General features: G+C 45.6%; 7 protein-coding genes and 2 pseudogenes across 20 annotated transcripts; 2 read left to right on the top strand and 7 right to left on the bottom strand.

The window, feature by feature from the left end:
* The first annotated feature begins 3,213 nt into the window (after positions 1-3,213).
* On the top strand, positions 3,214-8,479 carry LOC136475811 (cation-transporting ATPase HMA5-like). Its single transcript, XM_066473434.1, has 9 exons — positions 3,214-3,574; positions 4,299-4,913; positions 5,052-5,481; positions 5,709-6,034; positions 6,447-6,505; positions 6,590-6,932; positions 7,047-7,247; positions 7,359-7,616; positions 7,718-8,479. The coding sequence occupies exons 1-9, from the start codon at positions 3,290-3,292 to the stop codon at positions 8,192-8,194; spliced, it is 2,994 nt and encodes a 997-aa protein (XP_066329531.1). The 5' UTR covers positions 3,214-3,289; the 3' UTR covers positions 8,195-8,479.
* Positions 8,480-31,692: 23,213 nt separating this feature from the next.
* Positions 31,693-34,880, bottom strand: LOC136475810 (uncharacterized). 3 transcript variants are annotated; one of them, XM_066473430.1, is made up of 7 exons: positions 33,886-34,880; positions 33,619-33,717; positions 33,329-33,399; positions 33,187-33,231; positions 32,782-32,887; positions 32,209-32,341; positions 31,693-32,095 (listed from the first exon to the last, which is right to left on the bottom strand). In XM_066473430.1, the coding sequence occupies exons 2-7, from the start codon at positions 33,693-33,695 to the stop codon at positions 31,961-31,963; spliced, it is 567 nt and encodes a 188-aa protein (XP_066329527.1). In that variant the 5' UTR covers positions 33,696-33,717; positions 33,886-34,880; the 3' UTR covers positions 31,693-31,960. The 3 variants fall into 3 exon arrangements, with proteins under 3 accessions (XP_066329527.1, XP_066329530.1, XP_066329529.1); XM_066473433.1 differs by having other exon boundaries at positions 33,329-33,510; positions 33,619-33,675; positions 33,886-34,184; XM_066473432.1 differs by lacking the exon at positions 33,187-33,231 and having other exon boundaries at positions 33,886-34,184.
* Positions 34,881-35,512: 632 nt separating this feature from the next.
* Positions 35,513-41,153, bottom strand: LOC136468613 (uncharacterized). Its single transcript, XM_066467116.1, has 5 exons — positions 41,127-41,153; positions 38,926-39,084; positions 38,733-38,842; positions 37,907-37,973; positions 35,513-36,663 (listed from the first exon to the last, which is right to left on the bottom strand). Exons 1-5 carry the CDS (start codon positions 41,151-41,153, stop codon positions 36,616-36,618), a joined length of 411 nt encoding a protein of 136 aa, XP_066323213.1. The 3' UTR covers positions 35,513-36,615.
* A 35-nt stretch (positions 41,154-41,188) lies between these two features.
* LOC136471188 (tubulin-folding cofactor E-like) lies at positions 41,189-46,166 on the bottom strand. The gene is made up of 15 exons (XM_066468929.1): positions 45,815-46,166; positions 45,465-45,635; positions 45,241-45,287; positions 44,903-45,049; positions 44,742-44,816; positions 44,445-44,554; positions 44,211-44,338; positions 43,985-44,046; positions 43,786-43,893; positions 43,662-43,696; positions 43,311-43,379; positions 42,153-42,244; positions 41,985-42,061; positions 41,652-41,729; positions 41,189-41,533 (listed from the first exon to the last, which is right to left on the bottom strand). Exons 1-15 carry the CDS (start codon positions 46,122-46,124, stop codon positions 41,435-41,437), a joined length of 1,608 nt encoding a protein of 535 aa, XP_066325026.1. The 5' UTR covers positions 46,125-46,166; the 3' UTR covers positions 41,189-41,434.
* Positions 46,167-52,245: 6,079 nt separating this feature from the next.
* LOC136468612 (RING-H2 finger protein ATL39-like) lies at positions 52,246-52,982 on the bottom strand (annotated as a pseudogene).
* A 10,985-nt stretch (positions 52,983-63,967) lies between these two features.
* LOC136471187 (chlorophyll a-b binding protein 1B-21, chloroplastic) lies at positions 63,968-65,009 on the bottom strand. Its single transcript, XM_066468928.1, has 2 exons — positions 64,748-65,009; positions 63,968-64,673 (listed from the first exon to the last, which is right to left on the bottom strand). Exons 1-2 carry the CDS (start codon positions 64,936-64,938, stop codon positions 64,130-64,132), a joined length of 735 nt encoding a protein of 244 aa, XP_066325025.1. The 5' UTR covers positions 64,939-65,009; the 3' UTR covers positions 63,968-64,129.
* Positions 65,010-67,635: 2,626 nt separating this feature from the next.
* On the bottom strand, positions 67,636-80,864 carry LOC136475809 (uncharacterized). Of its 11 annotated transcripts, XM_066473427.1 has the most exons (10): positions 80,424-80,864; positions 80,023-80,171; positions 79,691-79,899; positions 79,444-79,538; positions 78,666-78,828; positions 77,860-77,931; positions 77,670-77,723; positions 77,277-77,536; positions 68,102-68,173; positions 67,636-67,981 (listed from the first exon to the last, which is right to left on the bottom strand). In XM_066473427.1, the coding sequence occupies exons 7-10, from the start codon at positions 77,684-77,686 to the stop codon at positions 67,746-67,748; spliced, it is 585 nt and encodes a 194-aa protein (XP_066329524.1). In that variant the 5' UTR covers positions 77,687-77,723; positions 77,860-77,931; positions 78,666-78,828; positions 79,444-79,538; positions 79,691-79,899; positions 80,023-80,171; positions 80,424-80,864; the 3' UTR covers positions 67,636-67,745. The 11 variants fall into 11 exon arrangements, with proteins under 11 accessions (XP_066329524.1, XP_066329525.1, XP_066329526.1 ...); XM_066473428.1 differs by having other exon boundaries at positions 77,670-77,931; positions 78,666-78,820; XM_066473429.1 differs by lacking the exon at positions 68,102-68,173 and having other exon boundaries at positions 77,670-77,931.
* A 1,320-nt stretch (positions 80,865-82,184) lies between these two features.
* LOC136475808 (glyceraldehyde-3-phosphate dehydrogenase GAPCP1, chloroplastic-like) lies at positions 82,185-87,149 on the bottom strand (annotated as a pseudogene).
* A 35,213-nt stretch (positions 87,150-122,362) lies between these two features.
* On the top strand, positions 122,363-130,386 carry LOC136471186 (uncharacterized). Of its 2 annotated transcripts, none has more exons than XM_066468926.1 (14): positions 122,363-122,496; positions 123,730-123,939; positions 124,439-124,489; positions 124,739-124,869; positions 124,960-125,076; positions 125,156-125,278; positions 126,020-126,075; positions 126,183-126,352; positions 127,367-127,420; positions 128,039-128,148; positions 128,670-128,783; positions 128,867-128,992; positions 129,248-129,312; positions 129,980-130,386. In XM_066468926.1, the coding sequence occupies exons 2-13, from the start codon at positions 123,763-123,765 to the stop codon at positions 129,273-129,275; spliced, it is 1,257 nt and encodes a 418-aa protein (XP_066325023.1). In that variant the 5' UTR covers positions 122,363-122,496; positions 123,730-123,762; the 3' UTR covers positions 129,276-129,312; positions 129,980-130,386. The 2 variants fall into 2 exon arrangements, with proteins under 2 accessions (XP_066325023.1, XP_066325024.1); XM_066468927.1 differs by lacking the exon at positions 122,363-122,496 and adding an exon at positions 122,572-123,271.
* Positions 130,387-142,268: the final 11,882 nt, after the last annotated feature.

Raw genomic sequence — 142,268 nt, 5'->3', positions numbered from 1 at the left:
GTTGTAGTAGCTTTGTTGTGTTGTTGTAGTCGCTTTTGTTCTGATGTTGCAGTAGACTTGTTCTGATGTTTCACCTCGCATCACTCTTTGTTTGATGTTGCAAAATAATTTTCTGATGGGAGCGCGGTAAGGATGTGACACACCTAGCGTGGGGGAACGGGTGATGCGGGGGGGGGGGGGGGGGGGGGCGAGCGGGTTCCGTTCTATTCCTGTGGGGGGTTGGGCGATGAAGAGAAGTGAGCGGGCGGTGAAGAGAAGTGAGCGGCTGGGGCAGGGGGTCGGGCGGTGAAGAGAAGTGAGCGGCTGGGGTGGGCGGGTTTGTTTTTTTTAACAAGGGCGGGCGGATTTAGGTGTCTTGGTGCGAAGGGCCTGGTGTTCAGATGCGTCTCGCGCGCATGACGTCCGGGCGCTAGCAGCACCGATGAAATTTCGACCGATCAGAGTTCCGCGTGTGGGGAGTGCAAAGGCAGTTGGCCCACGTCGAGGAGTAGCCCAGCCCAACTAGTCCTTCGCGCGGTTCTGCTAATCTGTTCGCTGCAGCAACGTTCCAACGTCTGCGGTGCGGGCGGGCCTTGCGAGAGCTGCTTCTTCGTCTAGTGCTAGCCCATCATGAGCCCAGCATACGAATACACGCACACCACATACCGCATCAAAGGTCGATCCTGCGTCATCACGTGTTCCCATCGCCCAACATTTCACGCAATTTCTTAAATTAAAAAAGGACATGCATCTCAATTTTTTTGAACGTATATAAATAAAATATATAATGGATAAACATCTCAATCGCACGCGATGCCCTCGTGGTCTCAAGTAGAGCCGGGACGGGCCGTGCCATTCGAGGGCGGATCAAGGCACGATTTTTTGACATGACACGAAGCATGGCACGGTACAAAATATTTTGGGTCATGCCAGCACGACACGCACACGAGGGTACAATAGCTGTGTCCACGATCTCGGCACGGCGGGCTACGTGGTCCAGCCCGTATTTTGGGCCGTGCTTGGGTCAGCACGGCACGAAAATGGCACGTAGACAATTTTACGACTATATAATGCAATTTTCTAGTATTTACTATACTATCTCTCATCTAATTCTCGAATAGATTATAAAAATAATTAAAACTTTCATAAAAATAGTACACACGAATATATATATTTCATATCACGAGCGGAAAAAAAGAAAACTAGTAGATATATTTTGAGGGTCGTGCTTGGCCGGCACGACTTGAAGATGTGCCGACGTACCACGGGCCATGCTTGAGCCGAAGAAAAAATTTACTGTGCCATATCGGCACTGCCCGATGTGCCTCCCGTACCTAGAGAACGCGACCCAAAGCAGCACGAAGCGAGAGGGCCGTGGTGTGCTGTGCCGGCCTGGCCTGGCTAAGTCCCACCTCTAGTCTCAAGGAAACAGCCTCACACAGATCCGGGGACCGTCGTTGTACGTGATCTGCTGACCACTGCCCAAAACCAAAAGGCCACCATGGACACGGCATGGCCGGCCCAGCAGGGCCGTCCCTGTGGGAGTGCGGCCGGTGCGACCGAACAGGGCCTCTGTTTTACAAGGGGCCTCAATTTTTCAGTGATGCAGCCGAGTTCCACAATTCGTTGGCCTAAATCTTTGTTTTCTCTCTCTAATTCCCTGGTGCATTGAGCCATTGACAAGGCCGGATTCCCTTCGCCATTATTTATCTTCGTTGCGCATCTCCCAATAAATCATCAATAGCAGAACTAGTGAATTGGCCTATTTTGTTGTTAGATGTGTATGTTTATCGGCATTTGAGTATTGTTTAAATCTTTCATTTTTTCATACCTGTGCATCAATTGGTTTCCAAAATCTAGGTCATGTCTTCTATAAATCAGTCTAAACAGATATAATTATGGTTACTAAAGTGACATGTTGAAAAAAAATTATTATGAGTCTATCATCGAAAATTACATTAAGAAACACGAAAAGAATAACATTGTTCAAGTAAAGCTTATGCAATTAAGATTAAATAGGTATGATTATTAATGTATCATGTTGCTATGTAGTATGTACTATATTATAACATATATATTATTTTATTATTCTATTTGCTAATTTAATAGGCCTCGCTTCAGAAGTTCGTACAGGGCCTCGGTTTATGTCGGGACGGCCCTGGGCCCAGAGGACTTGCATCCCGCGCGTGAGGCGAGGCGAGGCGTGAACATGCTCGGCCGCCCCCGGCGCGCGTGAGATGGAAACAACGTATCCGTCCGCACCTGCCAGGCTGCCACATCGTTTTCAGATCTCAGTGCGCTTGCACGGTTGCACCAAGAATGTTTTGTTTCTTCTCGGAGACTCGGACTGACCGTGCCGCCGCGTCGGCCGGCTCCCCGTGAGTCCCAAATCTCTTTTCCCTTGTACTCCACGCCGTTGGGAGATTATATTGACCAAGTCGACATCTCGCTCTCAATTGTCCATACAACCAGCGTGAACGAACGAATAGATGAATGTAAATATGCCATCCTTAAAAATAAATTCAAGAAGATACAAGTCTCTAAAAAATATTAAGACTCTGTTACAAATTGTAAGTTGTCCTGATTTTTCTAGATATTTTTTATACATCTAAATATAAACTAAATCTAGATAAATAGTAAAAATTGTTTGAGTATTTAGCAAAGTCATAATAACCTATAATTTAAAACAAAGGGAGTATTTTTGTAAACGAAAAAGTGTTTGTGGCACATACCATCTCAATATGGCCATTTTTTGTCTTATGAAACAATCTACTCTATCAACTTATCGAGAAGTTAAACACTATCGATTTTGATCAAATATATATAAGAAAAATATTAATATTTATAGTACATAATTAGTATTATTAAATAAGTCGTTAATACATTTTTATAATAAATATTTTGGAAGATACAAATGTTACTGATACTTTCTATAAATCTAGCTAAATTTAAAAATGTTTGATCACCACGAGTACGGTAGCGGTACATGTTTCAAAAATCTTGATAAGTCCATGCATTTGAATCGGCGTGACAAACAAGGGAAAGAAAAAGGACGTTCTTCCAAGTGTAAACGGCTGAATGCCGTCCACGACGACGCCTACCTACGGCTACCTACCAATTCTTCAGCATCAAGTCAATCCCGCAGCATTTGCAGAAACCCCCTTGGAATTCACGCTCAAATTGGAATAACCCCCTAGGTAAGTCGTCTCCTCCCACATCATTGCGCGTCCCACCTCCCCTGCCCCACGATTTCCGCGCTCCCCTCCCGTCTTCCGAACATTTCCCCCCCGCCTCCCCGTCGCCGACGCCCATGGCCCACCTCCAGCTCACGGCGCTCGCCGGCGGCGCCGACGACGAGATGGAGGAGGTCGCGCTGCTGGGCTCCTACGACGAGGAGGCCGGGGTGGGGACGGAGGGGGAGGACCAGGCGGAGGCCGGCATGCGCCGGGTGCAGGTGCGCGTCACCGGCATGACGTGCTCCGCGTGCACGGGCGCCGTCGAGGCCGCGCTCTCTGCCCACCGCGGCGTGCGCCGCGCCGCCGTGTCGCTGCTCCAGAACCGTGCCCACGTCGTCTTCGACCCCGCGCTCGCCAAGGTCCGTCGGCTGGCCCCGTGATCCATCCCCTCTCCTTCCTCCGTTCATCCCGCGCGCCCTCTCGATGGATGGTTTTTTTCTTCCTAGCTCTGTGCGCTACAAATTCTGTGCAGTTCTGCCGCTGTGTTGCGTTGCGCTGGGGAATTGAGGAGCTTGGGGCGGGAAATTGAACTGCGGCCTGTTGGTTAGGGTGGTTAGTATAGGAGATGTACATGTCTGCTTAGCTCCTCTTCATTTAGAGGAACTTCAGAAGTACTCCGTACGTAACTCGGTAACCGTTTGAATTTCTTCTGTCTTTTCTTCTGGTTGAAGCTGGTTCATTGAATTCTGTGGACCTGCAGATTGGTGTCGATTTTTATTTTTATTAGTTGATGTCGTTGGAGAAATGTTTCTTGTGTTTGGAAGCTTTATCAGTGGGATCGATGCCCATGCAAATCGCAGCCCCTCTTAACAGGGATGCTGAGAGATTTTTGAAATTTCGATTGACAATTCCCTAGGAGAGTTTAATGTGATTAACTAATATTATAGCAGGCAGCAAGCAATCTCCAGCTAAAATAGATGTTTGTCATTTTAAATAGAGCCACTATTTGACACGTTGCTAGTCTGCAACCATTACCTAGCAACTCATTTCCTTTTACTTTGTCTCTGCAAGGGCCCCAACAGGAAGTTTTCTACTCAAGATTTATTTGTCCCTTTTTTAATGTTTAAAGCTTGTTGTATGCAGGACGATGACATTGTAGAAGCAATAGAAGATGCTGGGTTCGAAGCAGAAATTCTTCCCGACTCTACTGTTTCTCAGCCAAAATCGCAGAAGACTTTGTCAGGCCAATTTAGGATAGGGGGAATGACTTGCGCTGCATGTGTGAACTCGGTTGAGGGGATCTTAAAAAAATTGCCAGGTGTAAAAAGAGCAGTTGTTGCATTAGCAACCTCATTGGGCGAAGTTGAATATGATCCTTCTGCCATTAGCAAAGATGAAATTGTTCAGGCCATTGAGGATGCTGGTTTTGATGCTGCGCTGTTGCGAAGTAGCGAGCAAGACAAGGTCTTATTAAGTGTCACGGGGTTGCATTTTGAGGTAGATGTAGATGTATTGCATGATATCCTGAAAAAAATGGAAGGGTTGCGACAGTTTGGTGTAAATTTTGCAAACTCAGAAGTTGACATTGTATTTGACCCTGAAGTAGTTGGTTTGAGACAGATTGTAGATACCATTGAGATGGAAAGCAACAATAGACTGAAAGCACATGTACAGAATCCATATATACAATCCGCTTCAAATGATGCACAGGAGGCCTCTAAGACGCTTCATCTTCTTCGCTTTAGTTTATTCCTAAGTGTAAGTTTAGTTTCCCCTGCTATCCTAAAGATTTAATTATGTAGCTTTGATGATTATTTCGAATTTTCGATGCTATACATACTGTTTGACAGTGTGTGTTACTTGCGTACTGACTCTCCGCTCATTTCCTTGCACCAGATTCCTGTATTTTTCATCCGCATGGTATGCCCTCGCATACCTCTGATTAGTTCATTCCTACTCATGCACTTTGGGCCATTTCGTATAGGAGATCTGTTGAAGTGGATTCTGGTGACCATGGTACAGTTTGTTGTTGGCAAACGATTCTATGTTGCAGCTTATAGGGCCCTAAGACATGGCTCTACAAATATGGATGTCTTAGTTGTTATTGGCACTACTGCTTCATATGTCTACTCTGTTTGTGCACTTCTTTATGGGGCATTCACTGGATTTCATCCTCCAATATATTTTGAGACGAGTGCAATGATAATTACATTTGTGCTATTTGGGAAGTATCTTGAGGTGCTTGCAAAAGGAAAGACATCAGATGCTATCAAGAAGCTTGTAGAGCTTGCTCCTGCTACAGCTCTTCTACTTCTGAAGGACAAAGGTATCTGATCCGAACTATGCAACCACCTGCAGTAATAACAATTAGCAGTTCTAGAAAGCTTATAGAAGTAATCTTCATATGGTAAACCTTAATCTTCTTCTTGGTGGTGCATTCCATCTTAACTGGTTGCTTAGAGTAGCCTTCTGCACATAGTCTTTAGGGCATTTTCTCTTTCTTTTTTTCTGTTAGTTGTACACATAAACTCAGAATATTTTCCTCAAATACAGAGGGAAAATATTCAGGAGAGAAGGAAATTGACGCGTCGTTGGTACAACCTGGTGATGCCTTAAAAGTGCTTCCTGGTTCAAAGGTTCCTGCAGATGGTATCGTCATTTGGGGTACAAGTCATGTCAATGAGAGTATGGTAACTGGTGAATCTGTACCAATCTCCAAGGAAGTATCCAGTCTAGTAATTGGAGGCACAATGAACTTGCATGGTACTCTTCATATACAAGCGACTAAAGTAGGATCTGGGACAGTTTTGAGCCAGATAATTTCTCTTGTTGAAACTGCCCAGATGTCTAAGGCCCCTATTCAGAAATTTGCTGATTATGTAAGTACACTTATCAATTCCTTAGCTTATAAAAATAGTCTCTTAACTCCATATTGTAATCTTAAATCTGCAAAGCATTGTTTTGGGCAACTTAAATCTGCTATGTTGCTATTATTGGTTAAACATTGACTCTGCCTTTTCTATTTAAAGTGTCTTGTAGAGAAAATTAAATCATTTATGGCAGACTTTACATTTGTTTGATGGTTACCTGGCATGACCCGGTTGATTTTTTTTTTCATCTTCTTCTAAATTCTTATAGAGCACCTTTCTTACATTCATATTTTTTTTGTTAAAAAATCTTGGATATACCAGAGCACACATGACATAAATCCTTGATATGCAGTGGCCTTTTGCTTTATTATGAACACCTATAATTGCATGCCCCTTTTGTGCTGACATTACCTCATTTCAGGTAGCTAGCATTTTCGTTCCTATTGTCATCACCCTGTCCTTCTTGACATTTCTTGCATGGTAAGTTTCAACATCTCTGGGGTCAGTATTGTGGGTATAAATTTATTTTTTAAGTTTCTGACTCGTGCATTATTGACTTTCTAGGTTTCTATGTGGATGGTTGGGAGCATATCCAAACTCATGGTCTGCTGAAAGTAGCAATTGCTTTGTTTTCTCCCTCATGTTCTCCATATCTGTTGTGGTGATTGCTTGTCCATGTGCTCTTGGTCTGGCAACCCCAACTGCTGTTATGGTAGCAACTGGAGTTGGGGCTAGTCACGGAGTACTTGTAAAGGGCGGAGATGCCCTGGAGAGAGCTCAGAATGTGAAATATGTTATTTTCGACAAGACCGGAACACTGACCCAAGGAAAGGCTACTGTAACAACAGCAAAGAGTTTTTCAGGAATGGATCTGGGGGACTTTCTCACATTGGTAGCATCTGCAGAGGTGAGGTGAACAAAAAGGAAAAAAAAAACTGTACTCTTGCATTACTTTCCTATGATGCTTCCAGCAAAGTGCCAAGCTGTAACTGCTAAACTTATTTTGGTTTTTGTAATTTAGGCAAGCAGCGAGCATCCACTTGCAAAAGCTATCTTGGATTATGCATTTCATTTCCATTTCTTCGGCAAACTTCCCCCAGCAAAAGACAACATTAATAGAAGAAAAGAAGAGATACTTTCTCAGCGGCTTCTGGAAGTCGCAGACTTTTCTGCCCTGCCTGGCAAAGGGATTCAATGTTGGATCAATGGGAAGAAAATTTTGGTGAGTTGGAGAATATAGCTTTGCTTTTACTTTGCCCCTTCAAATAATTGGAGGATGGACTTGATTTATAACAAGTAAATATGACATGTTGATGCTTAAATACTTATGCAGGTAGGGAATCGAGCCTTGATAACTGAAAATGGGGTAAACATTCCTGAAGAAGCTGAATGTTTCTTGGTAGACATGGAGCTGAATGCAAAAACTGGTATTCTTGTAGCATACGATGGTGACTTCATTGGCTTGATTATGATAACCGATCCTTTGAAAAGGGAGGCTGCTGTGGTTATACAAGGTCTAAAAAAGATGGGTGTTCATCCAGTTATGGTCACTGGGGACAACTGGAGGACTGCACGAGCAGTTGCAAAGGAGGTCAGTTTTAGTTGCCAACAGTAGTTTAAGCAACTTACACCAGAACATTTATTAACGTGCTGGTATGAAATGTGAAATCCTGAAATTATGGGTTTCTGCAGGTTGGCATTGACGACGTGAGAGCCGAGGTTATGCCAGCCGGAAAAGCCGATGTAGTCCGCTCTCTGCAAAAGGATGGCAGTGTTGTCGCAATGGTCGGAGATGGCATCAACGACTCGCCTGCCCTGGCTGCCGCTGATGTCGGTATGGCCATCGGTGCAGGCACTGACATTGCTATTGAGGCGGCTGACTATGTGCTCGTTCGGAACAACCTGGAGGATGTGATCACAGCTATTGACCTCTCAAGGAAGACATTCAGCCGGATCCGGTGGAACTACTTCTTTGCCATGGCGTACAACGTGATCGCCATCCCCGTGGCTGCTGGCGCGCTGTTTCCCTTCACCGGGCTCCAGATGCCACCTTGGCTGGCTGGCGCGTGCATGGCATTCTCGTCCGTCAGCGTGGTGTGTTCGTCGCTGCTGCTGAGGAGGTATAGGAAACCGAGGCTCACCACCGTGCTTCAGATAACAGTGGAATAGTTTTTTTTTTTTTGGCATTTTGTTGTATCACTTCATCGTAGAGAAATAGAAATTGTCCCCGACAACGTGAATGTTGGTGTGGTGCAGTTTTGAGGATCAAATACTTGTACATATCTAACAGTTTGCAATTGCAACCGAGTTGTACATGTTAACTGCGGGAGGATTTCAGGTGCTTAAGGGCCAATTTAGTGTGTTTGGTAGGGCTTTGAGCCGTGAAAAAAAAGTTGTGAGCTGTGCTACGAGCTTTTGTGCCGTGGAAAAACTATAAAGCTGTCTGAGTGAAACAAGTATAAAATATAATTTTCTCTATATTCCTTAAAACGGTTGTGAACAACTCTTTATTCTCACCCATTTCAAAAAGCAGGAATGAGTAACTCAAAAGCCAAAATTAGAGTTCAAGTGCTTCTAAAACTATACAACACGAAAGCATGCCTACTTCGACCTCTTCTCCTCGCGCACCTGTAGTTGGAGGGACTTCAGCAACGTGCACCGCACAGGGTCCTTCCTTATGGGTGTCGCGAAGGCTCGGACGGGGGGAGGTTGATGTTGCTTCTTCCGCAGCACCAGGGGCCTGCATCGTATCTGCCCCCGTCACATGATGACTTGGGTCAGATCCCTTGGGCCCCTTTGTAGCTTAAGCGGTCTTCGTCGCCGTATACATGTAATCGCCACGGGCCGCACCTGTATGTCAATGAAACGACTTGTATCACTGTCTTTATGTTTGAGTCGTGTTTGGGTCGTCGAGTTCCCTGTGGGGGATGAGTTGCACAGCGCTGGTCTCCCAGGCCAAGAGCGCCGCGCTCGTGCTGCTAGCAGGTGAGTCCGTAAGAGCCAAGTTTTTGGTCGACCGATCATTGGTGGGGGTGACTCACGGTTTCTCGACCAAGCCACCCGCTTGGTTCCCGAGCTCGGTCGGCCCGAGTTTGGGGGCTCACTGCCTCCCTTCGCTGGGTCACCGGGAGCGGCTCCAGATCACCAATCCTAGTGACAACAGACACGGGGACAACAATGTTCTCCAATAGAATATTGTAGTGACAACATCTAGTGGAAAGTGCAATGTCACTAAAATATCACGATGAAGGCCTGCATGCATCGCACGGGGCCACAGAAGCCAGCAACATTGTGAAACCACTACAATATCATGATGAAGGCCTCACCAAATGCCATCAAGTGGAAAGAAGACAACCACAAGGATCTATGGAATTGGTGGAAATTTCTCTCAAATTTGCATGTGTGATTATATAACTAACAACATTACATAGACATTCAACTCATGGGCCAGGAAGGAGAAAGCACAACTTGTCATCCAACTGATTGACAAAGTCAGGAAGATGATAATGGGGGAGTTTGACATCAGGAAGGGGTTAGCCAACAAGTTGCATGATAAGATCGTACCCCAAAGGAGGAAGGACCTCAATGCCAGGAGAAAAAATTCCTAAGTATGCCATTCACAAAGGCCACAGTAACACTGCAGAGATCCAGGGGAACACAAAGGAGAATTCTAGAGGAATTTGGATGGTTTGGAGGAATACTGAAGGAATTTGTGAGAGAAAAACACTGTTCCAGATGAAAAAAGAAGCGGATCAAGCCAGGTTTAAGGGCACGCGAACGGGGCCTATAGATGTACATTCTTGAAATTCGAGATCTGTATTTTTTAAATGGACTCAAAAGGAGACACTTCCTATACGTACTAAAGTTGTTGTGCTCGACGAGATCTAAAACTTTATGGCTGGTTGTTTCTAGATAAAATATTTAATACAAGTTTTTTAAAGTTAACATAAAAATATAGCATTCTATTTTCAGTCACAAGTGGACGTGTGGTATAGCCGTACAAAGAGAACGTGGAATTCACCAACAACCGCCCACTTATATAAAAAAAATATATTGCCTTCAAATTTGCAGTGAATTTTATTAACATTCATGTCTTCAACTAAGTTTATTAGGAAAATATATTTGAAACTACTATTTTTATATAATTTTGATAAAGTTTAGGTTTTTTATTTTCTGAAATGTGAAAATTACAATTGATTAAGACACAAGGAGTAGTGCATAGAAGTTAGGTCAAATCAATTTGTTTTAATAGTGCTTCGATTTTATTTATTTGTACATATTCTTGTAGTATTGACGGACGAGTATAGAGCAGTACTGTAAAAGGGTCTTTTGACCGCTGCATAAACAGATTGATAAGCTGGCTATTTTAAATTTATTACGAGAGAAAAATATTGCTCTACCTGATAAGTTAAAGTTCAAGCGAAAAGGATGAGAGCCATAAATAACTTCTGACTACTGGGTTTTTTTTTTACAACAAGACTACAGGCTTCATCCATTCATACCAGCGCTGGTTGCTACTTGCTAGTGTCTCTGCAAGACCTACGGGCTAGGGGCATGCTGCAATACTTTTGGGGGCTCTAGGGCTATGGATCGAACATGCATGCGGGAGATGCATTAACCAGCCCTCCTTTAAAGCTCACGTCAACTCCCACGGCGCTCCACGCCTCGATGATCTTTTGTCCAACGGCGCTTCCGGCATCCGAAGATTCAGGGGCGCATCCGGATGCACCTCGGTCATGTCCGAGTGTCCCGCCCCCTACGCACGAAATCATATTCGCTGCCCCACCTCGGTCATGTCCGAGTGTCCCGCCCCCTACGCATGAAATCATATTCGCCGCCCCATAGAACAGTAGACTCGTTTCAATTCTGACCAAAACAATGGAGCACCTAGCACCTCGAGTCCGTCCGACTCGGGCGTCACTCGCTAGTTGATGGCATGGAAGGTTCCATGGAACCCGACCACCTCGAAGGTAAGGGTCTCCATCCTACAATTGGACGGATCCCCGAAGGTGACGGGCAGATCGATCTACTCAAGTGGCACGGCCTGCTTTCCAGGCACGATGCCGTGGAAAGGCGCTTCGGCCGGTCGGATGTGCGATCGGTTGATGCCCATGGCGTCGAGTGTTTCGGCGTACATGATGTTGAGGCCGTTACCTCCATCCATCAGTACCTTGGTGAGCCGCTTCGTGCCGATGATCGGGTCAACCACGAGCGGATATCTCCCCGGTTGCGGGACGCTCTCCGGGTGATCGGTCCGACCAAAGGTTATGGCGGACTCCGACCATCGGAGGAAGGCAGGTGCGGCTGGCTCGGCCGCATAGACCTCGCGGTGCGTAAGCTTCTGGCGGCGCTTGGAGTCATAGGCCGCCGACCCTCCGAAGATCATGAGGCAGTCGTCCAGTGTCGGAAAGCCGCCGTCATTCCCCTCGGCAACGTCTGCGGTCAGCTTGGGGTCCCCCCTGTGCTCCCCCTTGTTGCAGCCTCCGTACAAGAACCGTTTCATGAGGCCGCAGTCCTTGTAGAGATACTTGATGGGGAAGGCTTGGTTCGGGCATGGCCCTTCGAGCAGCTTCTCGAAGTGGTTCGGGGTACCCTCTGCGGGCTTTTGACCCTCCTTGCGGTCGGCGGCGGCCACGAGCGAGCCCTCATGCCGCTGCTTGTTCTTCTTCTTGCTGGGGCGGTTGGAGGCGCCTTCGTCAGCGTCCTCGTCCCGCTTCGCCTTGGCCTTGAGGTGATCGAAGATCGCCCCGACCACCTCCTCGCCCGAGGCGTGGCTGGTGGCGATATTGAGGAGCTCCTTGGTGGTTCGCGGGCCCTTACATCCTAGCTTATGGACCAAGGACTCGCAGGTGGTCCCAGATAGGAAAGCTCCTATGATGTCGGCGTCGGCGACGTTAGGCAGCTCATTGCACTACCGCGAGAAGCACCAAATGTACCCACGAAGGGTTTCATCGGCCTTGTATTGGCAGTTTTTAAGATCCCATGGGTTCCCAGGACGCTTGTATGTGCCCTGGAAGTTTCCCATGAAGATCTCTTTCAGGCCCGCCCAACTTTGGATTCTGTTGGGCGGAAGGTGTTCCAACTATGTTCATGCTGAATCGGCCAGGAACAATGGAAGGTTACGGATAACGAAATCGTCATTATCTGCTCCACCGGCTTGGCAAGCAAGCCAATAATCCTCGAGCCATAGTCCGGGGTTTGTTTCCCCGGAGTACTTAGGGATGTTGATCGGCGGTCAGTACTGTGGTGGGAAGGCAGTGTTGAGGATGTGCCGACCGAAGGCCTGAGGTCCTGAAAGGCCGAGGCTCGAGCTTCGGTCCTCGCCGCTGTCGTAGCATCCACCATGACGAGGGTGGTAGACACGGCTATCCCCCTCCCTCGCATCGCCGCGGGCACACCTGCGGGCATCAAGGGTGTCATGAGCGTCATGGTGGCGGCCGAGACGCTCATGGACCGGGGCCGTGGTGCACGTCCTACCGCCTTGCGGCGCCTGGTGAACTGATTCATCCTTGTCGGGTCGCTTTGAGGGCGTGCGTTGGCTAGCGTCGAGCTCGTGTCATTGGGACAGTGAGCTCTCGGCCTGCTATGTCGCCGTACGCTCGAGTAGCGTGTGAATCTCGTGATGGACCCGACGATCCTCAGGTGTCGTGGGGCCCGGAAGCCCCCGGAGCAAGGCCGCCGCAGCAGTGATGTTCTGGCTTGCCCGGGCAAAGTGTGGGAGTGCTTCATCGTCCTCGATGATCCTCTAGTTCACGTCGCGGGCCATGGTGCACGCTCCCACCATCTCCGTGGTGCTCAAGCTCCACGCGTTCCTGCTCGAGCTGGAGTCGTGCTTCCTTAAGCTCTTGTGCTGGGCCTTCAGTTGTTCCACCCACAGGCGTGGTGGGGCCTATGCATCCCTCTCGACCTCGTCATTAAGGTCGTTCGTTGGGGTAGCCTCTTCCTCGTGGATGCTTTCGACGTATCCCTTGGGGGTACCTGCCATGAAACACTCATGAGAGGGGTGATGGCCCCCCTGCTGGAGTCAGAGGTGGAGGCCGACTCTGTTTCTCTCACGAGGAGGTCATGAAAAGATTCCATGACATATTCGGTTATCCCCACGAACTCGTCGTTCGCAGGGGATGGAGGCGTGCGTTATGCCACAAGGTGGCCAACGGTCTCTACGACGTTGCGGAGATCGAACAGGAGCGTTGTCGGGGTGTGCCGAATGAGGTATTCTGGAGAGAGCAGCTCTCCTCCGACAAGCTGCGCCATGACATTAGCGAACAAGAAGGTGAGGTGACGCAGGTCCTCCTAGGACGGTCGGGGTCCTAGGAAGGAACCGAGCTGGCGCTCTAACCTCCCGTAGTCGAAGCCGAGGAGCTAGTCGCTCCTAGGGTCGCAGGCCTCCGATGCGTGCTGCTGCAGCTCCTCAAGCGCCTCGGTGATCACGTCGAGGCCGATGAAGTGGAGAGGTTGGGCGGCTGTGGGAGCCTGCACCAGCTCCCCTTCCGTCGTGACGATGAAGTCCAGGTCCCCGAAATGCACATGCGCGCCCGGGACCCAGCTGACGTTGTGACTAGCCATCCGAGGCCTGGTGTGGATGTCGAGACACTCAAAAGGCCCCTACCTAGCGCACCAACTGTCGATGTTTCGAGTTACCACCAATGAGTAAATTTCTAGTATTGCGCGTCTGGCTCGGATTGTGTGCTTAGAGGACACGAGGTTTATACTAGTTTGGGCAGAACGTCCCTACGTCTAGTTCATCGCTGCTGCTCATGTTACTAGCACGAAAAATTTGCAGTAGGGGTTACAAACGGGCAAGAGATGGACATGTCCCAAGTCTCTGGTGGAAAGAGTGAATAGGTGTCGAGAGCTCGGTTGCTACTCAGCCGTGTGCTTGTGTTGCACTCTGATCGGTTCGAGGTTCAATGAGTTCATGATGGTTTGATCAGGTCTCGCCTGGATCGATGCAATGCCCTTCGTGGGGCGCCCTGCTTTTTCTTTTATAGGCCAAGGGAAAGCACGAGTTACAGTGGAGGAAAAGAGAAGAACGAGAGAGAGAGAGAGCCGAAGGACCTCAGGGTCGTCGGGTCCTTCTCCTTCAAGCGGGTCCTACCAACACTGTAGATGTCAATAGGGACGGCGCCACGTCGCGGTCTTATCCGTCACTGGCGCCATGTGCAGGCGTCGTCTGTCGGTCATGGCGCTCCACTCCGTCCTGGCGGACGTCGTGGTGAACCAACGTGCCTGTCAGTGTTTGTACGAGGGTTAGGCGGAACAGCACTGGTATGCCCGATGCTATTCCTGATGTGAATCCTTAGACATGGCCCGTCATGGCCATGGGTTACATCGGGACGTGTCGGTCTCTTCCTTGGCGTCAGAGTTTTGACCCAGGCCTATGCGCTCGGACCTGGAATGGATGGCGGCGGTATGGGACCTCATTGGGCGAGACAGAGCCCGCACCTGAGGGGTCGGGCGAGGCGGAGATCGCGGCCTCGGGGTCGGACGAGGTGGAGCATGTCCCAGTGTCCCCAGAGGTTGGGTGAGGCGTAGCCTATGGCCTCGGGGTCGGGCAAGGCGGAGCCTGTGACCTCGGGGTCAGGCGAGGTAGAGCCTTCCCCTAGAGGTCGGGCGAGGTCGAGACTGCGGCCTCAGGGTCGGGCAAGGCGGAGCCCTCCCCCAGAGGTCGGGTGAGACGGTGCCCTCGGCCTCGGTGTCGGGAGAGGCGGGGCCCGCGGCTAGAGGTCGAGCGAGGCGGAGACCGTGGCCTCATGGTCGGGTGAGACAGAGCCCATGACCTCGGTGTCGGGCGAGGCGGAGCCCTCCCCTAGGGGTCGGCCAAGGCGGAGCCCGCGGCCTTGATGTCGGGCGAGGCGGAGCCCTCCCCCAGGGGTCGGGGAGGCGGAGTCCGCGGCCTTAGTGTCGGGTGAAGCAGAGCCCGTGGCCTCGGTGTCGGGCGAGGCGGAGCCCTCCCCCAGAGGTCGAGCGAGGCGGAGCTTACGCGCCTGGGGGTCGGTTGGAGCTGTATTCGCGCTCTTGACTACTCGGATGAATCAATGTTGATGGCCATTAGCTCCTCCTCTTCGGGTACCCTAGTATTGGTCCCGACAGTTACATCGTCTTTGATTCCCATGCTTGTTCTTTATCCATTTTAGAGAGCATTCCTCATAGAATTCTTCATGAAGACATCCGAATTTTGGTGTTTGATATCGGTAATTTAAGGTTAGTATCTATGACTCATTTAAAGTGTAGCTAGTTTGCTTTGTTAGATTGCTTTTGATTCTTGTGATGGCTTAGTAATTGGTCTTTAGTTTCTTCATTTTAATTAGTGTAGCATAGAATACAATTGTTCATGAGGGCCACCAATTCGTGATGAACTAATGTGACACGTGTACTTTAATTCGAGGCTATTAGCTAGCATGCATTTAATTTTAGAATAGTTTGTTAGTTTGATTCTCTACTAAATGTGATTGTTTTATTGGAGGTTATTCACTTGTTTAAAATTATAGATGCTTTTTAATTTCATTCCACTCTATATGTCTGTCTCCGTGGGCTACCGAGGCCATTAACAAGCGCAGGTGTGCCTTTCTCTGGACTGGTGGTGATCAGGCCTTGGGGGCAATTGTTGAGTTGCTTGGCCATCACTTTGCCAGCCATGCGACCTTGGCGGGCTGGGGCTAATTGATTTGAGGCGATTTGGCATTTGCACTCAGGCTCAGTTGGGAGTGGTTTCAGAATTCAGAGAGGAGGGGACGGTCGCGCCTCGTCCTCGCTTCCAGCTGTCGAGGAGAAGGCGGTTCAGCTTGCCTTCTGGTTCTGGATCGACAGTTTGATTGTGGCCAATGTGTGCGTGTGCGTACATTCGCACCTGCGCTGTTTGCTATAGTCCCCAAAAGAGTTCACGGTCGTTTTGCAGTGGACGCTATACCCTGTTCGCTCGGCTATTAACCTGTATTTTTTCAGCTAATGAATAGTATTTTTTTCTCCCAACAAATCAATTAATAATACTTTCAGCTATGACTTATCAGCCAAACGAACAGGACATATGCTGATGATGCTTGGGTCCGTGATTTGGCTGGAGCACTTACGGTGCAGGTTCTGCTTGATTACCTGCACTGCGCTTGTAATGTGGTACGACGGGTCTAACTTTTAGAAGAAGGAGAATTTAACCATACAAATAACACGTTTTTTATGAGTGTCTTAGGTGGTTTTACAATTATGAATGGGCCTTTCTAGCAGAATGTTTTAAACTTCGATATTACGTAAAAGTAAAATTTGCCGCGGGACATCCTTAAAATGTGTCTTGTATTGGCAAAAAAACCACTTAAAAAAACTGTGTTGGCCAAAAGACATCCTTCAACATTGCTAATTGGCTGTAGGATACTAACCTTAGTATTATATTTGACCTTAACGGAGAACCACGCGAAATGACGAATGTGCCCTTGGCCTTTAATCCTCTTGCCGAAGAAGGGAAGCACGGATGTTCTCGTGAATCCGTTCGCTCGTCTCGCACGGTAAAAAACAACGCGCTGGCGGCGACGCGACGCACCTCTACGGCGCCCGCACCCGGCAGCGGCGGCGGCGGCGGCGGCGGTGCGCAGGCGTCCTTCCTCGGCGGTGACGTCTCCTGGCGGCGGCTGCGTGACGGCGGCGGTGCTCGATTCCTGCGGCGGCAAGCGGAGCAGCAGGTGCGCACCACTCGATCCTCAGTGAGCGGAGCAGCAGGGAGCCATATTCTTGGGCGTCTTCGCTACTGGGCTGCGCGACCCTACTCCACCATCCGAGAAGAGCGGTCCATCAGCCCTGTTGTTGATCGTTGGGAACAGCTCGTCCAGAGCTGCCACATGGCTCGACATAGTTCCATGCGAATATGACGTCGTATGTTCCCTTAGACGCGAACGAAACTGGAGGCACGCGATGCCCATCTTGTGCATGAGAAGTGCCTCGCCCCGCTTGAAGGTTGGTATGTGCGTCAGCCGCTGAAGGGCAATCCGTATGCTCCTGATTGGCAGGGTTGCCTCCTTTTGCCTTTGCCTTTGGCAAACTTATATGGTGATGGTCATCAGATGGTGTGTATTCAGCTGCAACTGCTTACAGGGCTCTCTTCGCTGGATCGTCGAGGCCGTTGGGAGCTAAGGAGCTATGGAAGGTCAGCGCTCCTGGGAGGGTTAAGCACTTCTTTTGGTTAGCTATGCATAAACGGTGTTGGACAGTTGCTCATCGTCGGCACCATGGACTGCAAGACTCCGATTCTTGCATTATCTGTGATCAGGCGTGATTCTTGCATTATCTGTGATCAGGCGACAGAGGAGATCGACCACCTGCTGCTAAGCTGCGTCTTCAGTCGGACAGTTTCGGTTGCTCAGCTCCATCGGAATAATGGGAAACCTTGCACCGCACGAACATTTCTGCTTCTGGTCTTGGTGGTGTTTCTCCCTCCTCTTCCTCGTCGCATGAAGATTTAGGACCCGTTTGGACGCTGGAATTTTGTGCGACTTGTACAGGAATTAGATCATTTTGAAGGGAATCACCAGAAAAAGTTTTATAGAGTACGTCCCAAAGGGTGCCTTAGAAGAACGAAAAGCTCGCACTTTTGACTGAAAGGAGAATTCGATGCTGAACTGCGTTTATAAACAAATTAAAGATGAAGCAAGAACCTGAAGCCTTGCAGGCGCAGGATCCTTGTAGAATTTGCTTCGCCATTAATTACTCGCAGCTCCGCACCAGGAAAAGACAAAAGGTACTTCACAACGTTGTCATCTTCCCGTTTATGGCCAAGAGCCACACCATCCCGCTAACTGACCTCATCGACTTGCTCCGACACCGCCACACCGGCAGCTGACCACCCCGTCACCTTCCACACTACCCCGCGCAACGTGGCATTCGTCCGCACCGCGCTGGCCGGCGCCGACAGTGTGGCTATCGTGGAGCTAGCGCTCGCCGCATGCGGAGTGTGTCGAGGCCCTCGACTCACTGTCCACCTTCCCAGCCTCCGTCGAGTCCGTCTTCTGCTGCGGCCGCAGTTCGAGGAGCCGCTCGCCACCTTGCGGCCTTTGTCAAGTCCGTCTCGCTGCTGCGGCCGCGGATCGAGGATGTGCTCGCCGCCTTGCGGCCCCCGCCAGCGCCGTTGTTGCCAACGTGTTCCTATATTGGGCGCACACGTCCTAGCTAGTCGACGAGACGCTAATGGCCGACGCGGAAGCCGTTGCGAGAAGACGATGGGCAGCGCCAGGACAAGTCCCGCGTTCGCATGGTTTCAGACTCTCAGTTGAGTTCGATCGTCATGTTGGTTTCGTTTATATCAGAGATGCATTAGATGCGGTTGACCTGACCTGGCCGATTACGTAACAAATCCATGCACGCATAGGAGTACAGGACCAAGGGAGTCACGTACGACATGTATTTTGACGGAGGGCCGCGAGCGGAGCGATACGAGGATGACCTTGGATATATTTTTTAGTCTGTACCTAACAACTATGTGTTTTATGTAGTTTTAACACATAAATTTTTTTGCACCATATAATTAAGATCCAACAGCCTTCCTCCTCCTTCTACCTCCAGCCTTCTTCTACCTCCAGACAATCACAAATCACAAGATCATATATGCACAGATCACAAGAAATAATTTTTTAATGGAAGGACGGCGGGACATGAGGGGCAAGCTCGCCGTAGCCGGTGATCACTGGTGAAAAAAGAGAGAGAAAATATATGTGTTTTTTTTCTCTAAAACACATGTACGTTGTATAGCATTTCTGTATTTTTTTTAGGCGTAGAGATTACCTGCCATGTTCATATGCGCTGAATTTTAGAGACTAGCGAGGTTAGAAACACATTGGCCCAGTACTGTGTAGTTAGGCCCTATTGGCCCAATACCAAAACACAAAAAATGGTGTAGGTATCCATTGGATCGGCTCATAAGAATTTGGTGTCAGCAAGTAGTGCTGAACAGTGTGGGTTGCGCTCCGGTAAACACAACCCAACACATGCACTACCCCAGTTATCGACATCACCGCCGGTTCAAAATCCGCCTTCACTGTCGGATTTTGAATCGGCAGTGGCATGTCGACAGTGATGCTCGCTGGCTACTGCTGCCGGTGCTTCACCCGGCAGTGATAAGATTTAGAAAAACAAAAAAAAAAAGCAATCCAACAAGCATGCTGGCTGGAGCATGCTCGTTGCCGGCACCATGCTCGCTGGCTACCGCCGCCACTACATCAAGCATTTCATCCCAGAAAAAAATTCATACATCACAAATAAAGGACGGATTCAACACATCAGAAAAAACTCATCCACAAATCGATTCGTACATCACAAACGAAGGAGAAGGGTTCAACACACTGAGACAACAACATGTGTACAAGCCAAGCAGAACAGGGAGTGCCGTGCTACTGAAAAACGATGGCATTAAAAAAAGAAAGAAAGAAAACGATAGCATTAGCCTACTATAAGCAACGAACAGAGACGAGCGGTTACTACATGTTGTAAGCAGCCACCCGGACCTTGCGCCGCACGAGCGTCGAGCGGACGAGCACCATGCGGCCAAGGAGGCCGGATCCGGCGGCGGGGAGGACGGATCTGAGCTCCTCCTCGCCCTCACCGCCGGATCCGGGCACACGCGAGCGGCGGCGGTGGCCCTCTCCCCACGGCGGCGCTCCTCCCCCTTCAACTCCGGCAGCGGCGTGGACTCCAACTCCGGTAGCGGCGTGGAGGCCGGATCCGGTGGCGTGGAGGTCGGATCCGGCCTCCCCACGGCAGCGCCCCTCCCCCTACTCCGACGGCGGCGTGGAGGCCGGATCCGGTGGTGTGGAGGCCGGATCTGGCCTCCCCACGACGGCGCTCCTCCCCCTTCATCTCTACGTCAACTCGGGCGGTGGCTGTGCTCGCACCGGTCCCCGCACGACCGCGCGGTGTGGTGTGGAGGCGTGTTGTTGCCATGGTCTGTCGGTGTGGTGTGGTGTGAGGAGGCGTGGTGTTGGGAGGGGGAGTTGGAGCGGCAGATGAGTTGGGAGGCGTGCGGAGTTAACGGGGATGAATAAAATTTTTGGGTCCGGAGTATGCATCAGTGCCGGTTCCCTAATTCAACCGACAGTAAATAGATATTACTGCCGGTTTGAATTAATAACCGGCAGTGATGTGGTCCTTCAGTGTCGGTTTTAGCCCAGCCTCAATTATTTTCTCGTTTTCAAGCTCGGAAGCGTACATCACTGTCGGTTCTCACGAATCTGACAGTGATGAAGCCGGTAGTGATATCTAAATCTGTAGTAGTGATGGCTAGACTTGCACGCATCGAGATCAACATCTACTTCATTCACGAGAATATCTACTTATCTATATTGACATTTAAAAAAATATTGTTATTCCTCCATCCAAATTAATATTTTAATAGACATGTCCATTCCACATATGCATATAATAAGTAGCATAAAGTAATATATATTGTACAAAGAGATATAGAGGTCGAGATATATATATATATAGACAGAGATAGAGAAACAGAGAAGAGTTTTTTTTAGATAATGGAAAAAGATTCCAGCCTCTACTTCACCAAAAGAGAGTACACAGAGAAGAGATAGAGATACATAGAGATAAAGAACCAGTGAAGGGATAGAGATAGAGATACATAGAGATAAAGATAAAGAAGTGGAGAAAAGATAGAAATTGAGATAGAGTGCATAACATAAATTTATTTGATATAACTACAAAACTGCTCATATATTTGACGATATAACTCAGTGAGTATTCAAAAGGATACGCATATCCATGCATTTTCAGATGCATGGCGCTGATGGATGCACTCTGGACTCTTTAAATAGGCACCAAGTGCTCTTTTCTTCTCCTCACCCAACAATTCAACAAAGCAGCTCTTCAATTCAACTCAGCTATGAAGGGCGAGATCGCAGCAACAGCCATGGTCTTGCTCCTCCTGACCTTGGGTGAGTGACTTCAACCAAACTCCATGGCATGCAAGCGATAGGCATCTACTACTTGTAGATCATTCATGAGTCAGATGGCTGAAAGTACTGTTGCCTGATTTGTTGTGAGAGAAAAATACTATTTGTTGACTGAAAAAGTACGGCTTATAAGCCAAGCGAACTGGGCAATAATATTTACTAACTACTGCACATATTAATATTGTGTTTGATTGGTTGTATAGATAATCGAATTTGATTGTGCATACATCCAGTTGCTGAGGCCGACCACTGCTTCACGCCTAGCAAGACCTTTAAAGGGTGGTGCGAGTTCAGCCCAGATTGCGTCAGAGTATGCAAATGCGAGGGCAATACCGGCGGATTCTGCAAGCTCGGGATTTGCATGTGCACTAGGGAGTGTGTCAGAGGTGGTGGTGGTAAAGCCCCACAGGTGTTAGTAGCTGGAGGCCATATATGAGGAGCTAGTAGCTGAGAGTTGTGTGCGATGGAACTACTCTCTTGTGCATGCTAAACTCCAGAATTTGAGTTGATATGAATAATGATAAAATGCTTTCCGCCGGGGGTTCATACCCCACGGTTTCAGTTCAGAAAAAAAATGATAAAACGCTTTTTTTATGCCAGCTCTAGAACTTGAGGTCATGATGAGACTAATATTAAATGATTTTATTACTTTATTATATGTTGAGTGAATATCAGTTGTGTTGTTCTTATCAAATCTGTATGATAAGGTTATTTGTTGATTTTTAATTCTACCCACGGAGCAAAGTTGAGCATAAACATATGATTTTTTCTTGACTGTACCACGAGGTTTGTATTTCATTAAAAAGAAATAGAATGTTTTCGTAGTACAAACTGAGCGGTAACCCTTGGATTACCATCGCCAAACCGGAACACAGAAACAAAAGATTACTACAAACTGAACCCTAGTTTGTGTTCCGGTAGCATCCCAAAGCCTGTATTCATCAACAATTGCCTGAAGTAGAGCCTCCGCAGTTCTTTTGACTCGCTCCTAAAAGTTCTTTGATTGCGCTCTTTCCAGAGTAGCCGGCCTACCGCCATCACCAGCGAGTCAAATCCCTTCCTGCAGTCTTTGGGAATGGACTTCCTGGAGCAAAGCCACCTTTGCCCAAATGTTCCACTAATACAAAAACTTGATCACGCCGCGCTGACTCTAAAAACCCATTTCTACGCGGGTTTTGGCCTTCGGTAATGCAATGAAAGTGGACAGTGATAATAAGCTCCATCAGTGTTAGTTTTAAACTGATGGTGAAAATGACGATCATCGCTGACTCGTTATACAAATTGACGGTGACAATTGGAAAAAAATAACCTGCTGCTAGTGTTTTTAGCTTGCTCACATGTCACTGTGCCACACCCTTGCCACCTAAAGATGGCAATGGGGCCTGTTCTTCGATTTCCCGCGGGGAATTTCCTGTTAGGGGACGGGGATAGAGCCACATCTTTCCCCGTCATACGGTGGAAATTGTATCCCCGTTGGGGATGACGGGGGCGGGGATGGTTCTGGAGTCCCCGTCCCCAATCCCCGCTAAGGCCTTTCCCAACGCTGTTTTTTTTACTAGTAGCTCCAAGGGCTATGTAGGATTAGATAAAAAAAGTAAGTGTTCTACATTTGTCACAGTGGTTTACAGAAGCTACATATGCTTAGTGAGAGAGAAGGTGGTCCATGATAAAAACCTAAAAAATAAGAGGGAGAGAAAATAAATGTGAGGCATGATGAAAGCAAAAGTTTGTATGCAAACCACAAGTAGTGATAATTTACATTGTGTGAACCGTCATTCATATTCTTAATCGAGTGCCAAGCAAGTCGGTACCCAAAACGTCGTATGAGTTATGGACAGGAAAGGAACCCTCACTTAACTATTTACCTGTGTAGGGTTGTCCAGCTGAGGCAAAAGTTTTTAACCCAAACATAGGAAAGCTAGACTCCAAGACAGTCAGTTGCCATTTCATTGGCTATCAAAAAAAGTCAAAAGGTTATCGTTTCTATTGTCCTGACAGACAAACGAAGTTTGTAGAAACAAGGCATGTTGTCTTCTTGGAGGATGATATGATCAGGGGGAGCATGGTAGCGCGAGAAATTAGTTTTGAAGAGAAGCGGGTATACGTGCCCACTCCTATGGTTCAGGAGCCATTCTTCATGCTACCTGTTGTTGCTGTGCCAACAGTGCAAGACACTGTAGTAACAGCACCTGTTGTTAGTTCTCCTGTGGCAACCATGAATGAACACGAGGAACCTATCCTTCAGGATCCCCTAGAACCCGTTGTCACACATTAGGGAGAGCAACAACAGCCTCATATAGAACAAGCGTCATCTAACGAGGCTCTTAGAAGGTCTCAAAGAGTCAGGAGATCAGCTATTCCAGATGACTACGAAGTTTTTTAATGTGAAAAATTTCAAATGGAGGATGATCCCACCTCATTTGAAGAAGCCATGAGAAACGCTCACTCATCCAAGTGGCTTGAAGCCATGGAAGACAAAATGAAATCAATGAAAACCAATGATGTTTGGAACTTAAAAACAATTCCTAAAGGAGCCAATAGAGTAGGCTATAAATGGGTCTACAAAGCTTAACATGACTCCAAAGGGAATATAGAAAGGTTTAAAGCGCGACTTGTGGCGAAAGGTTTCACACAAAGAGAAGGCATAGATTACAATAAGACATTTTCTTCAGTCTCATGTAAGGATTTTTTTAGAATCATAATGGCGCTTGTAGCACATTATGATTTAGAATTACATCAGATGGATGTAAAGACGACGTTCCTAAATGGGGATCTGAAGGAAAATGTTTACATGGCACAACCGAAAGGTTTTGTTATGGAAGAAAAAGAACGTATGGAATGTCGACTGAAGAAATCCATTTACGAATTAAAACAAGCTTCAAGACAGTGGTATTTGAACTTTGATAGTACAATAAGAAAGCTTAAGTTTCAAGAAAATATAGAGGACAATTGCGTTTATGCAAAGTTCAAGAATGGGAAATACATTTTACTAGTCTTGTATGTGGATGACATCTTGCTCGCTAGCAGTGATGTTAATCTACTACTAGAAACATAGAAGTTCTTGCCCTCGAAGTTTGATATGAAGGATCTCGGTGAAGCTTCATTCATCCAAGGAATAGAGATTCACTGAGATAGAGAAAAGAGGGTTTTAGGATTATCACAAAAGGCATACTTAGAAAAAGTTCTAAAGAAATACAATATGCAAAATTATAAGTCTTCACCTGCTCCCATAGTCAAGGGCGATAGATATGAGGAATTTCAATGTCCTAGGAACCAATATGAGATTAATCAAATAAAAGCGGTTCCATATAGTTTAGTCGTCGGAAGTTTACAGTACGCTCAAATGTGTACTTGCCCTGACTTAGCACTTGTTACCGGGTTACTTTACAGATATCAGAGTAATCCAGGAATAGAACACTGGAAATTAGTGAAAAGTGCATCTAGCCCTTTTGTGGGTTTTGGATGATTGAATGACAACGTGATTAAAGGTCTAACCCATTTGCTAAGTGTGGATAGGTAATAAGTTATCTCATAGGTACTTAATGAAAGCCAAAATGATATGTTATTGTATAAACAATCTAGTTCAAGCATAAGACAACAATGCAAATAGAATTCATGCATAGGCTTATTTATTGTGGGATTTCTATGTACTATGTGAAAACAAGCTCGTAAGAATTAATTAATGAGACATGAGGAATTGCATATGGAATGGTCTCATATTTGAGGCTTGCTAATTTAAAATAAAAAAAGATAACAATATAAATGAATGGATGATTCAACACAAGATGTAACTTGACGGCTTAAGATGGTGAAGATAGCAAGGAAAGGCTTTGAGGTACTAAGCAAGGGTGAAGGGCAAGCGATGGTTTGGCGGCCGAAAAACCTAGCTAGGGTGAAGAAGAAAGTACTTACATTTAGTTGAGGTACTAATCAAGCTATGATGGTCATATTGATGTGGAGGATCAAATCTATATTGGACAAAGTGTTGGAAGTGACTTGATGCATTTGGAGTTATTCATATTTGATGAATAAAATCAAGTCACGTGCTCAAGATGGCTATGCTCAAGTGAAAAAGATCAAAGTTGACATGTTGGCACCCTCACTTGATGAAGATTGGAATACACGGCTTCGGTTGAAAGAGATCAACTCAAAAGGTTTAAATTCGTTATACATTTGAATTTAAGTTAATAGGAATGCCATACTATTAAGAGGGATGCATCATGTTGATAGATAATGTTTCATAAGTGCTCAAGCCAACCCATGTGAGTTTTGAAGTGTTTGAGAGACAAAAGAGCTAACTTATTTTTTACTGATCTGGCAATACCGGACGAATACCGAACGTGTCCGGTATTTGCCCAGCAATGGTAAAGTTGTTGTTCTCGGGTTGGTTCGTTGGGAGTTTCGACGTAAGTTGAGAGTTCCGGTGATGGTTAGGATTTCTGACGTCTCGCGCTTAAATTAACTTGGAGAGTTTACTGTCCTGGTCATACCGGACGTGTCCGGTATGGATGGCCAGAGGCCAACGACTAGTTTTCAAAAGCATTGAGGGTCGGAAGTTTCGACGTGAGTCGGGAATTTTGACGGTCGAGAGTTCTGGCATGCGTCGGGAGTTCCGACACCTCACATACTTTAACTCAGTTACCGTAGTTTCAAATATGCTGAGGGTCGGGAGTTCCAGCATTCATCGGGAGTTTCGACACCTCACAATGTTAATGTAACTCAGTAACCGTTGTCACAGTGTAAGTCATACCGGACGTGTTCGGTATGGTATGGCAACGGCTATAAAACGGCTAGTTATTCCAAGGGGGTTAGCCTCCACCTTTGGAGGTTGCTATTTCTGCTGATCCTCTAGCACATTTTTCAGCTTTGCCAACTCTCCCAAACCCTCTCTTAGTGAGTGTATGATCCAAATCGCAAAATCCATTTGTGGGTTAAGAGAGAATTTGAAAAAGAGAGCAAGCCACCACTTGAGCACTTGTGCATATTGTCTATTTAGCGATTTGCATTTGTTACTCTTGGACTCTTCGATCCTAGATGGCTAGGCGTCGTCGGAGAGCACTCGAGAGATTGTGGTGTGCCTTGAAAAGTTTGTAACAGTCGATTCTGCCACCTCGGAATCAGCTAGTTGAAGGAGGAAAAAAAGTTAGAAAAGACTCTGACTAGAGTGACCTTCGTGGTACCCTTTAGGGCTAACCTTCACTGGGTCGCCCGTAGCTCCCTCAATGAAGAGTAGGACTCGAACGAGTCCGAACTTCGGTAAAACAAATATCGTGTCTCAATTCGTATTCCATTCGATATTTGTGTTGCTCAAGCTCTTGTGTAGGTTCTTTGTGTATATTGTTATCTCCAGTAGATACCTGTAGTTTGGTTTGAAGATAGAAATCGAAAGGAGCAAGTTTGGGGCTGCTCTGCAGAAACCGTGCATGTCGGACACGTCCGGTATTTCCTGTCTGTGCAGAATATATTTGTTCTCTATTCTAACTTTGTGTTGCAGGGTTGTAGCTTCTAGATATATTCTTTATACCTTGTTTACTCTGTGGCTAACTTGTGAGGGGTGGTATTACTCTTAATTTAGAGTTTTCATTTTGGAAACTCTCTTTTCTAATTGTTTCCCTATTTAAAGATGTTAATTTTCAGAAATGCCTATTCACCCCTCTCTAGACGGCATCCTAGGTCCTTTCAATTAGTAAAGAAAGTTTTGCATTACCTGCAAGGTACGAAGGGTCTTATGCTAACGTATAGAAGATCTGATTCCCTGCACATAGAGGAGTATACAGATTCTGATTATGCGGGAGATGACAGAAAATCCACGTCAGGATACATATTCACTGTCGCAGGAGGAGCTATATCGTGAAAAAGCTCAAAGCAAACCGTCACTATATCGTCCACAATGTATGCCAAGTTTGTAGCATGTTATGAGGCCACAGGGCAGGTGAATTGGCTAAAGAAATTCATGCCGGGGTTGAAAGTGGTAGACGACATTCGCAAACCACTCAAGTTATACTGCGATAATAATCCAGCAGTATGTTATGCTCACAACAATAAGACAAATGATGCTGGCAAAAACATTGACATAAAGTATTATGTTGTGAAAGACAAAGTCCGGGATCATATAATTAGTCTTGAGCATATAAGAACATAAAAGATGCTCGTGGATCCATTTACAAAAGGCTTACCACCCAGCGTATTTAGAGAACACTTAGCCGGCATGAGTTTAAGGGAAAGCCTATGATTCCTGGACAATAAGGGCCTAGTTGAGAATCAGTTTGAAAACAGAGAGGTGCATTGTAGCTGTTTAATCTAATAGCAATTGATCATGACGATGAGGCACGCTCTATGCATTGATCTATGATGGAATGTGAATAAGATAAAGTAAGTAAGTTTAGTTTAAGTCATAAGGTGAGATCAAGTGGGAAAATGTTAGATTGATCTCTTCCAATTGACCCCTTGGATCCGTGTCCTGATTGGGGGTGCCCAACCACTTCATGGTTGGTGGGCCCCCGTCGCACAGCGCCATAAAAGGGAAGGTGGAGGCCAGGGCATAAGGCACGAGGTACACCTGAGCCACCAGACGCCCCACCTACGGTCCCTAAACCCTAGTCGATCTAGAGAGGGGGCGTTGCCAGCGACGGGAAGCTCCGCCACTGGCCACCGCCGCCTCTGCACCGCCGCCACCGCGACAACGCCTTCACCGCCGGGCTTCACCGCGCCACCGTCAAGCAACCCCATGGCCAGCTCGTCTTCTACAAAGACGGGCGATGGTTTGCACCTCCTCAACCCCTATCTCTCTCTTACTCTATCAGTTAATCCCGTACCCATACATATTTTAGAACTTGCTATTTATTTCAAATGTAAATACACATGCTAGATCTATGGCTAGTTGATCCTGTAACTTTCTATCACAGTAGTCTTAACATTTACTAATCTATATGGATCACTTTATTTGTATTAGAACCACTAAAAATATTAGCCCCATGCTGCCCTAACCCGGCCCACTGCTTTGCCTTCAGGTACGATTAGCTAGCTACGAAGGAGAAGGCCCATCTAAACGCTCAGCTACATCCCCGGAGTATATACTAGCTCGGTAGGCGCGCTGCGGCTGCGCCCGTTCTGAAAACAGCGAAAGTGAACAGGGAAGATTTCGGATGAACAGCAACTAAAAAATATTTAAAATTCGATGAACAGTATCAGAAAAGTAAATGTCAACGTCATGCACCGTGCTAAACAGTAGCCGGAGCACGGAGGCGGCAGGAATTTATTCGTGCGTGAGGGTTAACTATGTATCCTAATGATACTAGTACGGTGCTCGTGCTAACAAACATCACAGCTTCATTCTAGGATGCGCATAAAAACATTCGAACCACGGTTTTTTTTTCATAGTTCAACTTTCACATGATTATATATAACCATGTATATATAGTATATTGTCCGAGGCCACATTTCTTATATACACCATATTTTTTTCATAAATCTTTACACCATTTGATTGTTAAGCTCAGACATTAAACTATACTATAAATTCACGGGAGAAAACGCTCATGTTAACTTAAAGTAGAATGATAGTCCAATCAGAAAGCAGCCAAGAAGTGTTCCAGATGTAAAGACCTGAAAACAAAAAAATGTCATATACTGATTTTCCTTTCTGTACATCAACTAAAATTTAGACTGTTCATGCCAAAAGAAGGGCTCTTCTTCCACTCTTATCCTTGAGTAGGGCCCGAAAGAATGTGATTGGAATCTGAAAAGAAAACAACTATAGAGAAATGCTATGACCAGTAACTTTTACTTTAAAAAACGGCTAAAACCTGAACCTGAATAATGCCAATCAAGGTGGTCCCAAGTTTTCCAGAAAACCCTGAAGATTTTGGAAAGAGCAAGTGTAGATGGCTCGTTTTTTCTAAAAGGAAAAAAATATCTATCTTGGATACCTACAGAGGAATAAATAACTTTGATCTCAGTAGCCTCTTCGGAAATGTCAGAATATGTCACAGTAGGCACGATAATTCTTCATTAAAAATATGTCACACCTCTCCAAGGAAGAAATCGACAGATTGGACTGACTCATTAACAGAACTGGATGCAAACGCTCCATTAACTTCATCATAAATAAGATGGTGGTGGTGGTGGTGGCATATAATTTTCAGCTGCTGGAGTCGGGGGTGCTTCGATTTTTTGGCGCTCAGACACCATCTATCAACTCTGATGGTAAGCTCCCTCAGCCTCAACCTTAAAAGCCAAAATAAGAATGATTACTAAACCTAAAAAGAGACAAAAAGAGGAGGGGGGAAAGTAAGATAAATATTACTGTTTTATGTTGAAGAGAAACAGAGACTTATACTCAAAATATACAATAGCTCAGCTGATTCATATGATCAGAGAATGTAACAGGCTCCAATGTAGAAAGACCTTTGGCGATTAACGGGACTTGTCTATAACCTTTAAAAATTGCTATGTGTGTTTGCGTGTGTTGTGCCTCCAAGAACTTCTCCATAATGCAATGATGAGGTATCCTGCTTATTCGAGAGAGAAAAAATAGTGATGCTGCCATGCTGGTTACATTGCTTCACTGATGATTCTTACAGTTCCCAACCAATGAGTCCTGACTGACTGTTGCTATCAACTCTTCTGAGAATAACTCTTTAATAAGGTAGCAAATTTAGCCTCAAAGGTGTCTTCTGGATGAGTTCTAATTGTGATGAATCAAGTTTCATCTTTGCAAGGAACTTTGCTTAAGCTAACAAAGATGCTCACCTGTGCTTCAGCTTCTTGGCTCATTCTGTCATATCTCTGGGCCAAATGTCTGGCATCCTCTAAAGGTGCACCCATTACCATTGCCCGCGACCTATTTTTTCTCGAATACGCAAAAGATTTACGCATCTTTGTAATTAAGGTAGAAATGTTTGATACAGACAGCGCGCTTTTGATGAGCGCCCTAGGAGGTCTAAGCGCCCTGGGAGGTCTACAGGATTACAGTTGCCCGCGACCTATAGTTTGAATAGAACTATTAGTCAGTTTTTCCAAAATATATTTACCCTGGCTACAAATTTCAGTGTAAAGATTAAAAAATAAAAAAAAATGTTCGATTATGCTTCAAATATAGTACAAATTATGAGAAACAAAATTACGCTTCAATTAGTATCAGTAGATATTTACAAAATTTCTATGTTTATGTACAAGACAATTATATATGGCTTAAAAATCAAGATATTAACAACTGCAAACAACAAAGAAAATGAGCAGACTAGGAAAATCTATGTTGAAGAGTCAAACGAAATAATTTCAATCTTGCAATTTCATTATGATTTAGTGTGCAGGGTAAAGCAAATACAGCATTAGGAACACAGACCTTGCGTGCTGAGATGAAACTCTGTCTGTTCTTCAGTTCGGAGCGTGCTGAGATAAAACTCTGTCCGTTTTCAGTTTGGGACAGGAACAGGGGCTATAAAGTGGAAAATTTATTTATCTGATTCTATTTACCATGTGGTTTGATTCAAATTGTAGCATTGTTGTATTTGATTTTGGTTCAGTTTGGAGTATTTGATTTTTGTTTGAGTTGGAGATCTGTACGACATGGTAACTTGGGCAAGTTCTGTTTACTTTGTGGTTTGATTCGATTCATTGTTGTATTTGATTTTGGTTTTGTTTGGAGTATTTGATTTTAGTCCAGAAAAACGAAAAAAGAATCGGAAAGGAAAAATTATTCGGATGTGGAAAAAAAAAGAAACCGAACAAGTGTCTGCTGCACTATGGCGCTTGGTACAATGCTTACATTTGCCGGCAAGTTCAACTTGCAAAACTCTCTTAACAAACCATGAACGTTGACTCACTCATTTGGAAAGTTTGGACACCGCCTAAATTCGAGTTCATGGGTGCTTCTCCATCCATAACAAACCATGAACGTTGCTAGAAATGCTTGGGTTTTCAATTGGAGAGAGTTAGCTTGTAATCAGCTACTCTACAAAAATGATAGATGGGATCAGAATGTGGATCATGGCAGGCTCAGAACATCTCGCGATTCTGATAGACTGACTATGAGCGTTTTTAACCTCTTTGTACAACTTTTTATATAGTTTTTTTACGAATGTTGTTTTTTCTTCTTGTATCTGGCCTGTCTTGAGAGGCAGTCCTCGTGCCTTTCGTTTCAGAAAAGAAATTTCGCCACGCAGAGTGGGGCATCCATATTACAACTTCTAAAGCATTTTGCGAGGTACGGTTCCTAAGTTGGGAGTATTTCTTAAAAAAGGGCGTACCCAGTGCAGAGAGCTCCTGCTCTGTGCGGGGTCTGGGGAAGGGTGTCAGTGGCAAGCCTTACCCTCGCCTGTGCAATGCGAGGAGATCGCGACTCGAACATGGAACCTTCCGGTCACAGACGGTAAGACTCTACCGCTTGCACCAAGCCCGCCCTTCTTATGAGTATTTCTATTTTACTTTTTAATTAACTAAAATGAGAACTCCCTCCATTCCAAACATAAGATAATTTGACTTTTCCAGATACATAGTTTTTGCTATGCACTATGTCTAGGTATGTAATAACTAAAAACAATATATAAGTCAAAATTTCTTATAATTTGAAACAGAGAGAGTACATTTTAATAGGATTATTAATCACTAGGTTACCTTGCCACTGAAAACTTATGATTCAAATTTCAAACATCTGTTTCTGAATTCCTACAAGCATGTACAGTACCAGTACCTACAGAAAATTTAGCTGAACACAGCCCATGCGATACAACGGGAAGAATGGCACAGTGGTCCGTGCCCTTTGTGCTTCCTAGCTTTATTCAAAGACTTCGTAAATAAATTCATAAATACACATCTCACTATATGATTGTGAAGTCAGCATACAGAATTATAGAGGACACATGCCTCTCAAGTCGTATTTATTCGCCAGTGCCTGGGATGGCCGAGCAACATGATGCTGGAACCCATCTCAACCCGACGGCATCACAAAGAATTTGTTGTACACAATTTCAGGAGCATTCAATTCAACCTGCCACAGTAGTTACACCGCCTTGATTGGGGTCCTGGGGCTCGAAGGAATGCCGCCAAACCTGTTGACCAAGACCTTGAAACAAGGGAACGAAACAACATACAGCACGGCCAGTACAAATGGTGCAGCAACGAGCCAACCCAGCATCTGTTGTCGACAATAGCAGTAGTCTTATGTCAATGTCGCAGCAAAGCAAGAGTAAAATAGTGCTCCTATCCTATGAATAAGCAGAACTGATTGCGGAAAGGCTGTTCACTAACCGCACGGACGATGCTCAGTAGCACATCCTTTGAGGCATGACCAGTGAGGACATTCTTCAATGCATTGGCCGTCAAGGGGAAGTGCCCACTGCCAGTGATGGTTTCCCCCAAACGCAAAAAAGGGACGATCAAGCTGCAGAAAAGGGGGTTCAGCAATTAGCAGAGCCAAACATATTAAAACCAGAAAGAAAGAATGTAGAGAACTGAGAAACTCATCAGGTGGCTGGATTAGAAGCATACACCGCTGTTGTACAGTTGGTTATTCATATCAAAAGCATGTCTCAGTTGAATTGTAAAGCAAAATGAAGCAGATCATTGACGCAGGGCAGAATTTAACAAATATATTCAGTTACTCAATAGAGCCTGCAAAATCCTTACACCCATAAACGTGATAGTAATAACTGATTTTGGCTGTGTGGCAGTGCAGATACAGTTATGCAAGATTGTTTCTTGATGCAGTCACTAGCATACTACTAGAATCCAAGCTTGATCTATGCAAATGATCTCACAGAGACTCAGACCTTCGTAGGCAATCAGGTATGGCTTTGGCCACAGGAGATTGACTGTGTGTACCTTAGCTCAATGGGAGTGGCGGCCAAATTTAGAACCATAACAGTAACAGCATTGCAACGACTTCCCAACATTGCTACAGCAACAGCACCAAGAATAACAGTGGTCCCTGGAATCACAATATGCTCAAGGATAAGTGATGATGCTTTGAGGAACATATGGCTGGATCGCCAATTGATATAATGCAGGATTAGTGATTAAGCATGACTGCCAGATTGGTTTGCAGGCATGATTGAGCATGACTACTGTTGAAATTTTGAGAAACTTTTAGAGTAAATTTAATTTATGTCGTACTTATAGGTGCACCAGAGCTAAAAAGGGGTTTTATTTTTGGCCTCCCATACAGGCTACTGCCAATAACATGATGGTTGGGATGAATCAAGAACCAGAAGACATTTGACAGAATACCAACACTGAAGCACGGGAAACTTGAGAGGGTAAGAATGATCATGCCTTCGAAAAAAAAAGAAGAATAGAAAAGATGGGTCATGCTTTAGTTGCATGATAAGAAAGTGGGACAATGAAATGCATATACTAGGGAGCTCCTTACCACATATTGGAAAGATCCCAATCGTGAGACCAAGGGCAGCAGAGAAGGCCAATTGCTTGGGTTCTGCTCCCCTGCACGGCATCCCAACAGAAGATTGTCAACAACCTCATTCAAGAAGCAGATGGAGAAGACATGCATGCAAAGAATCAGGGTACTGCCAAGCTGAATGCCAAAATCTTGGCCTGAAATGCAGTGCTCCTCCGTAGGACGCATTAGCTATTATTATGACTGAAATGAAGCGATTGGGTTGAAGAAGTGCAGCAGATGGGGAAAAGAGTGGGGGTCCCTACCTTCTGATGACCTGCAGCACGGGATCAACAATCTTGGCCTGGAGCCATGCGCCAGCCCTGGTGAGAAGAGAGCCCATTCAATTAAGCCGGGGGCATTCCCTGGTGGTGGAGTTGAAGGGAGCAGGGGCAGGGGCGGAGCAGTACAGGACATGGGTGTGCACAAACAATAATTTTTGGTTTAGTAGGCATAATACACATGTACAATCGGCTCAGATCCGAATATAAATAGCCAAATAGCAGGAAGGGAGGAGAAGGGGGTGCGTATACCTGGTGGAGTGTCGCCGGCGAAGACCTGGGCACCTGGCTTAGGGCGTCAGCGGCGGTCGCCCAGTTGTCCGACGAGGGGTGAACAGGTGAAGAAAAGGAGAGCAGAGTTGAACGCAGTCCGGGGCCCTTTGGTGCTCGTGCTGGTGCTCCGACGAGGAACGGGTGGGAGATGGAAGGTTGAGAGGACCGGAATGGAGGAGGACGCCCCGGAACCTTGGATCTGGCGGGCCTCCGTCGTAGCAAGCAAAAGTTTCGGGCAAAGCAACGTCGGGTGGAGTGCAAATCACCAAATCCTGCAGCTGTTTAAACAAAAACAGATATAAATTGGATTTGGACTTTAGACACCGGCCATCCTTGCTTGACAACCAACGGGTGACACGTGTAACTTTACAATCAGTGTTTGTACGATAGCGACTTTGTATTGTTCATCAATGGTTTTGATTTTTTTTATCAGCAACACTGCAACAGTTATTGAGAAGATGCTTCAAACACGGAGAGTGGACTTACCTCGTTTTTGACAAATACATTGGTTATTAGCATTAAACATGTTCCAGCATCTTCGAGAGTTTTTTTTAAGACTCACTCTCTAAATAATTATTTAGAAAGTTATTTAAATAAAAATTTCTCTCTTTCTTTTTCACGTATAAACTCTCTAAATCATTATTTAGAAAGTTATTTGAATATAAATTTCTCTTTCTTTTTCACTTATTAAAATTTCTCTCTTTCTTTTTCACTCTCCAATAGTTTCTCTATAGAGTGACATCCCTGCTCTCTATCTTTGGCTTGCGAGGTATCAGACACGGAGGATAACAATACTTAGGGATTTAATAAAGTTGTTGGAAAGTTGCTGAGGTAGAAGATCCTTTGGTCCTTTAGACAGTTGTACCAAATTCATCATGATCCTTAGAAGTAAGCACCAATGTTGTTTAAAAGCTCAAAACACTAGATTGTAAGTTCTAGATCACAACTCTCATCCTCGGAGACCAAGAGATCTAAACCCATAAACTCTAACTCTAAGAGCTCCCTCTAAGATTGAGGGCCCTGCCCCATGACTCCATGAGTGCGTTCCAACAAGAGGTTACATGATTTTTTTTAACTAGGTAAATGCCCGTGCATTGCAACGTGAAAAATAATGCCACGATAACATATATGAACGTGTGTTATACTGTTACCAAAAAAATATTGCGAGCAGATGTACGGAATATCAATAGTACATAAGTCTTCATGAAAGACGGACAATTAAAATATAACTCAAGTTTTTATATGAAACCGAAACAATCAAGTTTATATTGTAATACTGTAAGAACCTAGTTCATTAGCTACTGTATCACTTCTTGTCCTAAATGTATTCTCTGACAAACCTAAGTGCCACACTTTCTAAACCACACCCTTTGGGTATTTGACTAGGCAAGAACCAACAATCAAGTAGTCACTTGAAGTTCTCCAAGCTATGTTGGAAGTGTCCTGTATATAAGTTGTTTGTTAGTAATATTTAAAGCTAAAGTATTGTTGACTATCTTGAAAAAAAATATGTAATGAAAGATATTACCTTTTTTATTGAGTTAGAACCTCTTTATATACAATATTATTAGTTAGTTGTTGTCTTCCTTTTTGTTGTACCTAAACAACATCACATAGCAGCATTAATAAGAGGTGGTTTTAGTTTAGGAGCGTCACTAATTAAAAAGAATGTAAACCGATAACTTGCAAAAAAGTATATGAAACTTGATTGAAATAATAATACTCTGTATTTTGTCACAAACATCAAATCAGAAAGTCTGGTCGAACATGTAAGATCAGATAATTAGAATGCATATGTTCATGCAAAGGAGTATCCAAAACTTGCTAAGAACAAAATAATGTGATTACCATGTCCTGAAACTCGGTGGCCTTGGAAAACTTACATGATGCAAAAAAAAGGTCTGTCAATTGTTTCCATAAGTTTAGGAACTGTAGAAACACTAAGATATTTCCACAATGCAAAAAAGGGTGCTAAATCTGTCCAAAAACTGCTAACTAAAAATATTTTATTGTTTGTATAGACAGTTTATACTGCTAACAAAAATGCTTAGTATGCAGTAATACACACTTTGGATTAATGTTCCTGCCTAAACAGTTTTTATTCGAACTCCAAAGTAGCAAAGCTTAACAACAGTATTCAAATGATCGAGGTGTTGTTGCTGCTTAACTATATATGCAGAGAAAGGTGTTTATGATGGCAACTTTTGAAAAATTATTTTGGCCTCCATGCAACGTTAAACAGCCTTCGCCTGTTATAGTTTTGCCTTATCAATTATTGAGATGCCCACTATCTCAAAGAAAAGGAATAAAAAGGTCTTTAGATGCCCACATCGCAGTACAAATGAATTAGATTACATACCATCTTTAGATTTCTAATATCCAGTCTTTGCAATACAATGGCTTCAAATTCTTTAAAATAGCATATTAGTGCTGCCTACACATACACCTTCTGTACCCTGTTTAATGCTAATTCAATGCATGGTGTTGACCTGCAACTATCAATAAGGCATGTGAACAGACTACATCCATCGAAAAAAAATATATATACAAGAATCAAATGGTGACTATTTAGTCCTAGAAAAAGTACATATTCAGGAAAGGGAAATGCAGCGTGGAGGGGAAAAAACGATCTTGCGCAACTTTAAGTCTCCAAACGCGCGGAGCCGCTTGAGAATGTGCTCCACACGAGGAGAGAGCCTGAAGAGCAGATTACAGCAGAGCAGTAGGATTCACAGCATAGCAATAGGGTCTATTGACCTAAAAAAGATGGACACAATATCATTATTCATAAATGTGCACTTTTCTTTGTTCACAAATAACCCAATGATTTTATATCTACAACAAAACAAGAACAGTGTATGCATTCAAGCATATATCAAAACTGCATCTGAATCGAAATAATTGAGGCTGCAATGGAGGCAAACATCCATGAAAGCTCTAGGAATCATGATCAATGTACAGGAAACATGGTCAGGTTGTGAGACAAAAGTCAACAACTAGACTCGAGGGATAAACTAATACACGAGCATGTGACATACGTGCTGCTGAACATTGGACACAGTAATCACAGGGTCATCTTGACAAAACAAATAATTGTAGGTATGTTTTTCAATTCATGGCTGCACCCTATTTTCATAAATCGAGTCGCGGTCTCCTCGCATTGCACAGGCGAGGGTAAGGCTTGCCACCATAGTTCCGCTAGGCGCTCGCCTAGGCGCGACTAGGCTCTAGTCGGAGGGTGTCCGCCTCGCCTATGGGGGTAGGCGGACCCCTAGGCGGCGGCGGCTCGGCGGCGGCGGCGGTGGTGGTGGAGGAGCGCCTGGCGGAGGTCGTCGGTGGGGGAGGAGGAGCTGCGAGCGGCGGCGGGCGCTCGCGCGGGCTTGCGCGGGCGGCGGTGGTGGTGGAGGAGCGCCTGGCGGAGGTCGTCGGTGGGGGAGGAGGAGCTGCGAGCGGCGGCGGGCGCTCGCGCGGGCTTGCGCGGGCGGCGGTGGTGGTGGAGGAGCGCCTGGCGGAGGTCGTCGGTGGGGGAGGAGCTGCGAGCGGCGGCGGGCGCTCGGGCGGGCGCAGGCGCGGGCGGCGGCGGTGTGGGAGGAGGCGTGGAGAAGGTGCGCTGGGCCGTTTTTAACGGTGGATAAGGTGGGTTGGGCCGTTTTTATGGGCCTTTCTTCTCTTTTCTCCCTGTTCCATGACCATTGGTCTTCTATTTTTTCTTTTCTTTTAAGTACTTAAGTATGTATTAATAAATTTAAGTATGTATTGGAAAACGCCTAGGAAAACGCCTAGGAACGCCTAGGCGCGATTAATCCCGCCTAGGCGCTAGGCTGAGGGTCAGCGCCTAGATTCCGCCCAGCGCCTAGCTGAACTTTGCTTGCCACTAACACCTTTTCCCAGACCCCGCACAGCCCTTTTTTACCCTATTTTCAGAAAGAACTCTCAAGGCAATATGTAATTTCATCTAGCAACATCTGCTAATTCACAGGCAAAGTATCACGAAGCCCACCATCATCCACCTATGCCAGAAGCCAAGACGTGGTAAGAGTCCAGCTAGAACTGGTACCCTGCGGCCCCTGGAAGCCAAAACCCAAAATGAATATTAGCATCGATCACACAGGAACTCCACTATTGCAAGCATCAAATCGAACCCATACTGCGTACATCCAATGAAGCTGCAGCTTCAACTGGTGGCTACAACTATTTTGTTGATTACACCAGGTATGGTGGTATTGATCTAGATAGCCTATTGCATTGCAGGAATCTACAAGTACAAATTTCTGTAAATCGGCCTTACTTATGACGAAAGATAGAATTTTTTTCTAAGTCCAACTGCACAGGTAAAAGCAACGGAGGGTACTAACAGCGGCGGGAAGACGTGAGCTAGTCAGATAACTGTTGAGTGCGTCTCTGGTCTATCTTCTCATTGCTCTAAAGTTTCAACTATCCACTAAATGACCTTTATCAAGTCTGGACTCTGGAGTCACGTTAGTGGTTGAAGTAAAGTAACTGCTCCAGCCTAATGAAGTATCTGCTCCAACCTAGACCCAGTTTCATCGGGGTAGCCTTTCAGTCTGCACGTTTGTTTCATATCTAAGGGCAGCTAGCCTAACAACACCTGATCGTTGCAGCATGGGCACCTAGTTTTTCCCGATTGGGAAAAAATCTAATCAGATTCTGTTCTTCGACTGGAAAAATCTACCCAGCAAGTCACCGGATGGAACAAACAAATAACATTGGCCGCAATAAGAATCAGACAAGGAATGAACGAATGGAAATTAAGAAGGGAAGTCCGCCAGGAGTGAGACACGTGTGGACGGAGGAAGAACGTGTACCTGTTCCAGCGAGCCCCATAGGTCGGCGGTCCGGAATTAGGACCTGCGACGGTGCCGCTGCTAGACGGAGAGGTAGAATGGCTAACCTGCTCGTATGAAGAAAAGCGGATCTGTGGCAGAACGGCTGTAAAGGGAAGCGCTCGAATGACACGGAAGTGAGTGAGAGATGAGAGTTTTCATCCTCGGGACTCACCTGCGGTAGCGGTACGGATGGAGGGAAGGGGCCGCCGCAGCCGCCGGCGTCGTAGCTTGGTTGGCGGCCGTGGCAGTGGACGAGCAGCGGCGGGCGCCAGGACCTAGGTGGGAGAATCCGAGCGACGACGGTGAAAGTCGTTTCGGTAAATTGATGAAACTAAGTGCTAACCTAGTTCATCAAGTGATCATGAGATAGGTAGCATATTTCAAGTATAGAAGCTAATGAAAATCATAACATGACAATGGTGATAGCATGGAGATGATCAAGGGCTTAAACTTGAAGAGAAGAAAGAGAAAAATAAAAAGCTCAAGGCAAAGGTATAACTTGTAGGAGCTATTTTGTTTTTGGTGATCAAGACACTTAGAAAGCGTGATCACATTTAGGTTTGATAGCCGTACTATTAAGAGGAGTGAAACTCGTATCGGAATGCGGTTATCAAAGTGCCACTAGATGCTCTAACTCATTGCATATGCATTTAGTATCTAGTGGAGTGCTAACACCCTTGATAATATTTGTGAAAATATGCTAACACATGTGCACAAGGTGTTTGCAGGGTTGAGATTCGGCGCTTTCGGGAAAATAGAATGCCTATTTTCTATTGCGCCGGATGCAAATTCTTAGTGGTTGGCACATTGGAGCAAGGGTGGAGAAGATAGAAGTGAGAACAGAGCTGATGCCAGCGTCGGTCCAGTGACCGGACGCTGGATCCAGAAGCACCGGACGCTGACTGCCTGTGTCCGGTCGCGTTGACTGTCGGTACAGTGGCTAGGGTTTACCACCAGATGCTGGGTTGTGTCCGGTCGAGGTGGACCGGACGCGTCCGGTCGCGGAAAACCAGGTTTTGACCCTTACTGTACTTGACCGGACGCTGAGGTTCCAGCGTTCGGTCAGTTTTAACCGGAGCGTCCGGTCAGCTTCATAGCCGTTGGAATCCGACGAACAGAGTTTGAAGCTGATGACACGTGGCGTCCATTTGTGGATCGGACGCTGAGTCCAGGGTTCGGTCAAGTGGACCGGAGCGTCCGGTTAGAGCGCAGAGTACCCAGTGAAGGGGTACAACGGCTCTATTTCATGGGGGCTTCTATTTAATCCCCATAGCCGGCTGTGGCTCATATCTTTGGCTATTTTTCATTGACATAGCAACCTTGTGAGCCTAACCAAAGTCCTCCCACTCATCTACATCATTGATTCATCATCATAGTGAGATTGGGAGTGATCCAAGTGCATTGCTTGAGTGATTGCATCTAGAGGCACTTAGTGTTCGTGTTTCGCTGCGGATTTCGCTTGTTACTCTTGGTGGTTGCCACAACCTAGATGGCTTGGAGCAGCGAGGATCGTTGAGCGGAGGTGGTGATTGTCTTCGGCTCCGATCGTGGTGATTGTGAGGGGTTCTTGACCTTTCCCCGGCGGAGCGCTAAAAGGTACTCTAGTGGATTGCTCGTGGCTTGTGTGATCCTCATCTTGTGTTGGTTGTGTGGCACCCTATTGAGGGTTTGGCGTGTGAACCTCCAAGTGAGTGAATCGCCACAACGAGGACTAGCTTGCCGGCAAGCAAGTGAACCTCGGTAAAAATCATTGTGTTCATCATTGATTCCGAGGTGATTGGTCTTCATTGTTATTCATCTTTGTGATTGATTGGTACTTCATCTACACGGCGGTATAACTATCCTAATCACTCTCTTTACTTTACCGCAAACTAGTTGACAAGCTCTTTAGTGTAGCTAGTTGTGAGAGCTTGCTTGCTTGGTTGGTGTGGCTCTTTAGTTGGTCTTTGAGAGCACACTAACATAGGATAGTGTCTTTGCTATTGTGTGAATAGACACTATCTAAACTAGAATTGTGGTAGGTGGCTTGCATTTTATGTAGGCTAGCGCAACACTCGCTTCGCCTCATAATTGTCTAACCACTTTGTTAAGTGTTGTTGTAGAAATTTTATTAGGCTATTCACCCCCCTCTAGCCATTAAGACCTTTCAGACAGCCGAGTTGTGTGGCCGCGGAGGGCGGATTGGATCAGGAGAGCAGGGAGCGGGCGGTGGTGGTGCGGCGACGGCCGAGGAGAGGGGGTTGGGTCGGGAGAGCAGGGAGCGGGCGGCGGCATTTTTCTCGGGCGCAATGAGCTGGGTTTTGATTTTGACGGGAGGGAGGGCCGCGGCGGGGGGTGGGAGAAATCGTCGTAGGGCTGGGGAGTCGCGGTAACTTTCATCCTGCCGGTAGAGCTGGACATTTACCGCTTTTTAGTTGTTGAGATAAACTAATTTTTTATGCAGTTTCCTACATTTGGCGGGGAAAAAAACTTGTCAAAAACAAATAACCGTCTTCACAATATTGTTACTATGCTAAATTGCTGATCCATTTTGTATCCCAAACCCGCAACAATATTCAACAAGTGCACATTTCCACAGAAAGAAATGTACAGTAAACGAAGAGCATCATCAGCTCCCTTGTCTTCAAAGACTAATAACTGCTGTAGTTTGCGTAGTTGCCGACCTCTCTGAAGACGACTGGCTAGCTCTCTTCGTCCACAACAATGGTTGCGCCCGAGCCAATTCCAAGCTCCATCAGAGAGGCCGTGTCCTCCTCCAGAAGTTGTGGTAGAGGGCATCCCTGTTCCAGTAAATGCAGTAGTCATCATACACGACTTTATGCATGAAAGGTACAGCCCCAGATCTTTTCGATAGGCATATGAGACAATAATCGTACGCGACGCAGTTACAATTCATACCTCTTCTTCGACAAACAGTCTCACTTTTAGGTCCTTCAGTTTAAAGAAGCTTTCACACAAAGATTTTAACTTCCCGACCTGTAACACATAGGAGTTTAAACGTTATTTCATCTCGATACATGGAAGAAACAAGTAAGGGTCTTTGAATTACTAGGCACCACAACTTTTACTGGTTCCCAGCAGTCAAACTAACATATCAAATGTTACTAAGAGATAGCTCGAATAAAAATCAGGAAATCATGTCCCACCATCATTGTACTGAAAACTAGGACCTCCCAAAGGAATGCAAACAACCCGATAAATAAGGATAGCTATGTAGTACCAACTACTCACAGTTGTTGTAGGAGGCAGTTTCTTTGTCAGTGGTTGCTTTTCACCCATTGATGGCCCCACACATTTCAATGTAACACCTGTATGCAGCGTACAAAAACAACCAGTTCTTTCAGCTGACCCGTCAACTATGTAAATCTAGTCAAGATTGAAGTTCAAGATCAGCAGTACTTATAAGGCCAGACGCCATCTTTTGTGGTCCCGATGTGCTTAAAGTTGGCTTCTCATCTTCAATACCATGAAAGGACTTCAGTTCAGCAAATCTGCATCAAGTTTTTTTTTTCTACCTCTATAAGTATCATTAACAATCTTACCACTATTTATGCAACTATCAAGTATATGTCAAGTGAATAAAACTAATAGATGAAAGCTAGCCACAAAACCCATAATTATTCTGTATTGCATATCCCATAGGCTATTCATGCCAGCTGCAGCTCTCGTGGTTACAGATAATCACTGCATTAGCATTATACACAGCATGATGTTGATTCCATTGAATATTGAATGAATGTGTTATGTCGTGGCTAATGATGGTCTTCAGCGCAATAACTGAATTTGATCATTTAAGAAACAGATTAGGGGTGGCAAAGACACACCAAACACTGAAGGTAAAAGAAACATATATTCTCAGTTTTCGGTTCAGCTGTAGTTTCTTGCGACATAACTGATGAAGAAAGCTAGGCCGATGCCACCTCGACATGAAGGCCCAAGGCCTATTTGTTGACATCCGTGGTCTGATAGGTGATGGCAACAGATGGCATGGAGGTGTGGCAGGGGTCAGCTAGATTAAGATCCACTGATCCATTGGAGACAGAGTTCAGGGTGTATGATTTGCCGGTGGTTCTGCTCTTCAGGAGCTTATCATGAGATTGCTTGCTCCAAGCCCTTAGTGGTCTAGTATGTCAAGTTGGTTATGGTAGGATTTTTATTTTCTTTTTGCAGTGGCGCATATGTAGTGTGAGTGGGTATGTTGGGATGGTTTTTTTCTAGCCATCCCGTTTTTGTAAGTTTTCCCTTTCTTAATGAAATGACAGACAGCTCTCCTGTGTTCGAGAAAGAAATCGGTGCAAACCAAGAAGTTTCACTGAACTACTATTGTTTTGTAAATTTCAGAAACCAAAATTTATTTGCTTTGTTTGTTTTTCGAATGTCAGGAGCCAAAATTTCCAAAAGGAAAATTAACCAAACAAAAAAAAAACTGAATGCCTACCCGGTCACCCCTAAAAAGAATTATATCACAAAATCAATGGACTGTTACTTCTCTGGATCATGTTGTGTCAGCATATACAATTTAAAAACCTAAGAATGAGATAAATGCCACAAACTTACCTAGGATGCAGTCGTTTGATCTCTTCTGGGTCATTTGATTCTATTTTTCCCATAACAAGGCGGACATATCTACAATGACATTGCTTGTATCAGAATTGCAGTGTGACTTCTAGAAAGGCAATTGAAGGGTCTTTTTTATTAAAAAAAAGCCTGAAAGAATGTACTAGCATTTCCTCAGAGAACCAGAAGAAAACTCTGCAGTTCAGATAGAGGAAAAAAACATTTTTAAATTTCCATTAATACTGATCTGATATCCTAAATAGGCTTGACTGGCCATACCACAAAGAAACCTCATACGGTCATATACTAGTTGGAATGATTTACAGATACAAAGGATCAAGATCAACTGACCGTATTTCAGATTCCCTCCGTTCACGTGGGCTTATCTAGACATGGCAAAAAGGATTAAGGATGTCATATATCTTTACAACATATTGTACATTCTAAGAAAAACATCCATGGAGTTGGCATAAACCTCACTGCCATTTAGTATTCCAACTTTCACAAGTCGAGCAACAAGCACAAAACGAGGAGCACCGCCCTTGGCAGGATCAGCTATAGGATTATCAGAAAGCCTGACATCCTACAAAAAATTAGAGATCAGTATGGTCATACCAATGTATTATAGATCAGCAACAAGATTCCAAAAAACTAGTTCACTGAAACCAGCTCACCCTTAAATTTGGGAACAGGTTAAGTGAATCCACTGAAGAAAAGTCATCTATGTCATTAGATCCTGGTGAACTTAAAAAAATCAATATTAGCAGTGTCTTCAGTTTTCACTTCCATTTGAAAAGCAGGAAGCACTAGTGCAGTACTGAAGTTAGACAGAATCATGCTCGAATCTTGGGTTCTTTATATGGCAAAGACAACAAAATCTACCCCACAGAAGGCATATACCTAACAAAAGAACTTGCAAATTTTCAAATGGCACAGCAGCTGCATCATCAAGAGGTCCATCTGTTGAAAGATTAGATGGATACTTCACATGCTTTAGCCTGTTTTTGTTCAAATGGAGTTGTTCCAAACTGGAGAAACAAGGGAGAGAGATCATAAATATTCACAGTATACCCAAATCAAATGCAGAAGTATCTATCAAATTAAGGGTGGGAACATTACTATTTCCATTTTTACCTTCTTAAGTAAGAAAATTTCACAATTTCATCCCATGAATCAATGTGATTATCTTCTAGATTTAGGAGTCGCAGTGTATTGAAACCTTGTACAAACTTTCCATCTGGGCTCTAGATAAGAAAGCGAGATACAGTTAGATGTACAAAAAATCATAATTTGTAATGTTGATGTACACCTTGCTGAAACAAGAAAAACATGCACTCGAAATATTGGAAAGGATAATTCAAAAACACCTAGATGTGTTCTCTATTATCATCGGATGCACATGGAAGCTGAGGTATAAGAAGAAACACTAACCATGATCATATTGAGCCTGTTTGACATCAGGTGGAGTTCACTGATACATGAAAGGGAAACTTTAATCTTTTCAACCTGTTATAAAGAAGTTAAAATGAGCTCACAGCGTGATTGGCAATGACTAACAACAAAAGCTTCAAAGTGACAGCAATTGGGTATACCAGTTCCCATGTTACACCACAGTTGTTGAGAACAAGAATTCTGATATTCTCGAGCATTGGAGTTTCTACAACGTCATTCTCCATGGTATTGTTTGTCAAATTAAGAACTTCCAGGGATGCCAGTGCTTGACAAAGAGAGGATATATCCTGAGAGGGAACCAAAATGTTTAGACACAGCAAACGAACAAACAGTTAAACACAGAAGGACAGGGGATATGCTGCAAACATTTGGTAGTACCACCAACACTGTTTCTCTTGTTGCTTTGATGTTATATAAAGCCACGCAATTGTAAGTAGAGCAATTGAAATAACAAGAATCGCTCTGTGGGAATTCTTACTTGCCACTGTAAGAATAGATTTCCAGTCAAGTCAAGAAGTCTGAGATCTGGAACATGCAAAACAGTTGTCAGAACAAATGGAAACCTAGGCTTTAATAAGTCCCTGAAGAAACAAATGGTAGCAGAACCATCTGCTCCAATTGCTACACGCATTATGGCTTATTTGCAATAAAAACAAGTAGTAAAATGGAAAAGATGATGATAATTCATAAGACAGTATTTACTTGGAACCAAGCTCTTTAGTTCATCCGGCGCTCCAATTGAGCTCACTCCCATGTACGAAACGGATGCACTGGTCAACTCATTGAAGTTGTTGAGCTTCTCCTGAACTTTGTCTGTGCCAACAAATTCAACAGAGACACGCTTCTGGCTTGTCGAGAAGACATACATCTCATCTGAACACAGTGCGCCAAAGCATGTAATCAAGGTAATTACGAAGGAAGTTCAACAAACTGCGATGATGTTTTCACAAATATTTCTACTCCTTTGCTGAAAGAAAGTGAGCATTGCCGGATCAAAAGAATGTGAAGGCAGCAAATTCAGGGAGCCGTCGGTCGGCGCGCACTGCACTAACCCTGCTCCTCCTTGGTGAAGTCCTGAACGCGGTAGCGTAGGCGGAGCGCGTCCGGGAGCGAGATCCCTCCGCTGATCGCGGTGGGGCGCGCGAAGGAGGCCGAGCACTCTCCCGCGGCAACAAAGTATCGGCGGCCGGCGAGCGAGCCGTCGTGCCGGCCGCCGGCGCCATCGTCCCAGTCGACGCCGACCCAGTCTCCGGCGTGGCCCTCTACGGGGCCCAGGTAGCGCACCGTGCCTACGCGGCGGGGGTCGCCGGCGGCGTGCACGCGCTGGCCCAGGCGGAAGGCGGCGGCGGCGGCGCTGGACATGACTGGACGACTGGACGACTGGGCATCTGGCCGTCGGTGATTGGTGAGAGGCGTGATGAGCGATGGAAGCCCATTGGGCTTGGCCCAACTGTGCTTGTTCGGCCCAAAATAAAAACAGCATCTCCAATAGTTGAAAAAAATCCACATTAGCTCCCTCAACTTTTACGAAAGTTTGATTTTACTCTATGAACTCTAAACCCGGGTAAACCACCTCCCTTAACTTTTAAAACCATTCGTAACCGGTTATAAGTGGTTTTCAAAGAAAATTTTATCTTTATCTTTTTTATTTATTTTGGCTGAATATTTGAAAAATCATAGTAAATCACAGAAAAATCATAAAATGGGAAATCTAATTTTGTTGGATTCCATATGAGTAAATATACACGCTGAACATATAATATGGTATGCTTTAGTATAATTTTTTTGCTATAGCTTTAGATCTATGCTTTTCTATAATTAATTCATAGCTGTAGTTTCTATGGTCCAGTTGTGATGAAATTTTTATGGTGGGCTAACTATTGTATGATTAAATTGTAGTAAAAATTTTATACTCATTGGATCATGTATAACTTAGTTATAGATTTATTTAAGTGTATGCTTGTTAAAAAGTATTTATAAATCTATAACTAAATTATACATAATCCATTGAGTATGAAATTTCTAAAAACTGAGATATGACAGCTCAGTCCTTAGGAAGTGCTCATATGGGTAGGATTTGAGTATTGTGAGCATCAATGTTGTACTATGTAATTCTCAAACAGAAATAAATTCTAAAAAATCACTTGCTAAATTAATGAGTTTTTCGAGTGACTAAAAAAAGTTGGGAGCAAATCGCAAAAAAAAAGTTGGGAGCACTCCATCCGATAAAAAAGTTAGGAGTATATTTATTGTCTTGCTCCAATCGTTTCTAAAATCTCGCTCCTAAATAATACTCCCTCCGTTCATAAATAATTGTCATCATTGGTGTGCGTGCCGCAAGTTTGATTCGATTTATAGAAAATACGTGCAACATTTGTATCTCCAAATAAATTTATTAAAAACTAGATTCAAAGATCTTTCCAATGATACTAATTATGTACCATAAATATTAATATTTTTTAATTTATATTTAGTCAAAGTTGTTTTTTGGGAAGCAAAAACGATATATATTCAGGGACAGAGGGAGTATGAAGGTAATTTTGCATCACCCCAACAACATTTATACTTTCCTTCTCTCTTGTACCTTTATATCTTGTCTTACTCCTTATTCTTCCTTACATCCTTCCACCTTTTGGATTGGCCGATGAATGCGCACGTATATATCCGCGCCATTAGAACATCTTCAAGAGTTTCCAAAACTCACTCATAATCTTTATTTTTTGGCAAGATTGAAAAAACTGCTCTCCAACAACTCCCTATCTTAACTCTGATCTTTCCATACTTGACAAAATCGACCTAGTCACGCGCAAATATACGCACGTGAATCCATCAGCCAATCTAGAGGCGGAAGGATCTAGGAAAGAATAAGTAGTAGGACATGGTTCTAAATGCAAATGAACAATGGAGAAAGAAAGTATAAACACAGTTAAGGTGATTTAAAAAAAGTCTAGGAAACCTGATGTAAAATTATCTTCTTCTATATTATGGGAGCGAGATTTTGAAAACTCTTAGAGAAGGTAAACGAATATATTCCCAGCCTTTTTATCGACTTGGAAAACTCATTAACAATTGATTTTTTTGAAACTAATGGAGATTGGCATCTCCAATAGTTTCAAAAAATCACTTGGCAAACTAATGAGTTTTTCGACTGATTAAAAAAAGTTATAAGCATATTTGTTGGCTTCCTCCAATAGTTTCTAAAATCTCACTCCTAAAAGATAGTAGATAATTTTACATCAAGAATCTCGAACTATTTCTAAATCACCCTAACCAATTTTATACTTTCTTTCTCTCTTGTACATTTGTGTTAGGAACCCTATCCTACTCCTTAATCTTTCCCACGTCCTTCCATCTTAGATTGGCGCGATGGATACGCGCGCGTATTTATCCGCACGATTGGGTCGATTTTTCCAATTGCCAAAAGATTGGGAAGTGGAATTGGGAGTTGTTGGAGATGTGTTTTTTTAATCTTACAAAAAATTATAGATTGAGAGATCGTTTTGAAAACTATTGAAGATGGTCTTAAGCAACACGATCATTCTCACCTTATTGTAGCACCCGGTTTTAAGAACAAAATTAGATACATACCATAAATGAGCCCAGGAAGTTAAATCTCACATATAGCTACAAATAAGGGTAATATCGAAAGATAATACTCAATATATAACGTACTTAGTATAAAGGATATAACCTTAGACAGCAAATAGCGGAAAGACAACTCCGATCTTTGGATGAAGACTCCAATTCTATAGGGACAACTAACTGGTTGATCACAAGCCTAATTCCTCCAAACTCTAACAATCTGGTACCCATCCAGGATTTTTTTTCAAATATTTAAAAAGTAAAGCAAGCGTAAGTATATGTCGTACTCAACAAATATAACATGGGGTTCATGAGGCTCAAATAGCTAATACTAGTTTAACTGCGATTAGCTTTTAATGAGTCATCTTTTAGTATTTGGGTGGTAACAAGTTTATTCACAAGCCCATATAAATACATGATCAGGTAAACATGAATAATGAATAGCATAAATAGTAATCATTAGTGAGTATCTTTATCATCATTATCATCAATGTTCATCATCTATTCTGTAAGGGTCCAAGGCCGCTCGTGACCGTGAGCACGGCTGACATGCCAGTTTTACACTCTGTAGAGGTTGTACACTTTCACTGTGAGTCATGATTTACCCTTTCACCCGAGGTGATCAGTCTTTTGACCCACTACCAAGGAAGGTCGACAGGGTTCACTATGAAGCCTTTCAAAGGTTTGTCTAACAAGTTAGGGCCATTAGATTTACTCGGTAAACAGATGTAGGAACCCCCTTTCCAATGGCATAATGACACGTAGCCTATACACAAGGGGATAGAGGTTGTCCTATACCTGATTCGACAAGCCATTCTTATGTTATAAAGGTAACCACTAACAAACTAGAAAATATTCTCATACTAAGCTAAAGCTAGAGCCATGTAACCCTCATAGTTCTACTATAAGTCCTGGATATTCGCTTACAGATAAGTCCTTAGGAAGAGGAATCTAGAGCACCATAAAAATAGCCCAGTACTCTAGCCCTCTGATTATATGTTGCTAAAAAGTATCTTTTAGTGTTTATTGTATATACCATTAGTCAAGCTATAAGATCATGGCTTCAGTTGAGCACTAGCATCATACTACCCAATGCAATTCCCCATAGGTGACAAGGAATCCAAGATATCAAGTAGCTAGAAAAATTTACTACGGTTGCCAAGGTAGACACATGCAGTATGAATTAAATGATTAAAGGTGTATATGACAACAAGAAAGATCTCATACTATACTTACCTTAAAACTCAGATCATTCTTCTACTGAATTGTAACCTTCAAAAGACTTGTTCTGGATCACCAACTTTTTCTATTTCACCAACGTACTTCTCACCGACTAGACATGATTATAAAGCACCACACAAGTATCCATGCAATCATACACGAAGCAAACAATAGAACTAAATTAGAACAGTACACCAAACATAAAATCAAGATGAAAAGTTTATAAAATAAATCTACGTCTCGCTACAAACATACAGACGCAAAAAACACTCTAATCGGAGCTATAACGAAGAAGTTATGAATTTAACAAGATTTTCTTTAATAAAATAATAGATTAAATCTAACCTCAAATTTCAAAAGTTGAAAATATATTTAACAGTAGTATAAACATGTAGATTACACAATTACGAATTTAACGCAACTTGAACGGATCAAATCAGAGTTAAAACGGAGAAATTATGGCCCAAAGAAAACTAGTGGCAAAATTATAAATAGATGAAAACGTATTTTGAATCTACTGGAAAGAAACTACACTTTCAAAATAGATAAACATATTCTGGAATGGTGCTATGGACTCTGGGTTGATTTACAGAAAATAGAGGGTCTCTTTAGCAAATAAGTCAGCGAAGGGGTATCTTCTAATCTAGGCCGTTGATCTTAGATCGGGCGGTGCAGATCAAATGGGGGAACGGGGGTCGTCGGAGCGGCGCTGTGCGTGGCGGTGGACATGGCCGGCGGTGAGGAGCACGTCGACAAACACGAAACCAACCCTAGAGGCCACGGCTAGATCCGGGGATGGCATGGGAAGAAAGAGGGAAGCACGACGAACTCACCAAGGTGGATTTCGGCGGCGCGGAGCGGGTAAAGGCAGCGCGCGGTGCTCGGCAGCGGACGACGAGATGTGGCTAGGGTTTTGCGGTGACTCGGCGAGGTGGCTGCGGCTCTGGACCTCAGGATAGGAAGGCACGGCTCGACCGGCTGCTATTTATGGCCCGGGAGATTGCTTGGAAAGCATGACAAAGGAAGGAGGCGTGGCAGACGTGGAGTCCATGGCGGCGGGGTGGAGTCCCGAGCGGACGGGAGGAAGGAGACGGCTAGAGGTGGGAGATGACCGACAAGCGGGTCCCACCGGTCAGCGAGTAGAGGCACGGGTCGGCTATCAGTGGCACATGGCGGGAGAGAGGAAAGCGGCGCGACGCGGGCTTAGCTAGGCTGCTGCGCGTGCGGCTAGGCCGAGGAAAAGGGAAACGAACTGGGCTTCGGCGCTGGACTGGGCCGTCTGCTGGAAAGGGGCCGCGGCGGTGAAGGGAGGAGGCCGCGAGAGGAGAAAAGCGGAGCAGGCCACTACTGGACCGGGCCTGAGCGGGAGCATGAAAAATAAAAGCAGGCCAGAAGGGGAAGGAGGGAGAGTGAGGTTTTCTTCTTTTTTATTCTTTTCTTTTCTTTTATTTCAAAATCATTTCAAAAGCATTTGAAATTATTTTGAATTTTGGACAAAACCACTCATACAAAAAAAAACACAAATGCACCAGCATGTATGCACAACCATGTTTCTAAACCTTAGGATGAAAAATATTATTTTTCCTATATTTCATGGCACAAAATACAAATTCAAATCATTTTAAGCTATTTTTAAAAACATGTAATTTTTAGGGTGTTACACTGATTAACGACTCATCTTAGAGAAACATGTATATATCAAAGTCTATTTCACTAAGGGCAATTTCAATTCACTCGGGGTGTGTTTGACAATTACATGAGAAGGGGCATGGGAATTAGTGGTTGAAGTTGATGGAGAGAGTTAAGGGTGGAATATGACTTTTAGTTTCAATTCAAATTCATATCCCCTATTTGGTATGGGGTTTTAAGTGAGAAATTATATGATATAAGTCATGATGTACGGTGAAGATGTATTTATCTTTCATTAAGAGCACAATTCCTATCCCTCTACTTGGGAATTGATTAGTGCATCTCCAACAGATTACTTATACCCATTCCCAATAGTAAAAATATGCAATATACGATATTGTGTTGCTCCAATAGATTACTCATCATATCCTCAATAGCTAAAAGTTTTAAGTAGTTACTCGAAATCTACCCTCTCTCTCTCCCTCAGTGAAGGAGAGATCCATCCCATCTCCCCTATCCACTTTAAAGTATTGGTAATCTGTTGGGATAGAAGAAGAAAAAACTACATTACTAACAATAGAAGATTACCTATATAGACTTTTAAAAGATGTGGGATAAGTAATCTATTGAAGATGCTCTTAGTGGGCGTTCGTCCTGTGAACTCTCATTCATCTTCGCATCAAGACTCCCACTCCCACCAAACAAATAGAAGATTATAAACTTCTACCTCTAAACTCACGTTCCCTCCTTTCAATTACCTCCAACCAAATTTGATGTCAGGACATGAAACCTTGAGTGTTCCTTCTTTTCTCTTTTATTTATTTTCACCAGACGAAAACCTTGAGCGTTTCCTCCTATTCTTTTTTATTTATATTGTTACCAGCAGTGGTATATGTGATACTCCGTAGGTAGAATACTACACTACGTATACATTTATATCCTACAAATTGCAGCCAAATCATCAAAATTGCTAATTCACTTGTCCTAACCAGGAGCAGAATAATAATAACAACATAAAGCTACTCCTACCATGTACCTCTTGGCATACACTCTACAGTTGCGCCTCTAGGTCCCTCTCCCCATCGTCTACCGGCTCTTCTTGTGCTGTCCACGCCATCGACGTGGACGCCCGCGACGGGTCGCCTTCTTGGTCCTTCCCGTCACAACCCTCGTCAGACGATGTGACGTCCACCTCGGCGCGGCAGACCGGGCATGTCGAACGCTCCCTTAGCCACACGTCGACGCAGCCCCGGTGGAAGACGTGCATGCATGAGGGCAGCCGCCGCGCTGCGTCCCCGTCCGCCATTGCGCCCAGGCATACGGCACACTCAACCTCCCGCTCCTCCTCCCCGTCGGCATCCTCCTTCTGGAACACGAACTCCGGCAGTGCGGCGATGGCGTCGGCATCCAGTCCCTTGGGCTGTTTCTTTTCCAGTTCCGCCGTGGCGGTAGCCTCGGCAGCGCCCCGGCTCGCGGACCGCCGCACGAGGTACCACCGGATGGCGCACAAGATGAGCAGAATGACGAGGAGGGAACCGAAGCTGATGCCGAGGACGGTGATGTAGGAGGTTGTGGTGCAGCAAGTGAGCATCATGACGCGAGGAGTAGGGCGCACCGACAGAGGCCGAGATCGTGAAGCAGGACTGGTCTGCGGGGAGGCAGCTCGCAGCACCTGGGGCCAGGACCGCCGTGCCCGGTGACGAAGGCAAAGAAGACGGCAACAACGAGGGCGGTTGCCGTGATGGCATTGCGGCGGGCACGCGTGGGGTCAATAGAAGGAGGCGGTGCATGCGGGCGCATTGGGAGCTTTTGAAGGTGTTGGTTGCATGCCATGGCTCGGTAGTGTAGGTGGTGCGAGGGAAGTGCGGGCAAGAGGCAAAAGGCTCTTGGGGTGGGGAGGGAAGATACATTGACCGCCACGGCAAACCCATGTGACAAGAATAGAATAGGTTGGTTCTGTAGAGTACCTACTACTGGTCTCTTTCTTTCTCTAATTTGTATAATTTATTTTGGTTTGGTTATTGGTTTATTCTTTCTCCGCTTTCTATTTTTTGGTTCGGCTATTGGTTTAATTTTACTTATTACAATTGTTCATCTAGGCTCTCGCATTTAGCGGCATCTAGGGGTTGTTTGGATCATGGCCTACCAGGCATGCCTGACCTAAGCCAGCAATCCTGACACCCAGATGTCTAAAATCGGATGCCTGGAAGCTATGCCTGGCCATCCCAAGCAGCAGTCAAACATGGCTTTAAAACATAAAATAATGATTTTCTATATGCTCAGGATAAATTCCTGATTTTGCCGCCCACTCATTTGTCCTACACGTGTCCCTAACAAATCCATGCAGAGAAAACTGTAAACGTCAAGAAATTTTACAATAGGTATCAAAGAAAAAAGGGTTCACAGTCAGCATCACTGAAGCAGTGGCCATAATATACACATGCTTCTTACTTCTTACACGTTCTTTATATTTCGTATAATAAAAATGATGCTCAAAATTACTGCTAGCCTTCACAAAGCAGTACAGCTGCAAGAGATAGGAAGTTAATCCAGGCAATGTAATCCAAGATTAGAATCTAGAACTACCTGAGTAAGTTACACAGCCACAAGTGCATGCAAAAGAAAATGACAAGCACGCAACACTGACTATCACCATAAATTTCACAAGGAATCCAGGAAGGCAACTAGTAAGCACATGATTTGTATGGCAAAAATGTCATGTACTCCTACAAATAGCAATGAACTATCCAAAAACACACCATTGCCATTCCAGATCCATGACCATGAGGGAGCAGTATCTGAAAAGCACAACCTCAATTGTCATAGCATCCCAACTGCGTACTAAACCATCCATTGAACAGGGCCGATGGTAATAAAACTGCTACCAGATAAATTAACAGAGGGAACCACGATTAGCAACAACACCCAACTAGTACCACTACCACCAGACACCAGTACAAACAAGAGGGGAGGCCACTGCTTACGAAAAAAGTCACCAGGTTATATCACCATTACATATACCTACCTACTACTACTTGGTTAACAGCTGAGAAATGCCTTCTTGCAAAGAAAGACTGTTGTAATAAAGGAATGTTGAGACAGACTACTGTGGTAGCAGCGAAGGAATTGTGATTCTTAGGCTTGGTGAAGAATTGCACAATTGGTTTTAGCCCAATGGTCAGTAAGACGCCGCAAACGAAGGAATTGCTGTCATGCTAGAAGAGTACATGGTACCAATTTCCTTATCATTAGAATTAAAGTTAAACCCGTCGGCTCAAAACGTCATCTCCCGCGTCTGTGATGACTTCTCCATCTGGGAGGGCAGGTTTACTTCGGCTGCTCTGGTTCCTAGTCTGCGCAAACCTCTCTTCCCCAACTTAGCTCTTGAAACCTTTTATCTCTGTAACGAACGATTGCTTGTTTTTTAATACAATCTAGGTGGGGAAACGACTTTTGATCCACTTCGAAATTTGGCTTTAGTTTCGGTATTTTTTGCGCCCGGGACTAGAGAAATATTTAGTCCTAGTTGGTAGCTCCAACCGGGACTAAAGGTCCCTGCCCAACGGCTACTGTGGCAGGCTTTTGCTGCAGGGGACCTTTAGTCCCGGTTAGAGCTACCAACTGGGACTAAAGGTTAACTTTACTCCCGGTTGGTCCCTCCAACCGGGAGTAAAAGTCTACTCCCGGCTGTAGGCTCCTTTCGGGACTAGAAATGAACCTTTAGTTCCGGTTGCTGTCTCCAACTGGGACTAAAGATCCCCTCCTACATACCCATTCTTCCTCCCCGAGCCCGAGCCACTTCGAACTCAGTGTTCTTGCTTCATCGCCGGACTCTCTTCTTCCTCATCGCCGGTAATCATAAGATTTCTTTGATTTCTCCATCGATTCTTCGGTTCTAAAGGTTACCAACTTTATACTCTCATGTTTCATCAGTAGCATATCTCATTTTGTGGACTAGATATATGTGGTTTTTATGGTGGATTTTTTTTATATTTGTAAGCCATTTAAGCTCAAAATCACTTTAAAGTTTGCATATTTTGATGAAGGAAGGTTAAAGTAGTTATTCAAAACTAGTATTCAGCTTTCATTTCTAGCATGCATAGCACACTTCATGGTTTAGAGATATAGAGAATTTTAGAGTTTTTTTAATTTTATTTGTTTATAAAATGAGAAATTTATATTATATTAAAAATGAGTATAGAGAGTAGATGGCAACGGCTTCTGGGTCCTCGGCCTCTCATCGGGTTCCAAAGCGACTGAGGCCGGACCTCTCTCTCATTGCATGCGGCAAGTGTAAGGAGAAGATTGTGATGAAGTACCGGGTGAGGAAGGAGTGTCCCAACAAGGGCCGTATCTTCTACAAGTGTCCGGATCGCAATGTGAGTTATTTTGTCGTATTTGATGATTATGGTTAATTTATACTTATTTTCATGATGATTGTGATTAAAGTTCTAATTTTTTATTTTAATTTTAGTGGAATGGCACTGGATGTTCAGGCCGGTACTAGGAGGAAGAGTATGTTGAACACGTGCAAAACTCTCTTGCACAGGCGGCTACGGCGGCTGATGAGGTAGTGATCCTGTGGAAGAAGCCCATAGATATTGAACAAACGCATGATCTGTCTGTTTTAGTTGGGATTAGTCGCGAAATCCTTATGCTGCTAAAGTGTATTTTAGCTTTAGTTTTTTTAGTGGTAGTTGGGATTGTCTACATTATAGCGAGACTTTCATAAATTAATACCTTGTGTGGTGGCATGCATGTCATATAATTAACTAATTGTGTTCTAGGTTTTAATATGGTATGTATGTCATGTAATGTAGATGAGCCGGCATTGAATGTATAATGCTAATCGCCGCTCCCAAGAGTTCATTGAGGGCGTGTATTCTTTCTTACGTGTGACCGAGGTAAACAAACGCGATGGTTTCATGTGCTGCCCATGTGCCATATGTAAGAATTTGAAGGAATATACTAGCTCAAGAAGTCTTCATTCACACTTGTTGAAGTCGGGTTTCATGCCAAACTATATTTGTTGGACGAAGCACGAAGAAACCGGGGTTGTAATGGAAGAATGTGAAGAAGAACAATGGGACAATGATGACATTATTGCTGAATATGGTGCCTTCAATGATACTGCAATGGGGGAAGCTGAAGAAGAGGTAGGGGCAGAAGATGAGCCCGCTGATGATCTTGGTCAGGCCATTCGTGACGTACAAAGAGAATGCAAAAATAAAAAGGAGAAGATCAAGTTCGAGCGCATGCTAGAGGATCATAAGAAATTGCTATACCCAACTTGTGATGCGTCTCAATGGATAGAGTTAATAAATGTTTTAGTGATCTGGCTCTTGACATTCCAGGAGGTGATGGGAAGAAGACTCTAGGAGAAACAGAGAAGACATTCATACTATGGCGCAAGCGCTACATCATTATTTCCGGGGTCTCTAGTCCACCACCGCTTCCTCAACTGCCAGACAATAGGTGAGGACAAAAGTGAACGAAACAATTTTTTTACTAATTTTCTATTGACATGCATGATTAATAATAACAATTTCTTATACCTAATTATTTTTTTTTGTACTCACACAGCAGGGCCTCCGCCAACCTAAGTTCAATTATTCAATCTCCAGATCATTATAGTGCTCCGGGCAATGATTATGCAATGCCGCCACCGCCGCCACCTCCAAGGAGGTCTCCAACGGCAGCCCCGTCTCCCTTGATGACCAAGAAGCAGCCAGCTCCTAAGAGGTCCGCCCCCACAAACGAAGCCGTTGGCCCACCAGCCAGCAAAGAAGAAAGCCTCCTCTAATCCAGTTATTCCCCAAAAACTGTCTTACGAGAAAAGTGAAAAGGAATTAAATGCTGTAGTACAAAAAGATGTGAATAGTTTCTTCGAAAAAGTAAGAAAGCAACGAGAAGCGAGGGAGAACTCGAAGAAACCGTACTTCTACCTAACTCTAGATCTTCTAAGAAAGAAGGTGGACCAGAAAAAGCGAGAGTCTCAAAAGACCCTACCAAAATCGGACTACGACCGCTCTCTCACCAAGTCATTTGAGGCGGTGTAGAAAAAGACTAGAGCAGGGAAAGGTGTTGCACAACTCGGACAACAATCGCAACAATCAGTCCCCCCTCTTGTCATTCGTAATGAATATGGTTCAAACTTAGACTTACTAGATGTCGATTTTGAGAACCTGGTTCGGTTTTACGAGGATACTGGTTTGGACCTTGCCTAAGTGCTCGCTGAAGGACCATCTGCTCCGAAAGTGGATCCTTGGAAGAAATTTGAACATGGAAAGAGTCTATACAACCCTGAGGCCTTAGGTGAACTGGGTACGCAAATGTACCTGCTAAACAAGTGGTACATGGCGGTGTGTGAACAGGGAGAGACGACCTTTGTTTCTGTACCAATATTACTTCCGTGGCGATGACTGTTATATATGTCGAGTTTTTAGAATTACACCAACTATGCCATCTGGACTCTCTTGACAAAAGTCTCATTAGCTGCTATTGTCTGTAAGTGTGATTATTTTCTACTATTAAAGTGTATATATATAAAGCTACATGTATATATATAAATTATATATCCACACACCATATTTTTATATATGCAGATATGAGATGACAGAACTCAGAAAGAGAAAGGATAATGATGTTGGTTTTGTTGATCCAAATGTCGTATTCAAACACCCTAATCCCCCGCCTGAATAGAAAGCTAAACTCGAGAAAAATCTCATGAGGTTCTTAGTGAACCAACAAAACATGGACATACTCTTCCCCTACAACTTCAAGTGAGTGTTAAATAATTAATATTGATCATATGGACATTTGTTCAATTATTTACTTAATAGCTAAGCTATCTCCCACATATATATATATATATATATATATATATATATATATATATATATATATATATATATATATATATATGTTGACTCTAGTTAATGTCGATCATATTTATGTATAAAAACATATGCAGCAATCACCGGATATTGATGGTCATCGATATGGCCAATAGTCGGTTGAGCATCTTAGACTCGTTAAGAAAAGAGCAAACAGAGTACCAAGACATGATAGATATTATCCAAGGGTAATTTGGTCTCTCTAGCAACTATATATACCCCGATCTCTTAACTGCAATAATTATTAAAGGCCAAATTAATTTTTTATTTTATTGGGCACAATGTTTGAAAAAGTTTTATTGAGGAACACCACATAAAACATTGTAAAGTGCCACTGGATGTAATCGCACACAAAGTAAGCACTAGCTACATTTATATATATAATTCAATTATCACCAGACATGCTTTCAATTCACCAGATTTTTTTCTCGTAAAAGTGGGTTCTGAGGCAAGAACAGGGGACCAACTACTGCGGATACTATGTTTGCAAGTTCATCATGGCGTACTAAGAAAGAACTCCTGAAGAGATCCTCAAAGTATGTTATATAAATATATTCATATATTCACAATTTCTTTTATTGCTCATATATATAAGTAATCACGTGACCAACACACACATATATATATATATATATTAATACTTTTCTTTTAACTTTTATTGAAGACTCTATGGTTTAAGGAAAAAGTCACACGATGTGACCAACTGAAAGCAATTCAAGAGACCATAGCAGGATTTCTTAATGACCTGGTCTTAAACCCCGCCGGCGAGTTCTACAATGACATGAACAAAACATGGAAGCCAAACCAGATGGAGTGAATTTGTTATTCCAAGGATATGATAAATATACAATGCAAGCTTTATTTGTAATATATATATATATATATATATATATATATATACATACATACGTACATATTATATGTATATGCATGTAATATATACGTTAGTTTCATACTTTAGTTTGTACAAAATATTTGAATATTATAAGCGTGTAGAATACGTATATTATTAGCAGCGTAGAATGCGTATTCGAAAACCTATTCGAAAACCAAAACGAATCATCAATTGAAAATAAAAACAAAAAAAGAAAAAAAAAAGAAAACCTTTAGTCCCGGTTGGTAATACCCACGTGGCCAGGCTAGGAGACCTCTTTAGCCCCGGTTGGTATTACCAACCGGGACTAAAGGTGGACCTTTAGTCCCGGACGAGAAACCGGGACTAAAGGAGGGGCCCTTTAGTCCTAGATTCATGCTCCCGGTTGAGAAACCAGGACTGAAGGAGTTTCCCAACTGAGAGTACAACTTGTTTCTGTACTAGTGCGTGTGATTCATCTGTCCCTGTCACACGAATTTTTTTGCCGTTGGATCTACGCCGTCTCCTGTCGCCTCGCCCGTCCATCTCCTACCTCCTCGTTTCTCTCTGACTTTTGGGTCCCACATGTTAGCTCTTTTTTTCAGGAAACACGCCTCTTTTGATATGTTTATTTTTCCTTTCCCCCATTTCATTTCGTCTCTTGCGTGTCATCGAGGCGGAGACGGAGCCGGAGGCAGAGGGGCTCTCTGATTTGCCGTCGTCGGTGAGTTATCCTTCTATTTTTTGATCAGATATTGTAGATCCCGTTTTCGTAGGCCTGATTGTGGTTTGATTTTCGCCATTTTGGTTCTATTTTCGTTTTTTTGGTGTGTGTAGGCGGAGGCGAAGGAAGGTGCTGCTCACCAGGGTGCGCGGCCCCGAGGAGCAGAAGCGGCGGCATGGTGGGATGATCTCACAGTTCTATGTTCTGTCGCAGCGCAGCGAGCACATCGTCTTCTGCGACTGTAAGATCTAGATCCCATCCCGTCCCCTGCCGCTCGATCTGGGCGTTGCGATCCTGAGCTGATTCTATTGGAAACTTTGTGCGGCCTTTTGTGGGGGTGGTGCAGATCGCGGTGAGGTGCCCAAGGGCAGTGCGCAGATCTTCTTCCGATAGGTGAAGTTCTGGAACGACGACGAGACATAGGAGGCGTCCCCAGTCTTCATACGTATCTGTTACTTACTCCCGCTCTCTTATTGAGACTGGTAGTTTTGACCAACATTGGTAGACAACTTAGTAGTAACTGTGATTCTTGCCTCGTGTTAGCTGATTGTTGTACTTGCAAGCTTGTGGTTTAATCAGAACTAGCACTTTGATTGTGTGAAATGTGTGCATTTATAAACCGATAACCAATGTTGAATTGTCGGTTGAGTAGCATTACCTTAGAAAATAGGATGGACATGTAGCATTACTTGAGTTGTGTAATTGTTAAATTTCTTTTCATGTTAAAAAATTGGGAGTCGCCCTGTGGTTTGTGTGGCTGTTTCATTTGCGCATCGTCTTTTTTGCCGTGTCATTTTGGACTAGTGAGAGGCGATTCTATCAGGCTGCAAGGTTCGCTCGTTTTGTTTGTTTCGATTCCTTGTATTTTTTGTTGTTAGGGTTCGCTCATGTGCTTTGCCTTGTTGTAGAGAAAATATGACAATGACAGTAGCTCTTGCTATTATTCTGAAATATTGGTATGTGTTTGTTGTGCTGCAGGTTTCTCTGGGTGCATTTTCCTTCCAGTGCCACCAGGTACACCACATTGCCTACGTGACATTTTTTATTATCTATTTGTGTTTTTTTATCTTGTTTTGTTTTAGCAAATTAACTATTATATGGACTATGAATTAAATTTTTATTTACACTAGAGTTCATCTATATCTACAGTGTTTAATCTAGTGTAAGTGCTAGGTATTATTGGTGTAATTGCTAGGTCAACTATACTAAGTGAAAAAAGTTTATTAGGCACATGTATTTGTCAAAATTTAAATTGAGTATACTTACTTTGATTTGTTTGTTAGATGCAATCCTCATATTTTTTTTGTTTCTGCAATCCATAGAAAAGATCTGTTTTTTGTATTTTTTTTACTTTGATATGTTTGGTTGGTTCACTGCCCTCAAAAAGTTTTTGGTTTTTGCATTCCATAGATTTTTTTATATTTACTTTTTTTTGGTTCATGCAATGCCCTGAGAATCTTGAATTTGTTCTGTTTGTTTGATCAATGCTATATATTAGAGTTAATTGGTTTTTGCAATTCATAGAATTTTTTTGGGGTTTTTGTCTTTTGTTTATTTGTTTGTTTTCCTTTCTTTGAATATTTGTATATTATTTTCATATTTAGCTATGTTGGATAATCACCTCTCTTTACCTAATTTCTGGAGATCTCCTTGCTCTTTATGTCAATTCTGGCATAGCTTTATCATCTTCAGTTTGAATTGTCATGGTAGCTTATGTTCTCTATCTAATTTATGTACCACCTTGCAATTAGGCATTGACTATCATGACTCATGTACTCAAAGTTGGTGGAAAATTTGTCACGAAGATATTTTGATGTAAAGATACAAGTCTCCTGTACTGCCAGGAAACGTTCACTTTGGTTGGCAAGTAGATCTTTGTATCATCAGATTTCATGAGGTTGTGCTATTGTACAATTCTCCATCATTAGTATGAAAGCTTCATTAGTTGTGGTTGATGAGTATGTTATCCAGATTATTCTTTCCACATTGTGCCCCTTAACTTTTGTAAATGTTTGGACGAGATGCTGATGGACACTTTATTCCTGTCTGTGGCTTTATGCAGCTAAAACTGTTCTTCTCACAAGTTACATTTGCAAAGCCAAAAAGTAGCCGGAACTCAAGCATTGGTAAGTCTTATAGCTTGCAAAATAAGTTCCATACTCGTGCTCCTTATATGCTTTCTCAACCTTCAGTGATTTGCATAACTTATGTTTAGAATTCTGAAATTGTTGTTAGTTGTTGAACATGTTTGGGACATCTTTGTCAGGCGGCCTATCCCCTATAGAGTAACAAGGATGCATATTCATTCAGTTGGAAAATGTGTATGTGGTCTTATACATTTGTCTATCCTTTTTCATTTGTCAAACAAAGGCGTTTGCTATTTGCGAGAACTATTCACCTCCAGAAGGGTTCAAGGAGGGAAGATCTATACCACCTCCTAGATAAAGTGGGGACTCCTTCAGGAGGTGATGATCTAGGTAAGGGCTACAAATGCCGGTACAACACTCCTTCATATTTTTGTTTGTACTTTTAGGTAATGTAGTCTTACTTTTGTATGCGAATTTCTTTATTGTTGTTAATACTGATTTTCAATCATTTTGGTTTAATAATGTTTGTCTCTGTATATTTTTCAGTTATATTGCTTGATTCAGATTTCTCTTTTTCTGTATTTTTTGTTTGTTGAACATATATTTTCTACATCTAGTACTTGTTAGTACCGTTAGTCCTTGTCTTGTGTCATTCAGGTTTATTTCATTTTCCAGTTTGATTTTTGTATTATCATGTTAATATGGATTAATTTTTTAGTTACACTAGAGTTCATCTACACTTTCAGTTGTTAATGACGTGTAATTCCTAGGTATTATTGATGTAACTAGTATTAGGTGCAAAAAGTTTATTACGCCTTTCTTTGAATGTAACTCTTTTTGTATTATCATTGTTTCTGTTCTTCTGGTATGCCGAGGCCGAGCTAGATGCAGAGGAGACAGAGATGGAGTCATTTCCGGTGCTATTTTTTTTGTCCATGAGTATTTCATTTAGTTTTTTATTAGAAGTTGTACATCCGGCTAGTATTTGTCCTGTTTCTATATTTTTGTTGTCGTTTTCTTCTTTTTTTGATCTTGTGTTCTAGAGATGTTCAGGCAGAGGCTAAGATGGAGGTTTCATTTGTGTGATTTGTTCCCTCAAATTGCTTGAGTGATTAGAGAGGTTTCATTTGGCATGTGGTAGTTGGTCCTGCGGATTTAGTTGATCATCATAAATGTTGTAAAAGGTATTCTAGGTAACTTAGTTTGGTGGCCTAGTTAGTTGATTTTTATAATAATTGATAAAATGAATCCAGGTACAATGCTCTGTTATTAGATTTACAGTCATTTTTCATTGTAAGTTATTTTACTAAGTGGTGTAATTTGATGGTAATGCCTTATTGTCTTCTTGTTTTTTTTATTCATCCTTAAATTTTGTTTTTTGTTGTGGTATGTTTGTCTGCATCAATGCTATAGTAAATTTTTTTATTTTGCAATTCATAGAAACTTTTTGCTTTTTGAATATATTTTTTTAGTTTTGATTTGTTTGGTTCACCAAAGAAAGGTTTTTTTTATTTTGCAATGCATAGAATTTTTTTGCTTTTTGATCTTTTAATTTGTATATTTTGATTTGTTTGGTCGTGTTCTTTGGATTTTTTTTCAGGTGTAGCATAAGATGGATTCTTTGGTTATATTTGAATCTCAGGTACTTCTAACTATTGGCTTCCTTGTTCTAGTTTACTTAGGTTTTAGTATCTTGTTACGATGGCTTAATTTTGTAGTTATAGTAGAGTTCAATTGTTGTCTGTCTTTAGATGGAATGTATAATTCGTGTGATTTAATCTCCTGTTTCACTCAGTTTTTGCTTTTGTTTCGATTTGTGTGATTTGTCCTATTTGGTTTACTCGTGTGATCATAGGCTCTCAATCACACAAATTTTGGTTTTTGTTTCATTTGTGTGATTTGCCCCCTCAAATTGCTTGAGTGATCACAGGGGGTCAAATCACCTGAGTTGCAAATAGACAGATCCCAAAAAAAAATTATTATTATTCAGATACTCTTAGTCAATAGTTTCTGTTGAACCTGCTAAACACAGATATTTGTTCTTCGGCTGCAAACTTTCTATTTCTATGCAAAAGGTTTGCGGAAAGCAGAAATTAACACAGATACTTTGTAGTTATCAAAGGTCCTGTATGAATTTTCTCCGTTTTAAGCTATATAAACTTCCCCTGGTTAAGCTCAGAAATAACCATGGGACTCAGCTAAACCAGTTTAGATTTGATATAAGACTACAAGAGTAGCCGCTACTTAATAATAAAAGCTTTACATTACAAGGGTTTTCCGGCGCGGGAAGTCGCCGCCGTTGTACAGCTCCTGCAGGCAGGCAGGCAGTGCCTAGTAATGAACCAATCAGGCAATCACACACAAAACATCTCATCTCAAGGGGAGATTGATCTGGGGATGATGATGTCGCCGATGTTGTTGTGCCATGGGTCGGCGAGGTGGGTGGCGAGGTTCTCCAGCGGGCCGGTGCCGGGGTACGCCGACTGCTGCACGCAGAAGCCGACGAACGCGAGCATGGCGAGGCGGCCGTTCTTGATCTCCTTGAGCTTGTACTCCTCGAACTTGACGGGGTCCTTGGAGAATCCCAGCGGGTCGAAGGCGCCGCCGGGGTACTTCTTCTTCTCGGGGTCCTTCTCCATGGTGCGCTGGTGCTCCGCGAACGCGATGGCCACGAACTCGATCACCAGGATGGTCGGCAGCGAGCCCCACGGCACCGGGTTGCCCAGGTACGTCGCCTGCCCGCCGGGGACGGCCGCCCACTCCTGCGCCTTCACCCAGTTGCCCAGGCCCAGAGCCTCCGGCACCAGGATCCCCGGGACGGCCAGCATGGCCCACCGGCAGTGGTACACCTCCGACTCCTTGAACCGCTCGAAGTTCTCCGGCACGGTGGCCAGGCCCAGGGGGTCGAACCCGAAGTCCCTGCAATCGTCAGAGACAGATTAGAGCACGCCGCGCGCCGCCGTTGTTTGTCAGAGACTCAGCCGCTAGCTTACCCGGGCGAGGAGCCGTCGAGGTGGGGAGGGCGGGGCTGGCCGGGCATCCACTCGGCGGACATGGTGACGCGGCCGGAGGTGGTGGCGTTGGCGCAGAACGGCAGGCGGCCGGACCGGGACGACGGCGCCAGCAGGCTGGGCACGCCCACGGCGCTGCAGCTCCTCAGTCCGCTCGACGACGCCATCGCCATTGCTGCTTCCGCTGATCCTGGTGAGGCAGAGAGGGAGAAGAACAAGTGGCGTTTGAGAGCCGAGCAGAATCTGAGGCTGCTATTAAGAGCGCGAGCGGCCGGAGACGGAGCGGGATGGGGATATCCAAAACCCGCCCGCCATTGGCTGCATTATCCGTGTGCCCGCGCTCCATTGGGCCACGTAGGATCGAGATATCTCCAGCCAACCTACCCACGTGGCATGGCCCTTCAGCGTCTTGCTGCCACTTTGGCGGAGCACTCATCTCCCTGGCCACCTATGGAAAGTACATACGTTCATATCATGCTTTTGCATCCATATACTCTGATATATTAGCAAAAAAAATATTGAAATGAATGGGCCTCAAGATAGAACATGGAATTGAAGTGTTGTTTTGAGAATACATCATCAAGGTTTAAGTGATTTTTGTTGCGAATTACACATTATGGACGCAGATACTTATACATCACCGGTGCGACTTCTTTAGGGTTTAGGAAGATACGTCTCAAGCGATCGGTCACTGGCAGGTACCATATTACCAAGGCAGGAATTCTTCTCTGTTTTGCATCGTTGCCTAATGGAGTATCCTCTGCAGGTTAAGATTCTTGTACCACCTTTTTTGTACCCTTCTTATTCCTCTTTTTTCCCGTGAAGGCTTCGTCCCCACCGTAAAGGTCATTGTTCTTGTACCGGCTGGCCCCACACTAGGGACATTTATCTAGTGACTTGAACGTTTTGCCACGAAAAAGTATACAGTGGTTGGGGCATGCATGGATTTTGTCAACCCCAATGTCAATGGACTTATGACCTTCTTTGCTTGGTATGTGTTGGTGGGAACTGAGTTTGGTTGTGGCAGCACCCATGACAGGAGATGCAATAGATCATTGAAACTACAGTATGACCAGCCGTACTTAGCCTTTCAGGATGAGCAACTCAAGCACAAAACGTAGCAATGTCCAATGTGTTGGACAACCCTTTTCAACACCATACACAGTCTCCTTCGATGCTTTTGTCACACTTTCCAAATTTTCTAGACCATTTGTGCTATTTAGTAAAATCTCTGGTCCAAGGGCTCGAATCATGTCCTCCAAATCATCTTCATCCCCGACACGTGCTCCACCATCATTATTGGCACCACCTACGTCGTTACCATCTCAACCACCAGCATCACCACCTTGTTCATTGCCAAACTCGAAATCCATTCGTGCATCAAGCTCTGCTGAATATTGGGACAGGGATTCTATGGTTTCGTCATCGTATTCCTCCTCATCCTCGTCGTTAACAATAACTGTTTCACCATGATGAATCCACACCGTGTAGTCCTCAATAAATCCTCGCATAATCAAATGTGATATGATGATAGTCACATCTGTCCATGCCATACGGTTCTTGTAATCTTTACAGTGGCAAATAATTATATCCTTATTCTCTTTCAATGTTATTGCATGCTTCTTTGTAGCTTCAATAAATTTATCCACCTCTTCACAGAAACCTGCCTTGAACTTTAACGAACCATACATCCAAGAGTTCTTGTACTCTATCTTTTACAACAACAACAAAACAAACATTAAAGGACTACTTATTCAGATATATATAAAAATAAATCAAATTAATAATTACTTGAGAATAATTGTATATACTTCAAATATATATTAATATAAATCTAATATAATTACATGAAGCATACAAACACACCATGGTAGATGAAAATTAATTAATGGTCCATTTATCCATAAATAATTAAAATGCATATTTATTGATTACAATAAACAATTTCAAAGACAACAATTAGCAACAATTATACTTTACCCAATATTTTTCATACAAACCCTAGTCCAGTTTTATCAAACATAAATTTATAAAAACAAAATTAATAAAAAAATTAAACCCTAGATCTAGATCTATATGCACATGAAACATGCATAAAACTAACTAATTATTCACTAAAATCAAGAAATATGGACCAAATAAGGGTAAGATCTTGTTCTCCTCCCTAATTTACCATAGTATATTTAAAACTTGGGTCTAATTTGCTTCATAAGTAGCTCAAGCACCATAGAAGAGAGAGAAAAGAAAACTCTAATTACTCACTAACCAAACATTAAAACTTCAAAAAAGTATGGAATATCATTTTCTTACCTTCTACAACCTCTCCACCAAATGATTTGAGACCAAAACATTCCTCCTTGGTAGAGCAATTTTTGGGAGGTGCCCAAAGCCTCCCCACCTTTCTTTCACGGGTTGGAGTGACCCGAGGAGAAAGAATGTGTTACAGTTGTGCTATATGTGGGTCATGTTGTAGGGGCGGCTGGTGATTGAGCCGCCCCTACAAATCGGAGGTATTTTATACAGGGGGCATTTGTAGAGGCGGCTCAATCATCAGCCGTCCCTACAACAGAAACGTCAGGGCGGCTGGTGAGTGAGCCGCCCCTATAAATTAGACCCATTTGTAGGGGCGACTCGTATCTGGTGTCTGAGCTTCCGAGCACGTTACTATAGGAGCGGCTCCATCACCAGCCGTCCCTATAAAAAATTTGTCCCATTGCTAAAAATCGTTTTTTATGTAGTGGATGAAGGTGTCACAAGTGTGGATGGATCAATGAAACAATAGCGGATCACATCCTCAAGCCATTGAACACTACACAGGACGCGAAATGCGCAAAGACAAAGAAATTAAGATGGCAACACTGCATTCTCGTTTCTTTATTTATCTTGTTGGATCATCAGGCAATGTAAATTCGCTCACAATCACACGGAGTTGATACATAAAATTGATAACGATCGCGGCGTCATTCTCAGCCATAACCTACTACACCATATTTCCCCGCGACGTCATCGTCGTCGTCACCGGCTCCGGCGGGCACGGCGCGGTGCACATGCAGACACGGTGGTCCGGGTCGGCGACGTCCCTGAAGCAGTAGCCGGCCGTGTGCCCCTCGCTTCTGCACGTCGCGACGCAGTGGTCTCTGCAGTGGCAGTCGCCCTGGAACGTCGTGCTGCGGCTTATGGCGGAGCACTCATCGCCGGTTGCTGCGCCCTGGCCACCTGTCGGACGCATCCAATTCAAACGAAACATTACACCCATTTTTTTTTCTATTGGTTTGAAGAAATCAAGCAATGCAAATATGTAGAGATCTGTTCTGATCTGACCACGTACGTACGTACTGATTGTCAGGAGTAGCAGCATGACGATCAGGGAAACTGCTGTTGCCATCTTGCAGGGCTTCAACTCCATGGCTGATAGTGATATAGATCGATTTGAGCTCAATTCAGAATTTGCTTTCGTCTAGAAAAACTCAAAATTTGGTGGCGACGATGGAGAGGATCCAAGCAGGTGCTAGCTATTGGTACTGTTGGGGGCTTGGGGCTATTGGTACGTTGTATTTATATATATGCATTGCTGCATGCGTGCTTGCATAGATAGCAAGGTGGATATTGATTGCCAGCCAAAATGGAAGTGCATTATCATGCTTCTATTTGCATAATTGCTCTCTGATGTTACCAAAAAATTACTAGTACGTGCGTGCATTTGCAGTTAATGAAATGAATGTCTCTGAAGATACACCATGTTAGAGTTGGTACTTATTCACACAATCACACTCCTACAGAATTGATTTGTAGAGACGTCTATCTCTAAAAATAGTTTCCGAAGGGAGCCTCTAGAAATACATTTATAGGTGAAACAACAAAAGCCAAAGTTGTAGATCTCGAAGAGTTGTACAACTTTGTAGTTGACAACTTTTTTCATTTAAGATCATTTATCCAAGAAAAAATTATGTTCCAATTTCTCATATTTAATTTTTTTTTCAAACGATCTCACATGGAGAAATAGACAAAACCAAAGTTGTACTACTCATGTGACCATGTCTATGACTTTGTGGTTGAAAACTTTTTCATTCGAATTCGTTAGGATCTCAAATACTCATTTCAAAATCCAGAAAGGTGAAAATACGAGGGAAATGGATATGCCTTATACGGTCTCAGATTTAAAATTTTGTCAATTAGATCTAACATGCAAGCACATATGGATAGTTCTCAACATAACATGTAATTTTTTAAAATTAATTAATGTATGCGGAAGTTGTAGTTTATTCCATGGTGTCTCAACACGTGTTGTACCTTTTTTTTCTTGAACGTCAAAAATATATAGGTGTATTTTAGTTATTTATTTAAATTGGAACATGAACGTGTTGGCAACGGAACATCAGTCATGAACATATTGGCACTTAAATTATTTATTCATTTTCATAATGCCAACTTAATATTTTGCAAATGCACGTTCTAGAGCTTATTTTGCAAATGCACTTTAGGGCTAAGATTTATTTGAAATCTTACCTCCTATGAGGTAACGGGAGTACCTTAGCAAGGCCCAATCCCGCGCGTCCGCCTCCTCCCCAGCCTCTTTCTACCTCTCTGTGCTCCTCCTCTGCCGCACCCTCCCTCGCCCGTCCATGACCTCGACGAACCCTAGCACGTCCGCGGCGGCCGTCTTCTTCCCCTTCCCCCATTTCACCAGAGCTCCTGCAGTGGCCGTACTCGTCGACGACACCGAGCTCTGAGCTCCGGCCATGGTGCCCCCCTCCCTGGCCCGACCGCCACCGCCTGGCTAGCCTCCCTCCCCTCGGTCGGGCCCTTCTGTAGCCCGCCGAAGTTGGCTTCTTCTCTCTCTCCAGCGACCTCCTCCTCGTCGGAACCCTAGCCACCGGTGCTCACAGATCCAGGAGGACGAGAGGAGGAGGCCTATTACCGCACCGACGGCGGGGCTGCCGCCGTCGCCGGAAGGCAGGGAGAGAGGAGCTCGCCGCGGGCGTGGGGTCGTCGTTGCCGGGGAGCGCGGGGTCGGGCACAGTCGGGCGTGCACGTTGGAGTCGCGCGGTCGCGCCATCGCGCGACCTGTCGCGAAGTAGACTTTCCGAATCCTCAAACCCTTAGCAACTTGTGAAGAATAACTAGTAAAGGATTCCATGAGAACATAAGCTCTAAAGTGCAAGTCTAACTGAGTACCACCATTATTAAGATGCCGCATTTAAGGATGAATAACAAGTTGTTTCACTTAAGGACCTACCAAACCTTAGTGGGGCAAGCTAGTTATTTTTGGTTTTTTTAGGGTCAAAGTGGGGGAGTTTACTCCCCCGCCTGAATCTTATATTATTGGTCCATAACGGGCCGCAAGTAGTTTACAAAAGGTGCTTTTACTGTTGTGAAACGTTGTCTCCAGGCGAAGAGGCACCTGCACACAACAGACGCCTCTTCTACTAGTGATCTCATCTATGAGACAATTAGGATTAGTAGTAGATTAGCAGTTAATTCCATCACCAAGGGGTCTGTCCTTTGGTGAATGGTTGTCTCTTGAAGACACCCCTTCAAGTATATATAATCCATTTGGCAGATCAATGAAAGGCAGTAGTTTCCAAAAATCTTGTTCATTTTCATTCACTCTTAACACGTTATCAGCACTGCTCTACTGGACAAGACAGAGAACGACGACGCAGAGGCAACGTGGCCTCTGAACACACATCGTTTCTACGGGGGTCAATCTGATGGAGGAGGAATTATGCCTAGTGGACAGTGGTATCACTAATTCTATACTTAGAGAAACAAAGTATTTCCAAACTCTTACAAAAAGACAAGGAAATGTTTTGACAATCGTCGGGCGCGATGCTACGATAGTTGGCTCTGGTCGTGCCACTATTATACTCCCCATGGGTACCCAAATTACAATTGAGGATGCATTATTGTATCCCGATTCAAAGCGTACCTTGTTAAGTTATAGAGATATCCGTCAAAATGGTTTCCATATAGAAACCCGTGATGACAATAATGAGGAAATTCTCCTTGTTACTAAAAATAGCGGATATGGCAAACGAATTGTTGAGAAAATTCCCTCTTTCCCGTCTGGATTGTACTACACATACATCAAACCCGTACCGCATGTTGCGTACAAGGTAATTTTTCAGAATGTTGACGCATTCAAAATTTGGCATGAACGCCTTGGCCATCCTGGTATAGGGATGATGCGAAAAATTATCAGCAATTCTAAAGGTCATGAGTTAATTACTGCTAAATTCCTGAAATCTTCAGATTTTACGTGCACTTCATGCGCTACAGGGAAATTGATCATACGGCCATCGCCCGTTAAGATCCAAAATGAGCCATTAAAATTTCTTGAACGCATTCAAGGAGATATTTGTGGCCCCATACAACCAAGGTCTGGACCGTTCAGGTACTTCATGGTTCTAATAGATGCATCTACTCGATGGTCTCATGTGTGTCTTTTGTCCACACGTAACCATGCTTTTGCAAAAATTATTGCTCAAGTTATTAGACTTAGGGCACATCATCCTGAACATCAAATTCAATCAATTCGAATGGACAATGCTGCTGAATTTTCCTCAAAGGCTTTTAACGATTATTGTATGGCTTTGGGAATTCAAGTTCAGCACTCTGTCCCATATGTCCATACACAAAATGGTTTAGCAGAATCTCTTATGAAGAGACTTAAACTCATTGCAAGACCCTTATTATAAAATTGCAACCTACCAACTTCATGTTGGGGTCATGCAGTCTTACACGCTGCCGACTTAATTCAACTGCGACCAACTGCATATCACGTAGTCTCCCCATTGCAATTAGTACGTGGGAATATGCCAAATATTTCCCATCTGCGAAAATTCGGTTGCACCGTATACGTACCGATCTCACTGCCTAAGCGTACCTCTATGGGTCCACATAGGAAACTTGGTATCTATGTGGGATATCAATCTCCATCAATTATCAAGTACCTCGAGCCTCTTACAGGGGACTTATTCACGGCCCGATACGCTGACTGCATATTTAATGAGGACCATTTTCCGGCATTAGGGAGAGACTTCAAGTACCAAAACGAATGCCAGGAAATCATCTAGAATGCCCAAGGCATTCCCCCCTCAGATCCACGTACTCTAGAGACTGAACAACAAGTTCAAAAAATCATAAACTTGCAACATATTGTAAATAACCTGCCAGAAGCATTTACTGATTATAAGGGTGTCACTAAATCCTCTTATCCTGCTCGAAATGCGCCCGAAAGAGTGGAGGTACCAATAAAAACCATTCAACTCCCACTTTCAAAGAAGAGGGGGAGAAGTACGGCCGCTCCTAAGGATAAAGCTACAAGTAAACGTCCGAGGATATCGAGGGCAAGATCCTGGGATATCGGAACACCCTGACTCCATAGTTTTGGGAAATGTTGAGTCAAATAATGGGGTGAAAGAAATTTTCATCAATTACATAGATTCTGGAGAATCATACGATCGTAAGACTACTGTTGTCGACATGTACTTCTCCGCAGCAATTGCAAAAATCTTTCTCAATGATCCAGATCCCAAGACCATGGCAGAGTGCAAAAAGCGCTTGGACTGGGCTCAATGGAAAGAAGCAATTCAAGCTGAGATAGCTTCGCTCACTAGAAGAGGGGTATTCACATCTGCAATACCTACACCTTTCAAAGTCTTTCATGTAGGCTTTAAATGGGTTTTCGTCCGAAAACGGAATGAGAACAATAAGGTGGTGAGATATAAAGCGAGGCTAGTAGCACAAGGGTTCACGCAGAGACCCGGCATTGATTACAATGAAACCTATTCTCCAGTAATGAGTGGAATTACTTTCCGATACTTAATATCATTGGCAGTTCAAAATCATCTATCTATGCAGTTGATGGATGTGGTGACAGCATATCTATATGGGTCACTTGATTCAGACATATACATGAAGGTTCCCGATGGAATCCAAATCCCGAATCCAAACGCAAATCGCAACATGTATTGTGTAAAACTACAAAAGTCATTATATGGCTTAAGCAGTCAGGACGAATGTGGTACAACCGACTGAGGGAATTCCTTCTAAAGAAAGGATTCTCTAACAATGATGATTGTCCATGTGTTTTCATTAAGAAATCTCGAACGAGATTTTGTATTATATCCGTGTATGTTGATGATTTAAATATCATTGGTAGCCCAAAAGATATAGATGAAGCACGCAAACATCTAAAGAGAGAATTCGAGATGAAGGATTTAGGTAAGACTAAGTATTGCCTAGGCTTACAACTTGAGCACCGTCCTTCAGGGATTTTAGTGCATCAATCAGCCTATATCCAAAAGATATTGGAGAAATTCAATATGGATAAATCATACCCTAATAAAACTCCGATGGTTGTTCGTTCCTTAGAAATAGGGAAAGATCCATTTAGACCACGGGATATTGGGGAAAAGATGTTGGGACCAGAGATCCCATATCTCAGTGTCATTGGCGCACTTATGTATCTTGCAAATTGCACCAGGCCTGATATCGCATTTGCAGTGAACTTACTAGCTAGGCATAGTGCGGACCCAACTCACCGTCATTAGACGGGAGCGAAGTGTATCCTCAGATACCTTAATGGCACAAAGGATCTTGGTTTATTCTTTAAGAAAAATCATGATCCCAGTATGATTGGTTATACTGATGCTGGTTACTTATCTGATCCTCATAATAGAAAATCCTAAACAGGATTTGTATTCCTACATGGAGGTTCAGCTATTTCATGGAAGTCTTCTAAGCAGACTCTGACAGCAACCTCTACTAATCATTCTGAAATTATTGCTCTATACGAGGCATCACGAGAATGTGTATGGCTTCGCAGAATGATTAACCACATACAACAGTCATGTGGTATTGGTTCAATCGAATCACCTACAATTATCTATGAAGATAATTCCGCTTGTGTTACACAGATGCAATCAGGTTACATAAAGAGCAATATCACTAAGCATATTGTTCCTAAACTGTTTTATCCCCATGAATTACAACAAAACGGGGAAATAAACATCTTGCAAATCAAGTCATGTGATAATCTCGCTGACCTATTTACTAAGTCCTTACCAACTTCTATGTTTCAAAAATTAGTACGTGGAATTGGTATGCGGCGACTTCGAGATTTGCCAGAATCAGGGGGAGACATCTCCTAAATGTTGACCTGTACCAGCATCATATTATACTCTTTTCTTTCACAAGTTTTACTTATAAGGTTTCTTGTTAAAGTTTTTAATAAGGTAATATTAACATAAGCATGTGTCATGTTTCCTATTTTCCCCACCGGGGTTTTTGTGGGAAATATCAAAGACACATATTGCCCTCACAACTCATACATGGTTTTTCCCTAGAAAGGTTTTTCATGTGAGTTATCCAAGAGGCAATACCAATAATATGTCGTCATATTTTCTCCTAATTTTCCCACTGGGTTTTTACAGGAGTTTTAGCGACATATCACTTTATATTGCTTCTCATATTTTTCCTGAAAAAGGTTTTTGGGGAAGTAATCTATATGTCGTATCTCCAATATTTTCCCCACTGGGGGTTTTAATGGGATACCAATGACATAGTGATTTATTTAAGTCACACTCATATATGTTATTTTCTCCTTTTTTCCTATAAGGTTTAAAGGAGTTTTTATAGCATATCTATACATAGATATTCCTCAGATTTTCCCCACAGGGTTTTTCGAGGAATCTAAGCTTACGGCTGCATTGATCTCAAGAAAGATTCAATCAAGGGGGAGTGTTGTGAAACGTTGTCTCCAGGCGAAGAGGCACCTGCACACAACAGACGCCTCTTCTACTAGTGATCTCATCTATGAGACAGTTAGGATTAGTAGTAGATTAGCAGTTAATTCCGTCACCAAGGAGTCTGTCCTTTGGTGAACGGTTGTCTCTTGAAGACACCCCTTCAAGTGTATATAATCCATTTGGCAGATCAATGAAAGGCAGTAGTTTCCAAAAATCTTGTTCATTTTCATTCACTCTTAACATTTACAAGAGCCACAATAAGCAAAGGATGTACATTGCAGAATCGAACACTAAACACCGGTTGTCGATGAGAGGTGTCCTTGCCACCGACATCGCCATTGGTCGAAGCTGATGCCAGGAGGGAGCTTCACCTCAGAAAATCACATCATTTCAATGCTTCCACGATAGTTAGAATTAATTGGTCATGGTCGTCTGCACTTTGACTTTGTCAAGGTTGTTGAGGTGCTTCTTTTCAGTGTTGCTTAGCATGATGGATAGATACATTTTCCTTCAAAGTTCTTTTGAGCTTTGTTTTTTTTTAAACGAACCGGCAAGAGAGCTGCCCGCTAAATTAAAAAGAAGGAACGCCCGGACAGGCGTTGTACAACCACTTGAAAGAATAACAAGCACAAACACAAAGGGTGAAAGAGGAAAAAGACCTCCACTGGGGAGGTGCCGATCAAAGTCCTCAGGAGCTGGGTATGCCATCAATGTGGTCGGTAACCCCAAACTTTCCAACAAGGAACTCGAGCGGCAGCAGCGAGCACCACAATGCAATATTGTTGTTGGGGGCAGGCCCCACCTCTAGGCACCCCATATGGCTCAATCGCCGCCCCGGCACCTCGCGCGGGCGGAATGAAGGGATTTAAGGGTATCAGCTCTTAGGCGAGAAGGCGTGCGATGGGAGAAGAGGAGTGTGTCGAGTCCTCTCGGCGGGGCGAAATGAGGGCAGCAAAAGCCGCCCCATTTCTTGACGTCCCTTTTCGTCGTAGCCAAAGGGCGGACTCCACGGCAAGGATCAGCCCGTGTCCTGTTCCGCTCCTTTTGCCCCAGCGAAAGGAGTGGAACCGGCTGGGATCGACGCCACAGGGGCGCGCGTGGTCAATCCTAGCTATTCGCTCAGGCGAACAGCTGTTAACGGTTTGGTTGATCGTTTCTGCCGGTTTCACCAAAGGAGGGCGTGCAGTCGATCTCGGCTATTCGCTCAGGCGAATAGCTGTTGACGATTTGGTTGATCGTTTCTGCAGGTTTCGTCAAAGGAGGAGCCAGCCGCCTTCGCATGGCTGACAACTTTTGTCCGCCAGGGGCCCGCCCGGTCGGTTGAACAGGCGACATAAGGCGGAGCCGGTCGGGCCTCTCCAGGACGGTGCTATCTAAGGCAGGCGAAGACTTCAAATGGCGAACAAGCCCAAAGCTACGGGGAATATTTTCCGAATTTGTAGTAGTTGAGAGGGCATTTACGTCCTATGAAAAGCCTACGGGCATGTATAAATAGACCCCATTGAGGGAATGCAAAGGGGGAAATGAGTTGAATAAAATCGTTCATCTAGTTTCGCTTGAGTCCCATTTAAGATTTCTTTCGTGCTTGATTTCACCCAAGCGACAACCGATGTTCGAAGGCCTTGGCCTAGAACAACATTGGAGCCCACCGTGGTTGTCCCTCGAGCTTGTCATGGCATCAAAGAACAAAGCATCGAAGCTACCGAGGAACAGGACAGAAGCATCCAAGGCAGTAGCTTTCGCAGCTGCAAGGACAGTTGTACAAGATGGCGCGGCAACGGCGGAACCACCAGCTCCCCCAGACGGTGGGAGACAGCACGGTGTCAACACGTGAGCGAGGGAGATGGCGGTGACTTTGGTTGTGCTTGTGCGCAAGGGGACCGGATGAAAAGGAAAGGAACGAGAGACCCCTCCCCAATGCGGTTGTAGGGCCTTCTAAAATCCGATGAATTTTGGCAGATTGTCCGCCAAATCATGGTTGATTCGAAACCTTCTGCATACTCTGATTTTTGTTTACTTAGTAGTGATTCTCTGAAATGAATTTAGGTGACTGGGAGCTAAAAAATTAGCCTTTTCTGATTCACTCCACGCACAGTCATTGTATGCATAAGAGTTCATCCTAGAGATCATATATCATTTATCCAAGAGAATCAGCTTCCACAGAAAATCTAGAGCATGAGAAGCTTTGCTAAATAGGCCCTTACTACATTATAGTAGGCTCACAAGGATTGTCTTGAAACTAGCAGGTATCCCGTGCGAAGCACGGGCCAGGAAACCAGAATTATAGCACATCATACAACTATACATGGGAAAAAAGATTAGTAACATTAGTTACAGATGGGTTCTCATTCGGTAGGATACTGTTGGCATAGTACAGTGCTATTTCAGTTGTATATGGAGACTCATTTTGTGCCGACTGAAGCATTGAAGAGCAATGTTTTTAAGGCGTCGCTTTGGCTTCGCTTTGGCGTCGCCTAATCGGCAAGGCGCTACAGGCGAGACGACTTGGTGGACGACTCGCCTCAGATTGGTATGGCGTCCGCCTTACTACCATGGCGTCCGGAAGTCGTCGATTTGGCGTCCGATTCGCGCCTAATCGTGCGTGGCGGGAGCCATACAGGGGTCCGTTTCTGGGCGGCGGGAAATCACGGAAGAAAGGGCGGGGAAAAGAGTGGGCGCGCGGAAGAAATTGGTGTGCGCAGAGACGCGCGGGAGAAATAGAGCGCAAAGAGAGGAGCGCGCGGGAGAAGCGGACCTACCCGCGAGCGGGAGAGCAGGGGAAGAACCGGAAGCCACACCTCGCCCGCGTGGACGCGTTCTCCCGCGCCACCGGGAGAAGTCGCTGCCGCCGAGCCGCGAAGACCAGCCTCCCGCAGGACCGCGGTAGGTGCTCTGGTCCTCTGCCCGTCTGCCGAGCCGCCTCCTCTGGTCCGCTGCTGCTCTGGTCCTCCGCCGAGCCGCCTCCTCTGGTCCGCCGCTGCTCTGGTCCTCCGCCTCCTCTGGTCCGCCGAGCCGCCTCCTGTAATGGTTTATTTGTGTAATGGTTTTATTTGTGGCAGTGTGCTTATCTACTCGTTAATCTTTACCTGTCGCTCAACTAATTTCTATTTTTTGCTGGTGCCATATTCCCTATGAAATACCTAGGTACTAACCTAAATTGTCTCTCCATTGCAATGTATTGTTGGATGCACACTTGGGGCTGCGGGCTGCACAGGAGAGGACAACACCAAGGTATGACATGCTTCCAGTTCTCTAGTCTATACTACTGTTGGATGGCCGTAAGGCGTCGCCTCGCCTTACGCCTTACTCGCTTTAGCGTAAGGCGGTAGTTGGTCGCCTCACCTCGCTTTACCGCCTTAAAAACATTGTTGAAGAGTAGGATATCTGCCAGCGTGTACACGTCCAATATCAACCCTGCACCAAGAGAGTATTATATGTTTGCCAGCACTTGAATACATTGCTACTGATCAAGTATTGACAAATAATGCAGTGGTATATGTAAGCCGAAGGATTGGACTTAAGCCGAAGGATTGGACTATCTAATTAGTTCGCAGTTGACGTTGGACTGAGTTAAGAAGGCAAAGTAAACCATTGCCTAAACTAAAGGTTTTTACGGTTGCAGACTTGCAGTACATCACCAAGAAAACCAAAAGGGGTAACTATTTCGTCAATTGAGAGGCAATTGGATTATTGTTCATGTGCTCTGGAAATGCAATCTCTTTGTACTGGAAACATAGGGTACCAACTGGAGATAGAAGCTATTTTATTCATTGGTGAATATACACACACGGCAGTGGATCAGATTATCAGTAATCAGGTACTCAGTGCAGGCAAGATCAGACACCTGATATTAGCCTTAGGAACAAAAAATTGTATCGATTGAGGTACCGTCACGACCATCAGTAAGGAATAATAGAACAGGTGGGTAACCTACCCTCTCCTCCATGATCCATAGCATTGCCAATGGCAAGGATTGAACTATTTAATTAGTTGGCAGCTAACATAGCTGTGAAATAATAAGGTAAAGAAAATCATTTGGTTAAGCTAAAGGGCTTTACGGTTTCAGGCTTGCAGACATGGCTAGGAAAACAAAATGGGATGATTATTCGATCAATTGAGATGCAACAGGATTTAAAAAGAGAGCATACTTGCTGCCCAGTTTCCAGGGGGACGGTGTTGACAGGTGTTGCTCTGCCTGCCAGTGCAAGAGAGCCGTAGGCAGGGCCGAGTTGCTGCACAATAGAAGCTCATGTGCAAGGGAGACGGCTGCTGCAGATGAAGAGTCCCTGCAGAACTGCGTGGGCTGCGAAGCTGGACCACATAAGTTTACTCATTAAAATAGCGGCAAAATACATTTGACAAGTCAGTATTCGCAGATTTTGGCAGGTCTGACATGTAATCACATTTCACAATGTTGGCATCATAGAATACAACGTGATAATTGCGAGCTTGGAAAACATTAAATTGGGATCTAAGCATGGAGGAAATATAAGCTTATATGTGTAGCACCAAAACAATAAGTAGAGTCTAAGCATGGATGGGAATCACAGCAGCTAATCATTCACAGCATATGTAGAACCTTACTGAAACCTGCACGAAAACATTCTGGCAGTGGATTTAATCTCTAAGGGGAAATATGGAGGCCTTTTTTTAACTGACAAAACCACTGTTGTCTACATCTGCATTGCAAATATAGACAGAGATTCTATTTATCATAAAGAATGGTGACTGGCATGTAATTAATTTGTGGGACATGAAGCTAATGATCCTTTCCGAAACTTAATATCAGAACGACCTGAGGAAGTCCATCGAAGTCCATCTTTGTAAGGAAAAGAACATCAATTCATTGGCAGGGAGGTACATGAAGCTGTATGCACAGACCGGAAACATACACGGTAGGAGAGACCAGTGAAGAAGCAACCATACCTTGAAATCCCTGTAATAGACAGTTGCTGTAACCATTGCCATTCACAGCTTTTAAGACCTCTGCTGTTGCTTCGAGCAACCCTTAATGCAAATAACTGGAAAAAATGTTTTCAGCAATATGTTATAAAACGTTATGAGCAGGTATGACCACAGATGTCATTTCCAACAGACAACCAAAAATATACAAATGAGTAGTGCATGACTCTATGCCAGGTTACTTAAAAACTGTTTTTGTAATGCCACTCACCTGAGGTTACTCTGCCCATGAGTAGTGTCCTCTTTCTGCTATTTTTTTCATTACATAACAATTCCCTTTGGTTGCCACTTTCAGGACTCAAACTTGAGCTTTGCTGTGAAACATGACCTTGAGTCAAAATAGGAAAACCAAGGGATTTGCAGACACTGATGGTGTCTCTTACTATGCCCTGGGTAGCCAAGGTGATGTAAATTAGGACTCTGAAACAGTAGCAACAATTCAGAGCTCAATAATTTATGACACTAATCTATGAACATAAAGGTAATGGTAACCATTCAATACTGAAACTAATCCACAGAAACCCAATGCAATGGAATCCTTACGTTTGATGATTGTCATACCATTCCACCTTTGACACTGTATACCATGACAAATCTTGTATGTGGGAGCTGGCTCATCAATGGATAATGTAACTTTTCCCAGAAAAATCATGTAACTGTTCCCAGGAAAGTCAATCTGGTCGCATTGAATCCTAAAAAAAGCGAAGGTATGAAGGATGGAGAAGGCCTTTTATGTTCCAACAGATCATAGAAGGAGCAAGTAAGAAGCATAATACATGGAGCAAAGACCTATGCAGTACAAACTTTTGCCCAAAATAAATCTACAAAAAATAATGGGATTTCACAAAGGCCATGGTACGTAGCCGCTGCATGGTAAAGATGCAGAGGGCATGGTGATGTGGCTGGGCACAGCAAGGAGGGAGGGGCAGACGACGGAAGCCCACCTTTGGCGGACGATGCAGGGCGCGCTGCGGGCGAGGAAGGGGAGGTGAGGGACGGAGGCCTCGCGCGCACCGGCACGTGGGCTACGACGCTAGGGTTTGCCCGCGCCGGGGCTCCCGTGCTAGCACGGCACAACGTCGGTCGGACGGAGCCGGGAAGGGGGAGGGGTGGAGCGCGCAGCGCTGGTAGAGGCTGAGCGCGCCACGAATCGAAGCCGGCGAGGACGGAGCGGCGTTTCCGTGGCGGCGACGGCGCCGTGGTTACCAGCGGCATGGCCGCAACCTCGGGGAGGGGGGTGCGCACGGCGCCTGGCAGCGCGGGCGGGGGTGAGAGCGGCGACGGAGATGGGCGGGGATGGGAGCGGCGGCGGTGGTACGGCGCGTGGATGGAAGAGTCGGGACGGGGAGGGAGAGGGATGACGAAAGAAGCAGGGCCGTGTTTGGGGAACGGGGACAGGATAAGCAGGAGGCGGCGCGTGGCGGGGGCGAGGGCGTAGCGGCCATCCGGCTGGTGCAGGCACGATCCAACGGACAGCGTTTGTGGACTGTAGATGAACAGTGATCTGTGAGAAGGAATCGGACGGGCACTGTAACTAAGTCACCATTTCCAGTGATCTGTGAGAGGAATCGGATGGGCACTGTAACTAAGTCACCACGTTTAGAGGTCTCTATAGAAGATTATATACAGTTTGCACTCACGACACTAAGTCACTATCGTTGCAACAGAGCCCTTGGAATAAGAAAACAATGATGATTAAGTAATTGATTACCAGCGTTCGGGTTCTCCGATCAGGCAAACACCAGCTAATAGACAAACACCTCTCTCTCTTTTTCTTTTTTCTTTTTTGAGAATAAGCTAATAGACAAACACCTCTAAGGCTCTCTCACTGTCACACACAGCTATACCCAGGGAGAAGGAAGCCGAGAAGATGACCGTGCCGGCCTGTCTTTGTCCTCATCGGGTGGTGCCGCGATATTTTTTTTTTCTCGCACTGTCAGCAAATCACCGTGCACCGATGTGGATCTTCCAAGTTGTTAGCAGCATTTTTGGTACCTGTACTACCGGAAGAGCGGTTGCCTTGCATCAACAATTCGAGGTTATCGGGGGGTTTTCCTGACAGTACAGTCCCTTGTACTGTTTGAGTCCGCACGTGCATCCTATCGTGACAACTGACAAGAACACCTCTAAGAGAAACCTAGGTCAGCAGTTTGGTAAAATTACTGTAATCGTCTCATTGTCAATAGGTGCAATTGTTCCTAATGAGCTTGAGTTGGTAATTACTAGCTCGATTTTAGCTGCTAGTTCGCAATTATTACCTTAGTTTCAGCTGCTCTTGATTGTTGGTGTGCATGTCTGTTTCATGCTGCTGCTTTTTTTTTTTTGGACACTTTGCAAATACATGAACGTTCCATTTTCCCACCCTTTTCTCTAAAAAAGAACTTCAGCTTAATTACTATGCATATTCTTGTCGACTTCACGGCAACAGGCAGATGGTGCAAAGAAAGCAAAAATACGGTGTAACTCGACGGATTGCCAAGGGCCATCCTATATTTCCATTAAAGGATGGATATCATAATTAATATCAACTCATTCAAGGGCCCACACATCATAACAAAACTACCCTGTTCGCTTGGTCGTTTAGTCGTAAACGATCGTGGATTATAAGCCAGAACAATATTTTTCTCTCACAACCAGACCAACCAGCAGTAATAATCCACGATCGTTTTAGCCGAAACGAACAGGCTAGTCGACGAACCATACGACTCATCAATCAACAATTCCGCATTTAACGAGCCAGGGTACAGCGGTGCAAATTTGCCCCCTTCTACAACTAAAATACATGCCATGGCTCTGAGTCCATTTTTGCGCGAGTTCGAGGTGTTCCAACATTTTATCTTATTCCAAACAACAGCTAAAGGAAAATGGCCGTCAAAATTGCAGCCTTTTTCCTAGGCTACTACTGGAGGAACGAGTACGAACATCAGTGCTTGGCGCTGACAAGAGCCATGTGGGCGATCAGGTCCAGAACCCGGTTGCTGTCAAAGCGAACAAAGAGCATGCATTCTTAGGAAAATGGAAGGTTTAACCTTCAACAAATGATGCTGTGAAATAAGTAGCAAACTCTTACCTGTAGCCCCACTCGTTGTCGTACAAGACACGAGCTTCATGAAAGAAGAGCTCAGTCCAATACCAGCCTTGGCATCAAAGATGCTTGACCTGATATACAAAGGCAATGATAGTGATTTCAGCTACCTTCCCACCCACAGGACAAGAATTAGGCACTGGATTGAGGTAATCACCTAGAATCACCAACAAAATCATTGGAAACAACGTCCTCGTCTGTGTAGCCAAGAATACCTTTGAGGGCACCCTCTGACGCTGCCCTGAAAAAAAAAAGAGAAATGGTCTGTAAGATCCACTGTAGGTTGGCTGATAATATGCACATGGTTCTCTCTGCACAAACCTTAGGAATACTGCAGCAGAACACACTTCAAATGAAGTCCACACAGAATTTCTAGTGTGGCCAGAGTAACATGAGCATGCAATTGAGCTACCTACTGTCCAATTGTGCAGCCTACAGTGAGCAAGATGTTGAACCTAGATATTTTGTTACCTCTCTCCAGATCTAACAAATCTACAACTACCTCTAGCTGATGAAAATCATGTGCTCCACAGTATGAAGTGCTATGACCATTATGAGCCTTCAAATTATTGATTACTAATTTATCAAGAGGTTGTGCTTTCACTCATCGGAATAACAAACCAGAAGCTGAAAACCAGACGGAAGTCACTAAGTGAGGTATTTCTACATACTTGATGGCTGCTTTCACATCATCATAGGAGGCGCTTTTCTCAATCCGGCATGTCAAGTCCACAACAGAGACATTTGGTGTTGGAACTCGGAAGGCCATGCCAGTGAGCTTTCCATTCAGCTCAGGTAGGACTTTTCCAACAGCCTGACAATAAAGCGAAACCAGTCAGTGCAAAATTTGAGTCTAAAATAAGCATGGTGTGCCTTTGGCTTCAGCTACCTTTGCGGCACCAGTGGAGCTAGGAATTATGTTTTGGCCAGCACCACGTCCTCCTCTCCAATCCTTCATCGAAGGACCATCAACAGTCTTCTGGGTGGCTGAACATGGTAAAGTAACATTTTCATGACAATTATTTTGAAAATGCATGAAAATGGCAAATGACTTAACAGGTAGACACTGGATTAAAGCCAGTAACCAAACCTGTTGTGGCATGAACAGTTGTCATAAGGCCCTCCACGATGCCAAATTCCTCATGGACAACCTGCACACCGTGGTCAACAAATTAGTGTTTGGAAAGGCAGAAAAATGAAGCACAAGAGCCATTTATTGTGATTGCCAAGAACTGTTGTTGGCAAAAATAGGACACTGGCAAACAGACAGCAACAAGAAAAATGACCTTGGCAAGCGGAGCAAGGCAGTTGGTTGTGCAACTAGCATTAGAAACAACATTCATCTTTGGATCATAGCTATTCTCATTAACTCCAACTACAAACATGGGAGCATCTGCTGATGGTGCAGATATCACCACTTTCTTAGCACCACCCTGCAAACAAGACAGCAGAAACCTCAACATGTTTTCAATATGAAAAGATATGTAGTTAGTTAGATGCCATTGTTAAAGACTGGTAGTCTGGTACACAAACCTTTAAGTGTGCTGATGCTTTATCAGTCGTTGTAAAGACACCAGAAGATTCAACAACATATTCAGCCCCAAAGTTACCCCATGGAATCTCTGCAGGATCTCTGGAATATTGAAGCAAAAGGTTGCAAGTTCTTAGACATATCTTGGAGTAAAAAAATGGTAAAACTGCAGACCAAGAAATAGTAATGCAAAACACAACAAATCATTATATGACTATGATAAGCGCAAAAGATGGTAGTGGTGCAGTACTCCAGAAATACAACAGGGTCGTGTTTGTGCTCCAAAAATAGCATAAGTAATTTTTTTACAAACATTGTATGTCTACATAAAACACTGAACATTGTAATGGATCAAAGAAATTTGGCATACTGGATGGCAAGCTTGCAAGTAATAAAGTGTGCTGAGTTGTGTCTTCAAAAGAGGCTGAAATAAACATTTCTCAAGTGATTACAGGTAATTCAAGCACAATCCATCCATAGCACAGAAAGAGGTATCTACCCACAAGTATTCACCAAATCCAACCTTACTAGTACCACTGCAGTAGCAATGCAATGTACAATAAGCAAATAAGATACTGATGTGACCTCAAATGTCAACATTACCTTTTGCTTGTAATTGTGACCTTCTTCCCATTGATCTCCAGGGTTGAATCATCCACAACACGAATAGAACCTTTAAACGGGCCATGAGTGGAGTCATACTTGAACATATAGGCCTGGAAAGGGGAAGATTACATAGAAACTAACATACAAACACAAACAATACCAAACCTCATGCATAGACAGAGACAGTTGTTAAACCAACAGGGAAGTAAAAAAATGTAATAGTAGCACTAAAAAATCTGCTAGATTCACATTAGCTGCATCGTTCCAGTGGATAATGTGCATTCACTTGACATACAAAATTTGGAAGCTAGTTGGAAAAAAAGATAACAATGCTTTTGTAAAAATAAATAAATTAATTAAAAAAAAAACATCATGAAGGATCAGTATAGCAGTTATTTTGTAAAGCCACCACATGCATATCATACTTAAGCGACTATGTGAAAGCACATGAAACATAACATAAATGAGCTAACAGGAATTATAGTTTGCATCAGATTAAAGAGAACTATTTCAATTAATCTAGTGTTGTAGTCTGGACCGTAACTGTGTATCTTTGCTCAGGTAGAGCAGTTCTCAAATAACCAGAAGGAAAATGCAAACAAAACTCTTAATTAGCTCATTGCTGTTAAATGAAACATCCAGAATCTGAAATTTGAAATGTTATAACCAAAATAATTTGAATTAGCTTCCTTACCATGTACTTAGCATCAACGAAAGGGTCATTCACAGCCACAACTTCAATATCGTCTCTGCTGGTTGCAATTCGCAGGACCAACCTGCCAATACGCCCAAACCCTACAGTAACAAGAAAAGGGGTAAGAATGAATCAGAAATACAATCTGATATAATTCACCTAGTTCAGACTTGCCCCAAAGTGCAAAGTAACTCAGAAAGCCAAGAATGATTTGTTTTTTAGAATGATCTATTTGCTAAATGCAGTTAGGTAGTGCAACAAATACTCAACTGGGAGCCTTTGTAAAACCTTAAAAGTTAAAACATGACATCTCAAGTGGTGCATTTGTAAAACCTTAAAATATGACATCTCAAGCCTAAGACAGAACGCATTGACCAGCAAGGCCCAAGGTGGTCAATGGTTGATCTGTCTCATTCAGATTACAAGACAATAGTTTTCATTCACGTCAATTTAGTTCCTACAATTGTACATAAAAGAACTCACCATTGATGCCAATCTTTGTCTTCTCCCCACTCGAATATTCTACAGAGAAACAAAGTAAGAACAAAATTATGAATCCACCGCAGTCTGTGCAATTCACCTGAAAATGTTTGATCGGTGCGTACAACAGCTACTTACGTGGCACGGCAGGGGGCGCCTGTGTAGCTATCGCCCTCAGCGGCTCGATGTTCCTCGCACTTCAATTCACAAGGAGTTAGACAGACTATACTAATGTCTGAAACTACATTTACAAGGCAACAGGGACTAATAAGGCGTGAAAAGTGAGAACTTACGCCGAAGAGGAGGCCGTGATGGAGGGGAAGGCGCAGCCAAAGTGAGCCGAGCCAGTGCTCCTCACGCACGAGACCTACAACGTATCAGCCAAATCGTGTCAGTGGGGGCACTGCAATGTGCTAGGAATCACAGATCACTACATCAGGGGTGAGGACAATGCAATCAATCAAACAGGAAACTGATGTCCTCCCGTGGGGCACCTGGAAGGAACTTGGAACTTGGGACAAAACTCCGACCCCAGAATTTTTAAAATAAAATAAAATAGTACAGTGAAAAACTCTGATTCCCTGAAGCCTGCAATTTCACACCCAAACAAACGGCCGGAACGCAGTATTGCAATTTATTAGCCTAGCACAACACACGGTTGAGAGCTCCATCGAACCGCCACCAGACTAGGATCGGGACCAAATCTAGGCGCGGCAATGAATCCGTGAAAGGAACCCGCAACCCACCTGCGCGAGGCGCGAGCTGCTCCAGCGAATCGCCAACAACAGTATCGGGGAAAGAAAAAGCAGTATGCACGCCGGAAACGAAGAGAGCACGAGCATGAGCAGTATACCTTGACGGGGTCGGCCGCGGCGGCACGGGATCTGGCGGCGACGGCCGCGGCGCGGAGGGGCACGGAGAGCGCCGCCATGGGTGGGGATGCGGAATGGGAGCGGGCGGGCCTGCGCGTACGGTGTGCTTGGGTTTGACCGACGCCGCGAGGAGGGGACCGGGGCAGGAGCGAGGGTTTTGCCTTTCGGGGGTGGGAGGCGGGCGGACGGACAGCGGAGGGAGGAGGGGGGAAGGTGGCGGCGAGGCGGAAGCGTTCAGCGCGTGATCGTTCCTCGTTCGTATAAAAAAAGAAGAGGAAAGGAAATAAAAAAAAAGGTGGCCGTGCAGCGCAACGCCGGCCCGGGTGGGTAGGTAGCGGGTGCCCGTGCGATCGCCCGGCTCGCGCGTCCTGCTGCTGCGCTTGTGCAGTTTGCTTCGCCTACCACCACCAAACCCTCCCAGACTCTGGGCACTAATATACTCCTAACCACTCCGGTGAAGACAACGAGGGGTCCCACCAGGCTGCGATTAAGAAAAGAGATCAATTGCCATTCGTCTGTGATTGTATGGCTCTATGGGTGCTACCTTTGACTACATCGATGTTTCTCACACCCAATTGATTTCGATTTCGCCTTCTCCTCCTCTGATGTTCGGTGGTTGTTTTTCTTTTTCTATATAAGTAGTCACCTAGGGTTTGGGCTCTGATCGTAAGCACCGACATCTTAGGCTGAGCTTGGAGTGCGTGAATTTCGACCAGTAAAAACGACGGATGGATAGCTGATTGGCGAGCCTCCCAAACAGTCTCCTGCTAAGCCGATACTGTCGTGGTGGAGCAGACAGTTGACGGCTCAGAGCCTCTCCTGAGTGCCAGCTTCCAAGCAAGGTGGGTTGTTGTTCATGCAGCGTATGAGCTACATCAAGTATCCATCAACACCATCCTCTTTGGAGCTGAAGGTCTTTGACAAGCTCTTCGACGGTAACCTGACTGTGTCCGAAGTCGAGGCGCTGGACGAGCTCTTCCCGACCGTTGGAAAGACCCCGTCCAGGCAGCCGCGACGACGCAAGGCCACCTCCTAGGTTACGAAGCTTGCGTCGATATTGATTGTTTCCTTTTATGTAATATCGAAACAAGAAGGTCTTTTTGCTAGGATGGTCCTAGCTTCGGCTGTGTTAGGTCAACCTCCTTCGAAGCTCGATAGAAGCGCGTTGTATGTTTATTTAAACTCTCCTCCTTGATATAATGATACGCAAAGCTTTTGCATATGCGAGAAAAATGTTACTGTCGTTATGCTATTATAACAATTTTGAGATGCACAAGCGGCCCTTGTGTAGCGATGCAAGTTTTGACGGCTTTATTCACTGTGTTTGTCTGTCTAGAATTTATATACTTCTATTAAAACATATTAATAATACCCCCCTCCTATACATGACGGTTCGGACAATCGAAACAAAGAGACTGTTTGACACAGTTCTAGCATTCTATAGTTATATAAGAATTAAATTAACAAACTTACTAGCGCTTGGACGTCTAATCTGGGATGCTAACGTTGGACAGTGCCCACGTGCTCGTGTCTGATGCACCCAACTCCCTCACCCCACACCCATCCTGCTCCGGAGGCCGCACGGGTCCACGCATGCGCGGGGATCACTCCGAGCCCGCTCTGTTTCACAGCGTCTGCATGTACGTAGTAGCACTAACACACGGGCACGGTGACCAACGGTGGTGCACTAGCAGCACCAGCAGCATGTGCTTTTCCGAGATCTACTTGTGAAACATTCAAAGAAAACACTTGCAACATACGTCTAAAAACAGATAAAATACTTGAAACATGTATATATAGCCATAACAACATATGCAACACCAAATCTACTTTTAAAACATCAAGATGAATCATTTGCACCATGCGTCTGAAACACATGAAACATTTGATATATGTGTTTGAAACATGTGTATATAGCCATTGCAACATGTGCAACACCAAGATCTACTTTTGAAATATTTAGATTAAACATTTGCAGCATACATCTGAAACGCCTAAAACATAGGCTTGCAACATGCATATTTTGTCCTTGCAACATGTGCAACATCCCGATCTACTTTTGCAACACCCCGATCTACTTTTGCAATATTGATATAAAACACTTACAACATACCTCTGAAACACCTTGAACACTTGAAACATATGTCTGCAACATGCTCTTTTTAGTGCAAACATTTCCTTGCTGCTTTACAAATGGAGGCTCGTCGGCGCATGGAGCTCACTTGTGTGTTCGCCGGCGACGCGGAGCTCGACGATGACCTGAAGCTGGGCGACGGCGCATAGAGGGCGGGTGTGGGGCAGCACGAGCAGTAGTGCGCGCAGAGGGCGAGTGGGTGGCGCGTGGAGATCACTGGTGAGCTCGCCGGCAACGTGGGCTAGGCGGCGACGCACAGAGGGCTAGGTGGGGGCGGCACGGGCAGCGGTGGTGCATAGTGCGGGTGGGGCGATGCGGGTGACATAGAGAGTGGGTGAAAGGTCCTAGTATGACTAGAGGGGGGTGAATAGCCTATTTAAAAATCTATAAATCAACTAAAGCAATTTGATTAGTATGACAAATAGCGTAATGCAAACTTGCTTTAGCTCTACAAGGGTTGCAAGCCACCTATCCGACACTTCTAGTTGCGATGTTAAATAAGGCACACAAACTTACTAGTCTAAAGAGCTCAACTAGATGAATGTAAATAACAAAGCAAGCTCTCAATTCTAATTACACTAAAGAGCTTGTATCAACTAGTTTGCAAGAATGTAAACAAGCAAGTAGGGTGATTATACCGCCGTGTAGGGGATGAACCAATCATAAGATGAAGATCAAGCCAATCACCGGGAGAATGCAAATGACAAGAGACAACCGATTTTTCTCCCGAGGTTCACGTGTTTGCCAACACGCTAGTCTTCGTTGTGTCGACCAACACTTGGTGGTTCGGCAGCTAAGAGGTGTTTTACAAACCTCGTCCACACGATAGGACACCGCAAGAATCGACCCACAAGTGAAGTAACTCAATAACATGAGCAATTTACTAAAGTTACCTTTCGGCACTCCGCCGGGGAAGGTACAACTCCCCTTACAATCACCGAAGGCGGCCACGAACAATCACCAACTCGTGCCGATCCTCCACCGCTGCTCCAACCGTCTAGGTGGTGGTAACCACCAAGAGTAACAAGCGAAATCCGCAGCGCAACACGAATACCAAGTGCCTCTAGATGCAATCACTCAAACAATGCACTTGGATTCTCTCCCAATCTCACAAAGATGATGAATCAATGATGGAGATGAGTGGCGGGACTTTGGCTAAGCTCACAAGGTTGCTATGTCAATGAAAATGTGCAAGAGTTGTCCCTTGAGCCGGCCATGGGGCTATAAATAGAGCCCCCATCAAATAGAGCCGTTATACCCCTTCACTGGGCAAAATGCGCTCTGACCGGACGCTCCGGTCATACTGACCGGATGCTGGCCCTCAACGTCCGGTCGCCCGATGGACGCCACACGTCACCAGCTTCAAACGCTGTTCGTCAGATTTCAACGGCTACGAAGCTGACCGGACGCTCCGGTAAAACTGACTGGACACTGAAGCCCCAGCGTCCGGTCGTTTCCAGTAAGCTCCCCGAGGCATATTTTTTCGACCGGACGCGTCCGGTCCACCTTGACCGGACGCAGATCAGCGTCCGGTGCTCAACCCTAGCCACTGTGCCGTCTGACAGCTCGACCGGACGTAGCCTTTCAGCGTCCGGTCGCTGAGTGACCCAGCGTCCGGTCAGTAGACCGACGCCAGCATCATTTCGACCAACTCCATTTCAACTCTAACTTCTTCACCCTTGCTCAAATATGCCAACCACCAAGAATTTTGCATCCGGCGCAATAGAAAATAGGCATTCCATTTTCCCGAAAGCGCCGAATCCCATTTTCAAGAGTATTAGCATTCCACTAGATCCTAAATGCATATGCAATGAGTTAGAGCGTCTAGTGGCACTTTGATAACCGCATTCCGATACGAGTTTCACTTCTCTTAATAGTACGGCTATCTATCCTAAATGTGATCACACCCACTAAGTGTCTTGATCACTAAAACAAAATGGCTCCTACATTTTATACCTTTGCCTTGAGCCTTTTGTTTTTCTCTTTCTTCTTTTCTAAGTTGCATTTGACCATCAACATGCCATCACTATTGTCATGATCTTCGCCATTGCTTCATCACTTGGAGTAGTGCTACCTATCTCATAATCATCTTGATAAACTAGGTTAGCACTTAGGGTTTCATCAATTAACCAAAACCAAACTAGAGCTTTCAGTGGGTGCAGCGTCCGAATGTCAGACGCTCAGGTTAGAGCGTTTTCGTTAAACTAAAGTTTTTAAAGTTTTTATATTTATATCTAATACAAAGTACTCCCTCCATACAAAGGAATATAATTATCGCTTTCTGAGAAGTCAATCACAGCAAATATAAAAAAATTACTAAAATTTACGATACGTGATGAGTTAGAGTACCACTAAATTAATTATGAGATATATTTTCATAATAAACCTATTTGAAAATATAAATGTTGATGCTCTGTAGACCTAGAATTGTTTGAGTCATCAGGAAATGAGATTTATATTCCTTTTAGGATAGAGGAAGTATATATGAACAAAATGAATCAGTATAATCATTTGCCAACTTTAGATGAAATACTCGGAGCTATGCCATACGAGACAAAAAAAAAACATGCTGAAATGTTATGAGAGAAAAACAATGTTACATGGCTGAAAGTAGCTCAAGCGAATATGGTGTTTATTTTGCCACAAAGTCATATGTTTGACTTGAGGTAGTATGTAATACTCTATCTAGTTCCACATTTTTTGTTGTTTCATTCACACAAAGTTAAAGTCAAGCTTTTAGAATTTTAACTGCTATTATTAACTTTTAAGACATTTACTTTGAAGACACTGAGGTAATGGCTCCGTTCGTTTGGCAGAATTTTGGCTGAGAGAAAAATATTGTTCCGGCTGAAAAAATAAGCCGAACAAGCTGAATATGGGGTAAGCCGAACGGGCCAATATGTTTAATTGTAACTTTGACTATTAATACCTCAACTTGAGGTAGCGCAGCTCTCAAAATTTGCTTTAACAAAATTGTATATTCTTTGTTTTTTTATACACTGTAACAGAAATAGCCAAAGTTACATTTTTTTATAGATAATCTAAAACGTCAAGAATTGTAGACTGGTGGAGTAATATAGTGTGGTCAGGGTACTAAAGCGGTATTCTCCAGGGGAAAAAGGGATACTTGTTGTTGTTGGTTATTCACCCTCGATTTCTTTGATAGTTGCGATGTAAGAGCTAAGTTGGAATTATGTGAATTTAGCACTTTGGAAGCATAACGTGCAACCGAAGGTCACCTTCAACACGAAAGCAGACAGGCAACTTTAGTGTAGAACAAATTCGTGGTTGGTTGCCCACGCATAGCATTTCCTTTTCCATCCATGCTAGAAATCAGAACATATATATAGCTAAAAAATAAAAGCATTAGCACCATGAGTCGCCATTGTTCGTCAGCACAAGGAAAGGCAGATTCGATTCCCACTCGTTCGCTACGAGAAAAGTGCTGCTCCATCTGTCGATCGAGACTATGAGCCATCTGCCATCAGGACAAGCCCTTCTTTTTTTAGGCGCATACTTAGTAGTTTATTAGCAACTGGATGGATTGTCTTCATCGAAGATGGCAGCAAGCTATTTTTCGCCAGCAGAGCCCAATCAGAGCCGTGCGGCTCCCAGGGAATGGGCCGAAAAGGGCCTAGAAACCTCCGTCCGGGGCAAGTGTAAAACGGGCTGCAGTGACGTCGTCGAACGTGGGCAGCACCCCCGTCAGGAATGACAATTTCTGAACCTGCACCGAGCCACCGACCAAAGAAATGCTCGTCAAGTTTCAGTCATCGTCGGTTTGAATTGATGGGGGCAGAGTAGCTTCTCTCACTGCTTACTCTACTACCCAATGTTTCTGATTTTGAGTTTGCCCAACAACAAGCGCCAAGGGCTAGACAAATGCAGCAACATTTCAAGGTCCTTTTCCAGACGACACATTCTCGATGACTTCGTCTCGAAGGTTGATGGACTCCTGCCGTAGGCACGTTAAGGAGTTAACATAGCAGTTGTCACAAGTTTGCCTCTCCCATCGTCACAGAACCTGTTCTGTTGCTTTGTGCACAGGTATGCGCATTATGGTCTAGTTGGGGAGGTTACCTTTAGGCTTAGTTTTTTTTCCGGCCTCAATTCTTGTTTCTGTTCTTCTTCTTTCTTATGTTTTTTTTGTTCTCCTTCTCTCTGGTAAGCTTGGCGCTTACCAATGAGTAGGTAACTTGTAATATACCTCTAATTCCTCTTAATGAAATACATGCCTATTAGTGGCACGGTCGTGAAAAAAAGATGCAGCAACATATTATATTTATATAACCAAAAAAAAGCAAAAGATGTTGCAAGGTCTCGATCGCTTCTTACCTTGTTGTCTCATCTAACGCATTGCACTCAACGGTTTTTGTAATGTCCCAGCTCGGGAAGACGGCTTAGATCCACTCTACACGTTGAATGGACCACACCTAATAATTAACTCTCTTGCGCTTTCGTCCTCGCTTCACGCAAAAAATTCGAACCGGAGTTAACAGCCTCCCAGGTCCAGGCTTTTAAGCTTGTTCAGTTTCCCCTCAGGTTCCAGTATGGGATTAAAGTCCCGTAGCTACAGTGTTCCGCTGCTACAATAACCGGCAGACGGAGCTATAGTATTCGGCCATTCAGCCCAGCCCATCAGACCGGCCCAACTTTGGCCCATTTAGCGGGGTCTCATATATGCCCACCCTTGAGGACTCGACGTCCTCGTCGAGGGCCGAACCAACCTACCCAAGCGGGATAAATATCCAGGATCGACTCTCTTGGTCCACGCCCATATTCCTAGCTCTCCGGGCCAAGTTCGAGCTCCCGAGCCATACGTGCGTGAAACCACGAGAGTTGGCTCTAAATACCATTTGTAACGCCCCAGCCGGGAAGACGGCTAAGATCCACTCTACACGTTGAATGGACCACACCTGCTAATTAACTCTCTTGTGCTTTTGTTCTCGCTTCGCGCAAAAAGTTCAAACTGGAGTTAACAACCTCCTAGGTCTAGGCTTTTAAGCTGGTTCAGTTTCCCCTCAGGTTCCGGTATGGGACTAAAGTCCCGTAGCTATAGTGTTTCGCTGCTACATTAACCTGCAACCGGAGCTACAGTATTCGGCCATTCGGCCCAACCGATCAGACCGGCCCAACTTTGGCCCATTTAGCAGGGTCTCATAACACCCCAGGCCCCGCACACGACACAGGCCCACTCTACCGAGGGGTGGGCCCCACATGCGTAGCAACCCGCTTACGCTTTCGTTCTCGCTTCGCGTAAAACGGTTAACCGAAGGTTACTACACGTCCTTGCCCTAACTATTTAAGTCGGTCTGGCCATCCTAGGATTCACAGTCTGGGACTAAAGTCTGGTTGCATAGTGTTTCGCGATGCTACAGTACCATTATTGGTCCGACCCACCTCGGCGCTACAGTGCCCACAGCCCACACGCGCAGTTATAGTGCCTCGGCCCAACCGGAATTTGACCTATTTAGGCGGGGATGTTACAATCATCCCCTTAGGATTCGACGTCCTCGTGGAATGCCATACTGGCTTACCCTATTCGGGACAAATGCTCAGGATCGACTCTCTTGGCCCATGTCCATATTCCAAGTTCCCTGGCCCAAGTGTCATGCTCTTGCAGAGCCATGCGCTCTGAATACCATTTGTAATGCCCCATCCCGGGAAGACGGCTAAGATCCACTCTACGCGTTGAATGGACTACACCTGCTAATTAAGTCGCTTACGCTTTCGTCCTCGCTTCGCGCAAAAGAATCGATTTAGAGTTAATTCCCTCCCAGGCTCAGGCTTTTAAGTTGGTTCAGTTTCCCCTCAGGTTCCGGTATGGGACTAAAGCCCCGTAGATATAATGCCCCGTTGCTACAGCACCAGCAACCGGAGCTACAATATTTGGCCATTCGACCCAGCTCGTCAGACCGGCCCAACTTTAGCCCATTTAGCGGGGTCTCACAGTTTGATGGACACAATGTATCGTAAGGCACCATTAGTGGTTCATGTGGGCAAATTATTAAGGGGCCTATTTGGTTCATGTTCCCATATGCCTAGTCAAGATATGGCCATGACTAGTCTTAGGCAATGCTAGATTTTGATCTAGTATGAGATGTTTGTGAAAGGATCAAAATGCCCAAGAGGGAGGTGAATTGGGCTAATTCTAAATTTCTTTCAATAATTAAGTCCTATGGTTAGCCCAATTAATCCTTTGTGCCTAGAAAGTGTTTCTATTGATCTAACGCACAAAAGTTTAGCAATCTATGTTCCAATCCTACTCTAGCATGGCAATTCTACGAATGTAAATGACAAGAATTGAATTGCTCAAAGTAAATGCTCAAAGTAAAGAGATAATGAGGAACGCGATGATGTTTTGCCAAGGTATCGGAGAGTCGTTACTCCCCACTAGTCCTCGTTGGAGCACCCGCGCAAGGGTGTAGCTCCCGCTTGATCCGCGCAAGGATCAAGTGCTCTCTATGGGTTGATTCTTTGACACTCCGTCATGGTGAATCACCCACAACCGCTCACAACTTGAGTTGGGTCATCCACAAGCTCCGCTGGATGATCACCAAGCTCCCAATCACCACCAAGCCATCTAGGTAATGGCGATCACCAAGAGTAACAAGCACAAACTCACTTGACCACGACAAGCCTAATGAGAAGGGTGGATGCACACTTTGCTACTCTTGATCTCACTAATTAGGTCTCTCTTTGGAATTCTCAAATCTCAATCACCTCACTAGGACCTTACTCTTCTTGGCACTCACAAAGGTGTTTCTCAACTGTTAGAATGAGCAAAAGTACCCCCACACACAAATAGAGGAAGTATTTATAACCATGGCTGAAAAACGAACCATTATGTGCTTCTACGGGGTGACCGGACGCTCCGGTCAGTTCTCCCCAAACTCCAGTATTTTAAGATGTGACCGGACGCTGGACAGCGTCCGGTCAACACTGTGATTTTCCCTCTCTAGAACCGTACTGGAGTCGACCGGATGCTGGGACTCAGCATCCGGTCACTTCACCTCTCAGCGTCCGGTCGCACCAAATGATTTCACCTTGATCAAATGAACTGATCGGACTCTGCGCTAGTGTCCGGTCACCCCAGAGCTAGCGTCCGATCAGTATTTGACCCTCCATTCACTTCCAACTCTCGATCATATATAAATAAAGTTTGCTCCAATGGATCTAAGAGCTTCTTAGAAGCTACCTAGTGCTAGATTTAGCAAGTGTGCACCATATCTAACTCACTAGACTCACCTAGGTCAAACTACTCATCCATACCCCCCTTAATAGTATGGCCAAAGGAAAAACAAAGTCTTAAACTACTCTAAGTGTCTCTTCCACTCCAATCGACACTTAGAACTAGTCCATCCTTAATCTTGTTGTTCATTCTTTGAAAACCGAAACGATTTCCATCATAGGGGCATAACCATAATGATAGCCCAATCGATCTCTATTATCATGACCTAACTTAATTGCCTCTACAAAACACACGTTAGTCATAGTAATCACGTATTATCATTAATCACCAAAATCCAACTAGGGGCCTAGATGCTTTCAATCTCCCCCTTTTGATGATTGATGACAATACCACCTCGAGTATGTAAAAGAGTTGAGGTTTTTAACATGCTTGGTTCATATAAGCTTTTGACAATAAGAACAAAGAAGCTAGGTAAGCTTATATGACCTAAGTCAACATGATGTACTCAAAAGATATGAGATAAGCATGAGTACAAGTAATAAAGCTCATTTGCATCAAAGTAAAACGCGGAAGCAAAGCAAATGAGCATAACACTAGTGATATGACATATAAAAGATTCAAAGTAGAGAGCACACATGTCAAATTCACGATCACGTAGATATCACTATGACATAAATATAGTTTGATGTATGAAAGTAAACACACACGAATGCATAATAGTGTATCACACATAAAAACTAAGTATAATAGAATACTAAGCTCTCCCTAAGTCTCTCCCCCTTAGTCTAACATACTCGATCCCTCTCCCCTTTGGCGTCAAACACCAAAACATAAGGGTCGATCGGTGGGGCTGCAGCGGGCGAGTCAGGTGCTGAGGTACGAGGAGCGAGCTGGAACTGTGTGCCATCATCATCTGACCCTGAGCTCTAAGCTGTCTGATCCTGTGTAGCTAGAAGTGATGCTAAAGCGGTCTGAGTTGGATTAGGAACTAGAGCGGCCGTAGTCTGTGTAGGTATCACTGAAGCAAGCGGTTCTGATGATGCAACAAAAGAAGGGAGCGTCTCTGTAGTCCCGGTAATAGGCGCAACTATAGAAGAACCTAGGACATGTAAATATGGAGGAGTAGGCTGCTTTGTCAACTCACTAAAAGTTGCTCCAAGACTCTTGGAGACTAAGGTATCTAGCACTAGCAGCGAAGAATTCTGAGCCGGTGTGAAGCCCGTCTAAAAAGGTGTGAACTACGGGGCTAGCACTAGTGAGGTAAACCACTGGGACACCTACTCTATAGGTGAAGCAAACTATGCTAGTGGCTATCCCTGACTCTGAAGCCCACTAGGCTATAATGCTGGAGTCATAGAAGTGGTAGCAGGCTGATCAAGCTAGGTGAAGGTTATGGCGGTGGAGCCCCAATGGCTGTCACGACATGCTGTATAAACCCAAGTAGATGCTGCTACATGAGAAGTTGTTGCTGATGCATGGCTTGCTGCTGCTACTAGATCGCCTGCTGCTATCACTGGAACTCATCCTGCCTAGTGTGAAACTGTGCAAAAGTGGCAGCTGTCTCCTGAGCCCGGCGAGCCTAATCCCGCCTTATCCGCTCAAGTATGGCAAGTAGAGCGGGGTCTATCTATGGTGTAGGTGGAGCTGAACTAGAGCTATTGACCTCATGGTCATGTCATCATGGAGGCATCTGAGGAATAGGCTGGTAGTCATCATCTGAGTTGTCACTAGGGTCACTCGCGACAATCCCCTCCTGCTGAGTATCAAGCTGCTCCTCCTCTATAGCTGCTATGTCCCTGATGGTCTCATCCCACTGAGCTGCAGTCTCTAGCACCTCTAGGCATTAGCTTGGCTAGCTGGGTGTCCTCACTGCACTATGACGGATCATCTGAGTCATGTTGTATGTAGGGAATTCTGTAGTCACACCACTATACTCTATCAGCATCTCTGGTGGCCTCATAGTAACTGCCCTATGGATCAGGAAAGTAATCCAGTGAGCATATGGCAGCTGCCTATGACACCTGAACCCCTCTGTAATAGTATCCTCCATCTCTGATAGAAGGAGATCCTAAATGTTAAACACTATCTGTTGCATAAGAGAGTTCAGCAACCATAACTGTATGCGAGTCAAGCCCTCACGATGCCCCATCCTCAGAAGCAGTGTCCTCCTCATAATAGCATCCAACACTCTAGCTATAGGAGTGAGATCACTGGGTGTCCTGCTCGACCCCTCACTGAATGGCTCTGTAAAACAATGGTGGACTAGATCTATAGGGGGCACAAGACTACCGTGAGGGTGTCTGGGAGGCGCTGTCTGTCCATAGTAAACCTCATGTAGCCGGATGGACTGCTCCTAAAGTCTGAGTATCTCTCTGACCCTAGTGCTCATCAGCCTATAATCTCTGCCTCTAAAAGCAAAGTGAATGAATCTATGCTGCGGGTCAATCCAAAGTGTAGTATAGAACTGACGGACCCAAGATGGAACATATAAGCATGTCCGTCTAAGTAAATCTGTTAGCCCTAGTAAGTAAGATAGGTAAGGGCGAATATGCTCTCCAGCTGCTGTTACAATGGTCTCAATGTTGTACACCCTTTGAGATCTGAATACTGCCCCACTATTAAAATATGCATTATAAAAATCTTCCTACAGAGGTGTGTAGAAACCCTCTGAAGCATGCTCATCCTGCCTCGGCGGAAACTACTGCTTAAAGTCCACAAATCTAAGCTGCTGCACCTACTTGGCCGTGGTGGCCCTAAAATCCAAGTGAGTCACTGGAGGCGAACCCTGTGGTCTAGGTGGTGGGCGAGAACCCCTCCGCTATGTCTCTAACCTCGATGTGACTGAAGCACGGGTATGACTAGAGCGGTGAAGCTATGGCTAAGGTGCTTGCTCTTTCTCCTTGGCCTGCTCTACCTCCTAAGTCTGCTCTGCTAGCTGTGGCTGCTGCTGTGACTCCCCCTGAGGCTAACTCTCACCAATAGCCACACACCGTCCTCCAACCATAAGAGTTCCAGTTGTACCACCATGACAGCACTCAACCTGCTCAAGTGCAGCCCTTGTAGATGGAGAAAGCTAATATGCAATAACAACACCACCTCCGAGCACCTCCTCTCTCTGCGTGCTCTGCGGCCTCTGCAGCTATGGCTGCTCTCACTGTATCTATGTCAGGGTACTTGCACTTCCTCATCGCTAGCTTCTTTGTCGCCTTGCCTTTTGCATCTGTAGGCTGGCGAGGCGGGAGCCTCGGATCCTTATCACTGGGACCACCTCTGATATTCTTGACACAAGCCATCTGATGGATTTGAAAAGAATAACTATCATCGATGAAGATCAACAACCAACTATCACTTTCGAGGCTTGGCCTCGATCCGTACTCATGAGCTTGGCCCCCAAGTTAACTGACAACTGCCAATGGGACCACAACAGCACTGACTCGCTGCATGATAGAATAGATAGGATATACAAATAAATACAATATATCTAGAGATACAAAACCCTAAGAAAGCAAGCAACGGATACAAAATTGGAAATAAGGGCTTGCTACCTTATGAACCGACAAATCGACAAGAAGAGGAACGAATCGGGGAACCAATGGATCGGCAATATGAGGCTAGGGTTAGGGTTGCGGCGAAGTTTGGTGGCCGAGCAATGCAATGAGGGCATGAGCATGGGCGGTGGCACTGGATCTAGGGCATAGGAACAGAAAGCACAGCGTTGGCACTAGTGCGCGGGGGCGGTGCTAGTGAGGCGACATTGCGACGGTGCTGGTGAGGCGACGTGCGGAGCAGCGTGGGCTAGCAGCGTGGAGCAGACAGCAATGCGCAGACTCGAGACAGTGAGGTGCAGCATGGTGGCACGCGAGCACGCTGCGGTGGCATACGGCGACGCACGAGCTCGAGAGGGCGCGGTGTGGCGCAGTGGCACAAGGGCACAACTGTGGGCAGACAGTGGTGTAGCATGACGGCATAGGAAGCGGCATAGCGGGCGGTGACGCTGGCGTGAATTCGGTGGCTAGGGTCTAGGCAAAAGAGGCACGACGTGATTTATGGCAGCCCCCGATGGGATAGATAAGGAAACAGAGAAGAAACCAAATCCCGTACGTTTTCTACTGACCTGATGCTCTGGTGGCAGCGACCGGACGCTGCCACCCAGCGTTCGGTCGATTCTAGAGAGGTCAAAGACCCTTGAAATCATGACTGGACGTAGCCAGAGTCTAGTGCAAGCAGTCACCTTCGTCTTCGATCGACCGGACGCTGGATCACCATCTGACCGGACGCTGGGAAAGCATTGTTTTAGTGTCTGGTCACTCCTTCTCAATAGTAGTTCACCTCCTATGAACTGACCAGACACTGGACTTCAGAGTCCAGTGTAGCGTCCGATCACTCTTTTTCTAGCAAATCTTCAAAGTCCTTTGTGTTGCCTCTTCCCAATCAAGTTCTAACTTCAATAAGATCCAAATAAACACCAATTAGAACTGATGTGAGTGACCTCTCTCAAACCCTCAAAATTTTCAAAATATTTTGCCTTAGGCTATAATTCTTTTCTTAAAAAATAGGCAATAAGAGGGCAATTTAAGATAAACGACAAAGCAACATTCATGCATATGCAATGCAATACTTGAAAGTAAATCTAGTTGCTTGTCAAGTTTGATCCAAGGTTAAGCTTCTTCACACGCTTTTCGGCGGTTATCTTAACCATGTTAGATAAGCCCTATATGCATTACCATAAAAAGTAAACATGTTGTATATTACAATGTAATGCAAGGGACAGCACAAGCTCATTTTTTAGTGAAGTTACAAAAATCAAGAACATTGAGCTCATTCCGCAATTGACAAAAAGTCGCCTCATCTAGCGGTTAATTAAAGATATCTGTCAATTGATCCTCGGTCCTTACACCTTCTAATGAAATATCATTCTTTACAACATAATCTCTAAGAAAGTGGCGGCGGATATCTATGTGCTTGGTGCGAGAGTGTTGAACCAGATTATTTGCAAGTTTTACTGCACTTTCATTATCGCACAAAAGAGGTACTTTTTCTAGAACTATACCATAGTCTAGCAAAGTTTGTTTCATATAAAGAATGTGTGCACAACAAGCACCCACGGCAATATATTCCACTTCGGCGGTGGATAAAGCCACGCTATTTTGTTTCTTGGAGGACCAAGACACAAGTGATCTACCAAGCAAATGGCACTATCTGGATGTGCTTTTTCTATCCACTTTGCAACCGGCATAGTCCAAATCGGAATAGCCAACTAATTCAAATATAGCTCCTTTGGGATACCAAAGGGCAATGCTTGGTGTGTGCTTAAGATACCTAAGGATTCTTTTAACGACAATTAAATGAGTTTTCTTAGAATTAGCTTAAAATCTAGCATACATACACACACTAAACATGATGTCGGGCCTAGATGCGGTTAAATATAATAAGCTACCAATCATAGAGCTGTAGAGAGTTTGATCAACCGTGTTACCTCCCACATCTAGGTCGAGATGTCCATTAGTTGGTATTGGTGTCTTGATTGGCTTACATTCATCCATCTTAAATCTCTTGAGAAGATCATTTGTATATTTCTCTTGAGAGATGAAAATCCCTTCTCTTATTTGCTTGACTTGAAAACTAAGAAATAATGTAAGCTCTCCAATCATTGACATCTCGAACTTCATTGACATCTCAAACTTCTTTGACATCAATTCACCAAACTCTTTGCAAGAATCTTCATTTGATGATCCAAAATGATATCATCAACATACACTTGACAAATTAAGATATGTCCATCAAGCTTCTTGGTGAATAGTGTAGTATCGACCTTCCCAATGGTGAAGCCCTTCTCAATGAGGAAGTCCCAAAGACGCTCATACCAAGCTCTTAGGGCTTGCTTAAACCCATATAGCGCCTTAGACAACCTATAAATATGATTAGGATATCTAGGGTCTTCAAAATCGGGAGGTTGATCAACATAGACTAGTTCATTAATAAAGCCATTTAAAAATGTATTTTTCACATCCATTTGATATAGTTTCATGTCATGATGTGATGCATATGCAAGGAGGATACGAATGGCTTCTGGTCTTGCAACCGGTGCAAAGGTTTCTCCAAAATCCAAACCTTCAACTTGAGAGAACCCCTTTGCAACTAGTCTTGCCTTATTCCTCATAACAACGCCTTAATCATCTTGCTTGTTGCGAAACACCCACTTTGTTCCAAAGACTCTTGCACCTTTTGGTCGCTCTTTAAGAGTCTAAACTTCATTGCAGGTGAAGTTGTTCAACTCTTCATGCATGGCATTTATCCAATTCGGATCTTGAAGATCTTCTTCTACCTTAGTAGGCTCAAAACAAGAGACAAAAGTGTGATGTGCAATAAATGAAGCTAGTTTTTGTGAGCGAGTCATTACACCCTTTGATGGACTCCCTATGATGAGATCTTGTGGATGATCTTGTAGTAGAGGTGTGTTTCTTCTATTGACCACTTGAGGAGGAGATTGTAGAGCATTAACATCTTGTGCATATACCACCATTTGATCATGGGAGACATGAGTGTCTTCATTTTCTACTCTCCCATCTTTATCATCATCTTGTGGCACATTTGATGAAGAAGGTGGATCAATCACTTGTACATCATCTTCATCATCTTTAGGCTTGATATCTCCAACCAAAATGTTCTTCATAGCCTCCCTCAATGGTTCATCACCTACATCATCAAGATTCTCATGTGCTCCTTGGGAGCCGTTAGATTCATCAAATTCTACATCATATGTTTTTTCAACCAAGCCGGTGGCATGATTAAATACTCTATATGCTTTGGACTTTGATGAGTAACCAACAAGAAAACCAATATCACAATGTCTTTGAAACTTCCCTAGGTGTTGCCGCTTCTTATAGATGTAGCATTTGCAACCAAACACCTTAAAGAAGGAGACGTCCGACTTTTCCCATTGAGCAACTCATAAGGTGTCTTGCTAAGGAACTTTTGAAGGAATAAGCGGTTGGATGCATAGCATGCGATGTTGATAGCTTCCACCCATAGAGCTTCAGGGGTGTTGTACTCATCTAGCATTGTTCTTACAAGAGTGATCAATGTCCGATTCTTTCTCTCAACTATACCATTTTGTTGAGGAGTATATGTTACGGAGACCTCATGCTTGATTCCAACTTCATCACAATAGGCTTCTATGTTTGTGTTGTCAAATTTCTTTCCATTGTCACTTCTAATCTTCTTGAGCTTCACTTCAAATTTATTTTGTACTCTCTTGGCAAACTTCTTAAAGCAAGATGCAACTTCGGATTTGTCATGAAGGAAGAATACTGTTGGTGTTTTGGACCGGTGGGCCCTCCACCAACTAGTAAAAATGCACTGCATGCCCCTAATCCCGGATGGTGATGCAAAGAGACACAAGGTTTATACTAGTTTGGGCGATGGGTGCCCTATTTCTAGTCTGAGATATCAATCTTGTATTCCTTGCACCGAAATGCTCATAGTAGGGGGTTACAAGCAAGGCGAGAGAGGGAGTTAGTCCCAGGTCTCTACGTGGAGCGGTGTGAGTTGCTTGAGATGCTGATCTAAGGCAGCGGGTAAACATGCGTGTTACAGAGCGTTGCTTGTGCATGAGTGAGTGAGTGCGTCCGTCTGCCTATACCTCTCCCCTAGAAATGGCCCTAGTCCCTCCCTTTTATAGTTGAAGGGGGGTCAGGGGTGATACATGCGTTCACTATGTGGCGTCCTACGAATAGAGGTGGCATGTCCGAGCCCTGTAGCCTGTTACTATGGCGGTATGGTCGACGGAGCGGTCCTATCCTTGATGCACTGGAGCAACGTGTTGGCCACGCCCGATCCTATGCGACGTGGGAGCTCCAGTGATAGCCTAACGTAGGGCATGGCGGACGACATGCCGGTTGCTGTGTGCTGATAGTGTAAAGAGCCGAGGCTCAGTTGGTGTCGAGGCCGAGCCGTCGTGGGGGGGCTCGGCGGGTGCGAATCCTAAGGTTACCGAGGCATGGAGGGAGCAGTTGGTCCTATACACTGATTCCAAGGCTATAGTAACCTAGACCTGACTCCACACGCTGCGCTGTCCCTGGAGCAGGAGTTAGGTAGCACAGCGTAGTACGGGCGCCGGTCGTGGGCACAGCACCGAGCATAGTGGCAGATAACCCCCACCCCTATCCTGTCCTAGATCGCATGGCTTCGATGTGACTGGCGTCCAATCAGCCACGCCGCTGTGTCGAGCCGTTGTTCGACTGATATCGCAGGAGCGGTCGAATGCGTCGGGCGGACATGACATCTTGTCCGAGAAGTTGGTCAAGGTGGAGGCGGCGGGGTTGTCTTGTCAAGCTGGCCTTGAGCGAGGCGAAGAATCGGCATCTCGTCCAAGGCTGTACGCGTGGGGCCTCAGGCGAGACAGAGAATCGGTTCCCCGGCCGAGGCCTTTTGCACGAGGCCTCGAGCGAGGCGGAAAATCAATAGGCCGTCCGAGGCTCTTTGTGCGAGGCCTCTAGCAAGGCGGAGAGTAGGTAGCTTTGGACATGGCCGGGGTTTGGCCAATAGTTGTCCCTTGGCTTTGACTTTGATGGGGTCTAAGCGATTTTTTGATTGTTGCTTAAGGGGCCCCTTCTTGTGGACCCCTTCTTATGGTACCCGACAGTAGCCCCTGAGCCTCAGGGAGAGTGTGAGTGCTCTCTTTGAGGTTTTGTCGAGACTCGGCTCATAGCAGCTCCTGGCGGGATGGTGTTTCGTACTCAAGGCCTCGGTGGGTGCGCACGAGCGCACCCACCGGGTGTAGCCCCTGAGGCCCTGGAGGAGTGGATTTATTTCTCTAGGGGCTTTTCTTGCATTGTAAGAGGGGTTTTATTATGTTTGCCGAGCCCATGAGTGTGAGTTCAGGTTGCTGAGCCTCGGCAAGGTTGTAGGAAGAGCCCCCTAGCCTCTACGCGGAGCGAGAGGGCCATCAGGAGTTCCCCTAGCTTTTTGTGCAGCCCTCATGCATCCTTTTCGTTTGGAAGGAGGGGTGGAGGGTGCCATGCTACCCTCGATGGGCGCGAGCAGGGACACCCTCAGTGAGCTATTATCAGGTAAGTCCGAGTTGAGGCCCGTGCCCCGTTCGATAGGGGTCGGCTAGCGGTCCAGAGACACACTCCAAGAGTACTAGAGGGCTTCTCTAGTGGGTGCTGGGGCCGTCCGATGGGCCCTAGTGGCTCGGTGCCTCCCTACGGTGGGATCCCATTCAGAGACCTCCCTGCTGGTCTCGGACACGACTGAGGGCATCCCGAGCGATCATTTGCTCGGGCCTCGACCATGCACAGGCTCGCCCATAGTTGTCCCTGACTCTGCTAGCCTGGGGTGGCTGTCGAAACCCTCGGGGGCCCAGCCTTCAAACCCCTGGACCGTAATGGGCTCGATGCCCTTTATCGTATTTTTCCAAGTCTTTGAGTGCGAGCTTGGGTCGATTGTCTTTGTCCTGGGTGCAGGAAGAGCCCCCAAGCCTCCGCACGGAGTGAGAGGGCGATCAGGGGTTCCCCTGGCTTTTTATGCGACCCTCGCGCATCCTTTTCATTTGGACAGAGGAGTTATTTGCCGAGCCCCCTCGAGTGCAAGCCTAGGTTGCTGGGTCTTGGTAAGGTTGTAGGAAGAGACCCCGAGCCTCTACATGGAGCGAGAGGGCGATCAGGAGTTCCCCTGGCTTTTTGTGTGCCCCTCGCGTATAAGGGTTTATTTGCTAAGCCCGCCTCGGGTGCGAGCCTAGGTCGCGGGGTCTCGGCATGTTTGTAGGAAGAGCCCCCTAGCCTCTGCACAGAGCAAGAGGGCAGTCAGGAGTTCCCCTGGCTTTTTATACAACCCTTGTGCATCCTTTTCATTCAGAAGGAGGGGTTGTTTGCCGAGCCCCCTCGAGTGCGAGCCTGGGTCGCTGGGTCTTGGCAAGGTTTGCAGGAAGAGCCCCCTAGCCTCTGCACAGAGCCAGAGGGCCGTTAGGGGTTCCCCTGGCTTTTTGTACGACCCTCGCGCATCCTTTTTGTTTAGAAGGAGGGGTGGAATATGCCAGGCTACCCTTGATGGGCGCGAGCGGTGGCACTTCCGGTGAGCTATTATCGGGTAAGTCCGAGTGGAGGCCCATGCCCCGTTCTCTAGGGGTCGACTAGCGGTCTAGAGACGCACTCCAAGAGTACTAGAGGGTTTCTCTAGTGGGTGCCGGGGCCATTCGATGGGCCCCAGTGGCTCGGTGCCTCCCTACGATGGGATCCCATTCGGAGACCCCCTGCCGGTCTCGGGCATGACTTAGGGTGTCCCAAGCGTTTCGCTTGCTTAGGTCTTGGCCCCGTATGGGCTTGCCCATAGTCATCCCTGACTCTATTGCCCTAGGGTGGCTGTCGAAACCCTTGGGGGCCTAGCCTTCAAACCCCTGGACCATAACGGGCTTGGCGCCTAGTTCCTTCATCTAAAAGGAATCGGGTGGGGGATATTCCCTCCCCCCATCGGTTTGACAACAGCAGGCGTGCCTTTTGAGGCGATTTTCTCAGGGAGGCGGAACGGCGCCTGCCACTACAGCAGTCAAACACGATGCCATGTCAGTGGATGGAACATAACTGTTCACACGATTAATGAGGAAAAGGTGGGTACGTGGGCGGTAAAATTGGATCTGGATTAACTGTGTCGGATCTAGGGGAAACTTTCCTGATTTCGTCGCCCACCCATTTCGCCTGCTTCCTGCATAAATACACAACGAGCCTCGCCCCTCCCCTCCTTACCTTGCCTGCATTCACCTTTGCCGCCCTTGAGCCATTGCTAGAATAGAGAGCGCCGGGGAGAAGACGAGAGAGAGGCGAGGTAGAGAGCGAGGGAGGCTCACCGTCATAGTCATATTCTCTGTCGCACCCATGGCCGGTGCCGGTGTCATTGAGGCAGACCCTTGGGGTCAGTGTGACGTAACCGTGGAGACGCTCTAGTCGCTCGTCAACGACGGCCTTCTCCATCTAGTTACCGACCCCAACAGGCCAGAGTGGATCACTCCGTCGGGTGAGCCGGAGCTGAGGCCACACAATGGCTACGTCATGAGCTTCGTGTCCTTTCACAAGCATGGCCTCGGCTTGCTAGTGAACTGATTCATGTGGGCACTCCCATACTACTACGGCGTGGAGCTCCACAACTTCAACCCCAACTCTATCACGTAGGCGGTCATCATCATCGCCGTCTGCGAGGGGTACCTGGGGATTGCTCCCCACTAGGAGCTGTGGCTCCACCTTTTCCAAGCAGGGCATACCACTAAGCCGACGGGCACGTCGGGCATGAGGAAGGCGGTGAGGGCTGGTGGCTGTACTCTCTAAGTGTGCCAGGACCATCAGCACTTGTACATCCCGACCTAGCTCGCATCAACCAATCATCACTGGTACACCAGCTGGTTCTATCTTCGCAATGATGACAGCGGGCTTCCCCCTACACTGGGTGGATCATGGAGAGCTGTCTAGAGAAGTGGAAGTATGGTGTCCCAAAGGAGGATCAGCCCAAGCTGCAGCCGATGAGGAGGTCACAAAGCTGATGGAGGCGGCGGAGGGCCCTGGCACGGCGCTGGCCAAACTGTTCGAAGAGGAGGTAGCCCCTCCCACATCATCCGCCGATGCTGGAGACCCTAAGCCTTGACCTAGGCCCAAGAGGCCATTTAAATAGATTAGGGATTATGTTACCCTATCATAATGCTAGTGGCCATCAAGGCCTTTTTAAAGTAACCGTGCGTCTACACTTCTTTAATCGTTTTTCATTGTATTTTCGAGCATCTGCCCTCTGTCTCGTCTCTGAACAAATCTCTTGCAAAAAACTTCCTCAGAGCCTAAGCTGCCCCTCGGGCAAAAGGTGGTGAGGGAGTGCCATAGCCTGAAGGTGTAGGCCGTCTCGCGACTCAGCCGGCCTTCTGGCCTTGAGACAATCTTTCGGTCCTTAGGTTTTTTCACAATCAATTTGTCAGAGCACGCTAGAGAGTTTGGCATAGGATTTTTTTCGAAAAATGACTAAAAATGGTGCATGGGACTTAGGGGGGCAGTCCCCCCTTCTAGCCCCTAAGGGAGCCTCAGTTCTGTAGAGGCAGAGCCATGTCCTATGCGAGCCCCGCAGTGGGCACCTCTGTAGAGGCAGAGCTGAGTCTCCCTTATGGTGTTATCGTACTGCTGAGGCCCATGATGGGCTCGGGGGGTTTCTCAAAAAATTAGAACAACTAAAGAACGCTTCTTAATTGTATTACGAGAAACAATGTATACAATGCTTAGAGATTTAAGGGTAAAAGCGATGTAGCTGTTCTATGTTCCAAGCGTTGGTGAGGATTTCGCCCTTTTCGTTGGCTAGCTTATAGGTCCGAGGCTTCAGCACTTGGCAACGATGTACGGTCCTTCCCATGGTGGGGTCAGCTTGTGGCGGCCCTTGTTGCTCTACCTCAGTCTCAGCACCAGGTCACCCACCTTCAGGTCTTAGCTTCGAACACACCAGGCTTGATAGCGTCATAGAGCTTGCTGGTATTTGGCCGAATGTAGCAGCGCGACATCTTGGGCTTCCTCCAGTTGGTCGAGGGCGTCCTCGCGGGTAGTGCGGTTGCTCTGCTCATTGTAGGCTGAAGCCTTGGGGAACCATACTCTAAGTCAGTAGGGAGGATGGCCTTGGCCCCATAGACCAGGAAGAATAGTGTGAACCCCGTGGCTTGGCTCGGGGTATTCCTCAGGTTCTAGATGACTGACAGGAGTTCAGCAAGCCATTTCTTGTCAAACTTCTTCAACCGGTTGTGTATTCTCGGCTTGAGGCCCTATAGGATCATGCCATTGGCACGTTCTACATGGCCATTCGTCCTAGGATGTCCCATGGCCAACTAGGCCACATGGATGTGGTGGTCATCACAGAACGTCAGGAACTTACGGCTGGTGAATTGTGTTCTGTTGTCAGTGATGATGGTGTTTGGAACCCCGAACCTATGAATGATATCAGTGAAGAACAACACTGCTTGCTTGGATTTGATTTGATTGATCGGACGAGCCTTGATCCACTTGGAGAACTTATCAATTGCTACCAACAGATGGGTATAGCCCCCGGGGGCTTTCTATAGAGGCCCAACCATGTCCAGCCCCCTCACGGTGAAGGGCCATGTAACGGGGATGGTTTAGAGGGCTTGGGATGGGAGGTGCATTTGTCGCGCATAGTACTGGCATCCCTCGCCGGAGCATACTAGCTTGGTGGCATCGGCAATCGTCGTCGGCCAGTAGAACCCTTGGCGAAAGGCGTTTCCGATGAGCGTTCGGGGTGCTGCATGGTGCCCGCAGGCCCCTGCGTGCAAGTCCCAAAGTAGGGCTTGGCCTGCCTCAGTGGTGATGCATCGCTGGAGGATGCCAGATGGGCTTCGCCAGTACAACTCGCCATTGCTGAGGACGTAAGTCTTGGCTCATCACGCAAGTTGTCTGGCTTCGGTCCTATCTGCAGGAAGCTCTCCTTGAATGATGCAATCAAGGAACGAGACTCACCAGTCTATGCCTTGGTTGCCCTCGGGAGGCTCCGTGTTGACTTCCATCACCTCGGGCTCGGCCGAAGGGGTCTCGGCGATGGAGGGGGCTTCGAGCCCTATGGTGGGCTTGACCGGTGGGCCCTCTCCCGCTGCCGAGGCATAGTCAATGGAAGGCTTGTGGAGGTCTCTGGCGAAGATGTTCGAGGGGACCAAGGCCCATGTCGATGCTATCTTTGCTAGTTCGTCCGTGGCCTCGTTGAATTTTCGTGCGATGTGGTTGAGTTTGAGACCATCGAACTTGTTTTCAAGGCGACGTACCAGCTTGTAGTATGCCTCTATCTTGGGGTCATGGCAGTTTGACTCCTTCATCACCTGATCGATGATAAGCTGCGAGTCACCCCGCAGGTTGAGGCGCCATACTCCAAGTTCGACGGTGATCTGCAAGCCGTTGACGAGGGCTTCATATTCGGCTGCGTTGTTGGAGGTGGCGAAGTGGAGCTGAATCATGTAGCGCATGCGCACTCTGAGGGGTGAGATGAAGAGTAGACCCATGCCTGCCCCGGTCTTCATCAGGGACCCATCAAAGTACATGGTCCAACATTCCGCTTGGACTTGAGCAGGTGGTAGTTGGGTGTCGGTCCACTCTGCCACAAAATCGGCTAAGACCTGAGATTTGATTGCTTTCTGAGGCACAAAGGACAGAGCCTCCCCCATGAGTTCTATGGCCCACTTGGCTATCCTACCCAAGGCCTCCTAGTTATGGATTATCTCCCCTAGGGGGAAAGACAACACCACGGTTACCGGGTGGGTGGGATTCAAAGTAGTGACGCAGCTTGCGTCGAGCCAAGACTACGGTGTAGATCAATTTCTAGATGTGGGGGTAGCGTGTTTTGGTCTCGAAGAGTACTTCACTGATGAAGTAGACATGTCGTTGGATGGGTAGAGCATGCCCCTCTTCCTGCCTCTTGACTACTACGGCCGCGCTGGCCACTTAGGTCGTTGCGGCGATGTAAAGTAAGAGAGCTTCGCCCTTGGCTGGCGGTACTAGGATGGCAGGATTGGTGAGCAATGCCTTGAGTTTGGAGAGGGATTCTTCGGCCTCAGGGGTCCAAGGAAAGCGTTTCAATTTCCTCAAGAGGCGGTACAGAGGCAAGCCCTTTTCGCCAAGGCGCGAGATGAAGTGGCTCAGGGCCGTAAGGTATCCCATAACCCTCTATACTCCCTTGAGGTCTCGGATTGGCCCCATGTTGGTCATGGCCGAGACCTTCTCTGGGTTGGCTTCGATGCCACATTCCAAGACTATAAATCCTAAAAGCATGCCTCGTGGGACCCCAAAGACACACTTTTCGGGGTTGAGCTTAATGCCCTTCTCCCTAAGGCATCTGAAGGTTATTTCCAAGTCGCTGATGAGATCATAGGCCTTCCTAGACTTGACCACAATGTCATCCACATAGGCCTCGACGGTCTTCCCAATGTGCTCGCCAAAGACATGGGTCATGCACTGCTGGTATGTGGCCCCTGTGTTTTTGAGGCCAAACGGCATAGTCACATAGCAGTACATGCCAACTGGTGTGATGAAAGAAGTCGTGAGCTGGTCAGACTTTTTCATCTTGATCTGATGGTAACCAGAATACGCATCAAGGAAGGATAGGGTTTCACATCCCGTAGTGGAGTCAATGATTTGGTCGATTCGAGGTAATGGGAAAGGGACTTTTGGACATGCTTTGTTTAGACTGGTGTAGTCTACACACATTCTCCACTTCCCATTTTTCTTCTTAACTAATACAAGATTAGCTAACCACTCCGGATGGGACACTTCTTTGATGAATCCAGCCGCCAGGAGCTTCTGTATCTCTTCGCCGATGGCCCTACGCTTTTCCTCATCAAATCAGTGCAAGCACTGCTTCACCGGCCTAGAGCCAGCCCGGATGTCCAAGGTGTGCTCGGTGACCTCCCTCGGTATGCTTGGCATATCTAAGGGACCCCACGCAAACATATCGGCATTCGCGCGAAGAAAGTCGATGAGCACATCTTCCTATTTGATGTCGAGGATGGCACTGATCCTCAGCGCCCGGTCATCGGGGCATGTGGGGTTGACCAGAATGAGTTTGATGGCCTCCATAGGCTCGAAAGTCCTGGCATGATGCTTGGAGTCGGGCACCTCGCTACCAAGCTAGTCGAGGTTGACGATGAGGGTCTCGGCCTCCATGATAGCCTTAGCGTACTCGATGCACTCGACGTCACAGTCGTATGCATGCTCGTACGTGGACTCGACAGTGATGACGCCATTGGGGCCCGACATCTTGAGCTTGAGGTACGTGTAGTTGGGGACCGCCATGAACTTGGCATAGCACGGCCGCCCTAGGATGGCATGGTAGGTTCCCTTGAACCCAACCACCTCGAAGGTGAGGACCTCCTTGCGTTAGTTGGTGGGAGTACCGAAGCAGATGGGCAGGTCGATGCGCCCGAGGGGCCGCGTGCATTTCCCCAGCATAATGCCGTGGAAAGGCACGGTGCCACCCCGGAGCTATGACTAGTCAAGCTCCAGGAGCTCCAGGGTGTTGGCGTAGAGGATGTTGAGGCTGTTGCCTCTGTCTATCAACACCTTAGTGAGCTGGGTATTGCCGATGATTGGGTCGACGACAAGTGGGTACTGCCCGGGGTTCGGGACATAATCGGGATGGTCATCCCGGTCAAAGGTGATTGCCTCCTGAGACTAGTTGAGGTACCGGGGAGCGGCCACCTTCACCGAGAAGACCTCTCGGTGTTCTCTCTTCCACTGTTGTGCCATGAGGCATGCCGAAGATCATGAAAGCGTTGTGCACTTCGGGGAATCCATCGTCCTTGTCGCCGTCCTTGTCGCCAATGCCCCTCTTCTTGGCATCATTGTCGGGGAGCCCGAGCTTGGCGTAGTAACGCTGGAGCATGGTGCACTCTTTGAGGGCATGCTTCACTGGGCCCTGGTGGTAAGGGCAGGGTTTCTTGAGCATGTCGTCGAAGAGCCTAGGGCCTTAGGGATTTTTGCGCTCTACGGCCGTGACTAGGCCGGCCTCAAGGACTTCCTGCTTCCCCTGGCGACCCTTTTTCTTTTTCTTAGGGAGGTGGGGAGCCGAGGCCCTAGGGGCCTCATCCCTCCGCTTCCCCTTGGCATCGTCATCGGGGAAGATGGCCCCAATGGCCTCTTTGCCCGAGGTGAAGTTGGTGGCAACGTCGAGGAGTGCGACCACCGAGGTTGGTATGTTCTGGCCCAATTCTCGGACTAGGTCTTGGTAGGTGGTGCCAGAAAGGAAAGCCTGGACAATTTCTGAGTCACCAATGCTTGGCAACTCAGTGCATTTCTTGGAGAAGCGCCGGATGAAGTCTCGGAGAGACTCGTCTGGGCCCTGGCGACAACTTTTGAGGTCCTAGGAGTTCCTAGGGCACACGTATGTGCCCTGAAAGTTCCCAACAAAGACCCTTACTAAGTCGCGCTAGTCGTGGATCTATGAGGGAGGGAGATGTTCAAGCCAGGCTCACACCGAGTCTGATAGGAACAAAGGGAGGTTACGGATGATGAGCAGGTCATCGTCTATGCCACCTAGCTGACAAGCCAGGCAGTAATCAGCTAGCCAAAGTTTAGGATTGGTTTCACCACTGTACTTTGTGAGGTTGGCCGGTTGCCAAAACCGGGCCAGAAAATGAGCAGCGTAGATGGCTCTGCTAAAGACTCAAGGACCAGGCGGCTCAGGGGAAGGACTACGGTCTTCCCCGCTATTGTAGCGGCCACCTCGATGTGGATGGTAGCCCCAGGCATCCCCTTCATTGTCGTGTCGCCATCGCCTACTGACCACTTCGTGGTCACCCTGTGCCTCATGTTGGTTATTGAGGTGGTCGTACAACAAGGGGACCCTATTGATCGTCGGTGCATGAGTGGGTTTGGGACGAGCCGAGGCCTCCCTGTCCTGCCGAGGCAGTGCCGTGGGAAGGTCTGAGGCACCTTCGCGCCATCAAGAGGTGGAACTCTCGGCCTGCTGCACCGTGGTGGTCTCAAGGAGATCCCGGAGCTCACCGTGGACCCATCGCCCCTCCGTAGTAGAGGGCTCAGGCATCGTTCGGACTAGCATTGCTGCAGCCATGACGTTCTGGCTAGCACGATTGAAGATTAGGGGTTGCTCACCCCCTTTGTCGTCGTTGATGCGGTGGTGGACGTCATAGGCCCTCTGTCGAGCTCCTCCGCCATCACCATGACCCTATTGCTCCTGCTTGAGAGTGTCTCGGAGCTACTACAGAAGGAGTCAATCTTGCTCGACCTTGGCCTGAAGCTCACGGAGCTGCTCTAGGTCTGGGCATCAAAGTTGTCCAAGGGCAAGGCTCTCATTCCGCACTGCCGGCGGGACAACGCGTGAGGGTGTGGCATTGCTCGCTCCCTGGCAAAGTGGGGTACGGTTGCCTGCCCCTTTGTCCTCATCGCCTGTGCTCAGCATCCTGAGTTCGACGTGGAAGCACTCACAAGTGGGATCGTAAGTGCCTTCATCGTCAGAGTTGGAGTAGCCGAAGCAGTAGTCGCTCGTGGCCAGGAAGCGGCGCATGGCTTTAGGGTCACGAAGTCTAGAGAAGTCCGCTCTGGCCCATGCCTTGTCCTCCTCCGAGGAGTCAGCGTGGGCGTGAGTTGAAGTCGTGGTGCCAAAGTCAAGGGCGAAGTGTTGGTGGTGTCCTGAGGGCTCTGCGCGAGTAGAAGCGTAGGCAGAAGCATAGGTGGTGGCAGCATTTCTCAACCTGAAGGGGTACGGGGATGGTGCCATTGCCAGGCTTTGCTCCGCCAAAGTCGACTCCTCAGGACGTGGTGGGGTAGAACTTGATGACAGGGCATTGTCGTGCGCCATTGGCATCTTTCCCTTGTCTAGGCTTAGGCTAGATAGGTCCCTAACCAAGGACCTTGTGCCAACAACTAGGCGTGGGATACCGGTGGAGCGCGGCATGTCACCCTGAGTTCGCATGGTGTCAGGGTGGCCCCACTCGCGTTGTGCCTAGTGAGCGCGACGAGAGCGGCCACCCGGGCGCCGCCTGCGCCTGGGCTGCGAGTGCATGATGTCGTCATCGGTCGGTGGGGCTCGGGGTGTGAGAAGTACCATATCGTACTCACATCCTAGAGACATGAACTCTAGGCTCCCGAACCAGATCACCGTGCCAAGACGCAGTGGTCGTATAGGATCTACCATCTAGAACTTGTTAGGGAGATGAAGCTGACACACAGGACCCTTACCTAACACGCCAACTGTCGGTGTTTTGGACCGGCAGGCCCTCAACCAACTAGTAAAAATACACTACGTGCCCCTAATCCCGGATGATAATGCAAAGAGACACAAGGTTTATACTAGTTCGGGCGATGGGTGCCCTACGTCTAGTCTGAGATATTGATCTTATATTCCTTGCACCGAAATGCTCGTAGTAGGGGGTTACAAGCAAGGCGAGAGAGGGAGTTAGTCCCAGGTCTCTATGTGGAGCGGTGTGAGTTGCTTGAGATGCTGATCTCAAGCAGTGGGTAAGCGTGTGTGTTATAGAGTGTTGCTTGCGCGTGAGTGAGTGAGTGCATCCGTCTGCCTATACCTCTCCCCTAGAAATGACCCCAGTCCCTTCCTTTTATAGTTGAAGGGGGTCAGGGGTGATACATGTGTTCGCTATGCGGCGTCCTACAAACAGAGGTGGCATGTCCGAGCCCTGTAGCATGTTACTATGGTGGTATGGTTGATGGAGCGGTCATATCCTTGATGCACTGGAGCAACGCACCGGCCATGCCCGATCCTATGTGATGTGGGAGCTCCAGTGATAGCCTGACGCAGGGCATGGTGGACGACGTGCCGGTTGCTGGTTGCTAATAGTGTAAAGAGCCGAGGCTCAGTTGGTGCCAAGGCCGAGCCATCGTGGGGGCTCAGTGGGCACGAATCCTGAGGTTGCCAAGACCCTGAAGTAGACTACCAAGGCATGGAGGGAGCAGTTGGTCCTGTACACTAATTCCGAGGCTATAGTAACCCGGACCTAACTTCACATGCCGCATTGTCCCTAGAGCACGAGTTAGGTAGCACAGCGTAGTACGGGCGCCGGTCGTGGGCACAGCACAGAGCATAGTGGTCGGTAACCCCCGCCCTATCCTGTCCTGGACTGCATGGCTTCGATGTGACTGGCGTCTAGTCGGCCACGTTGCTGTGTCAAGCCATCGTTCGGTTGATATTATGGGAGCGGTCGAACACGTCGGGCGGACATGACATCTTGTCTGAGAAGTTGGTCGAGGCGGAGGCGGCAGGGTTGTCTTGCCGAGCCAGCCTTGAGCGAGGTGGAGAATCGGCGTCTCGTCCGAGGCTGTACGCGTGGGGCCTCGGGTGAGACAGAGAATTGGTTCCCTGGCCGAGGCCTTTCGCGCAAGGCCTCGAGCGAGGCAGAAAATCGGTAGGCCATCCGAGGCCCTCCGTGCGAGGCCTCTAGCGAGGCAGAGAGTAGGTGGCTTCGGACATGGCCGGGGTTTGGCCAATAGTTGTCCCTTGGCTTTGACTTTGACGGGGTCTAAGCGATTTTTTCAATTGTTGCTTAGGGGACCCCTTCTTGTGGTACCCGACAAATACCCATGTGTATCTTAAATAGTCACCAACAATCACAAGATAATAAAGATTTTCTCCTAAACTCTTGTATGTTGTTGGTCCAAATAAGTCCATGTGAAGGAGTTCTAGCACTCTTGTGGTTGACATTAAAGCTTTTGTTGGATGAGTATTTGCAACTTGCTTGCCGGCTTGACATGCACTACAAAGCTTGTCCTTCTCAAACTTCACATCCTTCAACCATCTCACCAAATCATTCTTCATTAGCTTCTTGAGTGAACTCATCCCAACATGAGCAAGTCTTCTATGCCATAGCCACCCAAGTGTTGTTTTGGTGAATAGGCATGTCTTCATGTTAGCATGTTCAGAGGTGAAATCCACTAAATATAGGTTATTGTATCTAAATCCTTTGAATACCACTTGATCATCATCCTTCTTAGATACAACAACTTATTTCTCGATGAACAAGCATTGGAAGCTAAGATCATACAATTGTCCAACGGATAGCAAGTTAAAGCTCAATGAAGCAACATATAGCATATTTGAGATAGAATGATCATTTGATATTGCCACTTTGCCCAATCCTTTAACCTTGCCCTTTGAATTATCTCTAAATGTGATTCTTTCTTGTCCATCTACTTCTTCATCTAGTGAGGTAAACATACGAGGATCATCGATCATATGTTGTGTGCAACCACTATCAATAACCCAATAACTTCTACTGGTCTTGTAGTTCACCTACACACAAGAGATTAAGCTTTAGGAACCCAAACTTGTTGAGGGCCCTTCACCTTATCAACAAGTGACTTTGCAACCCAAATTTTCTTAGGTCTATTCTTATTTGGAGGTTCTAAGAATATGACTTTCATCTTTCCACTAGAATCCTTTCTAAGCATGTAATGAGCATTGAAGGTAAAAGGTCTAGTATGCTTGGGCAAGGGTTGTGGTGGTGGAGTTTGGCACTCATGGGCAAAGTGGTCTTCTTGTCCATACTCAAAACATCTCTTTGGCTTTAGCTTTGACTTGTGTTGTTGTTGTTGAGCTTGAGCCTTCTTCTCTTGGTTTGCCAAATATCCAATGTCACTTCTATCCATCTTTATGACGGTGTTCATTAGTAGCTCACTTTAAAGATGCTTGCCTCTTGTGAACTTGCTCAATCTAATCTTGAGATGCTCTTTCTCCAACTTGGGCTTCTTGTTTTCTTCCTTGAGAGCATCATTATTTTTCTCTTCCTTGAGTTTCTTGTTCTCTTCTTTGAGCTTCTCATTCTCAAGAATCAAGTCACCATCATGATCACGAGTTTCAAGCACTATGGTGTTGGTGGTCTTAAGCTCTTCATTGTCATTCTTGAGCTTGACAAACTCATCATAATCATCGGTCTCAACTACTTGCTTGCCCTTGCTACTAGAACTTTGCTCAAAGCTCTCAATGATCAAATCATCACATGATGTAGCTATATCAATCTTAACAACATTGTTAGTAGCATCATGTGGCTCATTTGATAGAAATTCTTGAGCAATAACAAGATTATCATGATTAATCTTAAGAGTAGTATATTCTTCTTTTAGCTTGTTGTGGCTAGTGATGAGCTTTTTGTGCATCCCCTCAAGTTTATCATGTTTATCTTTAAGCTCTTTCTTAGAAGATTTGAGCTTTTTGAGTTTGGATGATATAGCATCATTTGTTTCTCTAAGCTCAACACTAGCCTTTTTGGCTATCTCACATTTTGCTAAAAGTGAATCATTCTTATCTTCTAGTTTTTTTATTCTTAGCTCTACTCTTTCTAATGATCTTAGTGTATTGATTTAGCAATTTAACAAGATCGTCATAAGAAGGTGATTCATATTCATCATCATCACTATCGCTATCATCATTGCTAGCATGTTTATCACCACTACTATCATCATTTGATACCTTGCGATCACCCTTGGTCATAAGGCATAGGTGTGTAGGAGATGATGGCGGTGGTGGCGGTGAAGATGATGAAGAGTCAATAACAATGGTGGCCACCTTCTCATTGTCACTATCATCATCGGATGAGCCACTAGATGAATCAATATCCTTAAACCAATAACCGACGATGTACGCCTTTCCACTTTTCTTCTTCTTGTGGAAGTCCTTCTTGCCATCTCCCTTCTTGTATGGCTTGTTTTTCTTCTTCTCATCTTCTTCTTCATTGCTTGAGTCATCTTTCATGCCCTTGTACTTGTTCTTGAACGTGTCTTTCTTGGGCTTGGTGCATTGATGTGCTAGATGACCAAGTTCTCCACAATTATAGCAATCCATCTCAAAGATTGGCTTCCTTCTAGAGCCACTGAAGAACTTCTTCTTGTCATCACACTTGATGCCACTCTTGTTTAGGTTCTTTAGCATCTTAGCGATTCTTCTCACCATGAGAGCAAGACTTGCATCATCAATTTCATCATCACTAGAGCTCTCATACTCAAGCCTTGCTTTGCTCTTCTCTTGGCTAGCCTTGAATGCCAAGTCTTTGTCTTTCTTCTTGTTAGAGGATGAGCCATCTTGAGGTGTGATGTGCTTGTACATCTTATGAGTATTGATCTTTCTCAAGATTTGTGTCGGTGTAGTGGTGGAAAGATCACCTTAATGAAGCACGATCACAATATGCCCATATTTGTTAATGGAGAGAACACTCAAGATCTTTCTTACAACATCGGATGGTTGCATTAGAGTAAGTCCAAGCCCATTGACTTCCTCTACAAGAACATTCAAGCGTGAGTACATTTCATTAGCATATTCTTTAGGAAGCATCTCAAAAGAGTTAAGCTTTTTTATGATAAGATGATAGCATTCCTCACGCTCACTCTTTGTTCTCTCATGGAGCACACAAACGTCCAACTATAGTGCATGGGCGTCTTTGTGGTTCCTCACCCGGTTGAACACATCTTTGCAAAGGCCTCTAAAGATGGTGTTCCGAGCCTTTGCATTCCATTTTTTGTAATTCACCTCATCGCCTTGTAGGTGTGTAGCATCCTGAGGTTTTGGAAAACCTTGTGAGGCGGCTCTAAGTATTCCAACATCTATAGCATCTAGATATGCCTCCATGTGGATTTTTCAATATGAAAAATCATCCCCCTCAAAGATAGGAGGTCTATCTCTATGAGACATCTTTCTCTAGGCGGTTAAGCCTAAATACGTGAGCACGAGGCTCTGATACCAATTGAAAGAATCAAGATGCCTAAGAGGAGGAGTGAATTGGGCTAATTCTAAATTTCTTTCAATAATTAAGTCCTATGGTTAGCCTAATTAACCCCTTGTGTCTAGAAAATATTTCTATTGATCTAACGCACAAAAATTTAGCAACCTATGTTCTAATCCTACTCTAGCATGATAATTCTATGAATGTAAATGACAAGAATTGAATTGCTCAAAGTAAAGAGAGAAGGAGGAACGCGACGATGTTTTACCGAGGTATCGGAGAGTCGCCACTCTCCACTAGTCCTCGTTGGAGCACCTACGCAAGGGTGTAGCTTCCCCTTGATCCGCGCAAAGATCAAGTGCTCTCTACGGGTTAATTATTTGACACTCCGTCATAGTGAATCACCCACAACCGCTCATAACTTGAGTTGGATCATCCACAAGCTTCGTCGGATGATCACTAAGCTCCTAATTACCACCAAACCGTCTAGGTGATGGCGATCACCAAGAGTAACAAACACAAACACTCACTTGACCACGACAAGCCTAATGAGAAGGGTGGATTCACACTTTGCTACTCTTGATCTCACTAATGAGGGCTCTCTTTGGGATTCTCAAATCTCAATCACCTCATTTGGATCTTGCTCTTCTTAGCACTCACAAAGGTGTTTCTTAGCTGTTGGAATGAGCAAAAGTACCCTACATACGAATGGAGGAAGTATTTATAACCATGGCTGAAAAACAAACCGTTATGTGCTTCTATGGGGTGACCGGACGCTCCAGTCATGTTGACCGGACGCTCCGGTCAGTTCTTCTCGAACTCCAGTGTTTAAGATGTGATCGAACGCTGGACAACGTCCGGTCAACACTGACCGGACGCGTCCGGTCGTGATTTTCCCTCTCTGGAACCTTACTAGAGTCGACCGGACGCTGGGACTCAGCGTCCGGTCACTTCACCTCTCAGCGTCCGGTCGCACCAGACGATTTCACCTTGATCAAATAAATTGATCGGACTCTGCGCTAGGGTCCGGTCACCTCATAGCCAGCGTCCGGTCAGTATTTGACCCTCCATTCACTTTCAACTCTCGATCATATGTGAATAAAGTTTGCTCCAATGGATCTAAGGACTTCTTAGGAGCTATCTAGTGCTAGATTTAGCAAGTGTGCACCACATCTAACTCACTAAACTCACCTAGGTCAAGCTACCCGTCCATACCCCCTTAATAGTACGGCCAAAGAAAAAACAAAGTCCTAAACTACTTTAGGTGTCTTTTCCACTCCAATCAACACTTAGAACTAGTCCATCCTTAATCTTGTCGTTCATCCTTTGAAAACCGAAACGATTTCCATCATAGGGGCATGACCATAATGATAGCCCAATCGATCTCCATTACCATGATCTAACTTAATTGCCTCTGTAAAACACATGTTAGTCATAGTAATCATGTATTATCATTAATCACCGAAACCCAACTAGGAGCCTAGATGCTTTCAATTTGAATTGGAAACATAGTGTTTATGCAAACCGAGCCAGAGTCTAGCCAAAGGTACGAGCATGTAGCCTGTTCGTTTCGCTGTGGCTTATCGTAAACGATCATAAATTTCCAGTCGGAATAGTATTTTTCTCTCACACAACCCAGCCAGCCGTACTTCTTCACGAACCAGCAACGATACGAATCAGCCAACCGAACAGGCCGATGATGCATTGGCTCCCTATGTCATTAATTTTTGTAGACCCACCATGTCATTAACTTTTTGAAAAACTAAAATATAAAATGGACGTGTACTTGTGTTTAAGGCCATGTTCGCTTGAACTATTTCAGCAATATTTTTCAACGAATGAACAGTGTTTTCCTCTCACACCAAATCATCATAAGCCAAATTTCAGCGAAACGAATAGGGCCTAAAGTGCAGATTTAATTGCAAGGAACACTAATCGGATTGTAATACACTATGATTTAGGATTATATGGTCCTTTGAAGCTTGCTAACTCCAAAAGGCATGAAATTGATTCGACCACTTACTTACATGTCGCCACCTCAGCTTGATCACCGGGCAAACCAAAATGGGATCTCCGATTGTGCTGGCCCTCTTCTGTGACAAAAGTTGGCCTCTAGTTGCTAAGCATTACCAAATGTTTTGGTGCTATAAGCCAAATATGGTATTCAAATCAAATGAGAGTCAAATACTTGGGAAAACCAAATATTGGTTTGCCATAACGTACACCAAGGCCTTAAACTAATCTTGTCCTAAAAGTCGCAAAGGAAACTCCGTGCATGGGCGCGACGCATAGTCTGGTAAATAGGTTGGACAACTCTAATGTAGATGGAGGAGAAATAGAACATATACTCAGGAAGCGTAACAGAGATCGTACTCCTTCTTTACAACCCCTGTTCGGTTTACCCTATATTCGGCTTCTTTTTTTAGTCGAAACAGTGTTTTTCTCTCACAACAATTCAGCTGGAACAGTGTTTTTCAGCCAGTTTCAGACCAGCGAACGGGGCCTGGCTATATCGGGCTAGCTTGTTCGCTGCAGTGAATTGCAGCCGCAACAGCTATGGCTACCGTCACCATGAGAGATGAAACACCAGTGGGTTCTCGCTGCTGCTGCAGCGCTGAAGAAAGGCATGCCGAGCAGGCATCGTTTCACAATATTTCGAAACCACAACTCCCGAATGCAGATTAGGGAACTGATCAAGTGATCATGTCATATTACACATCCCCATAGAAATCGCAGCAGGCCGAGATCTATCATTTGCAGCCTCCAACGAACAACGTATGTTGCCAAACTACGAAGGCAAGCCAGGCTGCACATGCGCCAATGCAGCACCAGCACCGCAGGCTGGGCCACGCTTTTGTTGATGTTTCAGCTGTGGAGGATCCAACGTCGCTTGGACGTGATAGGTCGTGCTGTCCAAGTGATCATCACTGTTCACTGGAGCGATCAGATGGCCCAACGCCTTCGCTTCCCTCCGAAGGAAAGCGGTTGCGCCCCATTCGCGAAGCCGATGCGCTGAATCGCTGCTGCCCGCCACGTGTCCCCGCACCCCGACCCCACATTTAAACGTCCCGCTCGCCACCCATCCCCTCCCCCTCTTCTTCCAATTCATTCACGCGCCTCTCTCCCTCTCTCCCTCCGCCTCCCGAATCCCCGTCGAATTCGAGCTCCTGAAGACACCCGAGGCGGGGGCTCCCCAATCGCCTCCCGGCCCCCCGCCTGCGCACCGGTGAGCTCGATTCGCGACATCCCCTCGACGCCTCGATCTTATTTACCGTTCGCTTCAAAGTCGATCTAGCTAGAGAGGGAGCGAGGTGCATGTTCGAATCCTCTACCATTTTCTTCGGGGGAGTTCGTGTATAGATTTTGTTTCGGTTACATTAGGTCGCGAGGCGCGCTGTTGCAGGGGATGCTTGCTGCCTGCGCGTTCCTTTTGTTTGGTGGTGCCAGTGCCAATGCGGAGCAGCGGAGGGCATGCCACTGATGTTCTGATGGTCTCACTGTTCGGCGTGTGCGTGACGCTGAAGCGCGGCGGGTACGGCCGCGTGATGCTGTCGTTGGGTGTCCGCTCCATTCGCACTTCGTGCGGTTCTCATAGTTTCAGTGTTTTTTTGGGTATACTGTTGCGTTGTGCGTGCGTCGGTGCTGGATTGGGGTCTGCGTCTCTGTGGCGAAGGCTTGGTGCTGAATGTTCTCTTGCGGTCTGAGTCATTGATTATTAGGTGTCATGTGCATGTCCACTCCTTTTGTTTTGGCCAATTACATCACCAATTCAAATTTAGGAGGCCGACCAGTATACCATAGCTAGCTTTGTGTTTGCAAACCATGTTTTAAATAGCAGGCTAAGACATTTAGCGGTTACCCTTTTCAAACAGCTAATAGCAGGCTAAATTGGGCTATAGCGGCTAAATTGTACATAAAAGCAAGTAGCCTTGTCCTCTGCAAACAACTATATTTGGAGATAGCGGCAGCTATAGCGGGAGACCTAGAACCTTGTTGCAAAGGTAGCCCAAATTTAGCGTGTAGCCCTGCTCCCTCTAATTGTTCCGGTTTCGGCGTGCCTTGCTAATTCTGCATGTTTTTATTCCATAAGGATGAGTTGAAATTTCGGTATCATTTGTGCTTCTCCATTATCTCTGTGTTTCCTAACTGTTAATTGCTTGGTTTACGTTTTTTTTTATATGTTTGTTGGATGATGCCAACGAGTGTTTTCATCTGCAAGTGAATGCATTTTTTTTTTTCCTGGAGAAACGTGATTGCGCTGGATATCTGTTGATGAAATGATTCGATATTCTTTTTATGTACAACTTCCCACCCATGTAAAACTCTTTTTCACCTTATATGTAAGTCCAGAACATAATGCAGATTGGGGCATGGGGTTTTGTTGTTTCACTTTTCCTAAATGAAGTAAGACCATATCTCATCTAAATTTCGTTGTCTCTTCTGTTTTTCTTCCCAACAGCGAAGAAAACAAAGAACTACTGATAAGTACAAAATGGCTATAAGCTTCAAATACTGGGACGATTGCTTGGATCTAGAGGATATGAAATTAATGTGGCAGGATCCTATTGTAAGTAAAGAGTGGAATGATGCTGGGGAAGAGCAAGGACAGAAAGTTCATCTATCACGGGACCCTGATGGTGAGGCATATCTTACACAAACTGAAATGATGGTGAGTAGTCTGTGAATTCCATGATATTGATAGTAATAGCTCTAGAATAATGGAATCACACTGAAACCTGCTAAATAAATGACCACTTTCCAACATGTTATTCCGCCTTTTCAACATTTCAAGTCTGTATCTGTTTGTTACTTGGTTCATTTGACCAAAACCAATAATTGCAATTGTGTAATGGCACTCAAAATTCCTCAAGAAGGCTATCAGTATCAGCCACCGAAATTCCACTCAAGTTTGCCGAGCATAAAGAAACTATCAACATTGTACATTGAGTTGCCAGCCATATTGTAGTATTTTGCTATATTTAACAAAGTGGTGACCGATTAAATCACTAGTTAGGAGTATTTATTGCAAATCTACTTGAATTAAGTTTGCTAAGGCACTAAGCTATGAAAATAGACAGTAAAGGTTCTTCTATATTCTACGTTCTGTCTGTTGTTTATGCAGCTGTGGCTTTGAATTGATTCTTGTGTGCATCCATTGATTCTTTCAGGCAGTGGCGGCAATTACCGTTCATAGACATTTCAAATCTCAGCTAGATCCGGTATGCAGTATTAGTTCTATTTCTCTATGTTCAACAAGTAGTTGCACTTCCCTTTTTTCTCTGTAGTCTCACGTCCAACAGTGAGTACAGCTTCATGTTAACTTATTGTCATGATGCTGTGATGGTTCTCTAGAGTCTGAAGATAATACTAAACAAATAATGTGAGGCAAAGTGGTGATATGTTCACCAATCTTGTTATCGGTAGGTATCACTGTGGACTTGCTGAGTATGGTCTTGCTTCTCGTGCAGTATATGATAAGCGCACTTGCTGAAATTGCAAGTGGAAGGAGACTCTTTGTAGATACCTATGATCGTAAGACTAAAGAAACCAAGGTTGGTATAATGCAGGTGGCACCTGAAGTTGCTCAATGGCTTGGAAGGTAATCATAAAACCTTTATTAGCACAATTTAGCAACTATCTTTGTCTTCTATGTTCTGAAGCGACATTTATCATTTTCCATGTTTTCAAGGGAACTAGGTTACAAGAGTTATGACATTGAAGATAATACTAATTTGCTGTACTGGCCTCTTGTAAATGTCTACTTTGGTGCTGCTTATGCAAAATGGCTCTTCTCTTGTGATGACAAGTATGTATTTTTACTTGGAACTGTATGTTTTACTGATATTTCAGCAGTTAATAAACAATTATATTACAAAATGCTGCAGACAAAGAACTGAAGAATTTGTTGTTAGAGCATATAAGGGTGGCAAAAAGAAGGCTGCTCACAAATCAACTTCCCCTATCTTCCAGCGTTATCTTTATGTGAAAGAGAACTTGTTGTCTATGAGGTTTCTTTCTTAATACTTTAGTTCTATATCACGTATCTAACTCACTTATGGTTTTCAGTAATGTTCCTTAACTAAATTTATTTCTCTTAGCACTTGTGGCATGTGGAGGAGGAGGACCTGTTTTACAGAGTTTGATTTATTATGAGATTAGTAAACTCAAGCTGGGAGAAGATCCCTCGATCATCCAACATAGCTGGGGCCTAAGCAAAAATCTGACATGGTTGACAGGGTTTAAGAATTAAGAGTGCAGTAGGATTCATGTCCAAGTTCAAACTATTATAATATTTGAGTTCATAAAAAACAATTGCACTTAAGCATTAATGCTGCTATCTAACTAGACATCAAGATCATTTCTGTTCATCTGACATGCTAAAGTATTAATCTAATGAACTAAGTAGTTTTGTAAGAAGCAACTTCTGTTTTCGCGATGACCGTATGGTGACTACTAACATATTCAGAACATCAGGCTCCATTCTACATGGACTGTATGCCATCTAAAATCTTCCTTTATGGCCATAAAACTCCCTACATCTCATTACATATTCATTCAGGTCAACACAATAGAAACTACACAGCAAATTAAAGTCCAGATCCTGTTCTTTTGCAGATAAAGCTATGTTTTCTTTTTGAAGTTTGAACTTATACCTCAAATTCATCTGTGCACTTTCATACATTTCCTTTGGAAGTTTGCCCCAGTTGAAATACTGTTTCTCACCTTTTTTTTTTTTTTTTTTTTTGCAGACAACCAGAGATTTGCCACGTGCTTACTCCTGACCTAGAAAATTTGTCAAGCGCAGGTTAGATTTTGCTTTTTTTTGCTATTTATATTTTCTATATTTTCTTGACTGAGATGCACCCCACTTCAAAAAGAACAGCTTATAACTTGACATGATTTTTGAGTCAGAAGCACAGTTGATATATTGGGATTCCAAGGTATCAGAGGCTGATATGGATGCAATGTGGAAACATCCGGATGTATATAAGGAGTGGATAAAATCTGGTGAGAGACGTGGAAATGTACGATTCTCCCATGATGCAAAGCACAGGCCTTACCTTTCTCGCGTGGAGGTGAAGGTATCATATGTTCTTCTATAAATAGCATATGTTTTTGCATAGAGTTACAGCCTTCTGCTTGTACATACATTTCCCCCTTTTTTTATCCGAAAAGAAAAGAAAAAAAACTCTTGGGAGTAGAGCTTCCATGCCAGTTGAGGGTTGCAACTACCAACTCCTGCACAGCTTCTTTTGATTACGCTACTAACAATCAATGTTTCAAAAATCGCTAGTTGCTAGGCAGGCTGTCAGATTCCACCTAGTGCCCAGGCATTCTAGGCAGCTGTTGTATTCTTTTCAGCTCAGTTGGAATTTGTTAAATAAAGGAATATAAAATATTACAACTAATTTGTCATTTATCATGCACCTATGAGTTCCATGACCAAAAGTCATCTTTCTCCATTTCTATTTTTGTCTCACTTTCTTATAAAGGTGCAAAATCACTGACAGAATGCATAGGCGCCAAGCAAGGCGGTGCTGCACCGCCTTTTGAAGTAAAGCTAACCATACAGCTTCAGGATTTGTAAAATCTGGATAGTTGGGAGACCACAGCGCCATACTCAACTACAGAATACTCTTGACCTAGTAGTTAATGACCTTGATATCAATAACATAACCTTTCATGTGGATGCCATGTAACAGAATATTGTATGGTCTTGCATAGCTCATATTACAACATAGGCACAGTTGTTCACTAGTAGTTTTTTATTCACTTATTATGAATCTATGATAGTTCACAGCCGTTACCTCATTATGTCTTCAGTTCATCCTAACAATAGTTTATTTACTAGTCTGAAAAAGGTGAAAACTGAAAAACCTCAACATTTGCTTTCTATGTACTTTTCTTTCATGTGATTCCAAGTGCCATGACCAAATAGTCTTCAGAGGAGCAATTTTTAATGTTTATTTAAGTGCCATCACCTATTGTTTATTCAACAAGAACACTAATATATATTATCTCAATGTTGGATTTGCCACCAATACTTAAGTTTTCCCTTTGTCACAGACTTCTCCAATTTTGAATTATGATTTCAGGCTGTTGCTGAAATAACCATATCACGCCATTTGAGCACAAGAGGAGTAAAACCAGTAAGTTTTTTATTGAAAAGCCATAGCAGGCCATTTTAGCAGATAGTGTGTGTCGTATATCTAATTTTATAAAAGATATCACCTCTTATAGCATGTCTTATTTGTTGTAAATTTGTAATGTAGTGAAATATGAACGTGTTTTTTCAACCAAACCATTCAGCATAATTTAGCTCTTATTTCTTTTTTCTTTTCTTCGAATCATTTTAAGTTGAAGGCCTAAACTTACAGTATTCAAGCATGAGTATCCAGTTCATACAACATTATTGTATAGTGGATACTATTGCATTTGGTTGTTATTTGCCAGAATATCTTCATTTTTTATCCTATAAGGTTTAAAAGCTATGCAAATGTCCTTATATGCACATGTCAATCACCTTAGCTTGTATCTCCCTGTAAAACTGATGAATAAAATTATTTGAGTTGAAAAATCCAGTGATACGAACCAATGTATAAAAACTAGGTGGGATGACTGATAAAATAACAGTGACTGATTTTTAAAGCACTGTGTCCCAATAACAGTAAATATATTGTTAGAATTTCTTATAGTTAGTTTTCTGGACTCCTGTATTGCAAATTAATACAGATTAAATTCTCTATTTCCTATCGGAATCTGCACAGGAAGCTCTTGCAGCACTTGCAGAGGTCTGCAGTATGCGCTTTGTCCATGGAGTAAGTACCCGAACTGGATTGATGGGAATAGACTACCCTACTGCTGCATGGCTTTCCAGGCAAGTGTGATGCTGTATTTACTGTACACTTTCACTAGCCATGAACTTGTGAAATTCTAAAAAAATATGGTGATGTAATTTTGATTTCAGTAGGAACTTCTCATCTGAATGTTACAGTTTCATCTAAAAATCTATGGTGAGCTAACTTGGATTTCATTAGGAGCTTCTCATTTTGAATAGTATTGTTCATCCCAACAAACTAGATACTCACTTTTGCAGTACCAGTCCCCTTTTCTTTTGCCAAGCGTTTCATTGTCATAAGTAGTTGAAATTCAGTTCTAGCCTGTATAGTCCCATGCCCCCCATAAGTATGTGTGCAGTGATCGAAGTATAATATTTCATATAAGAAATAAGTTCAAAAGTCAGATAATAGTATTATTCAGCAGATTAACTAAATAATTAACTAAGCACTAGGAATACTTGGCTGGGTATTTGAAGCAAAGTTGCCACTGCTCTGGTTTTTTATTGTATGTTCATAATTTATATGGAAAATTACCCGTAGTTCCCCTTTGGATGCACAGGGATTGTCGCTACAGGGCATATACAGTGATCTCTGTGGATGACCTCTACAATCCTTTTGCATCAATGTATTTTGGTGCATCTTACTTGGGATGGTTGTCTCAATACGAAGGAAGGTTAGCTGTATGACTGAATCCTATGAAAAACTAGATTCACCCTAGTGCATATGTGAAATTTACTAAGAGCCGTGCGCATTCAGGGAGCAAAGCTACGAATTCATTGTCCAAGCTTACCTTGGTGGACCAGAGAATGTCAGTCTTCAGGAGACTGGGCCTTTTTGGAACCAATTCCTGGAGGCATTAACACAGTATCAAGATCCAAAGAAGTATGCTTGTGCTTTTTGTTTGACAGTTTGCTTAACTTTTTTAATGAATCTTTTTATAGTTTATAATGTGATTTGGGACTCATCAGACTTGTGTAGCTGAGTAGCAGCCAAGAGGGTGCTAAGGAGTAATGTAGGCATATAATTTGTCTAATATTTCATCTCATCAGATAATCATCTGATGACCATATTAGCAATTGCATAAAGAAACATTGATCTGCACATTTCTAATCATACTGGTAATTGTACATTTATCAGGGACCATAATAGCTGCTGTATTTTGTGAAGTTGTCTGGTACGTCCTCCGACTTTGGTTACTGAAGGTATTAATTTCATTCCAACCCCATTTTCAATTATATTTTTCTATTTACGAATCGATGACTATGCATTTTTTTTTCATCATTTCGTCTTATGATGACACTTGCTATGGAAGCTAGCATAGCACAACTTTCACTAATGAGTTTGTGGCTTGATACTGAGTAGAGAATTCTGAGTTTTTATTGTTTATCTAGAAGAATTTACTTCCTTATTCGGTAGTTGCAGAACAGGCACACATTTTGAAAGGACACGTTGGCCTACTCCATTTCCTTGAATGTCATTGGCTTTATTAGGGTTTATTTATGTCAAATCATCTAAATGTGCTGCATAGTACAGTTGTGCACTGAACTGTGTGCTATATGTGCCTACATCAGCTGATAGGAAATCGGATGGTGATTTGGTAATGCGCTTGAAACTGGGTCAGGCTGGCTTTCTCTCTTTAGATGCCTGATTGAGTGCCCGTCCGGGCGTGCATTATTGCCATAACGCGCTTTACAGACCCTGATTACCTACCAAATCAAATCAATGACTGGGATAGCAGTAGCAATAGTCAAATGAGAAGATCTGACACCACTTTCTCCATCTATATCATCTGCTTATCGTTTTCACGAAAATGCAGTTTCTGTTGAGGATCATTTATGAATGCTCATCGACACTCTTGCCAAATTTCAGATTCCCTCCCAAGGGTTCGGGTATTGACAAGAATTTTCTTGCGGACTACACGAGGTATAGGGTAACAGGGCTGTCAGTTCGTATATACATTTTGGTCGCTGGTGCCCCTTGCTCATGTTTAAACCATGAATGATTGATCCCGTCTCAGTTCATAGAGCTGCCCCATTTTTGTTGCATATGCTTTCTTTACTCCTTTTACCATCAGGATGTTAACGCCCTTCCCGTTCTTTCCGCTTACTGGTGTATATGTCAAACTGTACCTCTGTTGTATAATAGGAACCGTAGAAGAAAAGGGCCTTTGTAAAGTTACCGACGCTCCATAGTACACATGTACTAGTAGGCTGTTATAGATCTTACAACATGCCAGTCTCTACGAAAATCATTTGACTTTTTTTAGGTTTGTGATTCATCTACCGTGAGGACTGATCCAATTAACAAGCTGCTCTCTCTCTCTTAAACTGAGCTTACGTCCTTACGAGGATGAAGTAAACGCAGCCGTGGTAACGACTGAACAAGTTGACTGATTGGCGTCATAGCATGTGTTACTGACAGCAGAACCGTGAAACGGCGTCGCAGTTGTGAACACAGCATGTTACCACTGGACCTGAGTCTGCAGAAAAGCCAGGGAAATGATACCAACTGTAATCGTGACTGACAAACTGCGATGCCTGACTCTATGGGCAAGCTCGTGAGATTCCTGTAGAACCGAGACGAGGCACACACTATGCGGTCGGTTGGCCAGATTTCGCTTTACTGCGACGCTGCTTTTTACGGTACTGCTACTAGTACATGCTAGGCTGGATGATGGTAACAGTTGGAATCAGCTACTACATATACTCCTATATAAGTGCCAAAAGAAACTGTGCAAGCACGTGAGAGAAGACCCATGGATCGATCCCATGAACCAGCCATGCATGCTCGTGTGACTCATCAGCGATTCAGCGTGCTGCCGATGGATCGGCTACTGATGGCGATCTTTGTCGTGTCCGATCTCCGGCCCTGCACGGCTGCACCGCCGGATGCTGGGATCAACGGGCAAAGCGCCGCAAGCGTTTTTGCTCACTAGCTGGTGTTGTACTGCTGGCTTGTTCCAGCTTATTCTTTTCTGACAGAATACTATTGAATCATCCGAAATCATCCGAAATCTACTGTGTAATACCTGCTCGATCGTCTCGAAACCCTGCAGCGGATCGTCCTCCCAGGCTAGTACGGAGTAGTGTTTTTTATCTGGCAAGCACAAGAACGGACCGCTCTCACATGTTGCACGTCGTCCGATCGTTCGGAATCTTGAGGGGAATGTGTGCTGCTGCTGCTCGATTGTGTTTCATGGGTGGCTCCGGCGGCCGGCGCTCCGCACTGCAGCAGACGGCGAGTCCACCGGCAGCGCGCCGGTGCCGGCTGCGGGCTGCCTGCCTGCCTGCATTGCGTTGGGGCACCATGGAATGGGCCGCGACGGGACCGGTCGCATGCAAGGCGTTCTCGCACGTACAGGGACGCGAGAGCGGAAGACGTGCACCGGGTAGGTAGCCGAAAAACGCTAGTCGATGCGATCGGCGGTAGAGCGAGGAGCCGAGGACGGCTGAGGCTGCGGATCGATCAGAGGCCGACCGGCGGGCGGGCGCATGCGGCGCACGACGTGGCAGTGTGTCACGCTCCGCACCGCGACAAGTCAAGGGACACCCATGAGATGAATGAGGCCAGGACGGCATGACGCCCACCCGCCCGTCCGGGCACGGTTTGTGTGGCCTGGGTCGTACTCGTACTGCGGCTGTGCCCTGCGCTGCCCACCGTTTTGCTCCCTTCCTTCCACCGGCCACAGCCGGACAGCCCAGGCCCCGGCTGGCCTGGCCCCACCTCACAAGCTGACGGCAGTTTCAGCTTCAATTCCTTGGTCTGGGCGTCTCGCCGTCTCCCTGTCTGGCAGGCATGCAAGTGCCCAGCACTAGCAGTAGCAGGCGACGGCGACCACCATGGGAGATTGATCTCAAGCGATGCAATTAGAGAGAGTATTCATAGTTAGTGAAGTTACGCTGATTATGCGCCCTCCTCCCTATCACTAGGCTCACACGATTCACACATATAATAACTCGCGAAATCCGTGACGGGCGTCCGTCACGTAACCGGAGCGACTTGGTGGTGGTTGTCCTCGTCCCTATAAATCACGGACACCGGACAGGCGGACACGGACACGGACACCCACCAGAACGCACTCTCCCGCTCCACTGTCCACTCTAGATGGCCAAATGGGCCAGGCACGATGGGCCAGCACGGGCCTGACCCAAAAAAGCACGACATTAGCACGGCACGGGCACGGGTCCATAGTGCTAGTGCCGGCATGAGCACGGTCTAGGGCCGTGCCTGGACCATAGGTCCGGCCCATAGTGCCGGCATGGAAATTGGGCCGGCACGATAGCGGCTTGATTATTCTCAACCGTTGGATTCACTTAGAGGATTTCTCACCGTTGGATCTAGAAAACCTAGATATATAAGCAAACTCCCACTTCACTCTGTCCCATTCTCCTCCCTTCATCCCTCTCAGCCGTCATTTTTCTCACTCTAAAGCTCTCAGCACCACGCGAATAGGAGTCAGGAGGCACGTGGCTGGGGATGCGGCGGGGCGCGCGGCCAGATGTGCGTCTTCGCGGCAGCGGCGAGGCGCGGCCGGGGTCTCGTCCCCGCGGCGGCGGCGCGTCCTCGCACAGGCGCTAGCGCGCGGTCGCGGGAGCACATCCGCGCGCTCGGGAGCACGTCCTCGCAGCCGACGGCGCGTCCCCTCGGGCAACAGCGCAGGCACGTCCGCGTAGCTGGAGCATGTCCTTGTAGCGGCGCACGGCGGTGGCGACGCATTCGCGGCGGCGGTGCACAGCTGAGGGCTCGTCTGCGACAACAACGGTGCCCGGCGGCATGACGGCCCGCGTGCCCGGCAGCACGGCACGGCACGGCTAATGGCCGGTGGTGCCATGCCTGGGCCGCGACCTGGGCACGGTGACACGATACGGCACGGCAGTGCCGCCGTGCCTGATAGTGCCGTGCCATGGCGTGCCTGGGCGGCCCTCCTCGTCCGCCGTCGGCGCCGGCGCTGCTCCGACCAGCCTGCCGGTCGCCGCCACTAGCTACTACTAGTACTGCCAAATCAAATGATGCTAGAGTAGTATAGGCAGGTTGGGTGGTGCAGCATCCTCTTCTTGTTCCAGTAAACCAAGGGGGAAGGGAACATGATTTGATTGTATATACAACAAACCGCGGCACCAAGCATCCGTGTGTTTTTTTTTGTCGTTCTCGGTTTCTTGTCACACTGGCAGTTTACTAGCTCCAGGCTCCAGCTACCTAGGAGCGTGATTGGATGTTTTGGTGTTGGGAGCCGAGGTTGTCCAGGACGGTGAGATACATGTTTAAATCGTGCATCCAGTCGTGTTTAGTTGTTTTTGTTGTTGTTCTAGTACGAAATGTAATCTTGTTTGATTGCATGCATGGATGAGAGTTTTGAGTGTGTGACACATATGCCTTTGTACCATGGGTGCATCGTGTCGTCTTGTATCGCGAGGAAAGTGGAAATTGAGAAGATAGAGCCACGCGGGATGGCGGAGGACAGAGGAATAAAATGAAACAGACAAAGCGTGTGAGGCAGGGAATCAAACACGGCAGAGGAATGAGGTGAAGCAAGTAAAAGGTGCCAGGATGGCCTGGTTTAGACAACCAATCACCCCCTTTACCTGTTTCAAGTGATGACGAAGCGACTCATCTCTTCGACTGTTCCTGCGTGCAAAAGAAATTCTGAACTCTAAGCTGAAGCAGCGCTTCCTGCAACTGCAATAAACAACTGAAAAAGGATCTCATGTGCACAACGGTGTTTCAAAAGATGTTTCTTCTTTTGAGAGGAATTGTCGAACAAAACTGCCAAGGCAAAAAGAGAACAGTGGCGGGGGGATGTGTGGGAACAAGAACAACACAACGCCACACCGGTGTATCGGTCTTTTCCAATTCTGGAGTGTTGCGACGTGGAGATCTCCACGTCGACTCATATATACCATCATATTTCACAAGCTTGTGCATCACTCGGATGGTTTTCTAGGAAAAGTGCATCATTGAAACAAACCTACAAGAAAAATACCCCTCTCCCCACACGACCCACCCAACACCAAAGACCATCTTATAACGTGTTCGGCTGGGCTGCTTCTGGCTGGCTGGGCTGCTGCTGAATGGCTGATCAGCCCAGCTATTCTGCAGCCCAGGTGCAACCATTCGGCTGACCTACAAGGAGGCTTCCGTCGGCCACTAGCTCTCTCTCTCTCTCTCTCTCTCTCTCTCTCTCTCTCTCTCTCTCAAACGTTGCCCCTGTCTAGGGTTCCTCCCCTCGCATAGTCGCTCTCCTCCTCGCGGCTAGACATGGGCGGCAGTGGCATCCCTCTCGCCATCGTCCGGCCCTCCGAACTCAAGACATGCCTCGATGCCATCATCCGCCCGCCCTGCCGATTCGACGTTGTCGTTGCCTGTGCCGCAGATCCCTAATAGATCTATCGGACACCTCCTGACTGGTTCATCCCCCGTCTCCCCCTCTGGTACGTGTGCCACCTCGTTCTCTTCTTCTCCGCTTATGTGAAGCCATTCGCGGCCTGCTAATCCCTCCCCCTCGCTCTTTGTCTTCCAGGATCTGTCGATCTGTGTCATATACATTCAAGTCCATCTTCGTTGTTGTTGAAGTATGGATTCACGTTCTTAGCTTTGTTCCTTTGCTTTGTTGCATGTATTTGACCTAGAACTCGTCACTTGGGTATGCAAATCCCCTTTTATTGCGGTAGGCTTCCACAACTGCCAATAACTCAATGAATACAGATATGTTTGTTCATTTGCCTTGTTTGGATGAGTTATTCATTGTCAGTTCTACACAACTTATACTTGCCTGGTTATTCATTTTAGTATACAATGTTAACAACTCCATCTCTGAGGTGTGCCAACAGATCATGGGTTCTTGTATTAGACAACTTCTTCTTATTGTAGAAAGAAAAGGACTTAAAGGATGATTTAGTTACTTGCACACGCATGAGCCAGCCTTTTCCTGTTCTGTGTCATGTTAATTAGTCCATTTTCATTACAGGTTTGATGCAGGTTTCAACAAATTTCAACGGCTCCTTCACAACGTGCCCACACTAGCACCGTCGTCCTCTTCGTCCTGCTCTCCACCTGAAGCCAGGCATTACAACCTACGTTCAAAATGTGTGAAGTTGCTTGAGAAGGCAAGTGTCATCATGTTTACTCCTTACTCATCCTTCTTGTTCGTTCCGTGCATCATGACCCTTTGTTTAGTGTATCGTAACATACAACTAGCATAAGGACACAATCATAGTAACTACACCTCAGTATAGATGGCCAACGAATGGTCCCATTGGAAACCCGAGGAGACAAAAAATTTCTTGGACCTTTACATTGCTGAGAAGAATAAAATGAACTTCAACCAAAAGGGCTTGACTACTCTGGCATGGGCAAATATGTACCACAGATTCAAGACCCAAACATGCCTTGTGTTGCCCAATAAGAAGCTGCAGAACAAGCTATCGACCATGTAGTTCAAGTACTTCAAGTGGCGCGATCATACCACCCATACAGGACTCAGCCATGACCCCCAAACTAGAGCTATCACAGCTGATCCCAGCTATTGGGAGGAAGAGGAAGATGTAACTGCTTTCATCTATTCTTTGCTTATGCTCGTTCAATGACATGTTTGGTTGGAGTACTAACATGTTCACCTGTAGGACAATACTGAGGAAGGTGAGAATCCTAGGGCTCCACCAGAATTCCTTGATGAGCTGACCACGTAGTACGATCGCACCCCCAGAGATAGGGGCACACTGCTCAGTGCTGGTGGACACCGTGAGAGGACACCGACACCGATGACCGAAGACACTCCAATAGCTATGTCATAGGACCCCATTGTAGGATCTAGTGTTGGTCAGTCGTCCAAAAGGCGCATCAAGGACCACGTTGTAAAGTAATCTGCTGCTCTCCCATCTCTGAATGGGCGGCAGGGGTAGGCGTCGAAAGGGCTCCCTGCTATTGCACTTTAGCCACGGTAGGGTAGGCGCCGAAAGGCTCTCTTGGCACACTATAGCCACAGTAGGGGATGCACCAAAGTCAACCCTGCTGTCACATCTAGTCACTATAGCAGCATGATAGCCTGACATGTCTATATATTAGGATTAGATGGGTAGAGTTGTATATGTAGCTTCCCACTGCAACTTAGTAAAGAGAACGAGCTCAGTTTTACCATCTCCTCTACAGAGCTCTGGCCAATGCTAGTGCTTGTGCTATGTGTGTGTTCTCTGTTCTCCCTCTCTCTTCTACCTCTAGCCATAGTGTGTGTGGTCGAGAACGACAATGAGCGATCAGTTCACCCGTGCGAGAGATCTCAGAACCAACAAGTGGTATTAGAGCCATACAAGCGCCATCGCTGGACCAACCGATGGCGATGATGGACGGTTTAGAGATGGGCGACAGTAGTGGCGCTGTTGTGGCTGTCCAGCCATGACAGGAGGTCATCATGCACATGGTGCGGGAGGTCAGCGACACCAGTTGGCCGACACTGACTCGCACCAACTATGACGAGTGGGCGGTGACCATGAAGGTCAAGCTTAGAGCCCAACGGCTCTGGAATGCCATTGACAAGGGCACCGACAATGAAGAAGACGACATATCAGCATTGGAGGCTATCCTCGCTGCTGTGCCAGCGGAGTACAGGGAGCCATTGGGGGCGAAGAACTCTTCTAAGGAGGCATGGGATGCCATTACAGCGAGGAAAGAAGGCAACGACCCAGCTGTTGAAGCAGAAGTATGCCAACCTCAAGTTCAAGGATGGCGAGTCGGTGGAGGACTTCTCCCTCGCCTGCAGTCGCTCATCAGCAAGCTGAGGAGCCACGGCGTCACCATCGATGAAGAAGACACGGTCTCTAAGTACCTCCACTCCATGCCAGTGAAGTACATCCATATCGCTCTCTCCATAGAGACGATGCTAGACTTGTCCACCCTCACCATTGAGGATGTGACAGTCCGTCTGCATGCGGTGGACGAGTGCATGGAGCAGGCCATAGCAACGATGGACGGCGGTAAGCTGCTGCTGACAGAGGAGGAGTGGGCTACCCGAATGAAGGCAAAGAAGTCTAGGAAAGCCTCCTCTAACCGCGGTAAGGCTTCTTTGGAGAAGAAGAAGAAGAAGGTCGACCCCAACACCTCCCGACGCTGTAGGAAGATGGGCCATTGGGCAAAGGAGTGCCCAAATCACAAGCAGGAGAAGAATGCTGGGGCTCATTTAGCATAGGCTGATGAGGATGATGAGGCTACTCTCCTAATGGTGATGTTTTGTGCACTGCATGACATTGAGGCAAAGGAGAAGGGAGAGGTGATGGCGGTGGAAGGGCACGACAAGGCTCTAAAGGCTATCAACCTCGACGAACCGCGTGCCCAAGTCCACCTTGGATGTGTGGGTGGCGAGTAGGAGCAGCAATGGTACATGGACTCTGACGTCAGCAACCATATGATGGGCTCCAAGGAAGCCTTCTCTAAGCTCAATGGTAATGTGACCGGCATGGTGAAGTTCGGTGACAGCTCAAGGGTGGCGATCTGAGGATGCGACACCATCATCTTTAGGTACTAGAACGGTGAGCATGGCGCGCTAATGGATGTATATTACATCCCTCAGCTGTGTTCAAGCATCATCAGCATTGGCCAGCTGGATGATCGTGGCAGCGAGGTACTGATCAAGAGTGGGATTCTAAAGATTCAGGATCAGGAGCGGCGTCTTCTCGCGAAGGTAAAATGCTCACATAATTGATTGTACCTGCTCGACTTGAAGGTGGAGCAGCCGGTGTGTCTGGCAGCATGGCACACTGAAGGGTCGAGATGATGACTAGAGGGGGGTGAATAGTCTTTTCTAAAATTAATCGCGTCGGCTAACCGATACAAATGCGGAATTAAAACTATCGGTCTAGCCAAGACTATACCCCACTATATATGTTCACTAGCACCTTGCAAAGATAACAATTATGCAACAAAGGTGTCGGGCTAGCTAGAGCTCTCCTAACCAATTCTAGAAGCAAGGTCACACAAACCTATGCCACTAGTACTTTAAACAACAAGGGAGCTCCTACACATGCTAGTAAGCAAAAGCACAAAGCCAACTAAGCTCACTAGCAATGCTCAATAACAAGGCAACCAATGCCAAATTAGAGAGCGCAAATACTTAGCTACACAAACTAAGCAATGTGACTAACAAGGTTACACAAATCAAATTAGCCATGCAAGGGAGCTACTTCTTTGCTACACAAGCAAGAAGGTAATTAGCAAGCTACACAAGCTATCTAATTACAAGAGCAACTACACAAGCTTAATATGTATAAAAGTAATAGCAAGCTTGTGTAATAGGGATGCAAACCAACAGGAAGAACAAGGTTGACACGATGATTTTTCTCCTGAGGTTCACGTGTTTGCCAACACGCTAGTCCCCGTTGTGTCGACCGCTCACTTGGTGGTTTGGCGGCTAATTAGAATCACCCGCTAAGCCCGCACGTCGGGCGCCGCAAGAACCTACCCCTTGAGTGAGGGTAGCTCAATGACACGCTTTACTAGAGTTGCTCTTCGCGGCTCCCGCGGGGCGAGCACAATGCCCCTCACAAGCACTTCTCCAGAGCACCGCACAAGCTTCTTGCGCGCTTCGACGGAGACCACCACCAAGCCATCTAGGAGGTGGCAACCTCCAAGAGTAACAAGTACCACCGGCTTGCAACTCGATCACCTAGTGTCACTCGATGCAACCTCATGATGCAATCGCACTAGAATCGCTCACTCACACAATCGAATGATCACTATCAAGTATATGTGTGATGGAGGGCTCCCAAGCACTCACAAGCATATACACTAAGTCCCTTGAGGTGCTCCACACCAGCCATGGCCGAAGGCCACTTCTATTTATAGCCCCAAGGGCTAAACTAGCCGTTACCCCTTCACTGGGCAATGGTCGGGCCGACCGGACGCTCCGGTCGTGTTGACCAGACGCTAGACCTCAGCGCCTAGTCACCCGTAGACGGCCACGTGTCTCGGTTCCAACGGTCACTTGACTTGACCAGATGCAGCAGCTTTCAACTGACCGGACACTAAACCCCCAGTGTCCGATCATTTCCAGTAAGGTACCGATCTCGACCGGACGCGTCCGGTCACGCTTGATCGAACGCAGCCAGCGTCCGGTCACACTCCAGCTTCTGTGTTAACGTACGTCAGCCTGACCGGATGCAGCCTGCCAGCGTCTGGTGCATTCAGATCCAGCGTCCGGTCAGTTGACCGATGCCAGCATCTTCACGACCAACTTGTTTTCACTTCTAACTTCTTCACCCTTGCTCTAATGTGCTAACCACTAAGAATTTGCATCCGACGCAATAGAAAATAGGCATTCCATTTTCCCGAAAGCGCCGACCCAAAACCCATCTCACCCCTATAAACACCACCTCCTTTGTAAATGTGCCAACACCACCAAGTGTACACCACCATGTGTATGTGTGTTAGCTTTTCACAATCATTTCCTAAAGGATGTTAGCCACTCAACTTGCCACGCCACTTGATCCTAGCGATAATGCAAAGTTAGATCACTCGAGTGGCACTAGATGACTGATATGTAAATAAGTTTGCCCCTCTTGATAGTACGGCCATCTATCCTAAACCCAGTCATAAACTTCTCTACACATCTATGACCGGTGAAATAAAATGCCCTAGGTTATACCTTTGCCTTACGCATTCCATTCCATCTCCTTCAATGTCGATGCAACACATGCACCAACATGATCAATAATGATATGATCCACTTCATATCATCACATGATCATATTGGTTCATCGATCTTGACTCTACTTGCTCTTCACCATTGCCATCGTCCATCGGTGCCAAGTCTTGCTCAAGCTTCACCGCCACGCGGTCCATCACTCCAAAGCCTTCGACTTGCCCTTCACGCTTGCAACCAGTCCATCAAGCCAAGTCTTGTCTTGATCTTCTCCACCTTGATCACATGACTCAATGTCATGTCTCATGTGCAATAAGCTCCTTCATCATCACATGTGTGAGCTTTGCAACATCTCCAAGCTATTTTCACCTTCATGGCATATGTTGCTCATACACATGTACCTATGGACTAATCACCTGTGTATCTCACATAAACACAATTAGTCCACCTAGGTTGTCACTCAATTACCAAAACCAAACAAGGACCTTTCACACACCGAGAAGCCATGGCTGTGGCATGCTCGGTTCGATTATCTCAGCTTTGACGCACTCAGTCGGCTAGAGAAGATGGTCCGAGGGATGCCCCACATCAAGCACACAGGCGAGCTATGTGATAGCTGCCTGGCCAGGAGGCAGAGGAGGTTGTCATTCCCAAATGCGGCCAAATATCGTGCGACGGATGCTCATGAGCTCGTCCACGACGATCTCTATGGGCCAATCACGCCAGCCACAAATGGTAGTCGGTGGTATTTCCTCTTGCTCATGGATGATTGCAGTTGCTATATGTGGCTGCAACTCCTAACGAGCAAGGATGAGGTGGCGGAGGCAATCAAGAGGTTCTAGGTGTGTGTGGAGGCAGAGTCTAGCAAGAAGTTATGCGTGCTGCGGACTGATCATGGTCGTGAATTCACTTCGATGGAGTTTGCTGCGTACTACATGAATTAGGGTGTGGTGCGACACTACACCATGCCATACTCGCCACAACAGAATGGCATGGTGGAGCGGCAGAACCAGATGGTGGTTGACATGGCTCGATCTATGATGAAGGCCAAGAGCATGCCGTCAAGGTTCTAGGGTGAGGCGGTAACCACGATGGTGTTCATCCTCAACCATGCACCCATAAAGGCCCTAAAGGGCGTGATGCCATTTGAAGCTTGGTATGGGCACAAACTGAGCGTGTCCTTCCTCTAGACATTTGGCTACATCATCCACGTTAGGAAGACGAAGCTGGTCCTCACCAACCTAAAGGATAGGATCACACCGATGGTTCTCCTGGGCTATGAGGAAGGTACCAAGGCGTACCGGCTCTATGACCCACATGGAGGCAAGGTGGTTGTATCACGTGATGTCATGTTCGTTGAGAAGGCGGCCTAGAACTAGGACAGTCTAGGCATGGGGGAAGCTAGCAGCTTCACTAGCACCTTCGTCGTTGAGCACTTGGTCATCCACGGTGGTTGAGACACTAGAGAGGAGGTGCTGACCACTCTAGCAATAGAGTCGAGCACTCTAGGAAGGGTGTCAAGCACACCAGGAGGGGTGCCGAGTGGTCCTACAGTGGTGCCGACCAATCCAAGATGGGTGCCTGACGCTCTCATAGCGGAACTGAGAAGCCTTGTAGTGGTGCCGACTACTCCAAGACTAGTGCTGAGCACTCCGGGAGGGGTGCAGAGCACTATAGGAGTGGTGCCAAGCATTGTAGCTGGGGTGTCGAGCACTCTAGGTGCTGTGCCGACCACTATGGTGGAACAAGGGACTTCATCGACATTGATTGAGTTTGCCTCACCTCCAAGCGACATCACATAGTTTGTGGATGTTTTCCATGACGGTGAGGAGGTACGGTTCCATAGGCTGGATGACATCATCGATGACACAGGGTCCTCAGGCCTGGCGGGTCGGCTGCTTAATGACCCAGAGCTGCTTCTCGTCAGTGCAGAGGAACCACCCATGTTCGTGCTGGTCGAGCGCGATGCAAATTGGCGATGGGCAATGCTGGAGGAGATAAAGGCGATCGAGAAAAACCAGACTTGGGAGCTCATCGATCCACCTATAGGATGCCGTTCGATTGGCCTGAAGTGGGTGTACAAGGTCAAGCGGGACGAGCGTGGCGCCATTGTCAAGCACAAGGCATGCCTCGTCACCCGAGGCTTTGTCCAGCGTGAGGGCATCGACTTCAAGGAAGTCTTTGCACCGGTAGCATGCGTAGAGTCTATCCGACTACTGATGGCTTTGGCAGCAGCGAAGGACTGGCGCATCCATCACCTGGACGTAAAATCGGTCTTCCTCAATGGTGAACTGGTGGAGACAGTCTTCGTTAGGCAACCTATAGGTTTCGCCATCAAGGGAGCAGAGCACAGGGTGCTCTAACTACGCAAGGTGCTCTACGGGCTATGGTAGGCCCCGCGAGCGTGGAGCACCATGCTTGATGTCACGCTGGGCGAGCTTGGGTTCACGTGGTGCACAACCAAGCACACACTCTACACGCGGCGATGGGGGAAGGAGGAGCTTGTCGTCGGCATGTATGTGGATGACTTGA

Source organism: Miscanthus floridulus, chromosome 8, assembly GCF_019320115.1.
Source record: "Miscanthus floridulus cultivar M001 chromosome 8, ASM1932011v1, whole genome shotgun sequence".
Classification (NCBI taxonomy): Eukaryota; Viridiplantae; Streptophyta; class Magnoliopsida; order Poales; family Poaceae; genus Miscanthus; species Miscanthus floridulus.
Note: the sequence above shows the minus strand (reverse complement) of the source record. Positions and strands in the feature narration are given on the sequence as shown.

Excerpts from the sequence above, each read along its gene's own strand:
- LOC136475811 (XM_066473434.1), top strand. The coding sequence starts at position 3,290 with ATGGCCCACCTCCAGCTCACGGCGCTCGCCGGCGGCGCCGACGACGAG. Across the intron at positions 4,914-5,051 it reads GCTTTAGTTTATTCCTAAGT|ATTCCTGTATTTTTCATCCG; the intron begins GTAAGTTTAGTT and ends TCCTTGCACCAG. Across the intron at positions 6,506-6,589 it reads TTCTTGACATTTCTTGCATG|GTTTCTATGTGGATGGTTGG; the intron begins GTAAGTTTCAAC and ends TTGACTTTCTAG.
- LOC136475810 (XM_066473430.1), bottom strand. The coding sequence starts at position 33,695 with ATGGGCTCTCTTCTCACCAGGGCTGGCGCATGGCTCCAGGCCAAGATT. Across the intron at positions 33,400-33,618 it reads GTGCTGCAGGTCATCAGAAG|GGGAGCAGAACCCAAGCAAT; the intron begins GTAGGGACCCCC and ends GATGCCGTGCAG. Across the intron at positions 33,232-33,328 it reads TGGGATCTTTCCAATATGTG|GCATGATCATTCTTACCCTC; the intron begins GTAAGGAGCTCC and ends TTTTTTTCGAAG.
- LOC136468613 (XM_066467116.1), bottom strand. The coding sequence starts at position 41,153 with ATGTCCAGCTCTACCGGCAGGATGAAA. Across the intron at positions 38,843-38,925 it reads CATCCGTACCGCTACCGCAG|ATCCGCTTTTCTTCATACGA; the intron begins GTGAGTCCCGAG and ends GTTCTGCCACAG. Across the intron at positions 36,664-37,906 it reads TCTGGCATAGGTGGATGATG|GTCAATAGACCCTATTGCTA; the intron begins GTGGGCTTCGTG and ends CATCTTTTTTAG.
- LOC136471188 (XM_066468929.1), bottom strand. The coding sequence starts at position 46,124 with ATGTCCAGCGCCGCCGCCGCCGCCTTCCGCCTGGGCCAGCGCGTGCAC. Across the intron at positions 44,047-44,210 it reads TTTGCAAGTTCTTTTGTTAG|GATCTAATGACATAGATGAC; the intron begins GTATATGCCTTC and ends TAAGTTCACCAG. Across the intron at positions 43,894-43,984 it reads ACCTGTTCCCAAATTTAAGG|GATGTCAGGCTTTCTGATAA; the intron begins GTGAGCTGGTTT and ends AATTTTTTGTAG.
- LOC136471187 (XM_066468928.1), bottom strand. The coding sequence starts at position 64,938 with ATGGCGATGGCGTCGTCGAGCGGACTGAGGAGCTGCAGCGCCGTGGGC. Across the intron at positions 64,674-64,747 it reads CTCGACGGCTCCTCGCCCGG|GGACTTCGGGTTCGACCCCC; the intron begins GTAAGCTAGCGG and ends TGACGATTGCAG.
- LOC136475809 (XM_066473418.1), bottom strand. The coding sequence starts at position 79,485 with ATGGCAATGGTTACAGCAACTGTCTATTACAGGGATTTCAAG. Across the intron at positions 78,829-79,443 it reads TCTATTACAGGGATTTCAAG|CTTCGCAGCCCACGCAGTTC; the intron begins GTATGGTTGCTT and ends TATGTGGTCCAG. Across the intron at positions 77,932-78,665 it reads CCCTGGAAACTGGGCAGCAA|GGTTGATATTGGACGTGTAC; the intron begins GTATGCTCTCTT and ends CTCTTGGTGCAG.
- LOC136471186 (XM_066468926.1), top strand. The coding sequence starts at position 123,763 with ATGGCTATAAGCTTCAAATACTGGGACGATTGCTTGGATCTAGAGGAT. Across the intron at positions 127,421-128,038 it reads GCACAAGAGGAGTAAAACCA|GAAGCTCTTGCAGCACTTGC; the intron begins GTAAGTTTTTTA and ends GAATCTGCACAG. Across the intron at positions 128,149-128,669 it reads ACTGCTGCATGGCTTTCCAG|GGATTGTCGCTACAGGGCAT; the intron begins GCAAGTGTGATG and ends TTGGATGCACAG.